The sequence below is a fragment of the Salvelinus namaycush genome, chromosome 5, assembly GCF_016432855.1.
Source record: "Salvelinus namaycush isolate Seneca chromosome 5, SaNama_1.0, whole genome shotgun sequence".
NCBI classification, from domain to species: domain Eukaryota; kingdom Metazoa; phylum Chordata; class Actinopteri; order Salmoniformes; family Salmonidae; genus Salvelinus; species Salvelinus namaycush.
Genome location: NC_052311.1, coordinates 20,373,828 through 20,518,006, shown reverse-complemented (window position 1 = coordinate 20,518,006; position 144,179 = coordinate 20,373,828). Strand labels below are relative to the sequence as shown.

General features: G+C 41.6%; 3 protein-coding genes across 4 annotated transcripts; 2 read left to right on the top strand and 1 right to left on the bottom strand.

Moving 5' to 3' along the window:
* Positions 1–43,920: 43,920 nt before the first annotated feature.
* Positions 43,921–54,214, top strand: pitx2 (paired-like homeodomain 2). Of its 2 annotated transcripts, XM_038992940.1 has the most exons (4): positions 43,921–44,258; positions 46,679–46,747; positions 51,486–51,688; positions 53,041–53,604. In XM_038992940.1, exons 2-4 carry the CDS (start codon positions 46,702–46,704, stop codon positions 53,602–53,604), a joined length of 813 nt encoding a protein of 270 aa, XP_038848868.1. In that variant the 5' UTR covers positions 43,921–44,258; positions 46,679–46,701. The 2 variants fall into 2 exon arrangements, with proteins under 2 accessions (XP_038848868.1, XP_038848867.1); XM_038992939.1 differs by lacking the exons at positions 43,921–44,258; positions 46,679–46,747 and adding an exon at positions 50,478–50,763 and having other exon boundaries at positions 53,041–54,214.
* Positions 54,215–95,188: 40,974 nt separating this feature from the next.
* On the top strand, positions 95,189–119,930 carry elovl6 (ELOVL fatty acid elongase 6). Its single transcript, XM_038993716.1, has 4 exons — positions 95,189–95,497; positions 115,827–115,958; positions 116,235–116,386; positions 118,269–119,930. The coding sequence occupies exons 1-4, from the start codon at positions 95,415–95,417 to the stop codon at positions 118,730–118,732; spliced, it is 831 nt and encodes a 276-aa protein (XP_038849644.1). The 5' UTR covers positions 95,189–95,414; the 3' UTR covers positions 118,733–119,930.
* Positions 119,931–134,322: 14,392 nt separating this feature from the next.
* On the bottom strand, positions 134,323–143,787 carry egf (epidermal growth factor). Its single transcript, XM_038992516.1, is given in 7 exon segments — positions 134,323–134,530; positions 139,874–140,095; positions 140,525–140,715; positions 142,437–142,656; positions 142,762–142,866; positions 143,273–143,421; positions 143,680–143,787. Coding segments are annotated over 7 exon segments (1,203 nt in total).
* Positions 143,788–144,179: the final 392 nt, after the last annotated feature.

Here is a 144,179-nt window from a genome sequence, read left to right as displayed (position 1 = left end):
CATCCCTATGAAAATGCTTGGGTCAGTTCAAACAACCAGGAACTTTCATGATGTAAGCCATCTCACCCCACACATGCTGCTTGATTTCCTTCCTCCATTACATAGGTAATGCCCCTTCTGCAAATTAGCTAGGCCCTAAAAAAAGAAAAACCTGTTTTCAGAAATAAATGTATTTGTTGTGATGTGTGTGGTGTGTATGTTGGAACGGTGCTGAAATCAGAGACGCACATACATTTGTAGCAAAAATAACTCTTGCACATATTCAAATGAAGGCCTCCTTTATTTATTGTGACGCACATATGGATTGACCCATTAGAAAAGCTATAAGTTAGTTCTGTCAGGGCTCTGGCATGTTTTAATGCCCTGGGAACGTCTCTGTCCAAGTGCCATGACAAGTATTGATGGAGAAATTAAACCTTGCCCAATCAACAAGCAAATAAGAGCCACTTGTGCAACATTGCTTCAGGGATATCAGTGGCACACATTTTGTGTGAGCTATACGGACAATTCAAAGGTCCCCATGAGGCAAATGGTCACTATTGGCATTTTAGTTTTTTCCTTGTGTCTCAAGAGGGGGGCTGGCATCTGTTGTGACCTTTGACTCTTTTGTCATTGGGATGTGTAAGGAATAAACGCAGACACTCTGTATATTATCTTTGAAATAATGGACGACATGGGTGTCCACAGAGTTCAAATGGTGGTCCGCGGGGTTCAATAGTTCCAAGATAATGTACAGAGCAGAGCCGTTTATCCCGCTTATACCACGGTTGCTAAAGAAAACATGTTTTCATAGATATTTTAATTTTGATAAATGAATTCATAGTTTTTCACCCCCCCACCAAACCAGTCGTTCAATGTTTACATTCTCGATTGCTACGCTGGCAGGCAACGTTCCTGTCCCTTGCTTGCTAGCTAGCCAACTACAACTAACAGAGTCACGTCAACCAGAACAACAACAAAGTAGCTGCATTTGCATTTGCTTGAGCTATTTTTTGTGACATTTAGTTGAATACGTCCATGACAATGATCTGACGATGCACGATTTTGCCTGGAATAGAAAAGTTTGTGTCTCTTCAGGTAACTGTTCATTACAGTAGAGGAGATCGCATTGCAAATCAAACACTAGGCTAGAAGCTAGCTAAATAGTTTGTCCCTAGTTGATATGCCAATATGACAACCAAATTCACCTATAGCAGTTGCTGTGAACAGCTGGTCAAACCAGAAACATGTGGGAGGATATGACGATATAGGGAAACTTGCGTCATGACTGAAACATCGACGGACCGGAGAAATCCATGTTCATCACTCATCACGTTACGTCATCAAGTGCTGCAAAAAATATGTCTCTGCAAAAACAAATGAATGCTAGCTAAATGAATGCTAGCTAGCTAAGTTTTTCATTGTTGGACCTGCGTTTAAAATGTATCCAATTTCGGTTTGTGTCATTGTTAGTTTGTCTTTCTGCAACTTTGTAGCAAGTACAGTCTGCATGGTGCAGTGATTTAAAACGGTAAAAAGGCATTTACTGCTGGAACTACAACAGAGGTGTCCTATATTGTTTCCAACTGTCCCGTATATATGAATGTAATGTCCACCCTAAAATACCCTTCTAGCCAATCACAAATCAGTATTCAACAATGCTGTATTATGATGTGTCATATGATCTTGTGTAAGAGAGAGAAGCTCTATTATACCTTATAGTATTCCCCTCTGTCCTGATAGTTTGGTCCGATGCGCTTGGTGATTTAACAAGTGAAAAGACTTCCTGGAAGGGCAGGGGTATTTTTGGCTGTGACAATATTTATAGAACCTGGGTACGCTTTATTTCAGTGAGATTGTCTACGCAATAGCATCCATAAATTCATCCAGTGTTGAAAGGATGCAAACATACCACGAGGGCATTGAATAGCGTAAGTGAGAAGTTCCAAAAGCTTAACAATCCAAACTCATCCAGCAATACATTATTCTTGTTGTCTTTTAATTTCACCTCTTTTCATTGGGTATTGATCTTTGCTATCTCTGCACATCACTGTGGAACTTATTCAACTGTCCATGAGCAAACCTCATCTAGCCCCGGTGCTAATTTACTATTGCAGAGGAGGAAAACACCAAGGCAATATGAGAAAGGAAAGGGGGAAATCCTCCCCCAAATGAGCAATGTGTTTCCGTGTTTGCTCACCAAACAAAGCACAGGAATTAATGTTGCTCGATTTAAAATCATATTGATTGTTTTTTGCATTTTTCTCTCTCAGAAACCAAATGCTCCCACACAGAGCTTTGCCCTGGAAAGATCATTTTTAGCAAGTTTAAAGATGCCACTCCAGCACCCACTAAATTTTGCTGGAGAATATTACCTCAAAGTCCATATTCATTCCACTTATATAAATGAAACACTATGTGGGTGTTGAGTGGCGCAGTCGAAGTGGGTTTGAAAAATTGCCCTGCTTTATGAGATATCAGTTTCAGTGGCTCAGAGAGAAACATCTGGTTGTTGGGCCGCTCTCCAAAGAACACAAACCCAGCTGACAACAAAATACTCCAGAAGGAGTGCAGACCTCCTTTCAAAACAGCATGCCACACTCTTTGTTACAGTAGCTTCCAGTTTAGACTCAATATGCACTTTGTTTTTATTTTTCTACTTAGCTGTGTTCCGCCACAGATGGTGCGGTTAATGAATAATGAAATCGTAATCTACATAGGGAATTTTAGGAAGTGCATCTCCCATATGTTTTGAGTTTTACTTTGTGGATCCGTTGGTTGGGTTATGCTGGAGTATTTCTCCAAGTTTTTCAAACTTAGTTCCAGTGACCTGTAGACTTTGTTGTGTCTGTTGTCCATTTTGTCAAATCTTTACAATACTGGATCAAAATAGAAATGCAACAATTTCAAAGGTTTTACTGAGTGACATTTCATATGAGGAAATCCGTCAATTGAAATACATTTATTAGGCCCTAATCTATGGATTTCACATGACTGGGAATACAGAAATGCATCTGTTGGTCACAGATATCTTTAAAGAAAAGGTTGTTGCGTTGATCAGAAAACAAGTCAGTATCTGGTGTGACCACCATTTGCCTCATAAAGCGCGACACATCTCCTTGATCAGGCTGTTGATTGTGGCCTGTGGAACGTTGTTCCACTCCTCTCCAATGGCTGTGAAAAGTTACTGGACTTTGGCGGAAACTGGAACACGCTGTCGTACACATCAATCCAGAGCATCCCAAAAATGCTCAATGGGTGACATGTCTGGTGAGTATGGAGAACATGGAAGAACTGGGAAATGTTCAGCTTTCAGGAATTGTGTACAGATCCTTGCGACATGGGGCCGTTTATCATACTGAAACATGAGGTGATGGCAGTGGATGAATAGCATGACAATGGGCCTCAGGATCTCACCACGGTATCTCTGTGCATTCAAATTGCCATCGACACAATGCAATTGTGTTTGTTGTCCGTAGTTTATGTGTGCCGATACCATAATCCCACCCCCACCATGGGGCACTCTGTTCACAACGTTGACATCAGCAAACCGCTCGCCCACACAACGCCATACAAGTTGCCTGTGGTTGAGGCAGAATATTTTTTATAGTGAGCATTTTGTTTTTGTTTTGTCTAGTTTGTGACGTCCTGTAGTAAAACAACAAAAAAATAAATTGTCACAACAACAACAAAAACGGGTAAGTCTAGTGTAACATGCTAAATCATTATACTTTCAAATGCAGTTTCCTTACAAGACAATAAATGCTGAATGAATGCATATGTCATAATGTGTTGTTGCCGTAGTGTTACCCCACTGGACATTGTACATTGTTTCACTTGGTAGTAATCCACCCACCCCTGGTGAAAAATAGCCTTCTATATTTCGTTTCTACCTCTCTGGGCCGCTCTCTCACTGGGCTAGGAGGTAGCTGAAGAGACAGCCCTCTCCATCAGTCACCAATGTTGGCCCACGGCCCATCTTTCATGTCACCAACAGGTTTAAATGAAAATAATCTTCTCCCTAATTCTTATAAAACCCAAGCAGGTCAAAAGGTTCTGAAATTATTTTACACAATCTTCCGTCCACTGTCAACAAGGTAGTGACTTTATGGCTAGAGGGCGTCGTAGGGGGTGGTGTCTGGCAGCACTGCCGCAGGGGCTTTCACAGACCCTTTGTTCTTAGAAAGCCCAACAGCATGCTGGGATATTGGCGAGGTTACGATGCGATCCAGCTACACAGATCCAACTCGCGTTTACCAGAGAAGCAAGGAATTCCACCTATGTCAGTCCCCATACATACCATAACACAGAGTTCTCAACCAGTGATAAAGCAGGATATGAGGGCCATAAAAAGTGTGTAAGACCAGGGAAAGGAAAACATTTTGGGAAAAACTGGGAATTTCTTGCTTCTGTGTGACCACAACATTTTATTGTGAAACACGTCAGTCTATTATCATTATTTTCCTTTTTTCTCTCTGTTACTAGTTATTTTTGTCTGCATTCGGTTACCACAGCATCAGCCTTTTCCTTCCAAATGACATCTGAAGGCAATCCCTTCCCCTTCTGCACCCTTACAGAATCACTGGAGCCTTCACCAAAGCTATGCCCTTCTCTTTTACTACAGAAGAAATGTAAAAGTACCCCCTCAATTGAAGTTTGTTGACTTTTATCATTACAGTTATTCAGCCTTTATATGTATAATGAAACCTTTCAGAGAGTAAAGTAAGAGAGCGAGAGAGCTGAGGGATAAATTCATGGAGTGGAAAGCTCTGTTCGTAGATCGGATGTTTCTTATATGTGGTTTCGGTGACCACAAAAGACAGCTAATGAATTGGACTATTCTGTGCTGCAGTTGAGAGAAAATGCAAATGTTGCCCTTGTCCTTGCATGTCTAGACTTTTCTGGGTTGATTGGTATTCCAGCAAAACTGGGTTGGTGACTTTCTCAATGAAACTTCTTAAAATAACAATGATCTTTTATAGTTTCGGGTCTTGCTACTGCAGCAAACTGACTGGGTCCCATGGGCCACATCACTGTGAAAGTCTCTGTGTACATTTCTGCTCATGTGATGTCATGTGATGCAGTACTTATGACACCCTGTGTAATGTGCAGTGGGTAAAGTACTTATGTAAAAATACTTTAAAGTACTACTTAAGTCGTTTTTTGGGGTATCTGTACATTACTATTTATATTTTTTGCCAACTTTTAATTTTACTTCACTACATCCCTATAGAATATAATGTACTTTTTACTCCATACATTTTCCCTGACACCCAAAAGTACTCGTTACATTTTGACATTCACACACTTATCAAGAGAACATCCCTGGTCATCCCTACTGCCTCTGATCTGGCGGACTCACTAAACACAAATGCTTTGTTTGTAAATTATTTCTGAACAAGAAAATTGTACCGTCTGGTTAATATAAAGAATTTGAAATGGTTTGTACGTTTACTTTTCATACTTCAGTATATTTAAAACCAAATACTTTTAGACTTTTACTCAAGTAGTATTTTACTGGGTGACTTTCACTTTTACTTGAGTCATTTCTATTAAGGTATCTTTACTTTTACTCAAGTATGGCAATTGTGTACATTTTCTACCACTAGTAATGTGTTTCTGTTTAATCCTCATCTTTATCTTTTTGTGATTTTGGTTGAATGAACTAGGGCCATGAACTATATGGTTGACAATGTATTTGCTGGGACAGTGATGCTTGAAGTACACAATAATGAATTACATCTCATTGACTAAAGAGAGGCATAAATTAGAAACAAACATGCTGTTATTGTCTTTTGTACCTGTGTGGCTGCGCATGTGTATTTTCCTTCTTTCTGTTTCTTGGCTATAATCATGCAGTATAGCTTTTTATTTTATTTAACCTTTATTTAACTATACAAGTCAGTTAAGAACAAATTCTTATTTACAATGACGGCTTACCCCGACCAAACCCAGATGACGCTGGGACAATTGTGCGCCGCCCTATGGGACTCCCAATCACGGCCGGATGTGATTCAGCCTGGATTCAAACCAGGGACTGTAGTGTTGCCTCTTACACTGAGATGCAGTGCCTAAGACCGCTGCCCAATTGTAAATTAATGTAACTGATTGAGCTCTTGCTGACAGTTTTTTCTTCAGTGTCAAACGGTTGCTCTTTTTGTTGTTAGCCACTATCTTACAGGCTGCAAAAGCTACAGGATCATTTTTGTTCTGTCTGATATGTTACATGTCAGTGTTCTACCAGTTTACTTTGGCAGCTTTCGGCTGCGGGAAAAGAATGCACAAAGCACTCTGCAATTCCACGTCTGCATTGAATCTGCATTGAAGGTTATACATTGAACCTTTTTTTCTTACAAAAGCACGAAATGTAACTTAGAAATATAGTTGTATATAAACTCAGCAAAAAAAAGAAATGTCCCTTTTTCAGGACCCTGTCTTTCAAAGATAATTAGTTAAATTCCAAATAACTTCACAGATCTTCATTGTAAAGGGTTTAAACACTGTTTCCCATGCTTGTTCAATGAACCATAAACAATTAATGATCATGCACCTGTGGAGCAGTCGTTAAGACACTAACAGCTTATAGAGGGTAGGCAATAAAGGTCACAGTTATGAAAACTTAGGAGGCCTTTCTACTGACTCTGAAAAACACCAAAAGAAAGATGCCCAGGGTCCCTGCTCATCTGCGTGAACGTGCCTTAGGCATGCTGCAAGGCGGCATGAGGACTGCAGATGTGGCCAGTGCAATAAATTGCAATGTCCGTACTGTGAGACGCCTAAGACAGCGCTACAGGGAGACAGGACAGACAGCTGATCATCCTCTCAGTGGCAGACCACGTGTAACAAGACCTACACAGGATCGGTACATCCGAACATCACACCTGCGGGACAGGTACAGAATGGCAACAACAACTGCACAATCCCTCCATCAGTGCTCAGACTGTCTGCAATAGGCTAAGAGAGGCTGGACTGAGGGCTTGTAGGCCTGTTGTAAGGCAATGACACCCGACATCACCGGCAACAACGTCGCCTATGGGCACAAACCCACCGTCGCTGGACCAGACAGGACTGGCAAAAAGTGCTCTTCACTGACGAGTCGCGGTTTTGTCTCACCAGGTGTGATGGTCGGATTCGCGTTTATCGTCGAAGGAATGAGCGTTACACTGAGGCCTATACTCTGGAGCGCGATCGATTTCGAGGTGGAGGGTCCGTATATTATATTCATTTAAATATTAATGTTCTACTCTTCAGTATCAAAATGGGTTTAGGCTGAAGGAATAGTCATTTATGAAGAGGTTGTAATGGCACATTTGGCTAAAGCAAAAAATATAAACAGTACGTATGAGTGATGCTGTACTTTTCTGCAACAGTATGCTGTGTATACGATTGCAGTCCTAGTGGCATGATGCATTTTGTCACAACTACCAAGGAACAATTACTGCTGATAAACAAACCAAAATTAACATAGCTTGGAAACATTTGTTCTAAGGGTGTAGTAGGTATATCTCCCATTGTTGCCGTTTTGTAACACTTAAATGTCTTATCAGCAATATATCACGCTTCCATAACACTACTGGAAGAGGCCTGCCGGTAGCATTAAGATAGTATTACTATTCCTCATTCCCTGGTTAAGTTCTCAGTCTGTCACATTGGCCAAGGGAGTAGTGGAATGATGTCATCACTGGAGTAAAAAGCTACCGTGTCACTGATAGCAATGTTAGAGGAGGGAAGTAAAGTTGGCAAAGTCTGTGAGTGTCTCTTGAGAACTGGAGAATTGGAGGAGGAGAAGGGGGACTGGAAAGCAGAGGCTGAAGAAAAACACGGAGGGAGGGAGGAGACAAAATAGCAGAGGAGAGTAGAGAGACAGTTTGGAGGAGGTACGACAGGAGCAGGGGATACGGGAGGTGAGACAGGAGCAGGGGATACGGTAGGTGAGACAGGAGCAGGGGATAGGGTAGGTGATACAGGAGCAGGGGATAGGGTAGGTGATACAGGAACAGGGGATAGGGTAGGTGAGACAGGAGCAGGGGATAGGGTAGGTGAGACAGGAGCAGGGGATACGGGAGGTGAGACAGGAACAGGGGATAGGGGAGGTGAGACAGGAGCAGGGGATACGGGAGGTGAGACAGGAGCAGAGGATACGGGAGGTGAGACAGGAGCAGGGGATACGGGAGGTGAGACAGGAACAGGGGATACGGGAGGTGAGACAGGAACAGGGGATACGGGAGGTGAGACAGGAACAGGGGATACGGTAGGTGAGACAGGTGTAGGGGATACGCGAGGTGAGACAGGAACAGGGGATAGGGGAGGTGAGACAGGAGCAGGGGATAAGGGAGGTGAGACAGGAACAGGGGATACGGGAGGTAGGACAGGAACAGGGGCTAGGGGATAGGGTAGGTGAGACAGGAACAGGGGATAGGGTAGGTGAGACAGGAACAGGGGATAGGGTAGGTGAGACAGGAGCAGGGGATAGGGGAGGTGAGACAGGAGCAGGGGATAGGGTAAGTGAGAAAGGAGCAGGGGATAGGGTAGGTGAGACAGAAGCAGGGGATAGGGGATAGGGTAGGTGATACAGGAACAGGGGATAGGGTAGGTGGGACAGGAACAGGGGATAGGGTAGGTGGGACAGGAGCAGGGGATAGGGTAGGTGAGACAGGAGCAGGGGATACGGTAGGTGATACAGGAACAGGGGATAGGGTAGGTGGGACAGGAGCAGGGGATAGGGTAGGTGAGACAGGAGCAGGGGATACGGTAGGTGAGACAGGTGCAGGGAATACGGGAGGTGAGACAGGAACAGGGGATAGGGGAGGTGAGACAGGAGCAGGGGATACGGGAGGTGAGACAGGAGCAGAGGATACGGGAGGTGAGACAGGAGCAGGGGATACAGGAGTTGAGACAGGAACAGGGGATATGGGAGGTGAGACAGGAACAGGGGATACGGGAGGTGATACAGGAACAGGGGATAGGGTAGGTGAGACAGGAGCAGGGGATACGGTAGGTGAGACAGGTGTAGGGGATACGGGAGGTGAGACAGGAACAGGGGATAGGGGAGGTGAGACAGGAGCAGGGGATAAGGGAGGTGAGACAGGAACAGGGGATACGGGAGGTGAGACAGGAACAGGGGATAGGGGATAGGGTAGGTGAGACAGGAACAGGGGATAGGGTAGGTGAGACAGGAACAGGGGATAGGGTAGGTGAGACAGGAGCAGGGGATACGGGAGGTGAGACAGGAGCAGAGGATACGGGAGGTGAGACAGGAGCAGGGGATACGGGAGTTGAGACAGGAACAGGGGATATGGGAGGTGAGACAGGAACAGGGGATACGGGAGGTGATACAGGAACAGGGGATAGGGTAGGTGAGACAGGAGCAGGGGATACGGTAGGTGAGACAGGTGTAGGGGATACGGGAGGTGAGACAGGAACAGGGGATAGGGGAGGTGAGACAGGAGCAGGGGATAAGGGAGGTGAGACAGGAACAGGGGATACGGGAGGTGAGACAGGAACAGGGGATAGGGGATAGGGTAGGTGAGACAGGAACAGGGGATAGGGTAGGTGAGACAGGAACAGGGGATAGGGTAGGTGAGACAGGAACAGGGGATAGGGGAGGTGAGACAGGAGCAGGGGATACGGGAGGTGAGACAGGAGCAGAGGATACGGGAGGTGAGACAGGAGCAGGGGATAAGAGAGAACAAGAACCAAAGAGAAAGAAAGGAGAGGATAGAGGAAGGGAGAGAGGAGAGAATAACGGGAGAGAAGACAGACAGTTCCTTGTTCCTCTGGCTCCAGGCCCAGCTGGTGTCTGTAGCTCTATACTGTTGCTGGTGTCAGATCTTTATTCCACCCTGGAGACAGCTGGAGGTGTCAACACCACGCCAGCTTTAGTTACCTCCCCACAAAAACTAGCCCTGTGTTTGTGCACACAGCCATCCCCCTGTCACAACACACATCCCATGTTGACACTGAGCCTCCTGTGACTGTACAAGGAAAGACTAGACCTCTTTTTTTGTGACTAGCAACAAATAGAAATTGACACATCAACCAGGATAGAATTGGAATTGATTGGTTTTCCGATCAGATTATATTTTTCCTGGTGATTGTGATACACTACATGGCCAAATGTATGTGGACACCCCTTCAAATGAGTGGATTCGCCTATTTCAGCCACACCCATTTGCTGACAGGTGTATTAAATTGAGCACACAGCCATGCAATCGCCATAGCCAAACATTGGCAGTAAATTGGCCCATACTGAAGAGCTCATTTCTGCCCTGCTAGAGCTGCCCCGGTCAACTGTAAGTGCTGTTATTGTGAAGGGAAATCCAGTGAAGGGAAATCTTAACGCTACAGCATACAATGACATTCTAGACAATTCTGTGCTGTCCAACTTTGGGGAAGGCCCTTTCCTGCTTCAGCATGACAATGCCCCTGTGCACAAAGCGAGGTCCATACAGAAATGGTTTTCCGAGATCGGTGTGGAAGATCTTGACTGGCTTGCACAGAGCCCTGAACTCAACACCCTCAAACACCTTTGGGATGAATTGGAACACCGACTGTGAGCCAGGACTAATCGCCCAACATCAGTGCCCGACCTCACTAATGCTCTTGTGGCTGAATGGAAACAAGTCCCCTCAGCAATGTTCCTAGTGGAAAGCCTTTTCCATAAGAGTGGAGGCTGTTATAGCAGCAAAGGGGGGACCAACTCCATATGAATGCCCATTATTTTGGAATGAGATGTTCGACAAGCAGGTGTCCACAAACTTTTGGTCATGTAGTGTATGTTTTGTTTGACTGCCTTAATAGTACATAGGGTGCTGCAAGTCACAAGGAGCAACCTACAACGAAGGAAAGGCGTCTCTGGAGAATTGTAATCAAGCATGACAAGACCAAAAACTAAAGTTAAAGAAGAACTTTCATGCCCCATTTACAATGAAACAATCACTCACTTCTGGGGTTTCAAATTCACAAGGATCTCAGACCGACATTCGGGGGGGTTAACACTCAAACCACAAATCAAACTGCTAGGAAGCCTTATAATATACTTCTTAATGGATTCCAGGAGAGAAGGTGGTCTGGCCATTAAATGTGCCTCTCTGAAACTCATTCCGTGTACCTTTAACAACTTGACAACTATAAGAGGAAGGACAAGAGTACACATTAAAAAAGATTAGAGGAATCCATTTCCATTTGATTCGTTTATTAATTTCCCCCTGAACACTCTATAAAGAGATAGCTAGCGCTCCGTACCCTGCCAGCAAGTGATAGCAGAGTGGGAGAACTAAAGGAAATGGGTAGGAACTTAAACACATTCCTTGATAATGAGGTTAGTAATGGTACAGTGGGCGAGTGGGAGTGGTACAATGGCAGACCCCAGCACTCATCCAACAGACATCATCATCCCCCGAACTAGAAGGGTACGGATGACACTCAAATAAACTCAACATTGGAGCTACTCATGTAGAGAGACTACTGCAATCTTAGAGACTACACAGGCCATAACAAAGGCACTGAAAAGTTGGTTCAGTCATTCAATTAATATGTGGGCGTATTATAGGCTGTTTCATTGTTTATGTTCATACATGTTACAGATAAATCTTTCATATACTTTCAGCAGTTGCTTGAGCCTTCCTGGAGTGCCAGAACAGTGGGCGTTGACTTCCAGGGCTATTCCATTGATTCCACTGTGCCAGGCAAGCCCAATCAAGCCCAGCTTTGTATTAAAAAGATTGAAAATGTAATTTGACCCCAGGTCTGGTCTACACAAGCAAACCATTTTGAAACTCTGGAACTTTATCCACCTAGGAGTACATGTGCCACAGCTTGGAAATTTAACATGCAAATGTGTTTATGCTAAATCGGATGATGCCTAATAAATCATAAGCATAATGCTATTGAATTAGTAGGGACTTAGTAGGAGCAGATACCATATTAAATCCTGTCTTTTCCAGTTCACTGGTCTCGATAGCGATATATCAAAGTCCCAGGTGATATACTCACATCTCCTCCATCTCCATCGGCTTTCATCACCTGGTAGCGAGGCATCTGCATAGGGACACAATAAATAATAAATTGGTTTGGATTTTCTGATGTTATTTCCATTTGTGCGTCATGCAATTGTCAGGAAAGAGGCTTAACCGTTAATTCCAAACCGTGCCCCCTTTCAACAGTCGCTGTTTGTTGCTCAGATTAACGGTGGGGTCTCCATGGTTATATGGCATGAGATGATATGTGCTGCCTGTACTTTACAGGATGCATATTCATCCCAAGTGCACATTCAGATTTAGCTCTCGTAGGCTCAACTAGAATTAGAGCGACACTCCTTAGAATACGACCTGGTAATCCTTGAAACATCCAAATACACCAAAATGGGGGAACTTAATAAGGGGATTTTGCAAAGCACATCATAATTGTGCCTTGTGCTAACCAATACGGAAGACGTGTCTCCACTGCATCATGTCCCTACTTGGGTGAAATTGTTTATCCAAACCAAGCAGGAAGATAGCACTTCACTTATTAAGTGATGCTATCACACTGTCATGTAACTATGTGAGGATCCCAATGGCATTGGAATACGTCATTCATAGTAGGGAGCCTTATGATTCAGGGTATGCTTCCATTACTCCAATCACAAATCAAAACAGGTACATCCCAGTCTGTCACCATCTTTTTCAGGGGTAGGCAGCTTCATATTTTTGATTTAAACGACCCAGCTGTGTTGAATTTAGGCAATCCCTGATCAATTAGCTCAGTTGGTCAGGTGTTGCGCCTAGTTGGAATAAAATCCTGCAGTACCTGTGGCACTCCAGGAACAGGGTTGCTTACCTCTGATCTATTTGAATGGTGTTTCATAACACTGATTTGTAGAACACTTTGAGGAAACTTGAGCGCGAGCAATGGAGGAAGGGACAATGGGAGGGAGGACAGTGAAGGGGTTGATGTTTGGCTGAGGTGAACAGGTGCAAGCTTCAGCCATCTCTACTTCTGTCCACTGTTCTGCCCCACTGTGAGTTGCATGGCTGCAGCCTCTGGAGCTCTGTAGCCGTGACGGAGTGGGTCAGCAGGAAGCTGTTGGCCCTGGGCTGCAGAGCTGACAGGCGACCCAGAGTGCTCCACTCCATTCACACCATGTCGAGAGTCGAGGGGGAAAAAATGCCCAATTGTGACCTTCTGAAGCGTTGGGCGGCGGGTTCCACCTTCGGTGCCAACTCCTGCCTGCTTGCTGCTGCACTGCAGTGTTCCTGCAATGTTTCTACATTCCCCCACATCAACACAGGGGGAACTGTACTTATGACCCCCATTCAGTTTGTCTTGTTGAACGATGTGCCTGCTCAGATTTCAAGATGTCATTTTCGTTAGATCCTTGGGTTGAAAAACTTGGGGGATCTGTGTGTTGTGTGTGTGTGTGTGTGTGTGTGTTGTGTGCTACTGTAATTGGATGAAAACTTAATTGGGTGTCAGGAGATACGGCTGCCATTTTCTATTTGGTTTCCTGGGAAATTGTTCAGAGAGCATCTTAATCTAGCTTGTTCCTCCCTTTGTCTTTAATGTTAGAAATAGTCCTCCTTGTTGTTGGTTTTGTTTAAATTTAGTAAGTGATGGTAACTGAGTGTAACTATAAATTGTCTTAGCTCTCGATTGTCACGGTACCGTTATGGAGTCATATAGAAGTTGATGGATTTCCTTCCCCTAAAGACTCTTGCAGTTGAGTGAACTGGCGGTATTTGAACTTGAGGCCCGGTGTTGTACCCATGAGCACCATAAAGGAGGTTAAGACTGGGGTGCTCTGCAGGGCCTTGAACTCACTGGAGGATAGTCACTTCTTTCTGCTAGGATCATGGTCCTGCCCCTATAGCACCCTTCTGTAAGCACACTATGGAACCCACCTCACACATGGAGTTTGAATGGATACAGAGCAGGTCATTTATGGTGCCACAGTAACTGTTAATAGAGATTATTCACTCTAGTCCATGACCAGTACTAATGTTTTACTGTATTAGGGTCATCTGCAACAATGGTCCCCCCCTTTTTCCCCCCAAAGGTGTGATAATGTATCTTAGGCACACATTGGCCGTGTCCTAAATCTATCTTGCCTACTACTTACTAAAACAAAATACTGTTTACTAATTGTACTATTTAGAATGCACTGTTTAGTAAAAATGTCTGCAGTAAGGAACAAATATCAACATACTTGGCTCCCCGATACTGAGAAGGAGTCATCTAATGGGCCATTGCCGTGATTACCAGTTGTTGTCAAACACACGTGGGTCTGAAAGGACAATTCTCGTTCTCCATAGCATGCAGTGAATTCTACTAGATTATACTAACCGAAACTATTATAACATCCTGGCATTTAAAGCATACACAATTTTCTAAATTTCACAGGGCCTCTGACCAGTGGTGTAAAGTACTTAAGTAAAAATACGTTAAAGTACTACTTAAGTTGTTTTTTGGGGTATCTGTACTTTACTTTACTAATTATTGTCATGAACTTCTATGGGAGAGAGAGAGGACCAAGGCGCAGCGTGTGAAAAATACATCTTCTCTTTATTATTAGAAGAAGAAAACAACAAACGTGAAGCTATCAAAGACTAAGTGCAAACATGCAACATAGACACAGACAATTACCCACAAAACCCCAATGCCTATGACTGCCTTAAATATGGCTCTCAATCAGAGACAATGAACCACAGCTGCCTCTAATTGAGAACCAATCTAGGCAGCCATAGACATAACTAGACAACTACACTAGACACTACAAAAACACATACATTCCCCATGTCACACCCTGACCTAACTAAAAAACATAAAGAAAACAAAGAACACTAAGGCCAGGGCGTGACAATTATATTTTTGCCAACTTTTACTTCACTACATTCCAAAAGAAAATTATGTCATTTTTTACTCCATACATTTTCCCTGTCACCCAAAAGTACTCGTTACATTTTGACAGGAAAATGGTCCAATTCATACACTTATCAAGAGAACATCCCTGGCATCCCCTGCCTCTGATCTGGCGGATTCACTAAACACAAATGCTTCATTTGTAAATTGGAGCGTTGGGCTGTGCCCCTGGCTATTCGCCAAACAAAATTTTTAAAAAGACAATTGCGCCGTCTGGATTACTTAATATAAGTCATTTTAAATGGTTCATACTTTAACTTTAATTTTTGATACTTAAGTATATTTTAGCAATTCCATTTATTTTTAGACTTTTACTCAAGTAGTATTTTACTGGGTGACTTTCACTTTTACTTGAGTCATTTTCTATTATGGTATCTTTACTTTTACTCAAGTATGACAATTGAGTACTTTTTCCACCACTGCCTCTGACCTGGACCACCCACTCCACCACTGTCTTGAAAGACTCTCCTCTGGCCACAGGTACCGGTGCCTTTGCTGTCAGGAGTTTGGTTTGGTATCGTAAATGTTATGACTATATGACTATATTTAGAATGTTATGACTATTATGACTAAATGTTATGTACGAGCATGTGGAAATGAATTTCCTCCTGGGAGGACAATCAAATTTAATCTAATACTATAAACTTTATACATACCCAAATGCCTATTTAGAACGCAAGTACAGGTATTTGGACACGGCCACCGAAATGCACACCTGCAAGCTTAATCACGCTTGGACATCATGCAGACTTTTGTTTGATTTAGTCAACATTATTAGTAGCGTCGTCAAATTAACCCCTAGCTTATACCTTGCTCTAGTGCTAAGCCTAACGTCATTGAAATTCATCACAGTCAAGCATCACATAGCCCCCTTTATTCAACAAATGCGGTCACACCACAGCGTGCACTAATGCAAGTGATTCTAGGGGCACATTATCGTAGATTGGAATTTATTGTCATTAATCTTGCACTGGAGCAGCTCTGCAGAGTGGCTCACCCATACTGGCCACAGCCACAAAGTCATAAAATCTGATTTTAAACCTAACCCTAACCCTAACCTTACCTGTAACCACACTGCTAACCCTAATGCCTAACCCTAACCTTACCTGTAACCACACTGCTAACCCTAACCTTACCTGTAACCACACTGCTAACCCTAACCTTAACCTTACCTGTAACCACACTGCTAACCCTAACCCTAACCTTACCTGTAACCACACTGCTAACCCTAATGCCTAACCCTAACCTTACCTGTAACCACACTGCTAACCCTAACCCTAACCTTACCTGTAACCACACTGCTAACCCTAATGCCTAACCCTAACCTTACCTGTAACCACACTGCTAACCCTAAACCTAACCTTACCTGTAACCACACTGCTAACCCTAATGCCTAACCCTAACCTTACCTGTAACCACACTGCTAACCCTAACCCTAACCATAACCTTACCTGTAACCACACTGCTAACCCTAACCCTAACCTTACCTGTAACCACACTGCTAACCCTAACCTTACCTGTAACCACACTGCTAACCCTAACCTTACCTGTAACCACACTGCTAACCCTAACCCTAACCTTACCTGTAACCACACTGCTAACCCTAACCCTAACCTTACCTGTAACCACACTGCTAACCCTAATGCCTAACCCTAACCTTACCTGTAACCACACTGCTAACCCTAACCCTAACCTTACCTGTAACCACACTGCTAACCCTAATGCCTAACCCTAACCTTACCTGTAACCACACTGCTAACCCTAACCTTACCTGTAACCACACTGCTAACCCTAACCTTACCTGTAACCACACTGCTAACCCTAACCTTACCTGTAACCACACTGCTAACCCTAACCCTAACCTTACCTGTAACCACACTGCTAACCCTAATGCCTAACCCTAACCTTACCTGTAACCACACTGCTAACCCTAACCCTAACCTTACCTGTAACCACACTGCTAACCCTAACCTTACCTGTAACCACACTGCTAACCCTAACCCTAACCCTAACCTTACCTGTAACCACACTGCTAACCCTAACCCTAACCCTAACCCTAACCCTAACCCTAAACTTAACCCTAACCTTACCTGTAACCACACTGCTAACCCTAACCCTAAACCTAACCCTAACCCTAACCTTACCTGTAACCACACTGCTAACCCTAATGCCTAACCCTAACCTTACCTGTAACCACACTGCTAACCCTAACCCTAACCTTACCTGTAACCACACAGCTAACCCTAATGCCTAACCCTAACCTTACCTGTAACCACACTGCTAACCCTAACCCTAACCGTACCTGTAACCACACTGCTAACCCTAACCCTAACCTTACCTGTAACCACACTGCTAACCCTAACCCTAACCCTAACCTTGCCTGTAACCACACTGCTAACCCTAACCCTAACCCTAACCTTACCTGTAACCACACTGCTAACCCTAACCCTAACCTTACCTGTAACCACACTGCTAACCCTAACCCTAACCCTAACCTTACCTGTAACCACACTGCTAACCCTAACCTTACCTGTAACCACACTGCTAACCCTAACCCTAACCTTACCTGTAACCACACTGCTAACCCTAACCTTACCTGTAACCACACTGCTAACCCTAACCCTAACCTTACCTGTAACCACACTGCTAACCCTAACCCTAACCCTAACCTTACCTGTAACCACACTGCTAACCCTAACCCTAACCTTACCTGTAACCACACTGCTAACCCTAACCCTAACCCTAACCTTACCTGTAACCACACTGCTAACCCTAACCTTACCTGTAACCACACTGCTAACCCTAACCCTAACCCTAACCCTAACCTTAACCCTAACCTTACCTGTAACCACACTGCTAACCCTAACCCTAAACCTAACCCTAACCCTAACCTTACCTGTAACCACACTGCTAACCCTAATGCCTAACCCTAACCTTACCTGTAACCACACTGCTAACCCTAACCCTAACCCTAACCTTACCTGTAACCACACTGCTAACCCTAATGCCTAACCCTAACCTTACCTGTAACCACACTGCTAACCCTAACCCTAACCCTAACCTTACCTGTAACCACACTGCTAACCCTAACCCTAACCCTAACCTTACCTGTAACCACACTGCTAACCCTAACCCTAACCCTAACCCTAACCCTAACCCTAACCTTACCTGTAACCACACTGCTAACCCTAACCCTAACCCTAACCTTACCTGTAACCACACTGCTAACCCTAACCTTACCTGTAACCACACTGCTAACCCTAACCCTAACCTTACCTGTAACCACACTGCTAACCCTAACCTTACCTGTAACCACACTGCTAACCCTAACCCTAACCTTACCTGTAACCACACTGCTAACCCTAACCCTAACCTTACCTGTAACCACACTGCTAACCCTAACCCTAACCTTACCTGTAACCACACTGCTAACCCTAACCCTAACCCTAACCTTACCTGTAACCACACTGCTAACCCTAACCTTACCTGTAACCACACTGCTAACCCTAACCCTAACCTTACCTGTAACCACACTGCTAACCCTAACCTTACCTGTAACCACACTGCTAACCCTAACCCTAACCCTAACCTTACCTGTAACCACACTGCTAACCCTAACCCTAACCTTACCTGTAACCACACTGCTAACCCTAACCCTAACCTTACCTGTAACCACACTGCTAACCCTAACCTTCAATTTAGACCAAAATAATGTTTTTGTTTTCATACATTTTTACAATATTGCCAATTTTGACTTTTCAGCTGGCAGATCGATCAGAAAAAGTCAACCTGACATATTATCAACAAATGGCAGTTGCATCTACACTGTGCATATATTAGCATCCAACATCACTCATGTTCCCATGACAGTAAATCTTGTGCAGCAATGTGAAGGTGCTGCAAAGTGCACCTTTGGTGAGGAATAACCACATGTATGTGCATTGCATTGTTGTATAGCCCAACATGGTAACACTTTATATTAAGGTACCCAAGGTTCAAAAGGGGTTATATGCTATTAATTATTAGTTTATAAACAGTTATAACTCAGAAACATAACTACAGGATGAATAATGAACCTAATATGAGCTACTTACAAAACATGTATAAACCCCTTATGAAGGGTACTTTACTGTAAACCATTACCTATACTTCAATAGAAGCCTTCTCCATGTAACTCCATCCTTACATGGATGAAAAAAGCACCTCACTATTGATGGTAGAAGAGGATAGTGAGCATCACCAGGTCATTTCAAGTCCTTCATTAGTCATGATTCATGTATACTTTAGGTTAATTTAAGGCAGTCCCTTGAGTCAGTTTGTCTATGCATTGTCTGGCTTTCAGATAGATTTTCCTAAAGGAAACCACTTGAGCCCTATTTATCAGAAATATAACCTTTCCGCATTCTGGCCCACAACATCAGGGTAGACTTTCATATATTCCTCACTGTGAACTTCAGATAACTCTGTCAAAATACAAGGTGCTTTCAAAAGGTTTATCTGCAGTTGAGACTTGTCAAAATGGCAATGTGGCGCAATAATATTTTGTATTTATTTTATTTAACCTTTATTTAACTAGGTAAGTCAATTATTAAGAACAAATTCTTATTTACAATGATGGCCTACCAAAAGGCAAAAGGCCTCCTGCAGAGACGGGGGCTGGGATAATATGTATATACTGTATATATTTATATATAGGACAAAACACACATCACGACAAGAGAGACAACAAAACACTACATAAAGAGACACATAAGACAACAACATAGCAAGGCAGCAACATATAACAACACAGTATGGTAGCAACACAACATGACAACAACACGGTAGCAACACGAAAGTGCAGCAGCACAACATGGTAGCAGCACAAAACAAGGTACAAACATTATTGGGCACAGACAACAGCACAAAGGGCAAGAAGGTAGAGACAACAATACATCACGCAAAGCAGCCATATCTGTCAGTAAAAGTGTCCATGATTGAGTCATTGAATGAAGAGATTGAGATAAAACTGTCCAGTTTGAGTGTTTCTTGCAGCTCGTTCCAATCATTAGCTGCAGCGAACTGAAAAGACGAGCGACCCAGGGATGTGTGTGCTTTGGGGATGTTTGACAGATCGTGACTGGCAGAATGGGTGTTGTATGTGGATGATGAGGGCTGCAGTAGATATCTCAGATAGGGGGGAGAGAGGCCTAAGAGGGTTTTAGAAATAAGCATCAACCAGTGGGTCTTGCAACGGGTGTACAGAGATAACCAGTTTACAGAGGAGTATAGAGTGCAGTGATGTATCCTATAAGGAGCATTGGTGGCAAATCTGATGGCCGAATGGTAAAGAACATCTAGGAGCTCGAGAGCACCCTTACCCGCCGAGCTATAAATTACGTCTCTAGCATGGGTAGGATGGTCATCTGAATCAGGGTAAGTTTGGCAGCTGGGGTGAAAGAGGAATGATAATTACGTTAATCAAATGTATTTTGTGTCATGTTTCCTATTAATTGCACTTAATTGCACACGGGTGAGAATGCATAAAGGAGTTACTCAACGGGCCAAAAGTTGTCAAGCCAGAAACGTCTGCCCTCTCAGACATGCAAAACAAAATAAAAAAGGAATATGCATAGGGAGAAGAGATGATCTCATTTAAATGATCTATCAAAGCAGCTATTATCAGTTATAGAAAAAATGCTTCAGCCACCACTTTCTGCTCTACGGCTTTTTTCTCAACTCAGTTAACACCTCTTCAGTTATTAACCTCCCTCCCTCCCTCCCTCCCTCCCTCCCTCCCTCCCTCCCTCCCTCCCTCCCTCCCTCCCTCCCTTCCTTCCTTCCTTCCTTCCTTCCTTCCTTCCTTCCTTCCTTCCTTCCTTCCTTCCTTCCTTCCTTACTTACTTACTTACTTACTTACTTACTTACTTACTTACTTACTTACTTACTTACTTACTTACTTACTTACTTACTTACTTCCTTCCTTCCTTCCTTCCTTCCTTCCTTCCTTCCTTCCTTCCTTCCTTCCTTCCTTCCTTCCTTCCTTCCTTCCTTCCTTCCTTCCTTCCCTCTAAGCCTCCCTCCCTCCCTCCCTTTCTTCCTTCCTTCCCTCTCTCTCCTCACAAGTCATCCTGCTCTTTGGATTCTATTCCTAGGTGTCTAATTCCAAAGTATAAGATTTGATATTACAAATGATAACAATTATCATTATATTTTTATTGATGAGTCATTTGGCAACTGTATGTGTACCCATTTGAAGGATGAAGGAACTTCAGAGTGTCCCGTGGAATCACACAACCCCGATGTCTTCAGACATGACTCTGTTGTTGTGTCTCTTATGAAACACAATGTACAGTACATTGTGGCGGGGGAGTGAAACAACCTGCAACAAGATTTAACACTTCTAATGACATCTATCAACAATCTGGGACTTTGTGTCAAGGCCCAATGTCTTTCCTGTTAGCTAAACATTGTTTGTGACAGCCCTGCAATTAATTGTAACGCTAGATGGGTGGAATGTGCGCAGAGTTCAAATGGCCTTGGCTGACACATCGCCATCGAATAGGATACATAGACTCGTAGACACGGAAAGCAGCAAGACATCAAGCGGCAGCTTAGCTGAAGTCAATGGGCTGGCTTTCCCTCCAACCAGGGGGGCCAGATGTAACTTAGTACTCAGCCTTCTCTGTATTAGCAGTCGCATCATATAGAGACCGTGGCCACAGAAATGTCCCCATTCGTGACAAAGTTATTGCTTTGGTGTGGCTTATTTTCGAGGTAACTGTGGGACACCATTTCATGATTTATTGACTTGTTGAAGCAGTACCAGGAAGGAAGCCAGGGGTGAGAAACATGGAGAGACGAGACGATGTGCCGATATAGCTCTGACAAAATGCAGTCCCCTCCACATGACACTAAACCTTGTCACTGTGTAATGTAATAATCTATTAGTGACACAATCTATCTTACAATAATTAGTCTATACAAAGTTGTATTGGTGTTTGTTGTGGGAATCCAGTAGCATAACTTGCCGGTGTGTTTTTGCATACGTAACCGACCTTGAATGGAGAAGATGAAGGTGACATTCATCAAGGGTAGCGAAGAATCAAGTGACCAATGTTCTAGCTGTGTTAACCCCATTGGTATTTCAATAGCAAGTATATAGACAGGAAAACATCTATGGTGGCAATCTTTACAGACACCACCATTTCCTTCAGGCTTTCCAGTCCTAACAGGAAGACAAAATGGTGTTCACAGAGACACCAAGGCTGGAACAAGCTAGTTGGGGGGGGGGGGGGGGGGGGGGGGGGGGGGGGGGGGGGTTACAATGAAACTCTAGTGTTGTCCCGTAGCATCCAGGGCATGCCGGGTTCACCAACCCTGCGGTAAACCGAGGTGTCAGTCTAAAGGTGTCCTCTGAAATACTTTATTTTAAGCAGTATTTACGAGATAGACATCTGCCATTAAAGTAAATGACGATAACGCCTAAGCTTAGCCTATTACACATTTATTTGTCACAATGTGGCACCTCACATATCAAAGCTGTCCAGTTAGTATTTACTATGCCATTTCATAGTCCCACGGCTAAATGTAATAACACATCCAAACTGTAACAATGCATTGCACAACATTGAATGCAAATACATGCAAGGCAGAGCAATGGGTGTGCATAACATTGGATGTTAACCCAGGGCAGAGCAATGGGTGTGCATAACATTGGATGTTAACCCAGGGCAGAGCAATGGGTGTGCATAACATTGGATGTTAACCCACGGCACGGCACAGCAATGGGCAATGGGTTGTTTCCACTCCCTGATCTGGTTTGATAACTTGAAGAAGGACTGTTTGCAGGAATGCCTAGTGTGAAGTTTTGTATAACCAACTTGGCACTCACTGTGTTTAATTTTCACTGATACAAAAATGTTATTCAAGACAGTAGATGGTAAATTGTAATGGATTGTTGTTAGATACCAATTAACATGTATTGGAAGCTTATGAGCTGTTTCCTAATAGGAGCATTGTTGCAAGGTCACAATTTCAATATTCTTTGTTAAATATAGATTTGATTTATCTCAGCATAGGAATTCATTCAAAGCCAAACTTCCATATCTTCTGTCATTTTCATTTTTGAACATGAGCAAACACTGGATCAGCTGGCTTGTTTTGAAAGGCGAGGTGGTGTTATTTTTATTGCGAGTCATCAGTGAGGGGCAAGTTGCCTCGCTGTGCAATCAAGCTCCATTTAGAATGACATGAGCAAACAGGATTACTGATATATGGTTAGACAGGAACATGTTCAAAACGAGAAGCATTCCAATGGCAAGTTTGTGTCTTTTGTGAGAAGTCTGTTGATGTGCCAAGGAAAACTGACCTCTCTCTGGCATTTATAAAAGCTTTGAAAGCTGCCACACTAGGCCCAACCTACCTTTCATTTCTCAACGTGTTCTCCACAGCCAATTAGCAAGACCTCCTGGGCAAGTTATATTTAAAGGTAATGTTTCAATGAAAAACATTTGCATGGAAATTATAAACAATAATAGTTCATACATGTATAGTGACATTTTACACTTGACACTTTTGAATTCCACTGGTTTACCCTCCAAATCCGCTACGGTAGTACTTTGCTGCTCTTGTAATTGTAGACATTGACAATCCTCAAGCTGTTTATAAACATCAAAGGCATACTGGAGCCCCTGTCAAGCGTACAGTATTCACTTTGTTAAAGCTTGCCCTGTCAGATTTATGCCATTGGGTGCTTAACCCTTGTCCTTTTTAAAAAGTAGTCCATACCTATTTAATAGAGGGAAAGAACGTTAATCTACTCCTCATTCCACTCTATATATGACAGGAATCTGAGGTGTCTAATGGATACTGTGTGGGATTCCCATGGTATAATGTCATACAGTTCATCTTAGTTACTAAGAGAAAGAGAAAAATAATAATAATACAAATAAAATATAGGTATGGAATAGACATCAATAGACAGTAATTCATTAGTTCATATACAATCAAAAATGTGATACAATATTTGAACAATCAGTTATGTGATACAATATTTGAACAATATTATGATACAAATCCAATCACATTCAAGGGTTTGAATCTTGAACAAAAAGAAGAGCAATCTTGAAAGAAAGAAAGAAAGAAAGAAAGAAAGAAGGAATGAAAGAAAGAAGACAGAGAAGAAGAAGACTGGAGTGAAGAAGAAGCACATCAGATACTATAACAGCAGTGTCTCTAACTCTTCAGATGGCCATTCCTCCGGGAAAAGGTTTAGGAAAACATCAAAGCCTCTGTTCTTCTTTTTCTCTCTTTATCTCCTCTCTTTGACTAGAATTATTCCATTAGGGCAGAATGTGACATAATTACTAAAGATGGTGGTTGTGGAGAGTCTCCTCAGGATTACCGACCTCTCCCCTTTGATACCCACGGTCATCCAAATGAGACAGCAGCCGCAACACAAAGCAAAGCCCTCAATAAGCAACCAGTGCAGATGGACCAATAGCCAGCCAGTTCACCAGCACCACAAGGCTATAGTTGGAGAACAAATGACTTTACCTCAAACCAACCGCATCCAAAAAAGCCAGCTATGACAACATGTCTCAATAAACCATATGAAGTGATTGCAGATCCTGAAGTCTGAGGTGATTCCCCATTACATACTCATCATGCTTATCCTAAGGGCAATAGGCAGCTATACGGCACATGTATATCCCATTATGTTGATATAAAGCAATGCCGGCGGTGGAGAGATTGTGAACACGTTGAATGCTAATCCCGCTTATCCTGCTGTTAGGGCAGGGTGTGCCTCAGTCCTCTGTAATAGTCAGCAATGAGAAGCTTGAGTAAACACAATCAATGGAAGACACCGGGATATGCACCGCCGAGACTTCCGAAGTCTCTCACTCTTTATTTTCCCCTTTCCACCTCCCGACATTGGCTTAAACACCTCAACCTTTGTGAGTTCCCGGCAAATTAAATCCCAAACAATGTTATTGATCGGAGATTGGATATTACAAGTGGACAACGATGATTGGGAATGTTATCAGTGAATCAACAATTCAGGAAAGTGTTGGGATGAAAAACTGTGACTCCCTCTACCGCTCTCTCCTCTCTCCTAGTGTCTTGCCACTCCTGCTCCCTTGCTTGAGGATTACAACCTCTTCATCCATTATTAATGAAGTTAAACTACTACTGGCATGCTGAATGTGCTGCATGGGAGATTTGTAGCTAATCCAACGCAAAACAGCCTCAGTCACATAATGAAGGGGAAAAAAGCACAAATGTCAACAGTTTCACACAGGGACTGGATTAGGCGCCTCCTTGCTAGCTAACACACACACACACACCTTTCCCCGACGGTTCCTCACCCATGGATTAGTGTTTCTTTAAATGGCTTGAGGAGAGGGCGACATGGCTACATACTGTAGATATGTGTTGTTTATCCCATGTCAATATTAACTGTTTTACCATTGTATTTATATCGCATTGACTGTCATTGGAATACAATACTGAGGAAAATGGGAGGACATAGTTTATCTACATTTATAAACTGGGTGGTTCGAGCCCTGAATGCTGATTGGCTGACATCCGTGGGATATCAGACCGTATACCACAGGTATGACAAAATATTTATTTTTACTGCTCTAATTATGTTGGTAACCAGTTTATGATAGCAATAAGGCACCTCAGGGGTTTATGGTATATCGCTAATATACCACGGCTAAGGGCTGTACCCAGGCACTCCGCGTTGCGTTGTACATAAGTAACAGCCCTTAGCAGTGGTATATTGGCCATATACCACACGTCCTCGGGCCTTATAGCTTAAATAAACACTGAGAGTAAGAGTGAAGACCATCAGCAAGAAGATGCTTGGTCAACACAAGGGATAGCATGTTTCAGTGTGAGGCAATGGGGGGTAGTACCATGAAGTAGTACCATGAAGCAGAGACCAATTTTGCCTCAATTGGAACAAACTGACAACAATAAATAAGATGTGTTTCAGGTCTAGATAGCAGGACCAGCGTTCAATCGCCAAAAGTGACAACAGCTTCATGTTTATGATACAGTACTACACAGTCTGATTTCAGAGCCCGGATGTATAAAACATCTTAAGTTTTTCTCTTAAGGGTTTTACCTTAAGGAATAATTTCCCCTTACCTAAGGGAATTTGAAAGCATGTATGGAAGAAACAGTATCTCATTACCATGGAGACGGCCTGATTCATTGACTAAACAAAGAGATCACATTTATTTTGTGAGATCCCAAAATAGAACTTTTACAGTCAAGACAGGAGAAACAAATTGCTTCATAAAATAATAAAACAAGTTTCTTCAGGCTCCCTTTTCTCAACTTGTTTCTAGTGCTTTCTCACGTGTCAAGCTAGCTTACAGAATAGCTAGCTAACTAGCCAGCTAGCTCTGTAGCCATGGATTGTGCACCTCCCATTGTTTAGCCAGCTAGCTGGTGGATGTTTTCCTTTTGAAACCAGGGCAGAGGAAAGCAACATTCACCTCCACAATTGCTGTTTACAATGATATCTATACTAAATGAAGCACTTAAGGGACATCATGGTCAAACCTTAACTTTTTCACTTAATTTAAGGGGAAATTCAGGAAACTTCAAGGGAAAAGATAAGGGGAATATTAACCTAAAGGGTGTTCTGCAACCAGGCCCTGGGCCATATGTAAAATGTATGCATGCATGACTGTAAGTTGCTTTGGATAAAAGTGTCTGCTAAATGGCATATACAGTGCATTTGGGAAATTATTCAGACCCATTGCCTTTTTCTACATTTTGGCAAGGCAGTTAGAAATGCCAGATAGGCAAATTTTTCTGACTTGATCACTATTAATCAGAATAATTCAAGACTGCTCTTCTCGACCAATGATTGGTCGCTCCTCCATCGATGGGAGAGGAGGTGCAGCTGCTCCTGCTGACTCCATTTAATGGTGCGGGATTCTGTCAGAGTCCTTTAAGAACAGTGGGTTGGAGTCAGGCGCAGAGAGCAGAGGGTTCGAATAAATGTACATTTTGGGCCATGCTCCCTGAACCATAATATATAGCCAAAATAGAGTAAACATGCTGGATGTATGGGTTTGCTGTTGCATTCTACACCAATACATTTTTATTTATATATATATATATATACACACACACAAACATAGGCTATGGGTCGTTCACATACATACAAACGTATCCTCACTCACAATGAATAGCCTACGTGTACGTTACACATTTCATAAAATGTTCATATATTGCAAATAAAACGTAAAAACAATCACAAATAACATTTTATATTATTAATTTCAAACAACGGCATTAGCATGACAAGAACTTACCAGTCCAAAACAATGTCCTCTCCGTTCAAAAAATAGGCCTCAGTTTCAGAATCGTACGAGTGAGCGCTAATCGAATCTTACTCAGATAAAATTTCTGTATCACTTTCACGATCAATTTCCTCTAAAATTGTCTCTACATTGGTATATCTAGTCTTGGATTTAGCTTTCCCAGACTTATTCGCCATGATGTTGGATAAATATACAGCTGAAGATGCAAGTTGCCGAAATACTGCTGTGCGTAATCGCTTTCGTTCTTTCCTGGTCGAAACGCAGATGGTAAAGACCGCCGTTACGCCAAAGTTTACCGTATGGGTTGGTCTCCAAACAAAGAACCATTTGATAGTGCCATTTACCACTGTTCATTGGCTATCTACCCAGCTAGATTTCAAGACGATGAGTGGTCACTGGGTTAAAATACAGTCAATCAACGAGACAGTGGTCCTATGTTTGGTGCGCAATGTGCTCGTTACTCGTTGTCTTCCAATCGTTTTTTTCGTCTCAATACGTCCCGCGAAATGACCCATCAAGTTTGGTTGTGTTACAAACAAACAGTTGATTGCAAGGAAACCAAACATGACTAGATAACGTCAGGTTTAGTAGGTGTATTTAGATCAGATGTTTCGCCGAAAATTTAATGACATGAAATTCAACGACATAAGCGTTCACAAAATGTTTTGTGTTAGGCTATAAAAAATGGATTTAACCGAACAAAAGACCATTCAGTGTGTAACAATGAGCCTTGGGATTGCAAACAGAGCAAGATCTTCAAAGGTAAACGATTTATTTCAACGCAATCTGTGATAATGTTACGCTAGTGCTGGTTGAAAAGTAGTTTTTTATGGAGCGCTGAGCTCATAATCGCATCCTATTCTTTCGCAGTAAATCCTTTTTTAAATCTGACAACGCAGTTGGATTAGCAAGATTCTAGGCTTTTGAAGCATGTGAGACACTTTTATTTTCAGGAATGTTTAATATGACTATTTGTGGCGATCACTGTATGTTGTCTATTTTCAATCCCGGATCCGGGATCGGTATTAAGTAGAGGACTCTGACAGGGTCAAACGTTTCGGGTAGCCTTCCACAAGCTTCCCACAATAAGTTGGGTGAATTTTGGCCCATTCCTCCTGACAGAGCTGGTGTAACTGAGTCAGGTTTGTAGGCCTCCTTGCTTGCACATGCTTTTTCAGTTCTGCCCACACATTTTCTATAGGATTGAGGTCAGGGCTTTGTGGTGGCCACTCCAATACCTTGACTTTGTTGTCCTTAATCCATTTTGCCACAACTTTAGAAGTATTCTTGGGGTCATTGTCCATTTGGAAGACCCATTTGCGACCAAGCTTTAACTTCCTGACTGATGTCTTGAGATTTTGCTTCAATATATCCACATAATTTTCCTGCCTCATGATGCCATCTATTTTGTGAAGTTCACCGGTCCCTCCTGCAGCAAAGCAACTGTGTTTCACGGTTGGGATGGTGTTCTTCGGCTTGCAAGCGTCCCCCATTTTCCTCCAAACGTAACGATGGTCATTATGGCCAAACAGTTCTATTTTTGTTTCATCAGATCAGAGGACATTTCTCCAAAAAGTACAATATTTGTCCCCATGTGCAGTTGCAAACCGGAGTCTGGCTTTTTTATGGTGGTTTTGGAGCAGTGGCTTCTTCCTTGCTGAGCGGGCTTTCAGGTTATGTCGATATAGGACTCGTTTTACTGTGGATATAGATACTTTTGTACCTGTTTCCTCCAGCATCTTCACAAGGTCCTTTGCTGTTGTTCTGGGATTGATTTGCACTTTTCGCGCCAAAGTACGTTGATCTCTAGGAGACAGAACGCATCTCCTTCCTGAGCGGTATGATGGCTGCATGGTCCCATGGTGTTTATACTTGCGTACTATTGTTTGTAGAGATGAACGTGGTACCTTCAGGCATTTGGAAATTGCTCCCAGGGATGAACCAGACTTGTGGGGGTCTTCAATTTTTTTCTGAGATCTTGGCTGATTTCTTTTGATTTTCCCATGATGTCAAGCAAAGAGGCACTGAGTTTGCAGGTAGGCCTTGAAATACATCCACAGGTACACCTCCAATTGACTCAGATTATGTCAATTAGTCTATCAGAAGCTTCTAAAGCCATGAAATCATTTTCTGGAATTTTTCAAGCTGTATAAAGGCACAGTCAACTTAGTCTATGTAATCTCCTGACCCACTGGAATTGTGATACAGTGAATTATAAGTGAAATAATCTGTCTGTAAACAATTGTTGGAAAAAGTACTTGTGTCATGCACGAAGTAGATGTCCTAACCGACTTGCCCAAATTATAGTTTGTTAATAAGAAATTTGTGGAGTGGTTGAAAAATGAGTTTTAATATCTCCAACCTAAGTGTATGTAAACTTCCGACTTCAACTGTATGTGAACTTTCCTCGACATATAAATGTGATGAGTTTGTGGCGTATTTCAGAGATAAGATAACCAACATTCGGCTGGGTATCAGTCAAGCAAGACTTAATGAGAAGTTTGATGATTTGTGCCACCTTCTTCAAAACAGTTTTTAAATGCATATATAAAGAAGCGCAAGCAGTTGTTAATCATGCCCTGTCCACAGGCACTTTCCACACTTCATTAAATACTGCAATGGTGAAACCCCTTCTGAAGAAAGGTAAGCTAGATTCTTCAGCTCTTAGCAATTTTTGGCCAATCTCCAACCTTCCATTCTTAAGCAAAATTCTTGAGAAATTGTTTTTCAAATAGCTAAATGATTTTTTAAGTGGCAACTGTATTTTTGAAAAATTCCAATCTGGTTTTCGTGCCCACCACAGCACAGCCTTAGTTAAAGTGGTCAATTATTTTAGAGCCAACATAGATGCCAAACGGCTCCCTGTCCTTGTACTCTTAGATTTAAGTGCTGCATTCAACACTTTTGACCATTATGCCCTTCTAGGCAAACTGGAGAGGTGGGTTGGCCTCTCCGGTCCAGTTCTAAATTGGTTTAGGACCTATTTAACCAGTCAAGAGTTTTTTGTCAACCATGGAGAAACATCACTCAGAGAAAATACATATCACATGTGGCGTTCCACAAGGTTTGGTTTTGGATCCGTACAGTTTATATATGTTACCCTTTGGCAACGTTTTCAGAAAGAACAACATTGATTTTCACCGCTACACAGATGATACACAACTTTACATTTCTGTTTCACCAGAGGATTTTAGCTCCACGGATAAATTATTAGACTGTATTAGTGATTTAAATACTTGCATGGCTCATAACTTCCTCCAGCTAAATCAAGACATTATTAAAACGTATTATTAAACGTATTGTTTGAACCAAAGCACAGACATTATTAAAACGTATTATTAAAATGTATTGTTTGAGCCAAAGCACAGAGAGAGAGAATCTGGCTGCACATTTTAATTCACGGACAATAAAAATAAAACAGCAGGTAAAAAAAACCTAGGTGTTATTTTAGATTCTGAACTAAATTTCTAATCATGTGACCAAAATAGCTTTTTACCACCTGAGGAACATTGCCAAGGTACATCCGTTTCTCTCTCAGGCTGATACAGAGAGACTCATCCATGCTTTTATTACAAGCAGGCTTGACTACTGTAATGCTCTCCTGTCTGGTCTACCCAAGTCTACCCATTGGTCAACTGCAAAACATACAGGTCCTCTGGCACTGCAATTTTAACTATCCCAAAGCCTAGGGCCAAGTGGCATGGACGCAGCCTTTAGTTATTATGCCTCCAGCCTCTGGAATAGCCTGCCAGAGAACCTGGGGGGGACGAAACTGTGGACATAGCTAAAAAAGATCTTAGCACACATCGTTTTAGCTTTGCTTCTCCTTCGGATGCTTTTTAGTCATTACATTTTTGTAATTTTTGGTTTATTATCTTGTGTTTGTGTAGTAAATACACTGCTCAAAAAAATAAAGGGAACACTTAAACAACACAATGTAACTCCAAGTCAATCACACTTCTGTGAAATCAAACTGTCCACTTAGGAAGCAACACTGATTGACAATAAATTTCACATGCTGTTGTGCAAATGGAATAGACAAAAGGTGGAAATTATAGGCAATTAGCAAGACACCCCCAAAAAAGGAGTGATTCTGCAGGTGGTGACCACAGACAACTTCTCAGTTCCTATGCTTCCTGGCTGATGTTTTGGTCACTTTTGAATGCTGGCGGTGCTCTCACTCTAGTGGTAGCATGAGACGGAGTCTACAACCCACACAAGTGGCTCAGGTAGTGCAGTTCATCCAGGATGCCACATCAATGCGAGCTGTGGCAAAAAGGTTTCCTGTGTCTGTCAGCGTAGTGTCCAGAGCATGGAGGCGCTACCAGGAGACAGGCCAGTACATCAGGAGACGTGGAGGAGGCCGTAGGAGGGCAACAACCCAGCAGCAGGACCGCTACCTCCGCCTTTGTGCAAGGAGGTGCACTGCCAGAGCCCTGCAAAATGACCTCCAGCAGGCCACAAATGTGCATGTGTCTGCTCAAACGGTCAGAAACAGACTCCATGAGGGTGGTATGAGGGCCCGACGTCCACAGGTGGGGGTTGTGCGTACAGCCCAGCACCGTGCAGGACGTTTGGCATTTGCCAGAGAACACCAAGATTGGCAAATTCGCCACTGGCGCCCTGTGCTCTTCACAGATGAAAGCAGGTTCACACTGAGCACATGAGCACATGTGACAGACGTGACAGAGTCTGGAGACGCCGTGGAGAACGTTCTGCTGCCTGCAACATCCTCCAGCATGACCGGTTTGGCGGTGGGTCAGTCATGGTGTGGGGTGGCATTTCTTTGTGGGGCCGCACAGCCCTCCATGTGCTCGCCAGAGGTAGCCTGACTGCCATTAGGTACCGAGATGAGATCCTCAGACCCCTTGTGAGACCATATGCTGACACATGCACATTTGTGGCCTGCTGGAGGTCATTTTGCAGGGCTCTGGCAGTGCACCTCCTTGCACAAAGGCGGAGGTAGCGGTCCTGCTGCTGGGTTGTTGCCCTCCTACGGCCTCCTCCACGTCTCCTGATGTACTGGCCTGTCTCCTGGTAGCGCCTCCATGCTCTGGACACTACGCTGACAGACACAGCAAACCTTTTTGCCACAGCTCGCATTGATGTGGCATCCTGGATGAACTGCACTACCTGAGCCACTTGTGTGGGTTGTAGACTCCGTCTCATGCTACCACTAGAGTGAGAGCACCGCCAGCATTCAAAAGTGACCAAAACATCAGCCAGGAAGCATAGGAACTGAGAAGTGGTCTGTGGTCACCACCTGCAGAATCACTCCTTTTTTGGGGGTGTCTTGCTAATTGCCTATAATTTCCACCTTTTGTCTATTCCATTTGCACAACAGCATGTGAAATTTATTGTCAATCAGTGTTGCTTCCTAAGTGGACAGTTTGATTTCATAGAAGTGTGATTGACTTGGAGTTACATTGTGTTGTTTAAGTGTTCCCTTTATTTTTTTGAGCAGTGTATTTCAGCTTTAATTTTCATTGTTTTTTATTCGTTTTTTCCTGTGAAGCACATTGTGTTGCATTTCATGTCTGACGTGTGCTGTATAAATAAGGCTTGATTTGATTTGATTTGGAATATAAATATACACTGAGTGAACAAAACACTAGGATCACCTGCTCTTTCCATGACATGGACTGACCAGGTGAATCCAGGTGAAAGCTATGATCCCTTATTGATGTAACTTGTTAAATTTACTTAAATCAATGTAGATGAAGGGGAGGAGACGGGTTAAAGAAGGATCTTTAAGCTTTGAGACAATTGAGACATGGATTGTGTATGTATACCATTCAGAGGGTGAATGGGCAAGACAAAATATTAAGTGCCTTTGAACAGGGTATGGTAGTAGGTGCCAGGCACACCAGTTTGAGTGTGTCAAGAACTGCAACGTTGCTGGGTTTTTCACGCTCAACAGTTTCCCGTGTGTATCAAGAATGGTCCACTACCCAAAGGACATCAAACCAACTTGACACAACTGAGGGAAGCATTGGAGTCAACATGGGCCAGCATCCCTGTGGAATGCTTTCGACACCTTGTAGAGTCCATACCCCAACGGATTGAGGATGTTCTGAGGGCAAAAGGGGGTACAACTCAATATTAGGAAGGTGTTCCTAATGTTTTGTACACTCAGTGTTTACTGTATGTACTGTAGATGATGATGTATATAGACATTATGGACAGTATATGAATAGAAAAGGTGTAGAAGTTATATAGGATGAGCCTTAACTAGAATACATATGAAGTGAGTAAAACATGATGTAAACATTATTAAATTGTCCTGCTTTCAATGACTACAGTGCCTTCAGAAAGTACTCACACCCCTTGACTTGTTCCACATTTTGTTCTGTTAAAGCATGAATTTAAAATGGATTCAATTGAGATTTGTTGTCAATGGCCTTCACACAATATCCCATAATGTCAAATAGGATTTTTTTTTAAACAAATTCATAAAAAATTAAAACCTGAGTCAATAAGTATTCAACCCCTTTGTTATGGCAAGCCTAAATAAGTTAAGGAGTAAAAATTAGCAGAACAAGTCACATAATAAGTTGTAAGGACTCACTCTGTGTGCAATAATAGTATTTAACATGATTTTTGAATGACTACCTCATCTCTGTACCCCACACATACAATTATATGTAAGGTCCCTCGACACCTATTGGTAGATGGGTCAAATAAAAAATACAGACATTGAATATCACTTTGAGCATGGTGTAGTTATTAATTACACTTTAGATGGTGTATCAATATGCCCAGTCACTACGACGATACAGGTGTCCTTCCTAACTTAGCTGCCGGAGAGGTAGAAAACAACTCAGGGATTTCACAATGAGGCCAATGGTGACTTTGAAGCAGTTACAGAGTTTAATGGCTGTGATTGGAGAAAACTGAGGGTTGGTCAACAACCTTGTAATTACTCCACAATACTAACCTAATTGACAGAGTGAAAAGAAGGAAGCCTGTACAGAATATGAAATATTCTAAAACTTGAATCCTGTTGCAAACAGGCACAGCAAAAAATGCAGCAAAGAAATGCACTTTATGTCTTGAATACATAGCTTTATGTTTGGAATCACTGAGTACCACTCTTCATATTTTCAAGCATGGTGGTGGACGCATCATGTTATGGGTATGCTTGTCATCGGCAAGGGAGTGTTTTAGGATAAAAAGAAACGTAATAGAGCTAAGCACAGGCTAAATCCTAGAGGACAACCTGGTTCAGTCTGCTTTCCAACAGACACTGGGAGACAAATTCATCTTTTAACAGGACAATAACCTAAAACACAAGGCAAAATATACACTGGAGTTGCTTACCAAGATGACATTGAATATTCCTGAGTGGCCTAGTTACAGTTAAATCTGCTTGAATATCTATGGCAAGACTTGAAAATGTCTATCTAGCAATTATCAACATCCAATTTGACAAAGCTTGAAGAATGTTTTAATTAATGTGCAAATACTGTACAATCTAGGTGTGCAAAGCTCTGAGAGAGTTACACAAAAGACTCACAGCTGTAATCGCTGCCAAAGGTGATTTTCACTCTCAAAATTACATTTTTTTTATAGAACGTCAATCTGATTGGGTGTGCCTGTCAGGGCATGGTTCCCCAGTGGGTGTGCCTCAGTCCACCCAGGCCCATCCATGTCTACACCCCTGATGCAAACAGTGCATGATGACAATTGTGTATCAGAAATAGCTTACTAACCAACACTTTGGATTAAACTTTTTCAATACCTGGTTTGCATACCCATTGTTGCCTTAGTTGGCATTTACTGGTAGATATCATAAGTTGAAATGTCTTTCCTACCCAGCAGGCTACCGATGTCATTCTTCTGCGAGCTGCTCCAAGCCAAAACCAGTCGAGAGCTGCGCACTCTTGCTGCCTGCAGATGATATTCCGCTGAAACGAGGCTATGTGTGCGGTGTGCATGTGAATATATTTCACATGCTTTGCAATTGTGTAGGCTACTTTGTGCATGATATCTCTATTGTACTACATAATGAATAAGTTGTATACCTCCACTACACTACTTTGATACGCATCAGTAGGGATTAAGAAGTGAGTATACACAATGCCCACTGAAAAATAAGTGTGTAGACGGTTTATACCTGCATATAGCCTCCACTACACCACTGGCCATTTGTGTTTACATAAAGTGCTCTCTCCTACACGCTGGTATTACGGTTGTTGTCCTTTCAGAATCATGAACCTGTCACACACTGAAGGCCTATAGGTTCGCCACTGTACTAACCTGTCACACACTGAAGGCCTATAGGTTCGCCACTCTACTAACCTATCACACACTGAAGGCCTATAGATTCACCACTGTGCAAACATGTCTATAGTAGATATAAAGGCTGTTAAGATACTGTATTAAGGGTTCAAGAAATATTTGACCTGGCGAAGGGGTTTTATGCGCTGACTGAATGGAAGCTAATTTGAGTTTTTTAGGAGTCCTCACTGTCCGAGACCGAGTACAAATGTATCTGACACAGAGACAAGACCAAGACACTCAACATGGGGTCCGTGACCGGTCTAGAGTACTACAACACTGCCTGGAGATAGAAGCTGTTTTTCAGTCTCTCTATCCCAGCTTTGATTTACCTGTACTGTCTCCGCCTTCTAGATGGTAGCGGGTTGAACAAGCCGTGGCTCAGGTGGCTGAGGTCCTTGATATATTTTAACATCATTGTTTTTTAACACAAAAAAACATTTGATTTATAAAATATTTAATCAGTCGTCTTCCTCAAATGAAGGGGATGATGACGCAATCTTTGTAAGAGGCAGGGAAACTGATTTAATTTTTCCTCAACTCGTGGCTCAGTCATTTCATTCAGGGTAAGTGGAGTTAGCCGTGAGTTAGCCTCTGAGTAGGTTAGTTCTGAAGGATTCGTTGACATAGAAATTTACCTGGCTAAAAAGTGAGCCACTTTCACATGACCAAAGATACCTCGCTACAGTGCATTCAGGAAGTATTCAGACCACTTCCCTTTTTCCACATTTTGTTACATTAGACTTATTCGGAAATGTATTAAATTAAACATTTTGCTCATCAATCTACATACAATACCCCATAATGACAAAGTGACAACAGATTTTTTGAAATGTATGCAAAAGTATTAAAAAGAAAAATCAGAAATACCTTATTTACATAAGTATTCAGACCCTTTCTTATAAGACTCGAAATTGAGCTCAGATGCATCCTGTTTCCATTGATCATCTTTAAGATGTTTCTACAACTTCATTGGAGTCCACCTGTGGTAAATTCAATTGATTGGACATGATTTGGAAAGACACACACCTATTTATATAAGGTCCCACATTTGACAGTGCATGTCAGAGCAAAAACCAAGCCATGAGCTGGACTCCCGAGTGGCACAGCGGTCTAAGGCATTGCATCTTGAGGTGTCACTACAGACACCCTGGTTAGAATCCTGGAGTCCCATAGGGCGGTGCACAATTGGCCCAGGGTTGTCTGGGTTTGGCCGGTGTAGTCCATCATTGTAAATAAGAATTTGTTCTTAACTGACTTGCCTAGTTAAATAAAGGTTAAATACATTTTTTTAAATTCTGAGGTTGAAGGAATTGTCCGTAGAGCTTCGAGACAGGATTGTGTCGAGGCACAGATCTGGGGAAGGGTACCAAAAAATGTCTGCAGCATTGAAGGCCCCCAAAAACACAGTGGCCTCTATCATTCTTAAATGGAAGAAGTTTGGAACCACCAAGACTCTTCCTAGAGCTGGCTGCCGGGCCAAACAGAGCAATCGGGGGAGAAGGTCCTTGGTCAGGGAGGTGACCAAGAACCTAATGGTCACTCTGACAGAGCTCCAGATTTCCTCTGTGGAGAACCTTCCAGAAGGACAACTATCACTGCAGCACTCCATCAATCAGGCCTTTATCGTAAAACATCAACCAGCTAGCTAGGTGTATAGATAGCTAGCTACTTAGCTAAACAATGGAAGGTGCACAATCCATGGCTACACAGCTAACCTTAGCGTGCGCTTTAAGATATCTTGACGTGCTAGAAAGTAATAGAAATAAGTTGAGAAGAAGTCACTAAACAAAGCGCGTTTTATTATTTTCTGAATTTATTTGTTTCTCCTGTCTTGAGTTCTATTTTGCGATCCCCAAAATGCCATCTGTATGACAAGATGTTCAGTCAGTAAATCAGGTCATCTCCATGGTAACCAGAGACTCTTTCTGCCATACATAGATGTGGTGAAGGAGTCAATGGAATGCAGACATGTAGAAGTTGTCAGTTTTCAGGTTTAGAAGTGACTGTTAAATGCCTACTCCCGTTCGTATAAACTGGTTAGCATAGCTAGCATACAGAAATCGGTGACGGTAATCAAATTTGTGTTTAACTGTAATGCAGTTGATTGGTAAGGATAACATGACCATGTGTTGGGGTTGACATCCATACAAGCATTATACTCAGATGTTTATCTGAACATAGTGTGAAATACGCATAAACAATAGCCTACATGTAGGCTAATTTTGCTGGGGGGCAATGACAAGACTCGGGATCTTTTCCCCATGGCCCTTTCCTCCACGTGTTTCCATGGCAACCCCATTGTTTTGGTTGAGATCGATTGACCTCTTTACCGCATCTACAGTATGCATTCAAACTACCCTAAAACCCCTTAAATTATGCCCTTACCTAAGGAAAATGTTTGAGGGGCTCTATGCAACACCCTTAAATTTCCTTAGGTAAGGGGAAATGATTTCTTCAGGGAAATCTTTAAAGGAAACACTTAAGATGTTTTATGCAAACGGACCCAGGCCCTTAGCACAATCGCTCTCCCTCTTCCTCTTGCTCTTTATCCCTCATTCTTTCTTTCTTTCTTTCTATCTTTATCTACCACCTTTATCTCTCCATCTCCTCCCCTCTCCTCTTCTACTATCAACATCTATCTCTCCATCTCTTCTCCTCTTCTACTATCAACATCTATCTCTCCATCTCTTCTCCTCTTCTACTATCAACATCTATCTCTCCATCTCTTCTCCCCTTCTACTATCAACATCTATCTCTCCATCTCTTCTCCTCTTCTACTATCAACATCTATCTCTCCATCTCTTCTCCCCTTCTACTATCAACATCTATCTCTCCATCTCCTCTCCTCTTCTACTATCAACATCTATCTCTCCATCTCTTCTCCTCTTCTACTATCAACATCTATCTCTACATCTCTTCTCCCCTTCTACTATCAACATCTATCTCTCCATCTCTTCTCCCCTTCTACTATCAACATATATCTCTCCATCTCTTCTCCTCTTCTACTATCAACATCTATCTCTCCATCTCTTCTCCCCTTCTACTATCAACATCTCTCTCCATCTCTTCTCCCCTTCTACTATCAACATATATCTCTCCATCTCTTCTCCCCTTCTACTATCAACATCTATCTCTCCATCTCTTCTCCTCTTCTACTATCAACATCTATCTCTCCATCTCTTCTCCCCTTCTACTATCAACATCTATCTCTCCATCTCTTCTCCCCTTCTACTATCAACATCTATCGCTCCATCTCTTCTCCCCTTCTACTATCAACATATATCTCTCCATCTCTTCTCCTCTTCTACTATCAACATCTATCTCTACATCTCTTCTCCCCTTCTACTATCAACATCTATCTCTCCATCTCTTCTCCCCTTCTACTATCAACATCTATCTCTCCATCTCTTCCCCCTTCTACTATCAACATCTATCTCCCCATCTCTTCTCCCCTTCTACTATCAACATCTATCTCTCCATCTCTTCTCCTCTTCTACTATCAACATCTATCTCTCCATCTCTTCTCCCCTTCTACTATCAACATCTATCTCTCCATCTCTTCTCCCCTTCTACTATCAACATCTATCTCTCCATCTCTTCTCCCCTTCTACTATCAACATCTATCTCTCCATCTCTTCTCCCCTTCTACTATCAACATCTATCTCTATCTCTCTCACTCTTTCCCTTACAGTCATACTCTCTCTCTGCCTCAGTAGACCAATTACGGCTAAGCTGATTCCGATTGCAACCTGCGATACACCTGAGGTACATGGTCAGGGGAGTTAGCGTGTAGCCGATCTGTTTTACATGTTATTGACAAGATGGAAGTATCATGGTCTTTTTATTACACCAATTTCATTCTTGGCCAATTTCCCCTTCGGCGGGTTAGTGGCAGTTCGCAATAGATTTTTTTTGTGTGGAATTGATCAGCGAACTACTTGAGCAATTTATTGGTCCCCTTGCATCTGTGATTAAGATCTGCATGCTACGTGCCCTTATCTATGTGTCCATCAATATTTTGCAAGACTGATTGTGGGATATTGGCACTCGTATTAAAAAAGGTTGCATTGTGTTCTATGTGAGCGTGGGTTGACTTCCCTGGGGGATTTTTTGTTGTTCTCTGGAACATTTTAAATCACGTCTGACCATAGCAATGTCATGTCTTAAGTCAATAAGAATACAGACATGCCTGTTAAATCTGACCAGAAATGACAACAGAATATTTGTTCACATGTCAACGTGGGCCCAAGTTTAATTCAAACTAATCCTTTCTCATTGGAAGCCGTTGTAATGTATGAGATTCATATTAGAGCAGTCAAAGGCCAAAACCACCATGACATCAGCGGTGCATTTTCTTTGGGAACTCAAGGCTAGGATAATTACAAAGAAGATAGTATAGGCAAACATCTGAGTACTTTTTAAATATACACTGCATTAGTTGGTAGGCAAGGGGGAGTGCAAGCAACCATGTAAGTCCTTATATGTGCCAGCTCTATTAAATTCAAACCACAGACTCATGTTTAGCTGGACTGTACTAGTAGCCTAGCCTACTGTCATGCTGCATCTTTTCCCTTTGGGTGTTGAGACACAGCTTGGATATGATAAGGATCAGGCGGAAAGCCATTCAACAAGCTCAAGAGCTATCCAGGAGTCATCCTTTTCATTTGGTTAATTTACAGGCAGCTTTTTATTATTCATTTGACTTAGAATAATGCTGGGTCAGTTGAAATACATGTTTTTTCCATTGAAGAAGTTTGTAGTAGTGAATTTCTAATCTTTCTCTCTCCCTGTTTCTCTCTCCCTACCTCTATCTCTTTCTCTCTCTTACTCTCTCTTTCTATTTCTCTCTCTCTCTTCTCCCTCCCTTTCCTCCTCGCTCAAATGTAGCGATGGTAAATTAAGCTGATTTCCAAGCCATTACTTTCTAACATATTAGCAGTACATAAACTGATTTGTTTCAAGATTTGTGGCCTTGGAAACACAATTTGACTCCAAATTTTATTACATGGCCACGGAGTGCCGGCCAGACATTACGTTAGGCGACAATCACATGTGGGTTTGAGGGCTGATGCAGAAAACGAGGCAGACCAGTTTCTCAGGCAGACGTACACTCCTGAGAAATCGACTTCACGTCCACATTACCAAAGCCTGCCACTGAAAGAGAGATTTTATGCTGAAAGACAGATTGATAGTGGACCATGTGGTGTCATCATGCATAGTCCAGTGTTTTGGGGTGGGAGATGGTATGAAAAATGTACAAATTCATGTCAACCTGGAATGGAATGTATTGACAGTAGTGATGTAGAGATTTGATTGGTGGAGGTGAGAAACATTTGCACAACGTTCTGCTTTGGGGTATTTTTAGTCCAATTGAACTATACTTTAATTGATTCCTCATGGTCTATGCTGGATTCGACTTTAATGACTAGAAACTGGGATACGAAAAATAATTGGATATGCCAAACTATTTATCCTACATGTCAGAAGAATTAAAGTGTTCTCGAAATAGACTTATAACACACTGTGTCGGGGGCTTAATATTAATGACACTGTGGAGCTGAATAGAGGGAGATGTATGATACAATGCCAAATAGTTCAATATCTCAACTCTTCTGATTTTGGTGCATGAGTATCAGTGGAGGCTGCTGAGGGGAGGACGGATCATAATAATGGCTGGAATGGAGTCAATGGAGTGGTATCAAACACATGGAAACCATGTCTTTGATGGGGTTGATACCACTCCATTGACTCCATTACAGACATTATTATGAGTCGTCCTGCCCTCAGCAGCCTCCACTGATGTAGTACAGGTGAGTGATAATTTAATCAGTGATAAATTATCTATAACAAATGTGTGCTATACACAGTGATCAGTCACCCCCTATACCCCCCACCCCACATAACAATCTAGTTATTGGGCTCACAGCAACAAGGCCTATAGAGAGAGAGAGAGAGGACTGTCCTGCTCTGGCACAACACAGTCAATGAAGCATTTACTAATGTAACATACATCAAATCATAAATAATTTAGGAAGAAAAAGGTAGATGTAGGCTATATCTAAATCCAACCAAGAAAACACTCACATGCATGTGACACAGGTTTTTACAAATTCCATTTGCAATGCAATGTTTATTATACCATATTCACAATTAATAGACTATGGAGTTGATTGATTAGTTCAGCAACTGATAGTCAATCCCATATTATTTGCCCTCTCTTTGGTTATATGGTGGCTGCATTAGGCTACACATTCATATAGTGGAATAACAAATACATCCATAAACATGAAAGGGAGAGGGTCATGTCTAAAAGTTTAGAGTATGCACAAGTAAAAAGTTGAAAAGTCTAACTGTACTGCTGTCGACAGCTGAATGTGTGCCAAGTAGATGATGTGCTCGTTAAGAATCAGGAGAGCGCACTTGGTCAGGTCACCTCCTTTCTCACATCACAGCCCCATCAGAAATTCTTTCAAGTGTCCTTCTGCGTCGCCAAAGATGACAACAGCGAATCGATAAGTGCTTGAAATGAAAAGAAGCCGTCGGTTTGCCCCCGAGGCAAAAGATTTCATAGCACCAGCAGCAAGCAGTCTTTACTGAACTTCATGCATTCTTTTGCACCTTTCTTCGTGAAAAAGAGAAGGCAGGCTCTCGTTTTTATTCTCCAGATGAAGGTAAGCGCGGTTATAGAACAACGTGACTCTCAAGACGCAGCCTTTTCCCCCTTCTGATATGACAGGCGGGGTTGGGCGTGATGTACCAAAGGGATGCATGCCAGGTTGATATATTTGATAACAGAGTTGGGGGATTTAGGAATCCTGCGGCCCACACGGAGATAAAATATAATGGGTGTATATAGGTCATCTTCAGAACATTTTGTGGCCTGATATTAAAATAAGGCGTCGCAGAACAGAAAATATAGTCCTATATCTGCATTACAGGCTACCTTGCGTGTGTCTTAATTCATAATAGCCTACGAATGTGCTTGTTATTTAACTAGGCTATAGACATGTGTTATGCCTATGATCGGACGCAGAGAAAATCAGGGATGCAACTCTCATAAATAAGGGTAATTGATTTCCTGTGTCCATAGATCTAATGCGATTGCCTTACACGCAAATGATAGCACCAGTATAATCATATCTTTACAATAGTTCATTAGACATGCACGTCGAATGCATAATTTACCCACAAGGCTATAAGGCCTACATGTTAGGAAGGTGTTTCAAATAGTATGCGTAATGGTATTCTGCGCGCATCATTAAATGAAAGGGGCAATGTGGGGGAAAACATAAGATATACAAGGCCTTTGTCGTGTGCATGTTTTGCTTCAGTGCCCCTTTGCCGCGAAATTCCCATGTGGTTGTGTGCATTAATTCCTTGTTAAATGAGAGTATGACTAAAAATGTGAAAGAAGGATTAGGCACGTGAAATGTACATCCGGTCTGCTTGGCTCATTTAAGATGTGAAAGGAATATCAGTCTGTATTTTAAGGATCTATAAAGTGCATTTGCATCCCAGCCAGCTGTTCGCTTCTGCAGAAAATATTCGATAAGTCTAACCCAAAACGTGTCAATTAAAATGTAGGCCTACTAACTAGATTTTCATAAATGTTTATCTCTGTTACACCAAAAATCTCACACAAAAATGTTTCACTTTAAACTGCCAAAAACTTTATGTAAATGTTTTCAATTAACATTTAAGACATGGTAATTTACACTGATACTGTAAATCTGTATCAAATGGCAGATATTTGTTTTATCATGATATGAACATTCACAACTCTCATATTTGCACCTGCCAACTAAATTCTAGTCTACTTTTATGATTTATTATTGTGATGCTGGTTAGTAAATGTAATCAATTCATGAATATATAGCTTTAGCGACTGGTTTCTGGTAAATTTCAACATGTATAAGACTCTCTTCCAGCAAATGTCTTGTAGCCTATGTGGGCTGCAAAGAAATGATTGACTTTGAAATAACAGTGATATAAATGAACATAGGCTTCAAATGCCCTAATCTTACTGAGAGATATAAATAGTAAAGGCTATTTTATACGGGAATTATAGAGTCAAGAAATATGTAGTCATTGCCAATTTGCTTATGCAAACATACACTGTGAATTAATTCCATATTTTATATATTATCTTAATTAATGAAGGCCTAAAAACAAGAAAATACAAAGGGTAACCTATTTGTTTTAATGAGGTTTTATGCAATGCTGTTACATTTCGTTTATTTTATTATTCATTGTGGTTGTGAATTGAGCGTTTCTAAGTTTATACTGTCTTTAACTACACATGCACGTCGGCGCAGATAAAGACACCCACTGAGGAACACACACTCACACAGACACACACCCACGCGCTCTGTCTCAAAACTCAAGAGAGAGAGAGAAAAATGCGCCACTTTGAGTGTCTGTCTGGGAAAAAAAGTTGTTAAGGTTGAGGACGATCCAAGAAGAGAATTATCTACTGAAGTGACAGCGCCTGCTTCACCATTTTTAATCGCACTGTTAGCTAGATGGTTATAAAATCGTATGTGGCATCAGTTTTTATCCAATAAGCGGGAAAGAAAATACATCTAAGTAGCTCTGAGACTTTTTCCTTCGGGAGGCAGACAGCAACTTTCATATTTTGGACCTGGAACTTCGCTGTCTCCGGTTCTTATCTGAAAGGTGATAAGCGGAACCATCGGTGTGGAATTTACCTCTTAACCAGACAAGAATAAAACAGGAAAGGACGAAAAGCGCTGGCGTCTTCGACCACTGGTAAGTGCTGAGGCTACACTTTGCGGAGATGTGAGTTAATGCAAGTGAAATAATTCGTTCCACCTTGGGTTAGCCTTTTCGGCGTAATCTGGGAAAGTCTGATGTGAATTTCATCAGCACCGCAGTAACATGAAGGGACATGATAAGTGAGTTCGTGGCAGGTTTCACCTTACAAGTCCGCCAGATGATAATGATGTATCGTTAGCACTGAATTGAACATGTAATGGACTGGACTTCATGGTCTTGCGCCTCTAATTAGCCTAATGCAAAAACACATGTTTTTGTTTTTTTATTTTTTTATTTTCCTAATGCAGACAGGCTGGACTGGGGTTGTTCGTGGTTTTGAAGGGAATTGTGCAAACTAAAGAAATAAAGAAGCATACATCGAACCTTCAAATATCGCTTCAGATTCAACAATTGGTTGTGGGCTAATGGACTGATTGCACATCAGTTGCGTTGCGTATATTGCTGTGATTGCATTCTTAATCTCAAACTGGCCATGTCTCCGATTAAAATAAATATAATATTGGCTATTTATATTATATGTCGATTAAAGTAAAACCCTCAAAATATTTTACACAAGTAAAAGACACATTAATGATGATATAGATAAATACTGATCATTTATGCGTATGACTAGGCTAACAATATAGACCGAATATTATGATTTAGGACAAAAATAATTAGACATTCATGGTGTCACAATACACACATTTATATTGACCTAATTATTATTATTATTATCAATATTTGTATAAGTGGTAATAATAGAGTAGGCCTAGTAGTAGTAGCAGTAGAAGTAGAAGTAGTAGTAGTACCAGTAGTAGTAGTAGTAGTACCAGTAGTAGTAATAGTAGTAGTAGTAGTAGGCCTAGTAGTAGTAGTAGTAGTAGTAGAACTACTAGTAGTAGGCCTTGTAGTAGGCCTAGTAGTAGTAGTAGATGCAGCAGTAGTAGTAGGCCTAGTAGTAGTAGTAGTTGTTGTTGTAGTAGTAATAGCAGTAGTAGTAGTAGTAGTAGTAGCAGTAGTAGTAGCAGTAGTAGGAGTAGTAGTAATAGTAGGATCAGTGGTAATAGTAGCAGCAGCAGTAGTAGTAGCAGAAGTAATCGTAGTAGTAGTTGCAGCAACAGTAGTAGTAGAAGTAGCAGTAGTAATAATAGTAGTAGTAGTTGTTGTAGTAGGTCTTGTAGTACTACTAGGCCTAGTAGTAGTAGTACTAGGCCTAGTAGTAGTAGTAGGCCTAGTAGTAGTACAATGGTTATCATAATGAGAGACTTGCAAAGTATGGTATAGTATGTATTAACTATGCTTGTAAGTTAAATTGGAGTTAAAATAAACTTCTACAAACAGGTACATTTACCTCCTAATCGTGCAATATTAATTGAATTATTACTTCTTTTTTTTAAGTAACGTGAATCCAATTAATATGATCAATTGAACTTCTAACATTTCCCACACAGGCCTATGTGCATACAAGGCTACTGCTCCTTTTTATATGTGACTTCTTTGAAACGGCTATTCCCCGTCAATGTCATTTCCAAATCAGTTGTAAAGAGAAGGGGCTAAGGGGAGCCTGCTGAAATATGAATGAATTCGTATTTCTGCCGCTGATTAGATAACACGAGGGATTTGCAATAACCTTACACCTTGCAACCTGACACCCCATCTTTCATTTTACGGCGGAATACACGAGAACCTGCTCCACTCAAACCAGGGTTAGCAGGTACACGCCATGGGAAAACTAACCTCCAATTTCTCACCCTTTTGAATAGAATCACAGATGTATGCTATAAAGCAGGTGAGGCGAGTAGCAGATCCGTGCTGCGCAGGCGGGTCCAGAGAGAAAAATAATGAAGGGGAAAAACGGTTAACAGCATGATTGCATGCAAATTTCCCATCTTAAATTATCATAAGCAAACAGTCGGAAGTCTGGTCTAATAAAATCCCATCTGTGTTACTTCATATCGAGTTAGTATAGAGCTGCGATAATGAATTTTGTAATATCCCACCGACAGACATCTCAATCAGCCATTAATCCCGTGATTTTACTGCGGATTCACTCAACTTCCAGCGCCCCAAACTGCTGCATGCTGCCTGGCACAATTTACACCAACCCCGTCACAGAGCTCCGTTGCACTGCTTTTCTGTGGGACTGCATGGGCCTCACATTTGAAGAGCAGTTTATGTAATGGGGCCTATTCAAATGTTGGATATTTGAGGAAACTTGAAAATTGTGTATAGTGTCATATATTAACAATTATGAAAACATATAGGTGAAAATTGTGTTAGGTCCTGTACTACAATTTATTGAGTGTAAATGAATAATAATTGTGTGATTTTTTTGGAGCACACAAGGTAGTGTGTAATCGATGCAACATTTTCAGCATTCTCATAATACATCCAGTCCCTCTCTTTTCCAGAAGCCGTTCCTCTAATTGCGACAATGGACTCCCACTGCCGCAAACTTGCATCAACTTGTGCACAAATAGGTGAGTATCTATGTGTAACTCTTGACGCACCATCACCACACTTCAACGTGACATCCTTTTCGCCCACTGCAGAAAACAGATGCTGAGATTATAGCAGCATAATTTCGCGTTTTGTTTCCGTTGCATAGCAGGAAATACGATGCATTTCTCTTCTTTAATTGTCACTTTTTGTTACATAGGCCTACTTCTTCGTTCCCAAAATATCAGAGACCAGTCTAGGCCTTTAGTCCAGTTAATATGTAAAAAGTGGTTTTATACTGTCTTAGAGTGGCACCTGGTGGCTGGGTATGGATGTGCAGTAGCGGGCGACTGGGAAAGGCCTAAGCATAAATTCTATCTTCATACACCCAGCTTTTGTTAAATGTGCCAGAGGTTACAAATTACACGCAATACTATATATGGACTACTTTTCTTTGTTGTCATGTTGTCTGTTTTCTTCATTTGACGTATTAAGTAGTCTAATAGCCGACCCTTGGCCTATGAATGACAGGCTACTTAATTTTATGTATTAAATTAGCCTATAAGGAACTCTTATTTTTATGAGACTCCCATTGAAACTTACAGTAGCTGTAATTGATATTGCACTCGTGTGGAAATCCATGCTGTATTAATGTATCTTACACCAAGTTGTGGCCCATATCAGTTAGCCTATGCCAAAATATGATGACGCATTTTAAATGCATACACAGAAATATGCACATAAACAAAAACTGCTATTGTCCGTATGAGTATAAACTGCATTAACGAAAAATACCGTTTATTTCGTCTGGGCCATGTCAATAATGTTGGAGTGGATTTAATTGATTGTGTTTTCAGGGAATGACATAAAACGAATATTGTTTAAGTGCTAAACGAATTACCAGTTTGTCAACTCTTAATTTATCTCATTTTATTTTCGTTCATGCTGTATTGGATCTAATCAAGTGACAAAGCACGCATCATCCCGTGAGCCTACTTTGCTCCATAGCAGCAACTTGTGCAAGGACGGCGTTGTGATCACTCATTGATTAACAATAATAAGATAAATAGAAAACATAATTATTTGAGGTAATGCAATGATGAGCCAACGAGGCTTGCAAATGTAGGCACCGGAGTGAAGAGACACTCGAGCGACCTGATTATTGGGATCCCCTTTCAACTGTTTTACACCAGCCTTAATATATGCAGGTCTTGATAGATTGACTCCAGGGAAAACTAAATGTATAATGAAAGCTTATTCGTGAGGAGGAATATACTAATGGGGGAATCTGATGTCCCCTTAATCTTATGTAAAAAGCCTTGTCGTCTCCCTTATATTGACTGAATTACTAATTAATGGCCCTCTATGGCGTATCGCGCGCGGTAATCCGCGGAAGAGAGATAAAGCATTCTGAAGGTAAAAAAGAAGAGGAAACCGATAATCCACTGCAAATCTAGTATTACTTTCAGAAAATAATTGAGCAATCACTTGCTTGCATAGCCTACACAAAACCTTTGGACTGTTATGCCATTTACATGTTTTTCTTTTGAATTTTTTTTTTTTTTAAATTGCCTATTAAAAAACAAATCAGTCAACATAAATCAATTCTCAGAATCCTCGCCAACACGCAGAATGCAGGTGAATGCTTTAGGCCTATGTCATATTCAAATAAAATGGGTCACCACTTAGATCATGAAGCATTAGACCCCAAATGAATCGCATATCAGGGAGATTTAAACAAATAAAATCCACCTGATATGCATGACAGGGGCGCACGGATAGGCATTCCCGAGAATCCTCAAATAAACTGAAGAAATAAATGATGAACGGAAGACATGCAGGCTAAATTCACATCTTCAGTCAAGGATTGCATATATTATCGGCCAGCTACATATGTACGTCTACATATGTACGTACCTACAGTGGGGTGGCCAAACACACAGCACGAAATAATTTTTTATAAGGAGGGAGGATGGAGGAATAATCATACCCTTGGTTTCGACAGCTCTCGCTGCCTTCCTCCATGGTCCGCGGGCGGCTCTCCCACAAGAGTGCAAATAAGGTGTATATCAAGGGCTTTCACGGGATTAGCTCAATAACGTATTAGTAGCCCATATCCTGATATCTACGAGAATGGGGTGAAAAGACGCGTGATGGCTAAATATTCAGCAGTTTACATCCCGGCCTATTGCCTTATCAAGAATGCATGCAACAATTTTATTTTTTTATCAACTCAAATTATGAAGAATTTGTGTGATATTATTATTATTATTTGTATTATTATTAATTAATAATATCAATGCATTCATAAATAATACTATATTATCAATTAATATATTATCTGACTTGTGGGGACTGACAACGTTTTCTTCCAAATTATTGTGTATAGTGTTGCATGAATGAAGATTTTAATGCTGTTTGCATTTACAATGCTAACACAAAGACCTAAGGGGAAGTATAGTGGTCACATGTAACTGCTGTCAAAAGCCTGCTTAGAGAATATCCTCCAAGCATAGGCCATTTATCTGCTAGGATACTGGACATATGTTTACTTTATTTTTACGCGTCATGATCTTGAGGGAATTAGCGAAAATGCAATGGGAAATCAGCTCTAAGTCATTAAAAGTCCTTATACCAAATTCTTATGCAAATGAGAGTCTTATCAGATTAAAAACCACTACAAGTCGACTCCCTGAGAACCGCTGAGAGGTCCAAACGTACAGGATATCGGCTAAGGACCGAGATAAACTGCGTCATTTTGACGAGCTAGAATGAAATGGTTACTTATTGCCTAAACCAAGGCCATTTAACTTTTACCCAATTGGTGACAAATTAGGATAAATGTGTGACTAGATTGTGTCACTTTACTTCTGATGTGGTTGATTTTGCTGGTCATCATTTATCTGGTAGGCCCGAATTGGGCAACAACTTGAAAGTGACAACATCAGTTCAGTGAACTGGGCCCTGCATGGGGTCAGCGCATCACCATATCCCCATCATAGACATACTGTAGCGTTGCTCTTGTGCGCCTTGCTTAGAGATAGATGACTGTTAATGGAAAGGTCAGTTCATCAGGTAATCTTTATTGCTTCGTTTCTTCAATGGGAAGAAGATAAGATTAGCAAGAACACAATGAATAGGCCAATTGTTACCAAATAAATACATCATGCTGTTCGTTTGACTTGCTTTTTAGATATGATTGCCTTAGTTGGGTTAGTGTTCAATTCTGCAAAACGGGCATTCGGTTCGTCTTGGGTAGGCTACACTACACGGTGCATCCCGTCTCTCTTTACATGCTTTTTTAAAAAGAAAAATAAGCACGGTACTGTACCCCGCTTAAACACATTGGCAGACGTCTCTTATTTCTCCGCGCACGGGTTGGCTGGGCAAACCGTCATGTCCACTTTGACGGCCTGTCAAAAAAATGGGAGGGCTCTCGGTGACGTCAAAGGTGTATGAGAGAGTCACAGTGGGACAGCCAGAGCACAGCGAACAGCTGAAATGAAGAGTGAGCGGCGTAGTGTGCCTAGCCTCTGGATCTAATATCACCTACCTGCCCTTGTCACTCTGGTACTCCGCACAGCTTGCAGTATCAGCCCGAGATACATATTTGCTCTTCCTTCAATCAAAACGCCGTTGCATTTTCATCCAACGCGAATAATGCTGGGTTTCTTCTAAATACATTTTAAGCCGTTTAAACAACTTTTTTTTAAACATTAATTTGCCAGAGGAGACGTGTTGCTGTGAATCTTAACACCACTGATTCCCCCTTTTCTCTATCCGTCGGAGGTCTCTCTTTTTTTGCTTGCACTGAGGGAACTTAATCCGCCTCTGACAGCGAGTTTTGCGCGCTATCCTATTCATATGAACTCTATGAAGGATCCATTGAATTTGGACCATCATCACCACCACCACCTAACCGGGACTAAACTCTCCTCCACGCACCACACGGCACTAGCAATGGCCTCTAGTCTGCAGCCGTTGCAGCGGTCTGTGGACTCCAAACACCGGTTAGAGGTGCACACAGTATCAGACACCTCCAGTCCGGAGTCCGTAGGTAAGAATCATCCCGTGGTGCAGACTACTGTCAGCACATGGCTTTTTGAGGATGGATGGCCGTTTTTCTGATGATAGGAAACAAGATGTCTCCCTACAGCCTCTCTCAACAAAAACAGTTTGAGATCGAGGACGTTATTAGTTTATGTATGCAAATAGTCTGGGTATTGGAAATATCAGACAGAGGATCACTCTCTTTTTGACTATGCAGATATTGTGATTGCGCCAGTAATTGATTTATTTGTGTCCTATAAGTGTCAGGGAACGTGACGCTGTGTTACTTTCATAACCACCTTTGACTCCGGTGAAGTTATATATATTTTTCTCTTAATGTTTCATGTCTTCGCGCATATTTTTGTAAGTGTAATAATTGTAATAAAACATTTACATTAAAAAAAAATGTAAACCTATATTCGATTAATTACAAAATCTATAAACGTTTTTAAATACAATTTGTATAGTATTACCATTGTGCATACTGACATTGTTTTGAAGTCACGTTGTAGGCTTTTTAACTCATTTTCATGTAGCCTACATGCTTCAAATAAGGAATCGTTACATTATTAGTAGTTTAACCATGAGAGTAACATTTCATCCAAAGGTTTTAAAATGGGTTCCAATTTGATGAGGATACCTCTTATAATACCACCCAGGACAGGCTACTTCACGCCTGTGACCGACCAGACAGTGACTCATGTAGTATTTTGTTTACTGTTTCAACAGAGAAAGACTCAAAGGGCCAGAGCAAAACTGACGACTCTTCAGATGATCCTTCTAAAAAGAAGCGACAGCGGCGACAGAGGACTCACTTCACAAGCCAGCAGCTACAGGAACTGGAGGCCACGTTCCAGAGGAATCGCTATCCGGACATGTCTACAAGAGAGGAGATAGCCGTGTGGACCAACCTCACAGAGGCCCGCGTCAGGGTAAGGCCCTTGAGAAAAAACGAACACCATTTATGTGTATAATTTCGGGTTATTTGTGCCACTCGTATATGGAGTCGAGGCAAGGGTGTCAATTATTACGCAGGGAATTTAGGCACGCATAATTACTCACCTCCAGAACATGTTGTCTTAGGGAAATAAAGTTGCATTCACAATATCCTTGGTAAATAATTGGCTGCCTAAAAACAAATACTCAGACTGGCTATTCTTTGCAATGATATGACTCAGTTATAATGTCAAAAAATAGTAAAATACCATACATTAGATGGCTACGCCTATAATGCATTGTTATTTAGAAAATCTATAATGATAGGTCATCCACCTACTTTACTCATATATTTTTCCCTGTACAACAGTACGATTTTACTGTCAATATCTCTGCAGTGGATAAAATAGAAATTGATTAAATATAGCAATTTCACACATTTACTATATTTAGGCTATAATATCACAGTTTTGTTAGATATCTGACATTGCTGATAACTAGATAATTAGGTTGTTATTAGTTGTTTTAGAGAAACAAAGCATAATTACAGGCTAATTAACTTGTTAGCTGTTAGGACTATTGACATTAATGGGTGACAGATACCAATCTTGTTACTATGTTCGTGTGAATGAGGTGCAAAGCTTGTATTTTGCGTTTGTCATTCTCGTGTTGTATAACTAAAGCCACTAACGTGTTTGTCTCTGCCTGTGGAGGAATACACATCTTCAGAGAGTTAGGAACGATGGATGTGTATTGGGATTCTGTTGGAATCAACCCAGATTGCTCTGCATGAGAGAAAGTGACTCAATTAGGCCTGGTAGAGTTGCAATCCGACATACTATTGTTATCACAAATAGCGTTGCGCTTTTCAAGCAATACTCGTTTTTTGGGGGGATTATGTAAATTAATTAAACGTTTGAGAATAACTCGTTATACATTTTTGGCATAGCCTGTGTTAACAATAATAATAATTGAGTTGTATATTTATATTATTTTGCCAAGCCTGTGTTAACAACAATAATAATTGAGGTGTATATTTAAATTATTTTGCAAATTGGTAAGGTCGAGATTTGTCATTTGTGAGAAATTAATTTAATTGATTTACAGTTGTATGTCTGATTTTGATTTAAGACACACCTGAAGGCCACACATGAATACCACATCTGGTTCCTTGCAGACCAATTAGACTACCCATCAATTACATTTTTGTGAATTGCACAGGATAGCCAACAAGTCCAAATATTCTTATGTTGGCCTGTTGGCTATAAAATAAAGCACATGGGGCCGCCTTCATATTGCATTAATAGCCTATTATTAAATTCTGAACTCATATTTGTCTTTGTCATAGGTGTGGTTCAAGAACCGGCGAGCAAAATGGAGGAAAAGGGAAAGAAACCAGCAAGCCGAGCTATGCAAGAACGGCTTCGGTCCTCAGTTCAATGGACTTATGCAGCCCTATGAAGACATGTACCCCAGCTACACATACAACAACTGGGCCGCCAAAGGGCTAACTTCGGCCTCCTTGTCCACCAAAAGCTTCCCTTTTTTCAATTCCATGAACGTCAACCCTTTGTCATCGCAGACGATGTTCTCCCCGCCCAACTCCATCTCTTCAATGAGCATGACCTCCAGTATGGTGCCGTCCTCGGTTACTGGCGTGCCCGGTTCGAGCCTCAACAGCCTCAATAATTTAAACAACCTTAGCAACCCCTCTCTGAATTCGGGAGTTCCCACGCCAACCTGCCCGTACGCCCCGCCGACCCCTCCTTATGTGTACAGGGACACTTGTAACTCCAGTCTGGCAAGCCTGAGACTGAAAGCCAAGCAGCACTCGAGTTTTGGATACACCAGTGTTCAGAATCCAGGCTCAAATCTGAGCGCGTGCCAGTACGCCGTGGATAGACCAGTGTAATACCTGAGAATTTCACGAGCCCCAGTCAGAGGAACGAGAGACTACTTCTTTTTTTTTCAGAAGGGCACTAGAATACTAAACCACCGAAACCCGCGATGGAGTTTCAAACTTAAACGGAAGTAATTAGGCTTTTTTTTCAATCCTAATTAGTATTTTGTTCTACATCGGCGAGTGGAGAATGTATGATACTTTACTTTCCACGCTTGTTTATTTTGAGGTTTCTAATTTTGGACGTTAATTGACTGAAAGGTTGTATATATATCGAAATATCATCTCCAGTTTATTGAGGCGAATGCTGTTGCTCTCCAGTTTTCTCAAGGTTAAATTTAACAAAGCATGTGAAAACCCTAAAGGAATAATGTTTTGCTTGCAAACAAGGGAATGTACATACTAAACGCACCAGTTGTGTGTTTCTAACATATTATAAATTTATTATTAAATGTCTGTGTGAATATCGATTTAGAGTAGCAATCTTGCGTATAAAAAGACGCATCAAATGTTCCTGCGAAATTAAATTGTTTTTGCTCTGTGTATACTATTTAGTACGGAATTTTGTTTCGTTTTTTTTCAACAAAAAAATAAATAAACTATTGTGTTTTATTTAATGGAAGTAAATATATTGTTCAAAACGTTTTGTTGAGGATTTTTGTGCTGATCCAAGTGTTAGTGTGAGTTTTGTCGAGTCTATAGTGCAGGGAATGACTGTGTCTATCGGGGTTCGATTATACTAGCTACTAGGCCTACTAATCTAAAGCGAAAACAATGGCCCTCTCCAATACACATATGAATCGAGACGCAGGGAGATGCACGGGTGGAGAGGGCGAGATGCCCCGCCAGATTAACTGCTGAATACATGTCTGCTTTTTAGCCAAGGACCCGGAGTGATCACTGGTGCTTGAAATAACACTGGAATCAACAAACTGGAATTGGACCACACAACAAAGGCCCGAGCTCATTACCTTCTGACACATAATAATCACGAGTGCTATATATAGCCAAACAATGAGCAGCACTGGACGTGTAAGATGCGCCTCTTGATGCAGTGGAAAGTGATTATAGATTTACATAACATTCTATATCACAAAACATTACCATAATCAATAATACCAATACAATGTTAGCATCTTGTTTTTATTTTGACTTGTGCAATGTTCTACGAATCTCTCATAAACACAACGATTAACTATTGCAAAACTATTCTCTAGCCTATTGAGAGATTGGCTATATGACAGGCCTATGGCGTCGTGTTCTGGGCGTAGATGTTCATATTGTAAATATTTTCACTTTTGCAATATTTGTTGTGCAGATCTACAACAATCTGTATTTTCAATAAGATAACAACACCAATCATAATATCAATAACAATTGGCTAACAATGACTACGATAATAACAATGTTATACTTGGCTGAATAGTACATTAAACATTTTTAAATGTGGCCTACTATTTTTTCCAGAGAGCCCATGCACCTTCTTTTACGCATTGTGTTGACATGTTCGATCCGGCATTGTAGTTTTGTCTAGACAGTCCTGTTTACAATGTGGTCCGTTATCAAATGCACCAGTGCGTTTATAGAAAATCAAAACAACTACAAGGCACCGAGAAAATATAATTCACAAGTTTGAACAAACAAAGACAGGTATGTAGCTCGGGGACGGAGGCGGCTGGGACTTGTGATCTGATGTCAGCGCAGAGCTCGAGATCATTGTAGAGCGCTGATGAAAAATGGAAGAGTTAGCACTGTTGGCCACATTGGCTAACAAGAAAAATCCAGCCTTCAGCAGATGTCGAGGGAAATAGCCTTCCATTCGAAATCAAATGCACTGTGCAGGGGGGTTTATTTGGCCTAGAGGGATTATTTCATATTTTCAGGTGAGCCCTTGTTCATTTGATAATGTGTTATTCATTATGCTCATACAATGTTTGAAAGAATAATTGACCTAATTTACTTGTGCTGTTGCGAAAGTCAATCACTATTTTATTAGCCCATATTAATGCGCGTTGAGGCTCATCAAATATAACATGACATGAAAGAAATATTGGTCTGATTTTTTTTTGCCCTTATAGCAGCATCCACCAGCTGGAGCACCTAGGCTACACCAAACAAACCTTTTCCATAAAAACAGCCCCCCTAAAAATGTTTCCTAAAGACCTGGAGGCAGTACATTTTCAATTTCAGATCCGCTCGAGTTTGATGGAGTCGGTAACATGAAGCAATAATAGGCTGACAAGGATAAGTCTTGCAGCCTGGCGAATATGCAGTCTGTGTCTCAATACACATCACAATCAACATTTGGGCACAGAGGGCCTGAAGAGACACGTCTTCAGGGAGACATCTCACTCGCCCAGAAACCGCCCAAGACTCCAGACCTCTCCTTCTGTTAAGCATGGACTACCCGGTAAGAAATATATTTCAATCTTTTCAATAAATTACAAAAATATAACAGGGTTGACAGACTTATATTTTGGTAATTGACCACAAGTGGTTTGCTCAAACATTTTTTATTTGTAACCGAATTATTTCACGTTTTTGAATTTAAAATTATGCAAAATGCTTTTAGCTTTTCAAATTTAGGAAGGAAATCTATTTGACCAGGTTTATTTTGTTGCAGCTCAATTTTACCTCCTGCAAAACGAACGTCCTTAATAATATTAAAAACGCTTCGGTTTGATAGCTGTCATTATTGAGATTCATTTTAAAGCGATGTAAACAACCATTCAAAAGTAAACTCAACTCCTTGTTTCATGAAGTCAATGTTATTTCAAGAGCTTATCCTCCACTATGCTGGGCCTTCTTCGCTAATAGCCTAATCATTTTGTATTAATTTCACCTTTATTTAACCAGGTAGGCTAGTTGAGAACAAGTTCTCATTTACAACTACGACCTGGCCAAGCTAAAGCAAAGCAGTGCGACACAAACAACAACACAGAGTTACACATGGAATAAACAAGCGTACAGTCAAACCTCACAGTTTATTAGGCTACCACAAACCACCAATAAGACTAATAACTACTTCGACTTTAGAGAATAAGCAACGCTTTGTTACCTTTTTGAAGATGTGTTACCCTTTTGCAGGTTTTTTCGCTTGGTTGTTTTATTTCCGTTGTGATTGTAGCTTACTCTTTACAGAAATAGAAATATCACGAAACATAATGTGAATGCTGATTCAATCCGTTGTCTAATTTAGTCACCTCATGTTGGGGTTCTTATGATAAGGAAAAGTTACAGAAAATGCAGACCCTATCACCTCTATCCCACCCCTGGGAATTCAAATTAAGCAAGTGAGAGCACACATCCGTGCATGACTCGTTACTTCTAATCTAAATAATTAACAAGCTCTCAATATTCATGTCATGGTGTGCCAAACATGTGAGACATTTTGCCAATATGGTGTCTATTTGTTGTCCAATTACACACACCAATTACATGCAACTCCGATCTTCTGAAAGCTATTTTCCAACGACTTTGTTATGCACGTCAACTTGTTTAGGTCTTTCTGTTCTGTGCAAAATGTGCTCGACATGCCCTTGCAATTTTTTATTTCAGATACACGGGTGCACAAGTTGAAAAAAATGCATGAGCAATTTCCTATTCAAATAATTTTGTATTCAAATATCAACCAAATCAGGCATAGATTTGGTCATCTTAGTGGGTTATTATATATAATACATCTTAGTGGGTTATTATATATAATACATGAAAAATCTTAAGCAAATAGAAAATTCATTTTTTCAAAATGGAAATGTATTTTTTCATGTGGGCGCCAAGCGGTTATGGCGGGCGATTATTCAATAGAATCATGGAGTTTCTTCTCGTTTGAACTAGGAACGGGGTGAATTAGGTCTTAACTATCGAAACAACTATTTATATATTCATCCTTTGTTTTTGCCAATGTGTCAAGTTGATTTACAGTATTTCAAAAGCTACCAATTTATTAACACTTTCAACACTGTTGCATTGTAGGCTAGCTTGTCAATGGCGGAATTGACGACATTATTTGAGAAGAATATGCCTACTTTTTTGTCAGATTCAACATTCTCATGATTGGCTAGCAATAAACAAATAACTATTGAGCAGGCCTACATTAGAGGTGTTGCCTAAACGCAAATCCCATTCAGCCCGAGAAATGTACACCTCTTCCTTTTGATGTGTTGATTTCATTATGCATGACAAGGCAAATTGGTATTGTCATAATCAGTGAAATATCAAAGAGAATGGCAAGCCCTCTTGAATTGGCTGGATAGTAGGAATACACATTGAATAATCTCAGACAAACTCGTTCATGCTTATCAATTCCAATTATTCGCCTCTCACACACACAAGCACAATAATCCACACACATACACATTGGCCATACCACTCTGGGTCAGTGGGGGGCTTCTGACCAATCATAGCATAGGGGTCGCTGCTAGAGGTCAGATGAGCTGACCTCACACATTCCCCCCCCCTCCCCCCCCCCCCCCCCCCCCCCCCCCCCCCACACACACACTCACAAGGAGGCCCTCCATAACAAGATGAAATACAATTATTCCCTCTCAGACAAAGATGTCTTCCATAGCTAAGTGTATACATCACCTGGTCTTTGTTTGTATGAATAAAGAAAACATTCAAAAAAATACCTATACATGTTACATGGTAGTTGCATAGACAGTGTAATTACAGTGTGGGAACACATTTTTGCATAAAACATCTGTTATACCTGTTTGTGGTAAATAATTGTACATTACACAAGTAAGAACCTTACAATAAAGGGGTTCTAAAGTCACTTGTTGTGTGTGTGTGTATGTTTGCATGTGTGCACACCTATGTGTGTGTGTGCACCTGTGTATGCCTGTGTGTGTATATGCTTGTGCTGTGAAGCCTGGGAGCATGCAAGTGTGTGTGACTCGGACAGCTCTAGCTCCTCTCGTCCCGTTTCCGTGGGCTGCTAGCTGGCCGGCCGGCTGGAGCGTGTGAAAGCAGATAACCAGGGCAAATTTCATGACTCACACACTTCCTGCTCTGTGAAGTTATATTAAAGGATGCAGAAAAAAACTATCTGATGTTTTGTCTCCAAATCGATTGCTACACATTGAGCATGTTGGCTTCACCCTTGAGTGTGTTCAAAGGATCGGTACCATGGCCCTAATGTGCCTTGAATATAAAAATAATATGATTCGAGGATGGGTTCAGTAGATAAATAAACAGTCTTGTGTTTTCTAACAGTCTTGCCTTCAACCATGTGGTGTTAAATTGACTATTCAGTTTTCTAGTAGTCTTCTAGAAATGTATTGGAATGGGAGGTAATAGCCTATTAGAAATGTGCACTATGTGTCTTTTGGGTGACATGGGACCATGTATCAAGCGTCTCAGAGCAGGAGTGCCTTATGACCACAATGAATACAATTACATGGACAGGGGGGAACTGATCCTAGATCAGCTCTCCTACTTGAGACCAGCCAGGTCACCCGTGATACAAGTCAGTATTCGATGTCCATCCATGTCTGAGGATGTCGGGAGATGACGTGGAAACAGGCCACTAGGGGTAACAGTGAGCACTGTTACCTTCAAGTAGGTTTCGGTTTTGCGGGTGTGTTGTAGGCGGGAATGGGCGGGAATGGAGGATGGGCAGATGAAGCCTATCCCCTACCTTAACCATTCTAAGTGAATGCCTAACCTTATACATTTGGAGTTAAAGCCTGAACTTAACCCTAACCTTGTGTTTTTCTTCTGTCAGTGTGATGTTCTGTAGTTGCTGTACGACCTGTGATCCATTTCACTGGGGGGAAAACAGTCAGAAAGCCTTATTTAACATGTCATAGGAATGTTTTAACATCTGCTGTACATAGTAAGACCAAACAAATAGGAATCATACCATATTTAAGCAACTCAGATGAGCAGAAAAAGGATAACATTCGTTTATTGGTGGTGGATGGGACGAGTTATGCCTTTACAGCACAGGAGGTTGGTGGCACCTTAATTGGGGAGAACGGGCTCGTGATATTAACTGCCATTCCATTTGCTTCGTTCTGGCCATTATTATGAGCCGTCCTTCCTAAGCAGCCTTCTGTGCTTCACAGCGTGAGGGGTTTTTAAACCCAAAATACACTAATTCATTATCATTTATTGAATATGCCATACGTCTGTTGTGTCTCTGTTGGCTGCCCTATATAGACACATTATAAGCACATTCATAGTGCCTTTTGAGGTATGCCTAAAAAAAAGATCTCAAACACAGAGCCATATTATCCACTAATCACCCCATCTACTGCAACTACCAATATCTTTCACTTCATGTCCCTTCATGTTAACCTGAATCTCCCCCTCATGTGAGTCATCATGTTCAGACACCTTTAGTTTACACTGTAAGTCTGCCGTCTGGCCAAACAGCGTCAATCGCTTCTCAATGTTTTCCTTTCTGCCGTCACCTCCTATAACATTCTAAATGGCTATTACCTCTACCCCCTACTGTCAGCCACCCAGAGTCTCTGACAACTATTCTGATACAGAACATACTTTCATGCTGGTTAAAATGTTACCTTATGTAGGAGGATACATTTCCTAAAAGGCACTTTTTATAGCAAAAAATATATAAAATAAATATATACAATGGCAAGAAAAAGTATGTGAACCCTTTGGAAATACCTGGATTTCTGCATAAAATTTGATCTGATCTTCATCTAGGTCACAACAATAGACAAACACAGTCTGCTTAAACTAATAACACACAAACAATTATACATTTTCATGTCTTTATTGAACACACAGTGTAAACATTCACAGTGCAGGATGGAAAAAGTATGTGAACCCTTGGATTTAATAACTGGTTGACCCTCCTTTGGCAGCAATAACCTCAACCAAATGTTTTCTGTAGTTGCAGATCAGACCTGCACAACGGTCAGGAGGAATTTTTGACCATTCCTCTTTACAAAACTGTTTCAGTTCGGCGATATTCTTGGGATGTCTGGTGTGAACTGCTCTCTTGAGGTCATGCCACAGCATCTCAATCGGGTTGAGGTCAGGACTGACTGGGCCACTCCAGAAGGCATATTTTCTTCTGTTGAAGCCATTCTGTTGTTGGTTTACTTCTGTGTTTTGGGTCGTTGTCCTGTTGCATCACCCAACTTCTGTTGAGCTTCAATTGGCAGACAGATAGCCTAACATTCTCCTACAAAATGTCATGATAAACTTGGGAATGAATTTTTCCGGCGATGATAGAAAGCTGTCCAGGCCCTGAAGCAGCAAAGCAGCCCCAAACCATGATGCTCCCTCCACCGTACTTTATAGTTGGGATGAGGTTTTGATGTTGGCGTGATGTGCCTTTTTTTCTCCACACATAGTGTTGTGTGTTCCTTCCAAACAACTCAACTCTAGTTTCATCTGTCCACAGATTCAGGTGCACTTTTGCAAACTTCAGATGTGTGGCAATTTTTTGGGGGACAGCAGTGGATTCTTCCGTGGTGTCCTCCCATGAACACCATTTTTGTTTAGTGTTTTACGTATCATAGACTTGTAGACTCTTTAGCTTACACGCTAGGATTCTTCTTAACCTCATTGAGCATTCTGCGCTGTCCTCTTGCAGTCGTCTTTGCAGAACAGCCACTCCTAGGGAGAGTAGCAACAGTGCTGAACTTTCTCCATTTATAGACAATTTGTCCTACTGTGGACTGATGGACATCAAGGATTTTAGAGATACTTTTGTAACCCTTTCCAGCTTTATGCAAGTCAACAATTCTTAATCTTGGGTCTTCTGAGATCTCTTTTGTTCGAGGCATGGTTCACATCAGGCAATGCTTCTTGTGAATAGCAAACTCAAATTTTGTGAGTGTTTTTTATAGGGCAAGGCAGCTCTAACCAACATCTCCAATCTCGTCTCATTGATTGGACTCCAGGTTAGCTGACTCCTGACTCCAATTTGCTTTTGGAGAAGTCATTAGCCTAGGGGTTTCCCAACCTACACTGGGAATGTTTAAATGATGTATTCAATATAGACAAGAAAAATACAATTATTTGTGTGTTATTAGTTTAAGCACACTATGTTTGTCTATTGTTGTGACTTAGATGAAGATCAGATCACATTTTATGACCAATTTATGCAGAAATCCAGGTAATTCCAAAGGGTTCACATACTTTTTCTTGCCCCTGTGTATACTGTACACTACCGTTCAAAAGTTTGGGGTCACTTAGAAATGTCCTTGTTTTTGAAAGAAAAGCAAATTTTTTGTCCATTAAAATAACATCAAATTGATCAGAAATACAATTTAGACATTGTTAATGTTGTAAATGACTATTGTAGCTGGAAATGGCTGATTTTTAATGGAATATCTACATAGGCGTACAGTGGCCCATCATAAACTTTGATGAAAGATACATGTTTTACATAGAATTAAAGATACACTTGTTCTTAATGCAACCGCTGTGTCAGATTTAAAAAAAACTTTACGTAAAAAGCACACCATGCAATAATCTGAGACGGCGCTCAAAAATAACAACATTTCTCCGCCATGTTGGAGTCAACAGAAATACGAAATTACATCATAAATATTCCCTTACCTTTGATCATCTTCATCAGAATGCACTCCCAGGAATCCTAGTTCCACAATCAATCGTTGTTTTGTTCGATAATGTCCATTACTTATGTCTAAGTAGCTACTTTTGCTAGCATGTTTAGTGCACATGTCCAAATGCTCGCGCAGATGCAGGCGAACTCGGACGAAAACTTCAAAAAGTTATATAACAGGTCGAATAAACTGGTCAAACTAAGTAGAGAATCAATCTTCAGGATGTTGTTATCATAACTATCCAATAACGTTCCAACCGGAGAATTCCTTTGTGTCTCTAGAAGTTATGGAAAGCAAGACGATATCGTTTGGAACGCGCGTGACCAGGAACTGGCATTCTGCCAGACCAATGACTGAAACACCTCCCATCCGGCCCCACATCACACTAGATGCTTCATTCCACGTTCTACAGATTGTTGACATCTAGTGGAAGGCATAGGAAGTGCAAACAGATCCATATCGTACAGGGAATTGAATAGGCGATGAGTTGAACATTGACCAGTCTCAGAATTCTCACTTCCTGTTTGGATTTTTTCTCAGGTTTTTGCCTGCCATATGAGTTCTGTTATACTCACAGACATCATTCAAATAGTTTTAGAAACTTCAGAGTGTTTTATATCCAATAGTAATAATAATATGAATATATTAGCATCTGGGACAGAGTAGGAGGCAGTTCACTATGGGCACACAATTCATCCAAAAGTGAAAATGCTGCCCCCTATCATAAAGAAGTTAAAGAAGCAATAAAACTGGCCTTCTTTAGACTAGTTGAGAGTATCTGGAGCATCAGCATTTGTGGGTTTGATTACAGGCTCAAAATGACCAGAAACAAATAACTTTCTTCTGAAACTTGTCAGTCTATTCTTGTTCTGAGAAATGAAGGCTATTCCATGCGAGGAATTGCCAAGAAACTGAAGATCTCATACAACGCTGTATATAGTGGTTCCTCATTTAAAAGTTGCGAGCTTACACCGTGGGACTTCGAGGTACCCAGCGTCAAGGCTTCATTACTCCAGACCACCACAAGATGGAGTACACTCATTATGCATTTGGGTCCCAAGGTTTTTAATATGACCAATCATATCGAGTGGTTCCAACAACGAATTTGACGCGAGCCACATTTGTTAGGTTCTGAAATAATGTTCATACCAATCTACGAACCTCAGCTATCACGAGATGTCAACCGTCTTTAGAAACTTGTTTGAGGCTTCTACTGTAAAGGGGGGCTGAATGAGAGGGGAATGAGTCAGAGGTCTGCCAGCAGCCACGAGCTGGTCATGCGCATTCAGATGAGAGGTAGCTCCCGTTCCATTTGCTTTTTCTGAAGACAAAGGAATTCTCCAGTTGGAACATTATTGAAGATTTATGTTAAAAACATCCTAAAGATTGATTCTATACGTCGTTTGACATGTTTCTACGGACTGTAACGGAACTCTTTGACATTTCGTCTGAACGCGCTTCGTGAGTTTTGATTTGTTTACCAAACGCGCTAACAAAAGTAGCTATTTGGACATAAATGATGGACATTATCGAACAAATCAAACATTTATTGTGGAACTGGGATTCCTGGGAGTGCATTCTGATGAAGATCATCAAAGGTAAGTGCATATTTATAATGTTATTTCTGACTTCTGTTGACTGCACAATATGGCGGATATCTTTTTGTCTTGTTTGGGCTCTGAGCGCCGACCTCAGATTATTGCATGGTTTGCTTTTTCCGTAAAGCTTTTTTGAAATCTGACACAGCGGTTGCATTAAGGAGAAGTGGATCTAAAATTCAATTTGTAACACTTGTATCTTTGATCAACGTTTATTATGAGTATTTCTGGAAATTGATGTTGCTCTCTGCAAAATCACCGGATGTTTTTGGAACTACTGAACATAACGCGCCAATGTATACTGAGATTTTTTTAGATAAATATGAACTTTACCGAACAAAACATACATGTATTGTGTAACATGATGTCATATGAGTGTCATCTGATGAAGATCATCAAAGGTTAGTGGTTAATTTTATCTCTATTTCTGCTTTTTGTGACAGTTTTTCTGTGATTTGGCGGTGACCTAACATAATCGTTTGTGGTGCTTTCGCTGTAAAGCCTTTTTGAAATCGGACACTGTGGTGGGATTAACAACAAGATTACCTTTAAAATGGTATAAGATAATTGTATGTTTGAGGAATTTTAATTATGAGATTTCTGTTGTTTGAATTTGGCGCCCTGCACTTTCACTGGCTGTTGTCATATCGATCCCGCAGCCATAAGAAGTTTTAAGCAACTGTAAAAAAATAAATAAAAATAATACATAATATATATATATATATACAGTATATATATACTGTATATACTTTATATATACAAAAGTTTGGGGTCACTTAGAAATGTCCTTGTTTTCCATGAAAACATACATGAAATTAGTTATAAAAGGAATAGGAAATATAGTCAAGACGTTGACAAGGTTATAAATAATGATTTTTAATTGAAATAATAATTGTGTCCTTCAAAGAATCCTCCATTTGCAGCAATTACAAGCTTGCAGAACTTTGGCATTCTAGTTGTGAATTTGTTGAGGTAATCTGAAGAGATTTCACCCCATGCTTCCTGAAGCACCTCCCACAAATTGGATTGGCTTGATGGGCACTTCCTACGTACCATACGGTCAAGCTGCTCCCACAACAGCTCAATAGGGTTGAGATCCGGTGACTGTGCTGGCCACTCCATTATAGACAGAATTCCAGCTGACTGCTTCTTCCCTAAATAGTTATTGCATAGTTTGGAGCTGTGCTTTGGGTCATTGTCCTGTTGTAGGAGGAAATTGGCTCCAATTATGCACCATCCACATGCTATGGCATGGCGTTGCAAAATGGAGTGATAGCCTTCCTTCTTCAAGATCCCTTTTACCCTGTACAAATATCCCACTTTACCACCACCAAAGCACCCCCAGACCATCACATTGCCTCCACCATGCTTGACAGATGGCGTCAAGCACTCCTCCAGTATCTTTTCCTTTTTTCTGCATCTCACAAATGTTCTTTGTGATCCGAACACCTCAAACCTAGATTTGTCTGTCCATAACACTTTTTTCCAATATTCCTCTGTCCAGTGTCTGTGATCTTTTGCCCATCTTAATCTTTTCTTTTTATTGGCCAGTCTGAGATATGTATTTTCCTTTGCAAGTCTGCCTAGAAGGCCAGCATCCCAGAGTCACCTCTTTACTGTTGACGTTGAGACTGGTGTTTTGCGGGTACTATTTAATGAAGCTGCCAGTTGAGGACATGTTAGGCATCTGTTTTTCAAACTACACACTCTAATGTACTTGTCCTCTTGCTCAGTTGTGTACCGGGACCTCCCACTCCTTTTTCTATTCTGGTTAGAGCCAGTTTGTGCTGTTCTGTGAAGGGAGTAGTACACAGCGTTGTACGAGATCTTAACCCTTGTATGAGATCTTAACCCTTAAGATGTCAACTGCTAATTTTCAGATTTACACCACATAGTCCAGTGAAATGGCTGTGTTTATCTGTTGCTGCCAAGTCAGGATTTCCCTGGGGGTTAGCCTTGCAATAACCAAGTGGTGAGACACATAGCCCTCTATATTTAAATGTTTCAGGTACACCCCGATAGGTATCTGCGTCACATACAGTATCTTCTATTGACATCATCTTCTATTGTTTGTCCTCATGTCTCTGTTTTTCAGCATAAAGTACTCCATAGCCACTTAGTGTGGACACCAGGTGAGACCACACACACACAATAACAGTCTCTCTCCTTCACTTCATCCCTCTCCCCCTTCTCCCTAAATCCTCTAGGTTATATCAGCTGTTTTGGTAAACCCTCCCGCATCTGAACTGGCTGACACAGAGGGCACAGCATGATCATAGGTGAGAGGTCACTTGGTCGGGCCAAAGGGAAGTATTGTTAAAGAGATGCTTTACATTGAAATACAGATAGAGATTTAGTAGTCCCAGAGTTAATGATCCAAGGTCAGTTTTGCATTTCACCTCCTGATGATTATGATGACTGACCGTGTTAGAATAAAAAAACAAGGCTTGATCATGCTCTCTCTATCCATCTGTCTCTCGTCTGCAGATATGTTTTGATGTGAGAGAGGAAGCCAGTCCCGTCATCGCCACCTCACCCACTCTTAACTTCTTATGGCTGCAGCCCGAGGCCGCCCACAATATGACAACAGCCAGCTCAAGTGCAGGGCGCGAAATTCAAAAGATATTTTTTTTTTAATATTTAACTTTCACACATTAACAAGTCCAATACAGCAAATGAAAGGTACACATCTTGTGAATCCAGCCAACATGTCCGATTTTTAAAATGTTTTACAGCGAAAACAGCACGTATATTTATGTTAGCTCACCACCAAATACAAAAAGGACAGACATTTTTCACAGCACAGGTAGCATGCACAAAGCCAACCTAACTAACCAAGAACCAACCAAACTAACCAACAAACAACTTCATCAGATGACAGTCTTATAACATGTTATTCAATAAATCTATGTTTTGTTCGAAAAATTTGCATATTTCAGGTATAAATCATAGTTTACATTGCAGCTACAATCAGAAATTGCACCGAAAGCAGACAGAATAATTACAAACACCAACGCCAAATACCTAAATACTCATCATAAAACATTTCTGAAAAATACATAGTGTACAGCAAATGAAAGACAGGCATCTTGTGATTCCAGCCAATATTTCCGATTTATTAAGTGTTTTACAGCAAAAACACAATATAGCGTTATATTAGCTTACCACAATAGCCAAAAACACAAGCCATTTCCCAGCAGTAAAAGTTAGCGTTCGTAACAAACCAGTAAAAGATATATCATTTTTGACTAACCTTGATATTCTTCATCAGATGACAGTCCTATAACATCAGGTTATACATACACTTATGTTTTGTTCGAAAATGTGCATATTTAGAGCTGAAATCAATGGTTATACATTGTGCTAACTTAGCTACTTTTTCCCACAACGTCCGGATTTTTTTCTGACACACATATTCTGACCAAATAGCTATTCATAAACATAACTAAAAAATACATGTTGTATAGGAAATGATAGATCCACTAGTGCTTAATGCAATCGCCGTGTTAGAATTCTAAAAAATTACTTAATTTCGACATACAGCTTCGGTATAGCTAGAGTACCCAAAAGCTGGGCGCCGACGACTAGTTCACATGTACGACAGATATATGAAATAGCATCATAAAATGTTTCCTACTTTTGCTGATCTTCCATCAGAATGTTGTACAAGGTGTCCTTTGTCAAGAACAATCGTTGTTTGGATTTAGAACGGCCTCTTTCCCTCTCGATTTAGCAAGCACACTAGCCAAGTGGCACGAATCTCTCCATGTCAACAAACGGAAGAGAACGGAACACGGCAAAACTCCCGAAAAAATTTCAATAATCTGATTAAACTATATTGAAAAAACATACATTACGATGATATGGTCACATGTATCAAATAAAATCAAAGCCGGAGATAGTAGTCGCCTATAACGACAGCTTTTCAAAAGGCAAATCCAGGTCCCTCTTCGCGCCTTCCTGAAAACAGGAAATGGGGGACACGTCATTCCAGGAGCTGTAATTCGAGTCCAGATCAAGTTACACAGTCCATTTCTTCTCTCACTCCTTATCGACATCAGGTGGAAGACGTATGAAGTGCATCTAAACTAATAAATAACAAGGACTTTAATAGGCAGCCCCTAGAACAGAGCCTCAATTTCAGACTTTCCACTTCCTGTCAGGAAGTTTGCTGCAAAATGAGTTCTGTTTTACTCACAGATATAATTCAAACGGTTTTAGAAACTAGAGAGTGTTTTCTATCCAATAGTAATAATAATATGCATATTGTACGAGCAAGAATTGAGTACGAGGCCGTTTGAAATGGGCACCTTTTATCTGGCTACTCAATACTGCCCCTGCAGCCCAAACAGGTTAACCTCTCTTGGGTAGGGGGCAGTATTTTCACGTCTGGATGAAAAGCGTGCCCAGAGTAAACTGCCTGCTACTCAGGCCCAGATGCTAGGATATGCATATTATTAGTAGATTTGGATAGAAAACACTCTGAAGTTTCTACTCGGGGCACCTTATTCATCCAAGCTACTCAATACTGCCCCCAGCCATAAGAAGTTAAAACAAGTCATTTTTGGCAATGCTTGAGTTTGCCTTTAATGTTATTCATGTCAATTAAATGGTGAGAGAAATGACAAGACAACCCAAATACAGCCCTCATTTCAGCTGAGACACTCAGACACAATCACTTCACTGTCTTGAGGCACCTAGAAGCTAACCTAGGTACTGCTTTAAAAAAAAAGCAATCTTACCTAGATTGATAGTCTAGTATTGAAATAATGAAGGTAAAATTACTTATTTTGATCTCGCTTACCCATAAAATTAATCAATATATTTAGTCTTGTATAAAGATATTCTGACTTGTATCAAGCCTTTTTTAGGTTAAAATAAGGTAAATTGTCTGCCAATGCAGTAAGATAATTTATCTGGGTAAGACATCAAGTCAGTGCATTGTAATGGTATATGACATTTTTTGCAGTCTTGAGGTTAGCAGGTATTGAGTGTCTATATGGCCCAATTCCAAACCAAAAACTTGTTCCCTTGCAGATCTGCAAATAACTAAATCATTGTCATCATCAGAAAATAGACCATGTCAACAAAAAGACCTACCCAGATCTTTACGATCAGAAGAACATGGGTAATCAACAAGGAGATAGGGTAGAGACCAATGGATAGTATTGGAACCCAGAAGCGACTTATTGGCTCAAGCTATATGTCACAGATGGTAGAATCTCAGGAAGTTGATCTAGGAAATACACTGAGGAATATTGATCTGTGGTAACATTATCTATGCCTGATCTCCACAGGATGTCCACTTCCACTGGGGGCTGCAGTGAGACAAAGCTACTGGGATCTCCTATAGGACCTACGGTCTTCTGACAGACACCTGCTACAGTACCAGGGAGAACCATGGCACCACGGTCCTCGGCTCTACCTCTATTCATCTAGATTCTACACTAGAGTGTGGTTCATGCTCATACTGCAGTGGAACATGATGCCCAGTAATACTGCATGACCAATCTAATCATATTGAAAATAGTTTGTTTCAGTTGAAGTTTCATTCTACTGTACCAGTGTTCATTATATGCAGTTGCTAAAATGTATATGGTTCGTCTTGACAAGATGCAAGCAATGATTATTACATTGTTATTCACAAAGATGATTATTGTCTCAATAAATAAAGATGTCCATAAAACATGTTGGGATTAAAAAGGTTTAAACTGTTCCCATAAGTGACAGGGTGTTTATATTGCTTTTCACTACTCTGTAATTCAGATAATATCCAACACTACCAAATAACTGTTCAGATAAAGTAAATATTGAAGCGACTTTAAAGTACTTTAAAGTATTTAAGATATGCTTAATTTAGCCTGGAGATTGCACTTTTGGGACTATATATTCCATTAGTTCCATTGTAAACATAATCAAGTGCATGTCAAGTATTTGATGTATGACTTGACCCAGGTCTGGAGCATTCTGCGACAACCAACCCATGTCTCAGTTACCTTACTTTATTACAGAGCTTTAACAACAGCAGGAAGACAAGACATGCCTCATTTGATGAGCATTAAAAAGAGTTCAACATCTGACAAACATTAAAGGGATAGTTGATCTTCTCACAAACATTAAAGGGATAGTTAATCTTCTCACAAACAAAACACAGTTCAACCTTCACAACATTATCACATAGGCCTGGACTACTTTGCAGGATAGAGCTTGTACATTGGTTTGAGGCGGCTGAAAGGTCATTTTTGTGGTGCAACAAGTGGTATTGAATTGACACCCTATAGTTTCTCACTCAGCAATACTAAACCATGAATAGCAGTCTCTCCTAAACTGGCCAGTTTGACATGACTCCCTTCAATTGTTTGCTGTGAAATTGCACACCGGTGAAAGGGCCACGCACGGGTATATGTGCCGGGCAGGTTGAGATAACAAGCGTGCATTGCATTACTTTTTATGTCCATACAACCATTAGCAGTTACCTGGCCATCTCCAACCTCCCTCCCTTTGCCAATTATAATATTTAATAAGGAAGGCACGTCCGAACCCGCTCTCACAATACACTCCGGTGAAAAGCAATCTGCTGCATGCTCCCATAATGGGAGTCCAATTCCAACATCGCTGCTCATTACCAGGCGCAGTGGGAAATCCACTGTGTGCGACGCGGTAATCCCGGCTGGAAGGCGCCACGATCATTAATGGAATGGACAGAACGGTAAGGCAAGACACACAAGGGATTGGATGGATGGAAGATGGATGTGACTCCCAACACATAACCACAGATCAAATGTGTTGGTGTTCTCTGCGGGAGAATATGACGTGGAGCCTCTGAAACTGCCTAACAAATATGTTTTCTCTTGACGTGTAGGCAGGCTGCCACTGAGGTCTACTATATCCTTTAACATGAACATGTTCCTTCCTGAATCAAGTGTGTTGCTGACCTTTTGCTGGACTTGACTTCTTCCTTTCAGCTCCTATGGTGGAGTAAATGGCCTCAGCGGTCGCATCTTCAGCTAACTCTGGTCTGGACGGTTTTCTCCTGCCTTCATCTCTTCCGCATTCATCCTTTTCCATGACTTCACCAACCTTACTTTTTCTGGACCTGTGAATACATTTTGGGACAAATATGTCCATTCCTAATAGGACTGTATGCTCAAAAAAAGGGTAGCTCCACACAACCCCAGTCCTCGAGGAGCATGCTCAGTGTGTTGATGCACACATCTAGCCAGAAGAGGGCAGCAAATTTAGTCAAAACAATTGAGAAGTTGGTATGTTCATGACAAGTTAAATGAGCTTTGGTGTTCAGGTCATTGGAAAATGTTTCAGTTAACTGCTTGAAATGAATTAAACCACTATTATCATCAATAATTTGCATTATACACTCTTTGTAAACATTGTAACATGACAACTTCTGTATGTTCATGTTAAAACTATTTTATCTACAATTAGTCACAATAGTGTGCTGCCTATGGTCACAGAAAAGGTTGCATCGGTTGGACCTGCATTTTGGCATTGTATCTGGTATCCTTCAGGTTACTGAAGCAGAAAGGTCAGGCAAAATGTATTTTATCCTCACTAACCCAATTATATTGCCACTTTCCCACAGCACAACCCTGTGACAGCTACTGATATATTTTGGTTGAAGCGCTCCCGCTAGAAATGATCACGGTTGTTTACCTTTTTCAATCACACATATCACCAATTCTCATTCTTATTTAAAATGTCCCCCTTATTTCTAAAATGTAACTTGGAGTAGAGTTATTGAGATAGAGTTGGTTGTATAAAAGAGTATAGAAGGGGAAACCATGTCATGAATCCTGATTGTCGAGGTGAGTGAATAGTTCTGTTCCTTGAAGTTCACTGCTAATAGATCACCAGCAGACGGCAATCTACTGGAACAAACTAATGACTGTACGGAACATGCAGACAAACTGTATACCTCTCATTCATTGTCTTGAAGACACACAGACGTGTCTACTCCTAAACAATAGTGCGATTGTGCTTGTATAATGTTGCCATCATGCAATTGAACAAACCCTACTGTTGTGTGCCCTCAAATGTGGTGTCTGGATCAAATAAGGTTACTAAACTTAAATTCAATAGGCTAGGCACACAGAAAAGGAGCACTGCTCACCACTCAAAGCGTTCTGAAACGCTTTTGTTACATACGTCTATTGGAGGGAACGCAACACCCCGCTACATCTCAACTCCCCGTGGAGTGAAAAGGTATGTGATCGTAGGTGCGGGGAAGGACGACAGAGAAAAATACAGTTTACAGGGAATTTATTTATTCCTTAACACGGTAAAGTGGGGAAAAGGGGCTGGACGGAACCAAAGCAAAGAAAGTAAAAATTAAACAGTCCCCTCTCCTACCTTCCCACTACTTACCTAACCTTTAGCACCACCTGGCGCACTAACCAAAATACAGGGGGTGGTCCGCCCAGGTCTTGCCTAGTGTGCATAGACGGATGCATAACTACTACGAGTTATGTATGCCCGCAGGCCTCTTGCCTAAACACTCCAAGTGTGCGTTCCCCTTTCCCCCCAGGAACAAATGAAACAGAATAATTACTAACGCTTTAAGTGAACAATTTCAATAATTAAAAACACTAAGTCCTATTGGCATACACATACCTCTGAAGGAGCAGCTACAAACTAACATCAACAAACCTTTCACTAACCAACACAGGACATTAAAAGAAGCTCTCTTCCCTGGGGCAGGAACACTGGCTTTTATCAAGCTGGAGAAGGAGTTGGTAATTGCAGAGACAGCTGTATCCCCTGAGGAGAGGGAGGTGTCAGTGCTCCAATCTGCGATTGGGCTGACAAATCAGCTGCTTAGAATCCAGGAAGCCATATCCTGAAATACACACATACAAACCCACAACAACACAGAAACTGGGGAACATAACAGCTTTCTATGGAGAGCCGGATGGAATTCACACTGGGTTGGGAATTGCTTAGCTTTGCAGGGCTTCCACAATTGCGGGGTCTAATCAAAAAGTACACATAGAACACCCATTTGGATGCCGTGAAGTTCACACTGTCCTGCAGGATTTCCAAAAGCAACCCCACTGAGCTAGTTAAGAGCTACCCCATCAATCCGTCCAGACCTAGTTAATGTGAACCGCAGAGTTCATGTGAACCGCATATTTAATGTGAACAGCATAGTTACTGTGAACCTCATAGTTAATGGCACCACAGAAGGTTTTGTAAAATGTGTATTTTTCATGAAAGGGTGCAAGATGGAAGTGGATATTCAATTGGAGTTCTACTTCAATTCGGGTGCTCTGCTGCGCCTCGGAGTCAGATCCCTGGATTCCTGTGTCAAGGTTTATGGTGTGGTTAATTTCCTTAGAAATGCATTGTTGGTTTTGGTACCTTCTGTAACTGCATGTGGAAATGGTTTATGTATATGACAACTTTAAAGGATTCAACAGCCAATGGCTGCTTATTGGAGCAATTATAAATGCATAAAGAGCAAAAATGCAACACAAACGTGCTATTGTAGAGTGTCAAAGATTTGTTTATAATTCACAGGCCGTGGCTCCCTATAAGAGCCTTTTCTGAAAGAGAATCATAATTGAAAGCACTTTCAAGTCCTGGACTAGGCTTAAAGTCCCAATGCAACCGTTTTCATATAAAATAGTGTCTGTGTGACAATAATGCGGTAGTAGATTTCCTCTTGGAACTATAGGGGGTGCTGTTCCGCATTAGCATATTTGGGTCTCCAAATTAAACTGCCTCGTGCTAAATTCTTGATCGTACAATATGCATATTATTGTTATTATTGGATAGAAAACACTTTATAGTTTCTATAGCCGTTGGAATTTTGTCTCTGAGTGGTACAGAACAATATCTACAGCACTTTTCATGACAGGGGTCAGATTTCAGAAATGTTTACCTCTGATCTGGAGTCTGTTTTTAAGGCGACAGTGAATGCTATGAAGAAACCGACACTGCCTACGTCTTCCTCTGGGTGTCTGTACGTCATCACGTTTTGAATGGAATCGATTGCACAATCCCAGCCCATATAAAACCACAAAACGTGGGAGTACACTCTCTTTTGTTCGCGCGTCACAAGCGGGATGGACATCGGACTTGCCTCATTCCAAATCGTTGTTTAACCAGTAATATTTCTCTGGTCATGTTTTTACTCGTTATAGTTGTTAAAAACATCATAATGTAGTTAATTTGAACCGTTTTATAGCAATTTATATCCGTTTAGTGCGATTCTGAGGAATTTCTTTGTCGTGCACTTTTTAGCTTTGGGAACGTTTCGGGGGTCTCGGTCGTTGGTAGTGGACATTTCGAAGGACAGAGGACATCTATCGACCAAAAGAAATTTATAACATAGAAAGGATACATTGCCCAAGAATCTGATGGAAGAACAGCTCAAAGTAAGCAATATTTAATATGATAAATCGTTGTTCTGTCGAAATATTTTAAACGCATATTTCGCCATTTTGTTTGGTATAGCTTCACTTGGCGAACCCTGTATTGAAAAGTAAGGATAATTTTAAAAATGTAAGTCAGCGGTTGCATTAAGAACTAATTTGTCTTTCGATTCCTGTCAACTCTGTATTTTTTAGTCAAGTATATGATTAGCTTTCGATTAAACTAGATCACTCTGAAAGCTGACGTCCCTCATTTTGATGCTTGAGTTGTGACTATTTCCATTGTATAACCACGGTTTTGTATGGCTAAATATGCACATTTTCGAACAAACTGTATATGTATGTTGTAAAATGATGTTACAGGAGTGTCATCGGAAGAATTCTGAGAAGGTTAGTGAAAAAATTAATATATTTTGGCGATGATAACGTTATAGCTCCCTTTGCCTTGAATTCATGCTCTACTAACGTTTGCACATGTGGTATGCTAACTTATCGATTTATTGTGTTTTCGCTGAAAAACGCTTAGAAAATCTGAAATATGGTCTGAAATCACAAGAACTGTGTCTTTCCATTGCTATGCTTTGTCTATTTTTATGAAATGTTTTATGATGAGTAAATTGGTCATACACGTTGCTCTATCTAGTAATTCTAGTCGATTTGTGATGGTCGGTGCAATTGTAAACTGTGATTTCTACCTGAAATATGCACTTTTTTCTAACAACACCTATCCTATACCATAAATATGTTATCAGACTGTCATCTGATGAGTTTTTTTCTTGGTTTGTGGCTATCAATATCTTAGTTTAGCCGAATTGGTGATAGCTAGTGGTGGAGAGAGAAAATGGTGGACAAAGAAAGATGGTGTATTTTGCTAACGTGGTTAGCTAATAGATTTACATATTGTGTCTTCCCTGTAAAACATTTTAAAAAACAGAAATGATGGGTTTATTCACAAGATCTGTATCTTTCATCTGGTGTCTTGGACTTGTGATTTAATGATATTTAGATGCTACTATTTACTTGTGAAGCTATGCTAGCGATGCTAATCAGTGTGGGGGGGGGTGGGGGGTGATCCCGGATACGGGGTTGAGAGGCGGTAAAAGTTAAAATGGGCAAAAATAACTTGTTAGCAAAACATTTTTTCTTAAGAAAGAATTTTGCTCAGACTGTCTGGGAGTGGTCTGAGAGGGGAGGGGAAAACTTAAAACTAACTGTTATTGGCAGAGAGGTTTGGACCTCTCTTTGTTATTGGTCTATTAACCCATTTACTGCATGGTGATGTCACCAGGCAAGCCAAAACTCCCGCCCATGAAAACCTGCTGATTAGAAGATCCTGTGTAGATTATATTTTCACCCAGAAACTACACTACATGGCCAAATGTATGTGGACACCCCTTCAAATTAGTGGATGTGGCTATTTCAGCCACACCAGTTGCTGACAGGTGTATAAAATCGAGCACACAGACATGCAATCTTCATAGACAAACATTGGCAGTAGAATGGCCCGTACTGAAGAGCTCAGTGACTTTCAACTTGGCACCGTCGTAGGATGCCAACTTTCCAACAAGCCAGTTCGTCAAATGTCTGCCCTACTAGAGCTGCCCCGGTCAACTGTAAGTGAAGTGAAAACGTCTATGAGCAACAACGACTCAGCCACAAAGTGGTAGGCCACACAAACTCACTGATTGGGACCGCCGAGTGCTGAAGCGCGTTGTGCGTAAAAATCTTCATTCCGCGGTTGCAGTACTCACTAACGAGTTCCAAACTGCCTCTGGAAGCAACGTCAGCTCAAGAACTGTTCGTTGGGAGCTTCATGAAATGGGTTTCCATGACCGAGCAGCCGCACACAAACATAAGATCACCATGTGCAATGCCAAGTGTCGGCTTGAGTGGTGTAAAGCTCGCCGCCATTTGACTCTGGAGCAGTGGAAACGCGTTCTAAAGGAGTGATTAATCATGCTTCACCATCTGGCAGTAAGAAGGACAAATCTGGGTTTGGCGGATGCCAGGAAAAAAAACTCTACCTGTCCCAATGCATGGTGCCAACTGTAAAGTTTGGTGGAGGAGGAATAATGGTCTGGGGCTGTTTTTCATGGTTCGGGCTCGGCCCCTTAGTTCCAGTGAAGGGAAATCTTAACGCTACAGCGTCCAATGACATTCTAGACGATTCTGTGTTTCCAACTTTGTGGCAACAGTTTGGAGAAGGCCTTTTCCTGTTTCAGCATGGCAATGCTCCTGTGCACAAAGCGAGGTCCATACATAAATGGTTTGTCGAGATCGGTGTGGAAGAACTTAACTGGCCTGCACAGAGCCCTGACCTCAACCCAGTCGAACACCTTTGGGATGAATTGGAATGCCGACTGCGAGCCAGTCCTAATCGCCCAACATCAGTGCCCAACCTCACTAATGCTCTTGTGGCTGAATGGAAGCAAGGCCCTGCAGCAATGTTCCAACATCTAGTGGAAAGCCTTCCCAGAAGAGTGGAAGCTGTTATAGTAGGAAATGGAGGACCGACTCCATATTAATGCCCATGATTTTGGAATGAGATGTTCAACATACTTTTGGCCATGTAGTGTATTTAAGTGATAATGCCTGAGAAGCCGGTGTTTGGAGGATATATTGGCACGGGTGTTGTTAGGCCCGAGACTTACATTTTTCTGTACATCCGGGAGACGATTCTACAAGTAGATAACACCTATCACATCTATTCTCTCTGACTCTCTCCACATATGAGTGCTGTGTAATCTTGAATCTCTGACTTTCAATTTATACCTCAGTTTGAGTATGACATCATCAGTTCTGCACGGTCTCTATACAATTCCACCTCAGTGCCACCTCAAGGATCCACAAAGAGGTGCCCAGTACAAACAAATGCAAGGGCATAACAAACACACAGTATGTAGATTCCCCTATGGTCCACTTAAGCATCTGTAGAGTGTCAGGTAGCCTAGCGGTTAGGAGTGTTGGGCCAGTAACTGAAATGTTGCTGGTTCGAATCCCCGAGCTGACTAAATCTGCTGATGTGCTATTCACTCTGGATAAGAGTGTCTGCTAAATGGTTCACGTCATGAGCAGAGGGGGAAAGCAATACATTAAGTGTTTATGTAACTTCACATTATTCATTTTCTCCTTCCTTCTCTTTTGCTGAGAAGGCAAGGGGCCTTTCTCTGTTTCTCTTTACCCTCTCTCTCTCCCGCTCTCTCTCCACATCCGCTCATCTCTCTCTGTTTCTAGCGCTCTCTTGCCCTTTCTTGATATCAGAAAATAACTGAATACATTCATGTGAGCTGATGTTAGCTGATGTCTCCCTGTACATCCTCTCTCGCTCTGTCTCTCACACCCAGATGAATTTCCTATCTCCCAGAGTACCTTTGAGGGTTCTCCTACCCCAGCTGTGCAGAATAAGGCCCAGATGCCTGGCATGCCTGACCAGAGAAGCTGGATACTCCCTCGAGGCAAAGGCCACAAAAACAAGTGGACACACACACACACACACACACACACACACACACACACACACACACACACACACACACACACACACACACACACACACACACACACACACACACACACACAATGCAGACCAAACCAGTTCATCCTCCCCTGGACAATGAACACAACTTCATTCCTTTTTGATCCTCCTGTTGAGTTGTCCCTGAAGCTTGATCGGCAGGTAGCCTAGTGGTTAGAGCATTGGGCCAGTAACCAAAAAGTTGCTAGATCAAATCCCTGAACTGACAGGGTAAACATCTGTTGTTCTGCCCCTGAACAAGGCAGTTAACCCACTGTTCCTAGGCCGTCATTGTAAATAAGAATTTGTTCTTAACTGACTTGCCTAGTTAAATAAAAATGTGGAGGGCTCCTTAATGTAATGAGCTCAGGCACTGACAGTCAGAGGGTCATCTAGCCTTGTGGGCGTCCTTAATGTAATGAGCTCAGGCACTGACAGTCAGAGGGTCATCTAGCTTTGTGGGGGTCCTTAATGTAATGAGCTCAGGCACTGACAGTCAGAGGGTCATCTAGCTTTGTAGGGTGTCCTTAACGTAATGAGCTCAGTCACAGACAGGCAGAGGGTCATCTAGCTTTGTCGGGGGTCCTTAATGTAATGAGCTCAGGCACTGACAGTCAGAGGGTCATCTAGCTTTGTGGGGGGTCCTTAATGTAATGAGCTCAGGCACTGACAGGCAGGTCATCTAGCTTTGTGGGGGGGTCCTTAATGTAATGAGCTCAGGCACTGACAGGCAGAGGGTTATCATCTAGCTTTGTGGGGGGTCCTTAATGTAATAAGGTATGTTAATCTAGGCTGTATCACATCCGGCCGTGATTGGGAGTCCCATAGGGCGTTGCACAATTGGCCCAGCATTGTCCGGGTTTGGCCGGGGTAGGCTGTCATTGTAAATAAGAATTTGTTCTTAACGGACTTTCCTAGTTTAATAAAGGTTACATTTAGGGTCTGTGGGGTATCCTTAATGTAATGAGCCCAGGCACTGACAGGCAGAGGGTCATATAGCTTTGTGGGGGGTCCTTAATGTAATGGTACACATTATACACTGAAACAGTCATCACTTTTATGCAGCCATGCAGTCATAACTGCTTTGATTGAGTTTCTTTTCACAGTTACAGGAAGGTGCATCAGTACACCACCCTGAATCCAGGACTCCTTACGACTCACAGAACTGTGTTAGACCACAGAGTTAAAGCATAGGGACTAGCTCAGGGAGCTAATGCAAGTCTTCAGGTCTCAGGCGAGGTTACTCATCAGGCGAGCTTGGTTTATCGTACCTCCTCCGTTACACAGACACGATTGGTAACTCTCAAAATGCATACTACCGTGCTTCGAGCACGCAAATTGGAACACAGGAGGGTCGGAGTATGAGTCCAAAGAAAAGTATGGGAAACTGAGCACGGAGGGAACTTCTCAAATGTGTACTCCATTTGTATATATTTAGAAGCATGCATCGATACATGCTTCAATTGAAAGTATGTTCAGAAATATGATGCTACCACGTAAAAAAACGACGCAAAATGTTTTCAAATCAACGTCGGACACTATTTAAGCTAAATCTAGAGAAAATACACTCCGACTTCAGAATGAAATGTTGCCTATATTATCTTGATACGTTAATGTAAGAAATTGTAATAGAGACTGGAAACTAGTAATAACAACATTTCAACATAAGCCATGTTTTATACAAAATACACATACTCCTCATTTCTCTTGGACATATGCTGGACTTATTAAGACACCAACTACAGACACACACAATTCCCCTCCCCCATGATAACCATAGACACACAACACAAGGTTGGAGCTCAAGACAAAGAACTATCTCAGGAACCAATGGAACGTTGACACCAGGCCTGTTAAGGACTACCCAAGACCCAGATCGACCAATCGGAAGGCCAGACTTCCAGATCAACCTACTTTGCTTGTTGTCTATATAAAACTGTACAACTGCTTAAACTACCTCTTTCCGGACGATTTCATACGAATCAGACAGAAAGAGCCGTGCCGCACGCTTTGACTAATATCTTTACACTTGAATAAATCTGCCTTATTATAAAATTATACACCTCGTCCTATGTCTCTTCTTGTTCTCCTGTCTCCAGTAAAACGTTTTATCAACAGAAACTTGGTAGCAGAGGATGGTTAAGACATCTTTGAATTCGGCCCAATAGAAAATTGATCGGACAGGAGACGAGAGGGAGAAAGATTCCAGAGGAGAGGTGACCTTTTCGAGGAAAATTGCGATTCAACGCACCCAGGAAACTGATCAGAGAGCTCGAAATTAAAAGGTGAGCAGATGCCTGTTTAATCAAAATCTGTATATTGTATTATAGCCAATATCTAAATTATGATCAGGAGTACTTGGGTGAGTGTGAATTGTGTTAAATTTATGTGTAGAATCTAAGGCATTGTGTAAAGATATTTGCGAAGTATAAAATCAAGTCGTATTAGTAATCTGGAACTAGTTGAATTGTTCTTCAACTAGGAGTATCGGGGATAAATCTAAGCTTGATGAAATGTGATCTGTTCAAGTCGTATTAGTAATCTGGAACTAGTTGAATTGTTCTTCAACTAGGAGTATCGGGGATAAATCTAAGCTTGATGAAGTGTTGAAATGTAATGTAGTCTGTTCAAGTCGAATTAGTAATCTGGGGTTAGTGGACATGGCACCCCACTAGGAGCATCGGTGATAAATCTAAGCTTGGCGTATTGGGATTCAAGTTGCATTAGTAATCTGGGACTAGTCGAAATATTCTTCAACTAGGAGCATCGGTGATAAATCTAAGCTTGAAATAGGAGTAATGGTATTTAAACCTGAAACTCTCCAAATTAATGTGAGTGATTGAACGTTCCACGAGGCCGATTGCTACTAATTAGCCATATGCTGAGTTGAGGCTGTGTTGAAATGACCGCCGAGTCTACTGTGAAGCAGTTATTTTCTCTTGGGAAGTTGACCTGATTTTTCCCTCTCGTGCTGTTGGTAAATCCTTTAGGGTTAGAATTAATTTGACAATTATTTTAGAAGCGCTAGAATATACTAGTATATTGTCCCCAAAGGAAATTTCTGAAATGTTTTGGCAAAGTATTTAATTGATCGAAAAAGTTCAAATTAATCGAAAAAGTTAAAAGCAATAATAATTTTCGAATAAAAGATCTTATAATTGCCATTCCAATTATAACAGGAGCGCTTGAATTCATTAGTATATTGTTCCCAAAGGAAACTTCTGAAATATTTTGCCAAAGTATTTAATTAATTGAATAAGCGAAAAGCAATAATATTTTTTTTAATATAAGTACCTAAAACTGTCATTCCAATTATATCAGGAGCGCGTGAATATATTCGTATATTGTTTCAAAAAGATATAGCTGAAATATTGTTGGAAAACGAAAATAATTCATCAAATACACGGCAATAAAATTCTTTGTCCACGCGGGTCGGACACGAGACTGGGGGGGGTTAGAGAAAAAAAAATACATCGCTGGTTTCGATCAGTGACGGGCTAAAGTATACAAAGATAATAATAGACCCAGACATAGCTTAACGACAAAATGACCACGACTATCGTCCCCAAACACAAATTCAACGAATATTTAGATCAGAGAATGAAAGACAGAGCAGGCGGGAGATTACATTACAAACCCGTTAAAAGAATTTGGGAAGAAGTGAGGCTGAAATGGACGCAAGCCGGTTTCCTTAGTGGAGTCGCCCCATCAAAAGGGCAACTCCTCACTATGGAGAAAGAATTGGAGGAAGCAGTGAAGCAAGGGATAGAATGTGAAGTTGAGAAGAATAAGAGTCACTTATTTAAGAAGGAAGGAACAAAGCATAGGGAAAAAGCGGAGGCAGAACTAAAAATAGGCATGTGGGCGATTGAAGAAATGAGGAGAGCACTCCCTTACAGGAAACCTGATACGATGGGGGTGGTCACTGGAGCACCAACTGACACCAAAGAGGGCAGGCCCAACAATAATGACGCCCCACCTACCACCACAGCAGCCCCATCGGCCCCAACCCATCTCAGGGGCACTGTGGGGTTAATGGCACTTCCCCAGGCTCAGTTCAACTCCCATGTGCATCACCACATCACCCAATACAATAAGGATAAGGGAGGGGCTGAAACACAAGTCCAGTCCCTACAGGTACAACTTTTGAAACTGCAACTGAAAGAGGCTCAGAAGGGGGAGAAACCCAAGAAACAGATGGTGGCTGTAGACCAACAAGAAATCTCACAAATTATTGAAAAAACTGTTTCCCAAATGATACAGCAACAACAACTACCCATCTTCACCCAGCAGGGACCACCTATACACCCACCCCAGGAGCAGCCATTCCAACTGCCGTATGCCTACCCGCTTCAGCCATACCCTTCGTCGGAACCACCACTACAACCCTACTACCCACTACCACAATCAAACCATTCACCCACATGGGGACAGCCCCAGAGGTACTCTGGATCTTATGGAAGAAACAGGGGGGGGAGAGAAGAGTGTTGATGTATCACTCCTCCAAATTGGACCACATCGAAGTAGGACAAACCACATGTTCCAGGTATGAAACTGAGACCTGACCTGGGGAACGAACCACTCACCAACCCGGACCTATGGTTATACACAGATGGATGCTGCTATAGAGGAGAGGAAGGGAACATAGCAGCATACGCAGTGGTGCAGCAGCTCCCGGATAGATCACATGTGACTTTGGAATCTGCCATCATCACACAACCCGCATCAGCCCAATTAGCTGAAATCATAGGTTTGACACAAGCTCTGGAAAGAGCTGAAGGAAAGACTGTAAACATCTACACCGACTCAGCGTATGCTCATGGAGCAGTCCATACTGATGGACCACAATGGGTTAGACGCAACTTCACCACCACAGGAAACCTGCCAATCAAACACAAGACACAGATGGAAAAACTGATTAAATCAGTCTCACTACCTAAGAAGGTGGCCATTATGAAGTGTAAAGGACATCAACAACTGAAAAACAGAGTCAGCGAGGGAAATGATGAAGCTGACAAAGCAGCCAAGAAGGCTGGTGGATACACCCCGAGACAAATGATACTTCAGATCCAACCAGCTCGGACTGAGCTCACAAAGCAACACATAAAAGAACTCCAGGCCACAGCAGGACCCTATGAACACTCAGTATGGGGACAGAAAAGGGGCCACCAAGGGACCTGATGAACTGTGGAGATGCCATGATGACAGACTAGTGGCCCCAGCAAACCTATGTCCAGAACTAATACGAGAAGCTCATGGGCCCACACACGAAGGCAAACTAAAGACTTTACAGAAGGTGTCCCACATCTGGTGGCACCCCCACATGAAAGACATGACAGATTTGTTTTGTGACGAGTGTAGCATTTGTGGTAGCCACAATCCAAAGAAACCATATCAAACGCCCATGGGTTCATACCCAGTCCCAAATGCTTGTTTTCAGGACATCAGCATAGATTACACAGATATGGGGCAAGACAATGTGACAAATGGGAAAAGGTACCTGTTAGTTATGGTAGACAGGTTCTCTAAATGGGTTGAGGCAATACCAACAGCAAGGGAGGATGCAAAATCGGTCATTAAGTGGCTGCAAACCGAACTCATACTAAGGTATGGAGTTCCAAGGCAAATTTGATCCGACAAACGGGTCCCGTTTCAGTAACCAACACCTGAGACAGGTGGAGGAAAGATTGGGTATTGTGCACAAGTTTGGGTTAGTGTACAGGCCACAATCTCATAAGTCTCGTGGAACGCGCCAATCAAAGGTATGTGCAGGTTTGAAGTGGATTTGGGTTAAAGTCCTGCCCCTGGCGTTGCTGGCCATGATAGCCTCTCCAGGTGCAGGCACCCATCTCTCTCCTCATGAGACAATGGCTGGAGGAGTCATGCTGGGTTCACCAAGGGAGGGAGGTCATATGCCCGCCCTTGATGTACAACAAATTGTAATGTCTGATAATTGACGGAACTTTCTGCAGCTCTCTCCACACAGATTCACAAGGTCCAATGGGGAAGCTGACGGGAGATCCGGCACCACTGAAGGAAAAATTGGTGACTGGGTGGGGTGAAAGTCCACAAGAGAAAGTGGCTAGAACCCAGGTGGACTGGACTGTACGAAGTGAGGGAGGTTACTTCACACTCAGTCCAGGTCAAAGGTAAATCAGGCGCACCTTGGCACCACCTCACACATTGCACTCCAGCCCCAATCCCTTCTAGAACACTGACAGAAGTCAGAGCTGATTTAAACAGCTTAAATTCGATTCCAAATGAAGACATTCCTGACTCAGGTGATGCGGCATCAAACTCCGCCTCCCCTGATAAAGGAACCTCGCCCAGTTAGAGGGATATTTCTCCCTCCCTGGGCAAGGCTAGGGATATCTGGCCCCTTATTTGTGATATTCCTACTGATATTTGGGGTGTCCCTGGGCACTTTCACATGGTTAATAGAATAACTATAACCGGATCCCCATGGATGTATGTCACGGACACTCTAGTCTAACTAGGTAATAATAGATTAAAAAATAAAAAAATTAAAATTTAGAAAACAATAGTTAAAATAAGAAACTAATATGGCTCAAATTGAGAAGGTTGAATAAGAGTGGGTGGAGAGCTGTGCAGAGAATGGACAGAAGATGGCAGTATTGCAGCACCCAACGGTTTCCCAGCCGACGGGGAGCCTGGTTGAATGCTGGTGACATAATTTTGTTTTTTGGAGTAAACATTAAGGTTAAGGGTTTCCGTGTTCCCAGAGATAAGATATCTTAAAAGAATACACTCATATTGGAATAGGAGTTTTACTTTCTGAGTTTTATTTAGGCAAGGGACTTTGAGAAGATAAAGGGTTCTTTTGGTATGTATAGATATGGTATGGAACACGAATGTAGGTGTAACCTTTTGACCTATTTTCTGTTTTCATTGCATTTTCCGGCGACTTGATCACTCGCGGGGAAATGTAGTGAGAATAATGAGATTGTGTCATTTGGGATACTAGTTTTGAGGTAAATTGATTATAATAGAGTTTATAACTCTTGACCATAAGGTAAGCATTTGTATTGGCCATTAGAAGATAGAGATAGGTTAATTAAGGTTATGTAAGGACTTTAGAGATTGACACTATAAGACCTGTTGTTATTTTTAAATCCATGCAGATAAAGTCAAAACAGTGAGACACTTAGTTAATATTGTAAAGGAACACATAGTTGTTATTGACTATTATTAGAAAAAGGCAGACAGATGGGTCTACCCCGCACTGTTGAGACCTTGAAGGTTTGAGAGCAGAGTGGGGAGGGTGGACCAGGAAATGAGCAAGGTAGGCTGTGAAATAAGATAGGAGAGAAAGGGGTTAACATATATAAGCAGCACAGATACATTTCAAAGTAGATAAGTCACTTCACAGAGAATTGGAAAAGAATAGATATGAATATACGCCCAAGGGAGAATTGGATATGCGGCGAATAAAAGGGACGTTCTTATAATATGATGTACTAAGTCATTATTTAGAGTAGGTAAGGTTGATACCTGGCCAGAGCCAGGTATCAAACGAAGGAGGGTACATTGTGGTCTAGGAAAGGATGGGGCCTATTGGATAATAAACTTATTTAAAATTAAAAATTTCTAGTTAACCAAACCTGTATGTCCAAGAGTTTATGCATTGCAGGTGAATTAAGGGAGAAGGTGAATCACTCGACCTGGGGGCATATCGCACTTGGAGGGTGAGACACACTGACACTGCCGAATGATCACAGAGTTAAGGAGAAGAACCGTTGCTAATAGAGCTCGGGGATCAACTCCTTAATGAAGAATCCCTGACCCCGACCTCTCAACACTGTGTACGTTCATAGAAGTGAAAGTGTTGTTTGATCTCTGGCTGATGATGTGTTCACTGGGAGAGGGTGGGGTTTTACAGGACTGCTTGTAGTCCTGAGCTGTCTGATTAGGATACGATGGGGATGTTACCATCGCGGTGCTGCCAGAACCACCACCAGTTCCAACGGACCAGGGTTCAGCCGGCCTCCTCCACCACTTCAAGACCAAGTCCCACGCCATCACCTAAGCTCTCCAATCTGGTACAGATAATAAATATAAAAGACATCTCAGATAGTGAACATTTGGGGACTGAAACTGGTTATGAGGAAAGGGAGAATATGTGGTTGGCCTACAAAACACTTAATAGAAAGGACTGTGTCGTATGTGGACATGCCAGACCTATTCTGGCTGCTCACCCATTTGTCCTAAGTAATGGGGAAGGTTGGATGTGCATATTGGAAAGTTCAAGCCAAATTCAACCCTGTGTAAAACTCTGAGTCTTGTGTTCCCAGAGGTCCCTCCCCAGAAGGTACCGTGGGGAGTTAAGGCATATGGGGGATATAACAGCTGTATCACTGGTACAGGTAGAGGTATAGACTATGGAAGGCTCCCTACTACTACCTGCATCACTAATACCACTATTAACTAGAGGTGTTGCTGATGTATGGTGGATGTGTGGACCTGCCAGGCGGTTGACCCCATTTTGAAAGGAAATTGTCGTTGCTCATGTGTTTTGGCCAGTCTGATACCACCATTGCCTATTATTGAGGTTATAGCTAATCAACTTCTGGGAGCTACACATGACACAGAGGCTTGGGACCAACCCAGGAGACGGCAGAACCGTGACGCTCCTTGGTCCGAGGGTACAGATAACATGCACACCAACCTGTTGGGGGTCCCAATAGGGGTCCCCCACGAATTCCAGACATTAAACAGGAATGATGGCCTGTGGCATCTGATGCCCATCATTGGCCCAGCTATTGTTGATGCTAAAACAAAAGGTCTGGATCAATTATATCTAATATAATTAATGATGATTTGTTAAACACACCCACAAAGGACTTACAGGGATGGCTGAACAATTGGATGCTACCTCTCAAACCAGTAGACACAATAGACTAACACTGGACATAAGTCTGGCCAACCAGGGAGGTGTATGTAAAAAGATTGTAGAACAGTGTTGCACGTTTGTTCCTAACAATACTAGTCCGGATGGGAGCATTTCAAAAGCTCTGAGTGGGTTGGCAAGGTTATCAGTGGAGATGAAGGGTCTTGCAGGTGTGGAGGAGAGTGGACTGTTCCCCTGGCTGGGTGGTTGTTTTGGTAAGTACACTGCAATGATGATTACTGGATTTCTGACAATAGTTGTTGTTTTTCATTTCTGTATTGCCTGTATCATACCTTGTTTGAAGAAGTTTGTTACAGATGTGTAAGGGGCCTCTGGTATGATGTCGTTGCTTGATGCTCCAGTTGGAGAGGCTGATACGAAAACAAGCTTCCGCAGGAAAGTGGGCTTGACAGAGGAGGACCCTTGGTTTTCTGTAGTTGATGTTGTTGAATGAATAAAAAGTGATGTTTGTCCTCCCTGTTGTGAAGGTTTGAAGTTCCCGGGTGGCGACGAGCCCACCTGGTACAGGTTGTATAGAGGGATGGACCTGAGGGTTTAACATATTCTCGTTTTTTGGTTTACTAATGTGTGGTTGGCCACTCCAGGTGTAGTTATTGGAGTGGTCTCCTTTTTGGTCCTTGCTCATTTACGACTCAACTTACATTGATGCTATTGGTGTCCCTAGGGGGTGCCAGATGAATATAAACTGGTGGACCAAGTGACAGCTGGGTTTGAATCTTCTGTCTGTTGGTGGTGAACAGTTAGTAAAAATGTGGACAGAATTAACTACATTCATTTTAATGTCCAGAAACTGGGCAATTGGACTCAACAAGGCTTCGAGGCGGTCCATGGACAATTGGCAGCTACGTCCCTGATGGCATTTCAAAATAGAATCGCGGTTGATATGTTATTGGCTAAACGGGGGGGGGTCTGTGCAATGTTTGGTGAACAGTGTTGTACTTTCATTCCCAATAACACAGCTACGGTTGGGAGTCTGACTGTAGCATTGGAGGGACTTCGTACCCTTAATGGTAAGATGAAACAGCATTCTGGAGTGGACACTTCTATGTGGGACTCATGGATGGATGCTTTTGGTAAATATAAGACGCTGGTTTCCTCTATCCTAGTATCAATTTCCGTTTTTGCGGGCATTCTTGTACTTTGTGGATGCTGTTGCATTCCATGTGCGCGCACGCTTGCTAGCCGTGTTATAACTGCCGCCATAGACCCTAATCAGGAAAGGGCCCAAATGTTCCCATTGCTTGATGATGGGGAAGCTGGACCTGTCTATCTATTTGAGGACTAAGATACTTTTATGTCACGTCTCTTGTGAGACGTGAAGAGAGGGAATTAAAATTTGTCTTCTGACAAATTTTATCCCATAGCTTTGTCTTTTTATACTTTTATGTCACGTCTCTTGTGAGACGTGAAGAGAGGGAATTAAAATTTGTCTTCTGACAAATTTTAGCCCATAGCTTTGTCTTTTTTATACTTTTATGTCACGTCTCTTGTGAGACGTGAAGAGAGGGATTTGTAAGAAATTGTAATAGAGACTGGAAACTAGTAATAACAACATTTCAACATAAGCCATGTTTTATACAAAATACACATACTCCTCATTTCTCTTGGACATATGCTGGACTTATTAAGACACCAACTACAGACACACACAATTCCCCTCCCCCATGATAACCATAGACACACAACACAAGGTTGGAGCTCAAGACAAAGAACTATCTCAGGAACCAATGGAACGTTGACACCAGGCCTGTTAAGGACTACCCAAGACCCAGATCGACCAATCGGAAGGCCAGACTTCCAGATCAACCTACTTTGCTTGTTGTCTATATAAAACTGTACAACTGCTTAAACTACCTCTTTCCGGACGATTTCATACGAATCAGACAGAAAGAGCCGTGCCGCACGCTTTGACTAATATCTTTACACTTGAATAAATCTGCCTTATTATAAAATTATACACCTCGTCCTATGTCTCTTCTTGTTCTCCTGTCTCCAGTAAAACGTTTTATCAACATTAATAAATACATGCTGTGTTAATTTTGGAACGCTTACCTGCCTACGTACCGTAGATCGCAAGCCCATAATAAGTCAATAGGGGTAACTGGCTAGCTACTACTAATAGCTAGCCCACATTTTCTTTTACATCTACCTTGCATAACATTACTTTAAGGTCATTTTTGTCTGTTTAACTAGCTGGCTAGGTAGATCATTATGATTCACATATCTAGCTGATAATTATGAAGTAAAACATTTGCTTTGTGTAAACCTTGTTGCCATTGTCTTGGCTGGAAGAAGGTTCAGTGAATGGGGAGGTAATACAGTAGGAAGAGTGCGAGTGCTTCTCAAATGTAATGTTTTATGCGTTCTCCACACTCTCGACCTTAGAAGAACATACTCAAGAGAACGTAATCGGAGAATGCACTCAGAGCATGAACGTGTGGAGCACGGTTGTATGCATATTGAGAAACACCCGATGACTCAATATGTGCAGACAGAAATATTACCACATTATCACACACTGAGGATGACAGTATTTCTACATCAGGTGATATAACCTACCCCTTTCAAATCTAGGGCAAGGTTGTGGGAGTCCACTCCATATTGGATAACAGAATGTGTGTGTGTGGCGATCTGCCACCTGCTGTCTTGAGAAACACCACTCTTTGATTGCAATAGTTGAGATAATTTCAGATAAGAACAGCCTACTGTAAACATATTCAGGTGCAAACTGATGGAGCAATTCACAATGATACTGCAACCAGCAACCTTCCACACCCTACCACCCAGCTAATAAGCCCTAACTCTAACTAAGTTTGCGAATTTGGGGGACATCCAGGAGCAGAAAAGAACCAGCAGCTTATAATGCCTTATGAATTAGTGTTAAAATGCCCTGTATGAGATTATCCACATAATGACTTGGGAATCCATGCAGGAGTTCCGTATTCAGGTTTTGGCCCTTAAGGCAGAGTTACATGTATGTGTGTAAGGTGGAATGACACTATATCACTTAATGAGCATTAGTGGTGTAAAGTGCTTAAGTAAAAATACTTTAAAATACAACTTAAGTAGTTTTTATGGGTGTCTGTACTTTACTATTTATATTTTTGACAACTTTTACTTATACTTCACTTCATTCCTAAAGAAAATAATGTACTTTTTTATTCCATCCATTTCCCTGACAGCCAAAAGTACTTGTTACATTTTAAATGCTTAGCAGGAAGAGAACATTCACAAACTTATTACAGCCAGTACATTTTTACTTTTGCTTAATAGAAGGAATTTGAAATGATTTATACTTTTACTTTTGACACTTAAGTATATTTTGGCAATTATATTTACTTTTGATACTTAAGAATATTTAAAACCAAATACTTTTATACTTTTACTGAAGTAGTATTTTACTGGGTCACAATCACTTTTACTTGAGTCATTTTCTGTTAAGGTATCTTTACCTTTATTCAAGTATGACAATTAGGTACTTTTTCCACCACTGACAAGCATGTGCATTTAATGTAACTCCTTAAATATGTAACTGCCTTAAATATGGAACTCCTTCATGGTCTCTGAAGTCGTTACACCCCTGTAAAGCATTTCATTCAGGGCATTATAATACTGCTTCATAAGGCATTACAAGTTGAAAACCTTGCAAACCTGAAAACGGAACTCCTGCATGGATTCTGATGTCGTTACCCACCTGTGGAGCATTTAATGTAGTGCATTATAACATCCACAGAGCATTATGGCCAGACTGAATAACACCTTAGGAAGCAGTGTTATAATTGACTGGCTGTAATGCTCTGTGGATATTGCAATGTATGTATGTTTATGTGCAGTGTTATCAGCACATGTTATACATAGCTTATAAGGCATTAGGAATGTGCTCTAATGCAGTATGAAGATGGTATTCATAGGGAGTATTACCAAATGATTATGCACTACTATAACGAAAGGAAACCTGAATTCATGTGAAAACTTATTTTTGCTGCATATTTCCCAATAGGCAGTAAGCACGTTTCCCAATAGGCTGTATGTAGTAAGCATTTGCAGTGTCAGTGATGACATAAGCCTTATGCCCCGTACACACCGTGACGTATTTCATTACACCTTAAATCATCTTCACAGAGTCTTGCCCGCTACTGAATAGACAAGTGTAGTGTTTCTAACACAAGTTGGAGGAGAGTCTTTCATCAAAGATAGCATTATTTTGGGAGTTTGTAAAATATGACATTTTCATTCAAGACAGGGGAAAAATATTGTTTCAGGTGATAATAAAACATGTTTTGTTTAGTTACTTTTTCTTCAACTTGTTTCTCTAACTTTGTAGCAAGTCAAGCTAGCTTGCAGATCAGCTAGCTAGCTAGCTAAACGCTAGGCAAGGTTGAAGATACCACTCTAGCTAGCGACCTCCACCCCACCTAATAATTATCATAAAAAACAAACGTAATTACCAACACTGACTTAAATGGGATGCAACAGTCATATAATTTCATAGGATTAACAGCCAATGTGTATTATTTAACATTACTATTAAAATAGTACTAACTTAGGATACTAGGGTGTAACTAGTCCCCCCTAAGAACAATGTTTAATTCCTGACACAAAAAAACAAAGTTTGGATGGTTTGGATGGCATCTGGATGAAGGTCATGCTTAGGTGAATACACATTTTTTTAAATGATTTAACCAGGCAAGTCAGTTAAGAACAAATTCTTATTTACAATGACGGCCTACCGGGGAACAGTGGGTTAACTGCCCTGTTCAGGGGCAGAACAACAGATTTTTACCTTGTCAGCTCGGGAATTGGATCCAGCAACCTTTCAGTTACTGGCCCAATGCATGGGGGTGCCAGTTACCCAGGTAGAAGATTATGGCATAGGGTTTCATACAAGTGTGTTAAAATCCATTGAATCACTTTTATTTAGAATTATTTGTAAGTAATACTTAAAAGCTAAGTGTAGTTGTCTTATTTTTATTATTTAAATTAAATATGTGAGGGAAAGGGTGTAGCACATGTCACCATTAATATCTGCACTATGAGGAGATTTGATGTAAAGTCCCTCTTTTTACTCAACTGCACATTTGTTTTGTTCTTTCCTTGTTGATCCTTTTCCATACAATCTATTATGTACAATTCCACTAAATATTATTTGAATAATGCAACATGTTCAATCCCAGCCGTCTTTAAAATGACATTCAGGAGCAAAAGGTTTTCAATAGATGTTTTTAATTCATTAAAAAACATATATTATTTGGAATATAATATTGGAATGGAATATAACTAATAACTTTAAATAACTTTGGAATATAACATTTAATAACAATAATTTAACTAATTAATTCTGTGTAACATTGATGTGGAAACTCTCTTATGCTCTGCTATTGCATGATTCCAATTTGTACATAGGTCACAAATAATGCTATCCCCAGTCAAATTGGAGCACAACTCATAGGCCCACCTCCTGCAATGCTCAAACCTAATCCAGTCCCCACCTGTGACTGAAAACGGGGAGATATGCCAATTTAAAAGCTCTCTCTTAAAAACATAGCTAGCTATCTAGCTATATGACATAATGTGCTGTGTACAATAACTAAAAGGCAATAAAGTAAGATTAACTGCAAAACTATCAGTCATTTACAACTGAAATTAAGTTACGTTATCCTTTTAATGTATTTTACCTCAGACGATCTAGTAGTAAGGTTGCTAGCTACCACTCCTAGCAGTTTATGCTAACTAGTTAGCTGGCAAGCATCTCAATAGGGGGTGCTGTTTGCACTTTGTAATAATTTCGTTCCCAAATTAAACTGCCTCGTACTCAATTCTTGCTCGTACAATATGCATATTATTATTACTATTGGATAGAAAACACTCTCTAGTTTCTAAAACCGTTTGAATTATATCTGTGAGTAAAACAGAACTCGAGTTGGAGCAATTTTCCTATGAGGAAGTGAGAAATCTGAAATCTGCAGGCTGTTCTGAGGTCGGTTTATTAATTTGCATGTATTCTATTGGTTGAGATGCACTGCATACGCCTTCCCCTGGATGTCAGCAAATAGTGCGAATTGGAATGGAGTTGCTAGGCAGATCTGAGGCCTTATATACCTCCCGGGTGGCGCAGTGGTCTAGGGCACTGCATCGCAGTGCTAGCTGCGCCACCAGAGTCTCTGGGTTCGCGCCCAGGCTCTGTCGCAGCCGGCCGCAACCGGGAGGTCCGTGGGGCGACGCACAATTGGCATAGCGTCGTCCGGGTTAGGGAGGGTTTGGCCGGTAGGGATATCCTTGTCTCAGTATGTAAAATGTAATAAAATGTATGCACTCTACTGTAAGTCGCTCTGGATAAGAGCGTCTGCTAAATGACTTAAATGTAATGTAAATGTTATAAATGGGCTGGCAACGTGGTGTACTCTCTTTTTTCCCTTCGCCATGACGCAAGACAGACCTCAGGATGGCGTTCTAGAAAGCTCCCGTTATAGCCCTTAGATATATCCGGCTCTGATTTTATTCGATATAGGTGTTAAAGACATCATAATGTTGTTATTTTAAACAGAGTTATATCAGTTTATATCAGTATATTGCGATTTTCGGGTATTTATTTGTGCTGCGTTCTAGGGAGTTGGGCACGTCTGGCCCACATGGCTAATGTTTACTGCTAATTCCAAAGTTGAAGGCGACAATCTACAACCGAGCAACGATTCTTTTGGAAAAAGGACAACTTGCCCAAGATTCTGATGGGAGCTCATCAAAAAGTAAGAACTATTTATGATGTTAATTCGTTGTTCTGTTGAAAAATGTAAAACTCATATTCCGCCATTAATTTCGGTGCGGTCTCGCTTTAACGCACGCTGTATGTCGTAGTAACGTTAATTTTAAAAATCTAACACTGCGATTGCATTAAGAACTAATGTATCTTTCATTTGCTGTCCAACCTGTATTTTTTAGTCAAGTTTAGGATTAGTTACTGATTAGATTAGGTGCCTCTCCCAAGATTTCTCCCGACATATTGTTGGCAGCTTGGCTACTATTCTCATTGTATAACCACGATTTGTGCCGCTAAATATGCACATTTTCGAACAAACTCTATATGTATTGTGTAATATGATGTTATAGGACTGTCATCTGAAGAAGTTTGAGAAGGTTAGTGAAAAAATTAATATCTTTTGCTGGTTTATTCGTTATCGCTATTGTTGGCTTGAATCAATGCTGTTGTGTGGTTGGCTATTGTAGTAAGCTAATATAATGCTATATTGTGTTTTCGCTGTAAAACACTTAAAAAATCTGAAATATTGTCTGGATTCACAAGATCTTTGTCTTTCATTTGCTGTACGTTGTGTATTTTTCAGAAATGTTTTATGATGAGTATTTAGGTAATTCACGTTGGTCTCTGTAGTTATTCTAGTTGCTTTGGTGAGAGTTGTGATGGTGGCTGCAATGGTAAACTATGATTTATACCTGAAATATGCACATTTTTCTAACAAAACATATGCTATACAATAAATATGTTATCAGACTGTCATCTGATGAAGTTGTTTCTTGGTTAGTGGCTATTTATATCTTTATTTGGTCGAAATTGTGATAGCTACCTATGCAGGAAAAAAATGGTGGAAAAAAAAAGTTGTGTCTTTTGCTATCGTGGTTAGCTAATAGATTTACATATTGTGTCTTCCCTGTAAAACATTTTAAAAATCAGAAATGATGGCTGGATTCACAAGATGTGTATCTTTCATCTGGTGTCTTGGACTTGTGATTTAATGATATTTAGATGCTAGTATTTACTTGTGACGCTATGCTAGGCTATGCTAGTCAGCTTTTTTACTGATGGGGGTGCTCCCGGATCCGGGATTGTGTGCAAGTAGAAGTTAATGCTAGAGAAGTTGCTAGCTAGCAAGTTAGCATAAACTAGCGCTAACTGTGCTAGTCATTGTCTAAATGACAGGTAGAAACATTCATAACCGTAAAAGGGTAACTAGCCCCCAAAACACTCATCCAACATTATTTAAAAGTTATCTAAATGTTTCTCTGTAAACAAGAGGATTATTTATCTTAAGGCTTGTACATTTAAAAAACAATTCTAGATCTAACTTCATTGGAGAATATCTACAACTTTTTCAAATTTTCAATTTTTAAAATAAATTTAGCACAAAATAGTTTTGTTGAAATATGTCTAAAAGTTGTGAAGACAGGATTTTTGTTGTTGTTGAGCCAGAGCAGTGACAGTCAGAGAAAGTATTTGGTAACTACCCAAACGGGCTACCCAACGGGCTAGTTACCCCCTAACGTTAGTACCCTATAAGAATGGGTAATTGTTTAAAGTTGCTAGCTATCCCATAAAGCCATCACCAAAAACCACACATTTTCATATTTTTCTGTGGTTGGTCAGTTCCTGTTCTTCAACGGACTCTGGCTGGACTGAAGATGATGCCAAATTTGGAAAAATTAAGTGTGCGGCGTCCTTCTTGCAGCAGAGCCTTCAACCGCACGGGGGCGTTGCGATTCTACTTCGTTGTGTACGTCCTCATTTAAATGAATGACATCCTGCGCAATTTAACGGGGTTCCTATGGTTAAGGTGAACGAGGCATCACAGTGACAATCTACTTGCAAAACAAACTGGCATCTCAGGCTTTAGGACCGTGAATCCACCTCCTTGGCGGAGAGGGCCTATGCCGGTTCGAGCTGTCATATAGTCGGACGTTCGCGTTCAGTTTGATAGTTTTTGGCAGTGGCAAGAGCGATGCAAGACAAGGAGTGTAGATGAGATAGAGAGATAAAGAGGAAACCAGTTAAATATAACACATAATCAGAATATAACTTTGTATCCGTTTACAGGAAAGCGCACAGTGAACATGTCGGTGTTGGCGCTACAAGAGTACGAATTTGAGAGACAGTTCAACGAGGACGAAGCCATACGATGGATGCAAGAAAACTGGTAGATATAGTCTATGAAATATCATATTGATGTGGGGAGGATTGTTTGTGTATATCTGACACAATTTCCTCATAATCTTATTAATAGAAACAGGAAATGAATGAATAAGAATAGCATATTCTGCATGCTGCTAACGTTAAGCTTGCAAATAGCGTATGTTGTGGTCTGCTTAGGCTTTCCTATAATCACATCTTTCTCATAAAGCAGCTAGAGGATCATCCGCACACAGATAGTAGCCTACCCTATTCACAACATATGCAGGCCTGGCTGTGAATTAGTTACAATGAATCAAGAAAGTGCCCATTGGTGAATAGCCTACCAACTGAACCTATCACTCTATTATTAGGCTACATCTCGTTACAATTTCCTTGCCTTCTGATGTGACTTTCAGTGATTTGCGTATGTAGAATGTTTATTTTAGGCATCAGATTCCAGGTATTCAAGGTGATGCGGCGCTACTGTTATCTGTCTGCTGACCAGATAATTCCATCCTCTTACATTTACCGCTGCCCAATAGCCCTGTATTACACCCGTACGCTATGAATGAAATAAATCCCACATGCCGAGAGTTGACATAGGTAGACCTTTCGTTTATTAGCATACTATTTTATCTAGACCGTTGCGCTCCAAAAACTGATTACATTTAGACCTACAATACGCACAATACCGGTTTGGAGTCTGTAGTCTCGTTTTTCTGGCCAAACAGACAGAATAACTAAACAAACGTGTTCATTCATTGACACAGAGCGCATCAGTGCCCGTGGCAATAACCTTCCTAGCCTATATGTCTAAGGTGCTAACCATTACAAACACATTCCTAAAGAAAAGATGACCAAATTATAGGCAAACACTCAAAATAACATCACTGCCTGGATAGGCTATATGTTCATGTTCTGGCTAAACCCTTAACATAGACATATGCTCACCAAAGACAGGGTAAGACGAAGCCATACGATGGATGCAATATCGCACCATGCGATATCGCACCACAGACAGAATAAATAGCAAACTAACAAAACTTGGCTTGGTAATGCCTATTGATGCCGGATGATGCAGGTGATGAGCACAGCCATAATCAGGTTATGCTCAGGTTATGCTCCATCTGCAATCACACCCTACTAATTCCTGTAAGTTTCTAAGAAATAAATCACCATTATGGTTTTTTAAATCATTTTTTATAATGGACTGTTATCCATGACCATCAGTGTCTAATTAGTCTCCTGAGTTTACCATTGTAATAGCCTATGGGAGGTTACCACTTATGCATTGGTTATTAACTGACTTAAATAATGATTCAAGTATTTATACCTGTTGAAAAACCTTCAATAGATAGGTAAAAATCTCATTTGTAATGCAACAGCAGCCTACTCTAATGCCACATGCTGGTTTATGGGTAGGCTACAGAACTAGGAAATAGCAAAAAGAAGTGTGGTAATTTGTAATAGTAGAAACATTTATGTTGCAATTAAACACTTCTTTAAAAAGGGACACTTTGTAGAAGTCCAAATGTGTTCCTTTTCAGAATCAAGCGTGTGGAAACATTGTGCAGGAGCTGCCCATAAGTTGGTGCTACCAACTGACCAATAGAAATGATCTTATGATGTCTGCTGACAGAGTGCTAGCCAATCACATCGCAGCTGATGATCTGTGCCCACTCTTCTGGGCAGTGTTTGCACTGCAGCAGGGATGTCTGCTCTGACAAGACCATATCGCATGGTTCTGAGAGGAAATAACTACTGCACAAATGCATGAGTGGTTAGTCATATTCACCCAAATTGACATTACACAATAGGTGTATGAACATGTTACATGTTTTGAGAGATATGTTATAGAGTAGTCAACTTAGTTGTAAATAGGTGCAGCCCTTCAGCATAAACTCCTAAAGAGAAAAATCATCATTGAATGTTAACCAACCTGTTTCTTTCTCTGCCGCACAGATACAATAACAATGCATTGCTTCATGGGTGATTTTCTGGCACATTTCAACTGCCTTTAACCTTTGGGGCCCTATTCAATGAAACAAAATACCATAATGGCACTTTCTGATGCATGTACTAATCAAAACAACACTTTCAAACTCCACAGCATTGTAATTGAAGCATGTGTCCTCACTATGCAGGTGACCTCCCTCTCTCTCTCATCACATTTCTTGAATGGGCTACTGTATTTTGAGGCCTACCAAACACCAATGGGAAATAGAGGAAAGTTTTAATGGTCGGCTGCTGCAGTCTATTGACTACTGTGTGATGAAATAGTTGCAGGGACGGCCTCTGTAGCTGCCAGTACTAACAAACTCAGAGGAAGTGCACCTTAGTCCAGCGAGGACAAAACCCCTGGGGAAAGTGAGGACAGATGATAAGCTCTTTTGGGAACGACTGCAAAGAATCAAGCTTACGCAAACCTTGCCTCATTGTTATAACAAGGCTGGCTCTTTGCTATAGGGGTGTTCAATCCAAACGGGAGAAAAATGTCATGGTTGACTCAGCATGTCTGGAAATGTTATCTGATCTTCAAATCACTGCTTCGGCTTCAGGGGGCAGTGTGCAGTGTGCTTAACTTGAAAAACAGCATATAGCTACCCTCACATAACTGCTAATTAAACTACCCTCACTTGCCATTAGCTCCTGCAAATAGCCTCCCCCTCAGGACAAATGTTTTTGGTTGAGACTCTGTGAACTTGTAAAATCTCCCACTGGGCACACCATGTCATTTCAAGGTGGATAATTGGGTCATATTTGGTTGCGATGTTGATCAATGAGATTACAATCACTCAAATGGGAATACAATGTCAGATATTTTGTTTATTTACACAACAGATTGTGATATCACTGTGCTTCATCTAATAGCACAACCACATGACCTGGATTGCAGTTGAGATTATATTAAAAGTACATGGTGCAAGTGATCAATAGCGTTCAAGATTCTGCGCAGATTATTACAGCAATTGTGAAGATCTCCACAGACCTGCGACAACCTATGCATGCTATCTTGAACATGCACACTTTATATGATTAGATAAGAATACCTTTATAGGTACAGTAACCTCAATGTGGCCATGGATGTGTTTCTCATTTTAAGGTTGAATGTCACATTCATTTGTAAGAGCCTTAATTTAAGGCTGTTTTCTGTATTACAAAAGTAGTATTGAATTGTATTTGTTGACAATGCAACCAAATATCAACATTTAAAGGAGATGTATCCACTGCTTGCATAGTTCCACCTGAGCCACTGGCTTCATCCCATTCTTTAACTTGTATTTGTGGTTGAGTTCTAATTTATTTTCTTCTATTTATTTTTTATTTGGTGGGGGTGGGGGGGGGGGGGGGGGGGGGGGTGTAGATCAGCTTTAATATTGTAAATAGATTGTGGCTTCTATCAATGTTATTGGTTGAGAGAATGCCAAGAATGTGCAAAGCTGTCATTAAGGCAAAGGGTGGCTACTTTGAAGAATCTCAAATATAAAATATAATTGGATTAGTTTAACACTTTTGTGGTTACTACATCATTCCATATGTGTTATTTCATAGTTTTGATGTCTTCACTATTATTCTACAATGTAGAAAATAGTAAAAATGAAGAAAAACCCTTGATTGAGTTGGTGTGTCCAAACTTTTGACTGGTACTGTATATTTAATTTTTTAAATATTTTCCTTCTTTATTATTTTCCCCTAACCCTACCACCCCTCCCCTGAATTGGAGTAAACTAATGGGACAACAATACTTATGCTTTCACTTCCAGCTTATACATACTACACACATTTCACGGACAGTATATTTTACATTAGTTATATTTTGTTTGTTTTTAGTCCCACCCGTCAGCTAAGCTCAACCCCTCCCATCTATCTCTGAAGACCATACAGTCTAGCTGCCATATATTTTCCCACTCAACATATCATTTGTTAAAGGGATTCTTTGGAATTTTGGTAATGAGGCCATTTACAGCGCATTTGGAAAGTATTCAGACCCCTTGACTTTTTCCACATTTTGTTACATTACAGCCTTATTTTAAAATTGATTGAATTGTTTCCCCCCTCATCAATCTACACGCAATTCCCCATAATGACAAAGGAAAAACAGGGATTCCGTTTTTTTTGCAAATTTATAAAAAATATAAAACTGAAATATCACATTTACATAAGTATTCAGACTCTTTACTCGGTACTTTGTTGAAGCATCTTTGGGAGCAATTACAGATTTGAGTCTTCTACATCTGCATTGCTTGCTGTTTGGGGTTTTAGGCTGAGTTTCTGTACAGCACCTTGTGACATCGGCTGATGTAAACAGGGCTTTATAAATACATTTGATTGATTCTTGGGTATGACGCTACAAGCTTGACACACCTGTATTTGGGGATTTATGTCCATTCTTATCTGCAGATTCTCTCAACCTCTGTCAGGTTGGATGGCTAGCGTCACTGCACAGCTATTTTCAGGTCTCTCCAGTGATGTTCGATCGCGTTCAAGTCCAGGCTCTGGCTGGGCCACTCAAGGATATTCTGAGACTTGTCCCGAAGCCACTTCGAAGCCACTGTTGTCTTGGCTGTGTACTTAAGGTCATTGTCCTGCTGGAAGGTGAACATTCCACCCAGTCTGAGGTCCTGAGCACTCTGGAGCAGGTTTTCATCAAGGATCTCTCTGTACTTTGCTCCGTTCATCTGTCCCTGGATCCTGACTAGTCTCCCAGTCCCTGCCGCTGAAAAACATCCCCACAGCAGGATGCTGCCACCCCCATGCTTCAACGTAGAAATGGTACCAGGTTTCCTCCAGATGTGACACTTGGCTATTCAGGCCAAAGAGTTCAATCTTGGTTTCATCAGACCAGAGAATCTTGTTTCTCATTATCTGAGAGTCCTTTAGGTGCCTTTTGGCAAACTCCAAGCAATCTGTCATTTGCCTTTTACTGAGGAGTGGCTTCCGTCTGGCCACGCTAACATAAAGGCCTGATTGGTGGAGTGCTGCTGAGATGGTTGTCCTCCTGGAAGGTTCTGTGCCTTTCCAAATCATGTCCAATCAATTGAATTTACCACAGGTGGACTCCAATCAAGTTGTAAAAACACTCCAAGGATGATCAATAGAAACAGGATGCACCTGAGCTCAATTTCAAGTCTCATAGCAAAGGGTCTGAATACTTATATAAATAAGGTATTTCTGTTTTTAATGTTTAATACATTTGCAAACATTTAGAAAAACCTGTTTTAGCTTATTATGGGATATTGTGCTAGATTGATGTCAATGTTTTATTTAATCCATTTTAATCCATTTTAGAATAAAGCTGTAACATAACAAAATGTAGAAAAAGGGAAGGGGTCTGAATACTTTCCCGAAGGCACTGTATATACTTCCCCAGAGTCAGATGAACTAAAGGATACCATTTTTATGTCTGTGTCCATTATGAAGGAGGTTAGAGGTAGTTTTGTGCATCAATGCTAACTAGCATTAGGAAGTCTGTGGATATTTACTAGGATGCTAGAGACAAAAATTATATCTACTAGTTCATCTGACTCCGGGGAAGTAGATAAAGGCCCTCATTGTCAAAGTCCCAAAGTATCCCTTTAACTTGTGGACAAGTTAATAGGCTATTTATTGTATTTCAGAAGTGATTTCAAAAGTAATATTGAATTATGTTTGGTTGTCAACACAACCAAATATCATCATTTTAAAGGGGATTTATTTTCTGCTTGGACAGTTCCATCTGTGCCACTGACTTAGTCTGTCTTTAATTCCAGTTTTTCTACAAATTAATAATTGATATGTTGGAATCACGTCTCCATCTCAACCAACAATCGAAGTTAAAGAATAGGATCAAATCAAAAGTTAAATGCACTTTAAATCAAATTTGATTTGATTTAGTCCGATTCTTTAACTTAGATTTTTGATTGAGATGGAGACGTGAATCCAACTTATGAATGTTATACAGTAAATAACAGTAAGTAACATTCAACTTTAAAATGAGTAACACATTCATGGCCACATTTTGAGGTTTGAAGCCAACCAGAGCTTAAATCCCTAGACCTATAGTATTGTCTATTTTAATTGAATTCTGGGTTGAATTGGAACAATAGCTGTTGATGACCTAAAATAGTATCATTTATGATATATGAGTGATAAAGTATTGTCCCATTTCATTTGCTCTGATAAACCTACCCTTTGGAATGACTTGGATAACAACCGTGAATCTATTTAGTTTTTAAGAGGAGATCTCTCAACAAACATTCTCATAATAGCACATTGTAATAGTGACAAATACCATAACTAAGCAGGACAGGGCTTGGTTAAAACCCTGGATGAGTGACCAAATGGTAGCTGTAGATAGATCAATTCTCCAGTAGGTGTTGCCCAGCCTATAGTTTTTTTTTCTGATAGTGGATATAATGATCTGACGTTGTTTTAATAAAGATACAAATTTTACGTATTATCTATGTTGAAATTTGGTTACCATGATGACATAATTCTGTGGTTAAAATGTCAACCTTAAAACAACAGTTTACTTTGACTTATATTGACAAATGATGTTGAAACAAACAAAGAATCTCAGTCCTGGGCACATACAGCATTTTGGCAACAGACACTTGTTCTTTTGGAGTTAGTCAACAAAGTGGCAATGTGACATTTTGATGATGGTTTGACATTAAACAGATTCATTCACAAGGTCACTTTGAGATCACCGTTCAGTGGCAATAGAATGCACGATGTGGCTATAACTGAAAATAATTGTACTTTCAAATGTCTCGATATTTTGAGGTTTATAAAGAGGACGCTGTTTGTTCTCTGTGTGGTCTTAAGTATAAACCTGATGAGACATTGCCCAGTGAGAGAAGAAAAAAATACCAAGGGACTATTTTTGCTCAGCATAGCGTTATTAACTATCACATTCCCTCCAGGCTCAAACCCTATAGCACCAGAGCACCCTCTTCTAGAGGTTGGAACTGGTTCAAGGAACAGAACCGAAAACTGAAAAATAACAAAATTTTTAAAGGAACAGAATCAGAACCGGGAATGAAAGTGATTTACAGTATACTGTTCCGGAACAGAACCGTTATTTTAAACCAGTTAATAACATTATTTTATTTCTGGGCATTTTTTTCCCAGTCCCACAAAAGATGAAAAAAAGTGCCTATGCAAAGCCCTCTCTCTGTCAAAAAAAGAAGCCCTCTCTCCATCCAAAAAATGGAATAGAAAAAAACATATCATAATTTATATTTCGTGTGTCTGTGTTTCATAATTTTCCTTCAATTTGCAAGAGGCTGAATGTATCTTACCGGAGAAAGCATCCAAGCGAGCGAAATAGCTCCCCTCTGTCTCTGTATGTGTAGGCCATCTATCTGATGCTGTCTGGTCAAAAAGAGTATGACATTGTTGCATTAAATGAGCCAGTGAGCATTTGGCCTCCCTTGATCATTTTGAAAATAAAATAATAGCCAATCAGCATTGAGCTTAACTTAGTGAGCTCAACTGTGAATTGTCCTGGCACACATAAAAAAGTGTCAAGGGAAGCCAGTTTGGATTTGGCTTCACTCCTATCACATCACATTGCGAGAAATATGTCAGAAACAACTTGAATTGTTGCATCTCGTTGTATTGTTGTCCTCCGGTGGCTAGCTAGCTAGCTTGAATTGTCCCTTTCCTAAAATAGCCATGGATGGAGATAGGGATTTGGACTTTTACTTAATTCTCCGTACTGGCCAGTGATTATAATGGTGATTCTGATCCAACCATAAATTCATACATTGTGCCTCTGGACTGAGAGGATGGAAGTTCAAATTAAATCAAATTACATTTTATTTGTCACATATGCCTAATACCGTGAAATTCTTACTTACAAGCCCTTAACAAACAATGCAGTTTTAAGAAAAATAAGAGTGAAGAAAATATTTACTAAATAAACGAAAGTAAAAACATAAAGTAACAATAACGAGGCTATATACAGGGGGTACCGGTACCGAGTCAATTTACGGGGGTATAGGTTTGTCAGGTTAGTCGAGGTAATTGAAGTAATATGTACAGTTGAAGTCGGAAGTTTACATACACTTAGGTTGGAGTCATTAAAACTCGTTTTTCAACCACTCCACAAATTTCTTGTTAACAAACAATAGTTTTGGCAAGTCGGTTAGGACATCTACTTTGTGCATGACACAAGTAATTTTTCCAACAATTGTTTACAGACAGATTATTTCACTTATAATTCACTGTATGACAATTCCAGTGGGTCAGAAGTTTACATACACTAAGTTGACTGTGCCTTTAAAACAGCTTGGAAAATTCCTGAAAATTATTTCATGGCTTTAGAAGCTTCTGATAGGCAAATTGACATCATTTGAGTCAATTGTATGTGTACCTGTGGATGTATTTCAAGGCCTACCTTCAAACTCAGTGCCTCTTTGCTTGACATCATGGGAAAATCTGAAGAAATCAGCCAAAACCTCAGAAAAAAATTGTAGACCTCCACAAGTCTGGTTCATCCTTGGGAGCAATTTCCAAACACCTGAAGGTACCACATTCATCTGTACAAACAATAGTACGCAAGTATAAACACCATGGGACCACGTAGCCGTCATACCGCTCAGGAAGGAGACACGTTCTGTCTCCTAGAGATGAACGTACTTTGGTGTGAAAAGTGCAAATCATGTCCTCTGGTCTGATGAAACAAAAATAGAACTATTTGGCCATAATGACCATCGTTATGTTTGGAGGAAAAAGGGGGAGGCTTGCAAGCCGAAGAACACCATCCCAACCGTGAAGCTCGCGGGTGGCAGCATCATGTTGTGGGGGTGCTTTGCTGCAGGAGAGACTGGTGCACTTCACAAAATCAGAAGGCATCATGAGGCAGGAAAATTATGTGGATATATTGAAGCAACATCTCAAGACATCAGTCAGGAAGTTAAAGTTTGGGTCTTCCAAATGGACAATGACACCAAGCATACTTCCAAAGTTGTGGCAAAATGGCTTAAGGACAACAAAGTCAAGGTATTGGAGTGGCCATCACAAAGCTCTGACCTCAATCCTATAGAAAATGTGTGGGCAGAACTGAAATAGCGTGTGCGAGCAAGGAGCAAACCTGACTCAGCTACACCAGCTCTGTCAGGAGGAATGGGCCAAAATTCACCCAACTTATTGTGGGAAGCTTGTGGAAGGCTACCTGAAACGTTTGACCCAAGTTAAACAATTGAAAGGCAATGCTACCAAATACTAATTGAGTGTATGTAAACTTCTGACCCACTGGGAATGTGATGAAATAAATTCAAGCTGAAATAAATCATTCTCCCTACTATTATTCTGACATTTCACATTCTTAAAATAAAGTGGTGATCTAACTGACCTGAGACAGGCAATTTTTACTAGGATTGAATGTCAGGAATTGTCAGGAATTGTGAAAAACTGAGTTTAAATGTATTTGGCTAAGGTGCATGTAAACTTCCGACTTCAACTGTACGTATAGGTAGGGGTAAAGTGAATATGCATAGATAATTATCAGCGAGTGGCAGCAGCGTAAATAAATAATAAATGGGAGGGGGGGTCAATGCAAATAGTCCAGGTAGCCATTTGATTAGCATTCTTATGTCTTGGGGTAGAAGCTGTTAAGAAGCCTTTTGGACCTAGACTTGGCTCTATGGTACCGCTTGCCGTTCGGTAGCAGAGAGAACAGTCTATGACTAGGGTGGCATGAGTCTTTGGCAATTTTTAAGGCCTTCCAGTCAGGATTCTCTCGATGGTGCAGCTGTAGAACTTTTTGAAGATCTGAGGACCCATGCCAAATCTTTTCAGTCTCCTGAGGAGAAATAGGCGTTGTCCTATCTGCTTCACAACTGTCTTGGTGTGTTTGGACCATGATAGTTTGTTGGTGATGTGGACACCAAGGAACTTGAAGCTCTAAACCTGCTCCACCACAGACCCGGCGATGAGAATGGGGGCATGCTCGGCCCTCCTTTTCCTGTAGTCCACAATCATCTCCTTTGTCTTGATCACATTGTCAGGTTGTTGTCCTGACACCACACTGCCAGGTCTCATCGTTGTTGGTGATCAGGCCTACCACCGATGTGTCGTCTGCAAACTTAATGTTGGTGTTGAAGTCATGCTTGGCCACACAGTTGTGGGTGAACAGGGAGTACAGGAGGGCCTAACCACGCACCCCTAAGGGGCTCCCATGTTGTGTTGTTGCCTACCCTTACCACCTGGGGGCGGTCCGTCAGGAAGTCCAGGATCCAGTTGCAGTGGGAGGTGTTTAGTCCCAGGGTCCTTAGCTTAGTGATGAGCTTTGAGGGCATTATGGTGTTGAATGCTGAGCTGTAGTCAATGAACAGCATTCTCACGTAGGTGTTCCTTTTGTCCAGGTGGGAAAGGGCAGTGTGGAGTGCAATAGAGATTGTGTCATCCGTGGATCTGTTGGGGCGGTATGCGAATTGGAGTGGGTCTAGAGTTTCTGGGATAATGGTGTTGATGTGAGCCATGACCAGTCTTTCAATATGTAACTAGCTAACGTTTCCCATGAAAGGAAGTAAAGGCTAGCGAGCAAGCATTTTGTCCAGGTAGCCTAGGACAACAAAAAATAAAAATGTCTACTGTATGACAGTCATAGACCTTTTAGGCAACACGAAAGAGAGAAGGATGGCATTGGCGTTTCTCTACCTGTAGGGTGAGACACCATGTTTTTTTCTATTTGCACAAACGAACGCACACACACACACACACACACACACACACACACACACACACACACACACACACACACACACACACACACACACACACACACACACACACACACACACACACACACACACACACACAGACAGACAGACAGACACAAATCAGAACAATGGACAGCCACATCATAGTTAGCTTACGTTGATTGGACTAAATTGTTTTTGGGTTATCTTTTAGCTGTCACTGTATTAGACTAAGCATAGGTGATTTGATGATGTTGAAATGTGGAAATGGTGCTGGAATAGTGGAGGCAGCTCCACTGGTTCTGTTTTAAAAGTTATTTAGTGGTCCGAAAATGTCGGAAACATTAACTTGCTTGACCATGCTATAGGTCATGTAACTGTTTGTTACATGCAATATGCTTTGCGGACTTCACTGGACAGTGGTTGCTCTGCAGTATTGTGAACAAAGGTGTGGTTTAATTTAGTGTCTTCTTATTGTCTCAGCCTTTGTCCTATATATCGCAGTGTCAAGACATATGAACTAACAGGTTATAGAGCAAACAACACAATTATCACAACACAAGTTTTAATATGGCTTTTTTTTCTGGCTTGCCTCCCCCCGGGATTTTACCCATGCACTGCTACTGGTTAGGGATACATAGTTATCACAGTTGACATTGGATTTATTGACTACAAAAATGTAAGACGGGTTTTTAATTCAGGTGCTGCTCTGACCACACAAGCTTGTTAGTTAGCTAGCTATCTCTGGTCCAACGTTAAGTAAACTCTTAAGTTGAAAGACATTCAAAGTTCCTCCGTAGAAGCCGCTCCTCCGTAGATATAATGCTGTGGGCCTAATTCCAATGATGCATGTCATAACAAGATGCCCAGTGCTTCAAGCCAAGCCTCCTCCTCCACCCTCACTCGCTCTCTCCCCACCCGCAAAATTTCAGTTGCCTCTTGTCTTTCTGTCATGCATGTAAACATCTCACTGATCTATAGCTCGCCTTCTCCATTGCAAGCTGCTCTATCCGCACTGCATGATTGGTGAAGTAATTTAATGTTGAGTTAAATGTTTAAAAAAAAAAATCCTAACTTGTTAAGATTAGCACAGATTTTCTCAGGGGAACCCACATGGGGCCCTGTCCCCAAGTTTGGGAACTACTGTAATAACCTCTCTCTCTCTCTCTCTCTCTCTCTCTCTCTCTCTCTCTCTCTCTCTCTCTCTCTCTCTCTCTACTTGCTTCCTCTCTCTCTTTGTCTCCTCTGCTTCCTCCTGAATGTATTGCAGCCTGCCTCAGCCTCGCCAGGTATTATGAGAACCTAGTAGCCTATTTTTTACTCCTGTTGAGGTAGACTCCGTTTAATGTTAGCTTCTTACTTCATCCTAGCTGGCTAATACATAGCCGGTGCACTTCAACGTTACTGCAATATAAGTTTCTGCCGAAAGCTAGCCACCTGACTGACTGCCACATCTCTAAGCGACTATTTACCAGTTGTGCACTCGTTCTCCGAGAGCCGTTTTTGTTTGTTTGGTGGATGTCTATAGACACGGCAGGAGTCGCAGGACGGTTTTAAAATTGCATTTTGTCCGGCATCTTGCAAATACACTGTCAGAAGCTTCTCTGGTTGCTTGCTTGAACCGACTCCGTGCTAGGGTAGTTAATTTCATGTCTATGGCCCTCGGCCTGTGCCGCGAGAGGGTGGAGTTAGCCGTTTGAGAGAGTGGTGAATGTGCTGCTAAAGGTAAATCCGGGGGAGGCAGGCGAACATAACAAACACACCACTATTCTTGATTCCACTCATTCGCAAAGAGGCAGGCTGTAACGGTCGTCTTGTGGTGAATGAGCGGACCAAGGCGCAGCGGGTGATGAAGACATAATGAATATTTATTAACAGAACGACGAAACACGAAAACTCTTAAACAAACTACAAAACAAATAAACGACGTAGACTGACCTAAAACATGAGAACTTACAAATACACGAAGAACGCACGAACAGGTACAGACTACAAACAAACGCTACAGTCCCGTGTGGTACGAACATACATACAGACACGGAAGACAATCACCCACAAACAAACAGTGAGAACAGCCTACCTTAATATGGTTCTCAATCAGAGGAAACGTCAAACACCTGCCTCTAATTGAGAACCATATCAGGCAACACATTAAACCCAACATAGAAACACAATACATAGAATGCCCACCCCAACTCACGCCCTGACCAACTAAACACATACAAAAACAAGAGAAAACAGGTCAGGAACGTGACACAGGCGCAACTCGAAAGCGTTCTGAGCTGATTGACGCTGGGAGCAATATTTAGATGTTGATCTATATATTTTTTTATGATTGTGTACAAAATATATATTTGTATTATAAAAATAAAAAAAATACAAATTAGAAAAAATTACAGAGGTCCAGACCTCGGTGTCCTCGTATGTAGTTACGGCCTTGGCCCCTGTGTGTGTGTAGGCCCCTGTGTGTGTGTAGGCCCCTGTGTGTGTGTATGCCCCTGTGTGTGTGCATGTGTGTGCTTGTGTAAGCAAGAGTGTAAGTATGAGTGTATGGCTCTGTGCCAGCAAGTGTCCAAACAACACACAGATCAGTCCATAATGTTGTCTACTTACAGTACAGCTGGCTGGTCTCAATGTCCGACACTGTGGCTGCCTGACACTGAAGTACACATATATTCCATTTACCTGCTGAGTCATTCCCAGTCAATCCCCCCACAGACGTCACCATTGCTCAGAGTCAGTGATGGTTGCTCAGGTTGTGTAGTGTATTCAGTCGTTGAAACCCTCAGTGGACTTCCAAGCAATCGGACACCATCCTCTTGGGTGACTGCATGTCATTGTAGGATCAGTTGTTTCATGCAATTCTGAAGGAAGAGCTGTAGACCTCTACAAAACGTGATGGGATAGATACCATGTTAGCTTACTGTGTGGACATACAATGAGAATACAAAACATTAAGAACACCTGCTCTTTCCATGACATTGACAGACCAGGTGAATCCAGGTAAAAGCTATGATCCCTTATTGATGCCACTTGTTAAATTCACTTCAATCAATGTAGATGAAGGGGAGGAGACAGGTTAAAGAAGGATTTTTAGGCCTTGAGACAATTGAGACATGGATTGTGTGTGTGCCATTCAGAGAGTGAATGGGCAAGACAAAATATTTAAGTGCCTTTGAACCGGGTATGGTAGTAGGTGGCAGGCGCACCGGTTTCTGTCAAGAACTGCAAAGCACATTGCTTATCTATCCATTTGTTTCAGACCTACAGCAGTTCCTAGGGTTAGTCTTTGGACAATACCCAGTATTATCTTGCCATCACATTCGAACATCCTAAGGAACCTTCCTCTCCCCTCACTAGCTAATACTACATCGTCACTGATTGTGACTTTCTGACAAAGGTTACAATGTTCCTTTCGCAAAGGTTAGGCCAGCTAGCTGGTCCCCAATGAGTTATGGTATCGACTACTGGGAGGGATATTTTACATGCTGCTTTTCCCAGAAAGATAGGATGCGATGATGGTGATTGCTGCTGACTGCATCGACCCAGAGCCTACCTCTGGCTTGATGTTGTCACCCAGCAGTTCATCTGGATGGAGGATACAGAGAGGGAGATGTGGGGTGACTTTGCCATCTTGTCAAAGTGTCAGCTGAGAGTCAGGATGCAGACAGAGGAAAGAGCAGTCATTTCATTGTATTTCATCAAACAGCTTTTGCAGAGGCAGATATTCATTTTAAACCTGCCAGTGTATCAAATGAAATGTGTTTTTGCATTTGCTCAAGTGGCCATGAGGTCAAATATACATCTAATTTGCACTGCTCACCTTGCATCTTTTTATTCGCTAATGATCTACACTTGGAAAAATGCAATAGGTCTCATTCAAACCTTCTAAAGCTTTCATTCTCTTCCTACTATAAATAAACCAGCCACTCACCATTACACTTTAATCCCTTAACAAGCTGAAACGATTATCTGCCAGAGCCAAACAAAAGAATTTGCCTAGTTGTACAGTTATTATCAGCTCAACTGAAATAGGCAGTGTAACTAACAGTGTACATTTTAATGTATCATTATCGAACTCATTCTTCCCATTGAATACACTGGCGTAAATTTTTTAAACTGTATCATAACACTAGCGCCAGAGGCAACACTTTTTTAGTGTTAGGCATTGTATGATGTAACAATTATGTTTCTTGCTGTATGTCCAGTTCTAGACTTATAGTTCTCTGTTCACCACTGAATTAGACTCCCGAGTCAAGGCCACCAGATGCATCAAACTCTTTGCATTCCGGCGGAAGTCATTCATTGTCAATGGAGCCGTCTGCAGCTCTACATTGGGGGTGCCGTACTAGGCGGCGCTGAGTTCTGTATGGTGCATGTGTTCAATATTATCAACTCGTGCGTTGCTTTACCGTGCAGTGGTACAAACGGAGGTACACACAGACTCCAACTAGCTAGCTTTTAGTGAGTTGAAAAGAGAAGCATGTGTGCATCAAGCACGGCAAATGCGGGATAGACATCCAGCAAAACAAAACGCATATGCATCTGGTGGACAGCGGGCATCAGGGTGGTTCTTACCGGACTGTCTAATCTGTTATATCCAGGGCTTATTTATATCTTGGCCTTATGTAGCACTCTGTTACAGAACCAAAAGTTTGGTGTACCTCAAGGGTATGCCTTGACGCCACAACTGATTCCACTGCTACTGTGCAACCTACAAACAACCAAAGCAAGCCAAAGGACAAGGCCATTCATCCTGAACTGAGTTGCTTTACTGCGAAGGCAGCTCTCAGACCGAACACACACACACTCATCCTTATAGTCAGTGTTACGTAAGGGGTGAAATCTCCTGCTCCAGCTAATACAGATCCAAGTTACACATCAGGTTAGCCAGCAGCTTTGACCAACACAGCTAGGGGAAGGGAAAGGGCCACAAGTGTGACTAGCCTAGTTATTGTGAACTGCTAACACTAGGTTAGCCCAACCATTAGAAGGTGCATGCAGATCTAGCCATCACTATTGAAAGACTCCTTTTGTATTAGAAAAGTTGAGTCAAATAGTGCCTGCCATGGTCCAGTATCATGATCAGGTGGGATTTAAGCCTTCAGGTAAGATTTGTTTAGAGATCTGTCCACACATTCCCTATCTAATCTCTCTCTGAAATAGGCCACTTACACTGTTAAATATTTACAGAGCGAGATACCTATTGCAATGATTTTTCAAACAAGCCCTAAATCAGGGGACATATTATTCCAAAAATAAATCCATACAGGTACAATATTGTGAAATCCTACATTATGATTATAACCAGGCTCAGTCATTAGTTCTGTGACCTCCTTCATATTAAATATAATATTTATAGCTCAAGCCACTAGCTAGCTCTGTTTGGCAGGATGACCTGATACATTGTGCAGACATAGGAGGGAATGAGATCCCCCGGCAGGCCGCCACTGCTTTGCTCGCTCTATCAGAAAGCATTAGATCAGCCCCTAATGTTTGCTTAGCTCCAGCAGAGGCTCTGGTACAGACTCGGCCACCGCCCAGCAAGTCTCACTCAGCGATAAGGGAATGCATGGGAGGTGGCTTGCTCTCCACGAATGCTGATGATGACTGGCAAAATGGAGCAGTCTGCAGTTCTGTTGGATAGCTCTCAGGGATGTGAGAGGTACAATATAATAATGAAGAAAAAGGGCTACAACTCCATTTTAAAGCATAGGAAAATTTCAGGAAATATGTCCCAAATATGTCCCCACTCATGGTTTTGTTTGAAGCCTCAATGTTCGACCTTTGCTGTATGTGACGTTTACTATTTTCACAGTGATTATTCATTTGGAATCACTGTTAGGCTGTGCTTTAAACTGCCGTTGAAGCTGAGGTGAATTGTAAAGGTATTTTGAACAAATCTCAGCTGGAAGAATAAAGTAAGGTTTCAGAACGGGCAGAGATGTAGATGAAGGGGAGGAGACGGGTTAAAGAAGGATTTTTAGGCCTTGAGACAATTGAGACATGGATTGTGTATGTGTGCCATTCAGAGAGTGAATGGGCAAGACAGTGTGAGAAGTCTCTTCTGATTGCACTACTGTACTTGCAACAGTAGTACTCCTTCCTCTGATACATTGTGCCATCGTCATTAGTCAGCATACATAGTGTAGACTTTCCTGTTAGGGTTTTCCAAATAGCATTGCATTTACATTTTAGCAGACACTCAGTGCTGGGGTTTCTGACTCCAAACTGAGTTTTCATCTAAATATATCCTGTCTCAGGTCGCTTTGTGGTTCATTATTGTTGGATGGGAGTAAAGAACAAATAAATCAGATGTGAAGAAATGAGTCCAGTGCCAAGAGTCTAATGTCTTGGAGTTGATTGAAGTGCTGTGTATAAATCTTGTTTCAGGTGAAGATAAATATCTTGGATTAGTCCAGCATCTCTGATGCCGTCATTCAGAGACGATTGCATATCTCTGACTATAACCCTCCCTGACAGAGCTTCTCTTTTAAAAGTCGCTTCGAGGCACAGATCTAGGATTATTTTATACTCTGCCAATCATGACCTTAACTATTAAAGAGCTACTGAACTCCCCGATTCGCTCGTTTGTTTTTCTGTTTCGACACTAAAATATCTGTTTCTGACTCATATTGATGCCACATAGGCTGTTTTCAAATGGTTTCATTGCTTTTTAAAGGCAGTCGGTCTTTAACATGCAAAACTGACCATAGCTCAGCATCTAGGTGATGACCTCTGACCCCTAGACCTAGGTATAGAGAGGCAGCAAGAGACACTTTCAGCCCCCAGCCCCTAACCGAAGCTCCGACGTGAATGCTCTTGCCACATGCAGGTACTACGAGGCGCGGAGGCATGATGTGAATTCACACTGACGTCTCAAATTAATTTCCATTCCTGGAGGCATTGCTTAGCCACAGCTGGCCCGATTGAGCAAGGAGAGAGACAGCCCTCGAACCCATTTGTCAACTTTGACCATGCCCCAGGTTTTCTCTGACCTTAGTGGGTTTTAGTCCATGTTATTGTACCTCATTCAGACTGTACTCTGTAGGGCTTTACACACTACTGAGACAAACCAAGCTGAACCAAACCAAGCTTTACTGTGCTGACCTGGTTGAGCAGCCACCATAGTTGCTGAGAACTGTGCTGAATAGGACCACGTGAAAAGATCACAACCAGCACAGTTTGGTTTGGGTTCAATGGTGTGAACAAGGTACTTGGTCCTCTACTTCCTAGTATCTACGTCTCTGAAGCTTCAACTGTACTGTTCTGAGGAATCTGTTTATCATTGTGACCTTTAACCTTTTTGGCTGTGAAGACTGTCTGAGCGATGTGGGCTTGTTGCTCGTCTGGAATTCGCTCTGCCTCACTATAAGGTGCTTACTCTGACTCTCTCCATTCTTCACCCTTGTTTATTTTCTTTGAAACAAGGATGTCATTCTGCGCTCTGAACTGTGCTATCATTGTGTGACAGCAGCTTCTTTGGATTTTCACTGCACTGCTTTGTCCTTTGTTCAATCAGTTATCAAGCCTGCAAGCAAACACACTAGCCATTTGATTATTTGCATTTTGAACAAAGGGGATACTCGTTGTCAACAACAGTAATGTTCTTTCAGGATATTGTTCTTGGTGAGGTTGTTCAGAAGTGTCAGCTCTGGTCAACACAAGCTAGTGAGTTTCCCTATAGGAAGTTAGGATCTATTACGTTTCTATAATGTTAGATTTACTTTGTTTGCAGACCCTTTTTTGAAGATTTCTTCCGTTTCTTCAAGGCAAATATTCTGAGCAAAAATATAAACGCAACATGTAAAGTGTTGGTCACATGTTTCATGAGCTGAAATAAAATATCCCAGAAAGTTTCCATACCCACAAAAAGCTTATTTCTCGCAAATTCTGTACACAAATTTGTTTACGTCCCTATTAGTGAGCATTTCTCCTTTGCCAAGATAATCCATCCACCTGAAAGGTGTGGCATATCAATAAGCTGATTAAACAGCATGATCATGACACAGGTAGACCTTGTGCTGGGGACAATTAAAGGCCACGCTAAAATGTGCAGTTTTGTCACAAAACAAATGCCACAGATGTCTCAAGTTTTTAGGGAGCGTGCAATTGGCATGCTGACTACAGGAATGTCTACCAGAGCTGTTACCAAATATTTGAATGTTAATTTCTCTACCATAAGCCACCTCCAACGTCGTTTAGGAGAATTTGGCAATACGTCCAACCGGCCTCATAACCGCAGACCACGTGTAACCACGCCAGCCCAGGATCTCCACATCCGGCTTCTTCGGGATCGTCTGAGACCAGCCACCTGGACAGCTGATGAAACTGAGCAGTGTTTCTGTCTGTAATAAAGCTCTTTTGTGGGGAAAAACATATTCTGATTGGCTAGGCCTGGCTCCCCAGTGGGTGGGCCTGGCTCCCCAGAGGTTGGGTCTATGCCCTCCCAGGCCAACCCAGGGCTGCGTCCCTGCCCAGTCATGTGAAATCCATAGATTAGGGACTAATTTATTTATTTCAATTGACTGATTTCCTTATATGAACTGTAACTCAGTTAAATCATTGATATTGTTGCATGTTGCATATTTATTTCAGTAGATCTAACCAGAATCAGATATAGTACCCAAATGTAAACTTCCCTACTTCCAATATGCTAGGTACCTCTGGTTCAGGGAAAGATGATAGGGGCTATGTGGGGTGAAGTGCCTTGACACTTCAAAGGGGGCATGATCTTGCTTAGCCCTATATTGCTTCTGAGAATTAGGTCTTAAACAGTTTTATAAGGATGGCCAGGGCAAAGTAGGTGGAGGTATGAATGGGATTTTAGGTAATATTCCTGCATTGCGATGACAAATTAGAAGACAACTCCATTCTGGCCAGGGGAAATGGCAGAGAGGCTGAGAGGCAAAGCCTATGCTCTCATAGAGTTATAAAACTCAAGCATAATGACAAGCCACATTTTCTTCCTCAATATATCATCATTACCCTAAATAAGCTCTCCTTTTGCCTCTCTTCAGCCATTTTTCACAGGGAAGCAACGTAAAAAAAAAATGCCCCTCCTGGTTTTAAGTTCTTGTAGACCCACCTAGTCAGCTGAAAAGAGCAAGAAATAGTGCCGTTGTCACCATATGAAGCTGAGGTTGCAGAATGGAGAAGGGGAGTTATCTTTAGGGTTTTGGGTATAACATATGGGAGCCCAAATTCTGGGTACCTCTTGGTTTATAGTTAACATCACTTTGTTATATATAGTAATGTATTGCATAAGCTGCATCATCAGCCACCCAAATGTGATTGATTAGACCTCAAGTCTCGTTCTGAGCCCACTGGGACCAAACAAAAACTTTGAAACATCACTTTATTTTGGGCCTCTCAGCATCCAACCCCTCAGATGATAATGCTGAGCACTTCAGTATGTAGCTCATTAGATCTGAACTGGCCAGACGGTGTATCAGCTGGTGATCAGTGTGGAAGTAATGGAGTAGTCTGCTCCAAAATCAAAGTTTGTCAGAAGCTTTTGTATCACCCCAAAAGTGATCTAATGTTGTGCTGCTGTATATTTTATACTGTGTACTTTATACTGTATATTTTAGGCCATCTGTTCTTACACTATTTTACGCTCGTAAGTGCTGATTATGTTCACCAAACTCCATCCTTCCTATACAGGAAGAAGTCCTTCCTCTTCTCAGCCCTCTATGCTGCCTGCATTCTAGGCGGCCGCCATGTAATGAAACAGAGGGAGAAATTTAATCTGAGGAAACCGCTGGTGTTATGGTCCCTCACCCTCGCAGTGTTCAGGTAAGAGGGCAGACATTTACAACACTGGTCCAGTCAATGCACATACTGTAAGCATCTTGTGGCCTTAGGTATCTTAAAGGAACAGTCAGGATAGTTTGGAATAAAGAAGTCATGCTGCCAGTTTTCAGAATTACACACTCAAACAACGATGCTGCACAAACATTGCTGTGGCAGGAGAGACTGGAGAGAGACTGTATACCGGAGTCCTGGGGCTTCACTTACACCATTCTCTCTCTCTCGCTCTCTCCCTTCTCTTTCTCTTTCTTTCTTGTCCAGTATATTTGGTGCTGTTCGCACTGGAAGCTACATGACATACATTCTGATGACTAAAGGGCTCAAGCAGTCAGTGTGTGATCAGAGCTTCTACAACGGGCCTGTCAGCAAGTTTTGGGCCTACGCCTTTGTGCTCAGTAAAGCACCAGAATTGGGTAAGTTGACTGTTATTATTTCTACTACTGCTACTACTACTACTACTGCTACTACTACTGCTGCTGCTGCTGCTACTACTGCTGCTGCTACTACTATTACTACTGCTGCTGCTACTAATACTACTACTACTAACACTGCTACTACTACTACTACTAACACAGCTACTACTGCTGCTACTACTGCTACTACTACTATTACTACTACTACTGCTGCTGCTACTACTATTACTATTGCTGCTGCTACTGCTGCTGCTACTACTACTGCTTCTACTGCTGCTACTACTACTGTTGCTACTGCTACTACTACTGCTGCTACTACTACTTCTACTACTACTACTAATACTACTACTATTACTACTAACACAGCTACTACTGCTACTACTGCTGCTACTACTGCTACTACTACTATTACGACTATTATTACTACTACTACTGCTGCTACTGCTACTACTACTATCCTTATCTATAATACATCAATATGTTTTACATGTGCCTTTTTCTGTCCATAGTGTCCATTGTGGTTAGAAAGGTTTATGAGACTGTGGCATTGGCCATATAGTATGTTGAGATAATACCCATAAAATATCTCTGCTCCCATTGGCTGAAAGAATCCACCCGAGGATCGGCACACGGATCTTTAGGCATGAATCTGTCTTTTCTGTCCTCCAATGACCTCAGAGACATGCGTGTCATCTCACCCCAACCGGTCCTAGTTTTAGTGACCTTTCCCTCGTACCCAGAGTCTGGCCTTTTTGTGTCTGGGAATCCATTTTCTGCCTGTTTGGCCCTTTTGTTATTGCCCAGTCCTGCCGTCACTGGGGCTCCACACCCTGTCAGTTCTGAGTACGATGCCCAGAGCAAGAGCCCCCTCTCAGGGGCACAGGGAGGGGGATAGAAGCCCCTACCCCTTGCCTGGCTCTGGCTTTCGGGTTGGGTGGAGTACAAACCTGCTGGCCCAAGCACTGATCGCTGTCACAGAGGCATATGGGAGAGAGAGAGAGTTAGAGAGAGAGAGTTAGAGAGCGAGAGAGATTTTAGAGAGAGTTAGAGAGATAGAGAGAGAGTTAGAGAGAAAGACTGAGAGAGAGAATGATGCTGTACAAACACACTCTCACACACAGACTGAATCCTCTGGTAGTGTTCCACTATCGAGCAGTGGGTTCACCAATTAGTCAGGTATGGTATGATAAGAGGTAAGGTCACCTTGAATGCATTGCATGTATATGTTAGGTGGTTTTTCTGTATAACCTGTAGCTGAGACGTCTGATGTAAGTGTACCCTGTGGGCCCAATTTCACAGACCAAAGCTGGAAAATGTTCCCAAAGCTTTTAAACAGATACACCCTGGAGACTGCTCTGCTTTAAAACAGATAGACCCTGGAGACTGCTCTGCTTTTAAACAGATACACCCTGGAGACTGCTCTGCTTTTAAACAGATACACTCTGGAGACTGCTCTGCTCACGCATATTGTTATTGTATGTTGACACCTACAGCATAACAATTCTGAGAACCCACAGCGCATGTATCTGTGATTACATTTTATTAAACATGAGCACTGAAAATATTTATTTGGGTCCTCACTTTGTCTTATCGCTCCTAAATGTTGCCATCATGATCTTTTAACATTGATTTACCAAGAACATGAGGTTATTAGAAGAGGACGCTTAAATAACACTTAATGCTAGTAATAAGTGTTACCTGAAATTGATGACTTGCTATGTAAAGGTGCGCGCTTTGGTTCCTTTCCATTTGTAACTCTCTCTCTCTCTCTCTCTCTCTCTCTCTCTCTCTCTCTCTCTCTCTCTCTCTCTCTCTCTCTCTCTCTCTCTCTCTCTCTCTCTCTCTCTCTCTCTCTCTCTCTCTCTCCACACCCACCATGCAGGTGACACCCTGTTCATTGTGCTGCGGAAGCAGAAGCTCATCTTCCTCCACTGGTACCATCACATCACTGTTCTGCTCTACTCCTGGTACTCCTACAAGGACATGGTGGCTGGTGGCGGCTGGTTCATGACCATGAACTACCTGGTCCACTCCGTCATGTACTCTTACTACGCACTGAGGGCGGCCGGCTTCAAGGTCTCAAGGAATTTTGCCATGTTCATCACACTCACGCAGATCACCCAGATGCTGGTTGGCTGCGTGGTGAACTACCTGGTGTACTCGTGGATGCAGCAGGGTCAGGAGTGCCCGTCTCACGTGCAGAACATTGTGTGGTCCTCGCTTATGTACCTCAGCTACTTTGTGCTCTTCTGCCAGTTCTTCCACGAGGCCTACATTGACAAGACCAAGAAGGCCGCCGCAGCTAAAGCAGAAGCCGCTGCCGCAGCCGCCAGGAAGACCCAGTAGACGCGTTTTTAGAGGGAAAGAAAGAAGGGAGACTGATGGACACGAAACGCGAGGACTGAGGAGATGGGGAGAATTATCGGCAAATGGATGGATGAATGATTTGACGGATGGGTGGAGGAATGAAAGAGGGAGGTTGGGAGGGGGGGGGGGGGGGTAGAACACGAGGGAACAAAAGGTGGGACTGCTGTCCATTTGTGCTTGATCATACTACTAACGCGCAGATGTAAAATCCTTCACTTTGACGGAGGTGCCATCTCTAGAGAGCTGCACTGAGGAAGGAGCACTACCTACCAAGGCGACAAACAGTCAGTGTGTCCTTTACCTGATGTTTCTTTGGCTCCCACTTGATTCTCCATATTAATGGAACAGTTAATTTTTTACCTGATAAAGGAAGTACATCTACTTGAAAAGGTGTTACTTGATAAATAGGAAATGTATTGGTACTTATGAAGAATGCGGGGACTTAAATGTACGATTGAAACCATCTAGGTGTTTTTTGTCATTTCTTCATTGTCCTTTGCTTTTCAGTTTTTTGTTGAATCGTTTTAGACACTGGGAGTGTGTGAGAGGTAGACTTTTGTGTGACTTTTGTGTGCCGATGAAGCAAATGACACTGTAACGTCTGTACCCATCATTGCAACACAATATTTTTCTCAGGTTTTAGGTTTCCCTCAATTTTTTCATATTATATGCATATCATCTTGATAAAGATCTTGATAAAGGTCAGATATGGGCTTAAACGATGCCAAAAGGCATCAAAGGGGAAGGTTGCTTTGTTACATACAAACATCTGATCTGAAGGCTCATTGGAGAAAATTTATATTGTGACCACACTGATTCAATGTGTGGCATGATGGGAAACGGAGTCTGACAGTGATCTGTTCACCTGCCAGTAATGACCTCACAAAGTCGCAGACCACATTTGAAAGCGAGACGCTATACATTTCCAAAGACTTTAATGAAAGAAACGGTAACAGAAAAATGCCTCAAGACCAGTGGACATCGAAGTGTATTGAATTTAAAACATATTTATGTTTAAAAAAAAAACATGCAATTGTCAAAATTCAATGTTATAACTTTAAGTAACCTGTATCTTTTAATGGTGTCTGTCATGTTATTGTGCATTCACACTGTATCAATGTAAATCATTGTTGCTAAAGAACCAAGAGTGCAAACAAGGAGTGTTATTACGCCTACAGTGTCATGTCTGCTTATTTTAATCTCAGCAACGACTGTCTTGGCATTGGCATCACATATACCATTCACTTCATATCAATTAGTCATTGTGGTTTAGTTGTATTTTAGTAAAGGTGAAGAGTACAAATCAAGGGGAAATCATGCCTCAGCCCTTAGCAGCTTGTATTTCATTGGAGTTTATTCACAGTGTGCAGAGAAGGTGTGTGTGTGTGTGCATGCACATGTGTGTGAGAGCTGCATGTGTATGAGAGTGTGAGAAAGAGAGCTTTCACCTCATCTGTTTTGCATAAAATCTTAAAGGTCCAATGCAGCCGTTTTTATCCTCATATCGCATCATTTCTGGGTAACAATTAAGTACCTTACTGTGATTGTTTTACATTAAAATGGTCAAAATTAAACTAAAATAGCTTCTTAGTAAAGAGCAATTTCTCAAGCAAGAATTTTGCTAGGACTGTCTGAAAACTAGCTGTTATTGGCAGAGAGGTTTGGTACTCTCTTATTAGTCTATTAACAAATTGCATTATCATAATTTTCTCAATTACAGTATTATTCCAACCTCATAGTGTGGCAATATATATAGAACACAGGGAAATCATGTTTTTGACTGCACTGGGCCTTTAGCCAAGAGCTAAACTGGTTAAGTTGCATACCTGGAGCATGGTCTGACCAAACAATTGCAGAGATTCCACCTGCTAGTTTATGCTGAGAATCCAAAGCCCCAACATCATAATAGATCATGGTTCTAGTGTCTGTTAGATACTGAAAACAGCTTCACACACAGCTACACTACATACAGAACATACCTTGAAACATGCATCATAGGTACAAAACAAATGAGGTTGTTTCAAGTTTAGACTGAACTAAATTACCTAAGGTTAAGAAAACGTTGTTAATCACATGCAGAAGTTAACTGCATCTCACAAATGTCAATGGAAGTAATTGAAAACATGCATTATTCTATAACAAAATAAACATGTAATTATATCCTAAGTGAGAACACTTCATTGCTCATTACAGCTGAAGAGAATGAAAACACTCAATGGCAACAAGCATATCTGTCTGCACTGGTGTCACAAGCAACAATCAGGTACTGTATAGGTGCCATAACACTGTAACCTTTGGCCATCACATGTACAGTATGAACCCTGCTATTGGTTTAATTATAGTCACATATGTATCAACCCTGCTATTGGTTCAATTATAGTCACATGTGTATCAACCCTGCTATTGGTTCAATTATAGTCACATGTGAATCAACCCTGCAATTATGGTCAGTAGCTGTAGGTGGGTGATAAGCAGTCATACCATACATGTGGAATTAGGCTGCTATCATCATAGAGATTAAGATAAGCAAATTCATGTCAGATAAGCTCAATATCCTTTCTATTCCGCCATATCTCTGGTGTTATCATAAACACTACATTTTAGAGAGTTGGTCAGTGTTGAGATAAGGGTATTGTGTGTGTGTGTGTGTGTGTGTGTCCTTGTGTGTACAGGTGTGCATTTCTGACACTCCTACAGTATCATACAGTGCAGCCTTTTCATATATAGGCCTACTCTGCATAAGACTACTACACATTGGCTTAATTTGATTGGGGAGAAGGATCAAGTAAGGTGAGGAATATGAAACCATAACAATTCAATCAAGTCAATGTATGTTCAGCCAGACTGCTCAATGTATACTTACGCTTGTCTAACAAATGGTTAAACATTGCACCAATGCAAGTTCCCCAACCCCCACAATGTCAAGTGATTCAAGCTCATACACATCATGAAACCGATTAACCATTTTGAGCCCTGTCACACTACCCTCATTAAATATTCACAATGAGGCTCTGGAGGGGAGGGGGGGGGGGGTGCATCTTCAACATAGCAATAACTGGAACAGAATATTACTTAAATATGTAGGACTATGGACAATTATGGAAGATATAAAGACTGGATATAAGACAACATTTCATCAAATTAAATGCAGTAGATGTGAAAAAGTGAGTACTTGTCGAGCATGTCGAGCAATTCCATTTAAAATACGAAATCTAAAGGAAAAGATTTAGGCTAAAAGACCAGCATAGGAGAAAGAAAGAAATGGGACTTGACAAAGTTATGAACTGCGTTAGAATGAATTCACCATTTCACCCGAGATACATTAGAAATGGATTACATTACTGATACTGTGAACATGAGGAGAGACCAATAATGTAGACTGAACAAAAATATGAACGCAACATGCAACAATTTCAAAGATTTTACTGAGTTAGTTCATATAAGGAAATCAGCCAATTTAAATAAATAAATTAGGCCTTAATCTATGAATTTCACATGACTGGGCAGGGGCGCAGCCATGGGTGGGCCCAGGAGGGCATAGGCCCCCCCCTATGAAGACATACCCACCCACTGGGGAGCCAGGCCCAGCCAATACGAGTGAGTTTTTCCCCACAAAAGGACTTTATTACAAATATATTCCTCAATTTCATCAACTGTCTGGGTGGCTGGTCTCAGACGAGCCCACAGGTGAAGAAGCCGGATGTGGAGGTCCTGGGCTGGCGTGGTTACGCGTGGTCTGCGGTTGTGAGGCCGGTTGAACGTACTGCCAAATTCTCTAAAACGATGTTGGAGGCAGCTTATGGTAGAGAAACAAACATTAAATTCTCTGGCAACAGCTCTGGTGGACATTCCTGCAGTCAGCATGCCAATCGGACATTCCCTCATAACTTGAGACATCTGTGGCATTGTGTTGTGACAAAACTGCACATTGTGTTGTGACAAAACTAACTTTTATTGTCCCCAGCACAAGGCACACCTTTGTAATGATCATGCTGCTTAATCAAATTATATGCCACACCTGTCAAGTAGTTGGATTATCTTGGCAAAGGAGAAATGCTCACTAACAAAAACAACATTTGTGCACAAAATTTGAGAGAAATAAGCTTTTTGTGCATATGGAACATTTCTAGCATCATTTAATATTTATTTCACTGAGTACTGCCCCTATATATAGGACTTTCCACCCCCACCTGAGGATATGGATGCCTGATGAAGACCTAAGGGTCAAAACTTTGTTATAAATAAAATCACCTGGGAGCATAAGCAGCAGTGTGCAGCATTTTCCTTTCTGTTTTTCATTATTTATTTCAGCTTATGAAACATGGGACCAACAATTTACATGGTGTGTTTATATTTGTCTTCAGTGTTTATATAACCCTGGATTGCTCATGGTATGTATTGCCCAATGAGAGGCTTTAAAGTCACTGGCGGCCAAATTGGTACTCCCCAGTTGGAGCATTCCCCATAGGAATGAATGGAATTCTACAGTATTTCAATTTAATGTTTCAATTTAATGTTTCAAGGACAAAATGTATTTAAGTATGTTTGTTGTTGTAGTGGGGACAGTAACATTAGTAATATCTTTAAAAAATACTTTAAAGTTCCAATGCAGCTGTTTTTTTTATCTCAATATCAAATCATTTCTGGCTAACAATTCAGTATCTTACTGTGATTGTTTTCAATTAAATTGATCAAAAATAAACAAAAATAGCTTATTTTTTAATTATTATTATTCTTTTTGGTATTGTTATTATTTTCCCCTAACCCCACCACCCCTCCCCTAATTGGAGTAAACTAATGGACAACAACACTTAGGCTCCTACTTCCAGCTTATACATACTATATACATTTTACAAGAACAGTATATTTTACATTAGTTATCTTTTGTTTGTTTTTAGCCCCATCCTTCAGCTACGCTTTGTGATTTCTATTTGCCATATTTTTTTTGTACATTTGTTGTACATTTTCTCTGTCTTCCCTTTGCAGTATTGAGAATGGAATGTCTGAGTGTTATAAGAGAGAGAGACTTTGCAGTACTTTAACATCAAAAGATTGAACATACCCCCAGGGGTACGCGCAATGCCGTCGGGGGTACGCCAAATAAAAATGTGATTCACATTTTTTTTTAAATAAATGCAGTCACCCTTTAATTTATAAGTCCAAAAATTGATGTAGCAATTGCAGTTTGCCCCTTTCATGAATATGTTTTGATATTTATTTTTATTTAACATTTTTATGTTTAGTTTACATAATATAATAAATATTATAACTGTTCATTATGACAGGGGTACGTGCAATGCTTTTGGGGGTACGCTAACTAAAAATGTGATTCACATAAAAACAATTGAAACAAAGATTTTGCTTTATATATTTTTTCTTCACATTTATATACAGTCAATTTATATTTTCCAACGGGGCTATACATTTGGGTGAGGTTTTTTTCTTGCCTGAGTAGCCTAGTTTCACTGCCAAAAATAAAATTAAACCATCTAGTGTTCGGCAAAATAACAACACAATGTCAAATTCAGGTAGCCTAGTCAAATAATTAACATCCAATCACATTAACCGTTACTCTCTCACGGGAATTCCACTAACGGTCCGGATGTAGCCACTGATGGCGCAAAAGCCATGACAGGGAGATATAGTGGAGTGGTAATGTGCGTGCAAGCAGTTGCTCTCGACGTCACTTGGGTACACTGCAGCATCCACCGAGAGGCTCTTGCTGCCAAGGGAATGCCTGACAGCTTGAAAGACATTTTGGACACTATGGTTAACTTTGTTAAAGCAAGGCCCCTGAACCCTTGTGTATTTTCTGCACTTTGCAATGATATGGGCAGCGACCATGTAACGCTTTTACAACATACAGAAGTGCGCTGGTTATCAAGGGGCAATGTATTGACACGTTTTTTTAAATTGAGAGATGAGCTTAAAGTTTTCTTTACTGACCATAATTTTCACTTGTCTGACCTTGCATGATGATGAGTTTCTCACACGACTGGCCTATCTGGGTGATGTTTTTTCTCCCCTGAATGATCTGAATCTAGGATTACAGGGACTCTCCACAACTATATTCAATGTGCGGGACAAAATTGAGGACATGATTAAGAAGTTGGAGCTCTTCTCTGTCTGCATTAATAAGGACAACACACAGATCTTTCCATCATTGTATGATTTTTTGTGTGCAAATTAATTTAAGCTTACGGACAATGTCAAATGTGATATAGTGAAGCACTCGAGTGAGTTGGGTGCGCAATTACACAGATACTTTCCCGAAACGGTTGACACAAGCTGGATTCATCATCCCTTTCCTGCCCTGCCTCCAGTCCACTTACAGATATCTGAACAAGAGAGACTCATCGAAATTGCAACAAGCAGTTCTGTGAAAATTGAATTGAATCAGATGCCACTGCCAGATTTCTGGATTGGGCTGCGCTCAGAGTATCCTGCCTTGGCAAATCGCACTGTTAAGACACTGATGCCCTTTGCAACCACGTACAGTATGTGAGTAGATTCTAGGCCCTCACTAGCATGAAAACTAAATACAGGCACAGACTGTGTGTGGAAAATGATTTAAGACTGAGACACTCTCCAATACAACCCAACATTGCAGAGTTATGTGCATCCTTTCAATCACACCCTTCTCATTAACCTGTGGTGAGTTATTCACAATTTTCGATGAACAATTAAGGTTTTATATGTAAGATGGTGAAATAAAGAGCAAAATTATTGATTATTATTATATTATTATTTGTGCCCTGGTCCTATAAGAGCTCTTGGTCACTTCCCACGAGCTGGGTTGTGTCAGAAACTCACACTCATTCTTATGTTTAATAAATATGTTGTATGTGTGTGGCAGGCTTACAATAATGGCAAAAAACAACATTTGAGAGTGCGCTGACCCTGGTGCTAGAGGGGGTATGGAGCTGGAGGTTGAATGTTTGAAGGGGTACAGGACTATAAAATGTTTGGGAACCACTGCTCTATACCATGCTGCTGTACTTACAGCACTGCAGCACTTATAGCACTACAGTAACATTTCATTTCACACTGAAAGAAGTCTTGCACCCTAACCATTCACATCATGTTTTTGCAGAATTGCTAGACGACCCATCAATGGAGGAAGAAACCGGCTGTTCACAGCAGAGCAGGAACAACACATAGTGAATACGGTCATTTCAAACAACAGCATACGTTTATGACTTCTGCAACACCACATCATCACTGACAACATAAACATTCAGTAACATAAATAGGGTGAGTTTATCCGCACTTGGCCGTCTCCTGAAACGCCATCAGATTCGTATGAAGCAGCTCAACGGAGTACCATTTGAGCCAAATTCTGACAGAGTGAAACAACTGCGGTATGAATACGTACAAGTAAGCTATACTATCCTGTCATTGGTACTGTATTCCCGTGTATTGTGCTACATATTGACTGCTCTATGTCTATTCATACTGTCATACAATAATGTTTTGTCTGGTCTGTTTCAGAGAGTTATGGAACTAGATGCTGCTGCAGAGCATCATGATTTTGTCTACGCTGACGAGGTCGGCTTTAACCTAGCCAAAACAAGACGCAGGGGAAGAAACCTCATAGGACACCGCGCCATCGTCAATGTCCCTGGAGAGCGTGGTGGTAACATCACAATGAGTGCAGCCATTAGTCAGAACGGTGTCCTTCATCAACATGCCACTCTCGGTCCTTATAATACTGCCCACATTATCACCTTCCTTGACACCCTGCATAATATCCTCATTCCCATTGACCAGAGGAATGGGCCAGAGCAGTCCAGGTTTGTTGTCATCTGGGACAACGTGAGTTTCCCACCGGGCTGCTGTGGTCCGCAATTGGTTCATTGACCATCCGCAAGTTGATGCTCAACCTACCACCATATTCTCCATTTCTAAACCCAATAGAAGAGATCTTTTCTGCGTGGCGTTGGAAGGTGTACGATCGCCAACCCCACCAATGCATACCCCTTCTCCAGGCGACGGAGGAGGCCTGTGGTGACACAGACGAGGGGGCATGCCAGGGCTGGATACTCCCCTCCAGATGTTACTTCCCCCGCTGAGAGAACATCGCTTGTGATGTTGATGAGGTGCTGTGGCCAGACCCAAATAGGAGACAGGATGCACCCTAATTGTTTTTCTCTTTATCGTAACAAGCCTATTTGTTTATCATCTACTGTATGTGTTTTGTCTGTTACTGTTCATCCTGAAATCTGGATGAAAATACAATGTTTTGAGAAAGAAATATATTTAATTTCCCCCCCCTTGCCTTTCTGTTTATAGTGTAAATATATACTGATATGCATACATACTGTATATATTTGTGCACATACATGTACGTGTGAGTGCTATGACAAACTGCCGTGGACTCCACTGCGCACTGAATATGCAAAAGACACAAGATAGTAGTGTTTTACATTTGTCACATCCGTGTGTAGTTGGCGTGTATAAGAGCTAATCATTTGATGGTTTGTGTGTAGAGTTTTGACGCAAAAACACAATTTTGAGAAGAGTTTAAATAGTTTTGAATTAAGCGTTTGGTTTTGCGAGAATTGTGTGACGTTTTGCATGTTGTGTCTGTGTTTTGGGGTTTTGTGAGTAGAGTCCAGAGAAAAGGAGCCGTAGTTTCAGAAATCATGTGTAAGTAATTGTCAAAAACAATTACTGGGTCCCGTGTGGCTCAGTTGGTAGAGCATGGCGCTTGCAACGCCAGGGTTGTGGGTTCAATTCCCACGGGGGGACCAGGGTTCAATTCCCACGGGGGGACCAGGATGAGTATGTATGAACTTTCCAATTTGTAAGTCGCTCTGGATAAGAGTGTCTGCTAAATGACTTAAATGTAAAATGTAAAAACTGTAAATGTGAATGTGTGACTCAGCAGTGGATTGTCCCTAGTGGTGGAATAGAGCTGACTCAGAGCAAGAACTATTGTCAAGGTTTATTCAGTCCTCTATCGCCATCTTCTGGACAAAAGATGCTTACAACTCAGATTTAGGTGACAATCTACTTCATGGCCTGGAGCACTGCATACTTCACTGACATTTTAATCTCTGTTACAGCACTCCTATCATATTTTATGATCAATCTCTTCCTCTGATTCTGCATCTGTTGGATTTATGTGCGTTTATGTACATATTTTCAAAAATAGCAAACGTACATTTAACCATAGTTGGAAATGTTATCATATATTTAGTCAGTTTACTTCTCTTGGATAGATTAAGTTGCTTGATATTCTGTGAATATATGCTTCTTTGCACTATGGAACCACCACTTGAAGACATACTGCTGCAGAAAGACTGATATAGGTGACCAGCGTACCATCTTGCATGGCTTAGCCCTTGGTATGGGTAAACACAGTTCACATCATCAATCCCTCTTCCCCTCCATCTCTATCGGACTTCCTCTACCACCTCTAACCTCTCGACAACTCAATCAAGGGAGCAACAAGTCACTCACTCACTCAGCTTTTGGGCACAAGTGTTCATGCCAAAATACAGTAAATAAACATTATCCCCCATTCTTTCTAAATCTGCCCAAAGGCTTGCAAAACAGACCTAAAGTGCCCAGTTTAGACGCCAGGGGGACAAAGAAGTGACCTGAAGGATCAGGGTAAAGCCTTTGAGTGGACAGCTAATACTGTGTTTAGCCACTCTCATCTGTGGACCTAGCAGAGTGAAGAGACGATGGCCATCTTGAGCCAACTGCTTCCATCTACCACATGACTGGGAAATTAGGGGGTAAGAATAAGATACAGTAATCTTTTTTCTGGGAAGGTAAGGTGTTGTTGTTTTCTCTCTCTGTCTGTCGTTCTCGCTCTCTTGCTTTTTCTCTTACTCTCCCCGTCTCGCTCTCCTCTTTCTCTCCTCTCCCTCTCCCACTCTCGTTGTTGCTCTCTCTATCTTTCTCTCTCCCTCCCTCTCTTTCTCCTTCCCTCTCTCTCTGTCTCTCTCTCCCTCTCTCCCCCTGTCTCTCCCTCCCTCTCTCTTTCCCCCTCCCCCGTCTCTCTCCCGCTCCCTCCGTTTCTCCCTCGCTCTCTGTGTCTCTCCCTCCCTCTCTCTCCCTCCCTCTCTCTCTCTCCCTCCCTCTCTCTGTCTCTCCCTTATCTCGCTCTCTCTCTCCCTCTCTGTCTCTCCCTCCCTCTCTGTCGCTCCCTTCCTCTCTCAGGTGGATAATCTCCTCATCCCTTGATCCCTCATTTTAAATTCCCAACAGCTGAAGCGAAAATGGGACTGGACACACACACTAAATGAAGTAGTAGCAGTAGTAGTCTTAGTAGTAGTAATGGCAGTAGTAGTAGTAGTAGCAGTGGTATCAGTAGTATCAGTAGTAGCAACAGCAGTAGCAGTAGAAGCAGTATTTGTAGTAATAGTAGTAGTAGTAGTAGTATTAGTAGCAGTAGTAATAGTAGTAGTAGCAGCAGTAGCAGCAGTAGTATCAGTAGTAGTAGTAGCAGTATTTGGAGTAGTAGTAGTATCAGTAATAGTAGCAGCATTAGTAGTAGCATTAGTAGTAGTAGTAGCATTAGTAGTAGTAGCAGTATTAGTAGTAGTAGCAGTATTAGTAGTAGTAGCAGCATTAGTAGTAGTAGTAGCAGCATTAGTAGTAGTAGCAGTTGGAGTAGTAGTAGCAGTAGTATCAGTAGTAGTAGTAGTAGTAGTAGTAAAAGCAGTATCAGTATTAGCAGTAGTAGTAGCAGTAGTAATAGTATCAGCAGTAGTAGTAGCAGTAGCAGTAGCAGTAGTAGCAGTAGAAGTAGTAGTAGCATTAGTAGTAGAAGTAGAAGCAGTAGTAATAGTATTAGTAGTCATAGTAGTAGTCATAGCAGTATTAGTAGTAGTATTATTATTATTTAGTAGTCGTAGTAGTAGTAGTAGTGGTAGTAGCAGTAGCAGCATCACTGGTAGTAGTAGTAGTAGCAGCAGCAGTAGTGGTAGTAGTAGTAGTAGCAGTATCAGTAGTAGTAGTGGCAGCATCAGTGGTAGTAGTAGTAGCAGTAGTAGTATAAGTAGCAGGAGTAGCAGTGTTAGTAGTAGTTGTAGTTGTAGCAGTATTAGTAGTAGTAGCAGCAGTAGCATCAGTAGTAGTAGTAGAAGCCGTAGTAGTAGACATAGCAGTATTATTATTATTATTATAAGTAGTAGTATTTAGTAGTAGAAGTAGTAGTAGTAGCAGTAGCAGTAGTAGCAGCAGCAGCAGTAGTGGTAGTAGTATTAGTAGCAGTATCAGTAGTAGTAGTGGCAGCATCAGTGGTAGTAGTAGTAGCAGTAGTAGTATAAGTAGTAGGAGTAGCAGTGTTAGTAGTAGTTGTAGTTGTAGCAGTATTAGTAGTAGTAGCAGCAGTAGCATCAGTAGTAGTAGTAGAAGCCGTAGTAGTAGACATAGCAGTATTATTATTATTATTATTAGTAGTAGTATTTAGTAGTAGAAGTAGTAGTAGTAGCAGTAGCAGTAGTAGCAGCAGCAGCAGTAGTGGTAGTAGTATTAGTAGCAGTATCAGTAGTAGTAGTGGCAGCATCAGTGGTAGTAGTAGCAGCAGTAGTAGAAGTAGTAGCAGCATTATTAGTAGTAGCAGTAGTAGTAACAGTAGTAGTAGCATTAGTAGTAAAATTAGTAGTAGTAGTAGTAGCAGTAGTAGTAGTAGCAGTAGTGGTGGTCATATTAGTTGTCATAGCACTATTAGTAGTGTTAGTAGTAGTAGTAGTAGTAGTAGTAGCAGCAGTAGTAGTAGTAGTAGCAGTAGTAGTAGTAGTAGCAGTAGCAGAAGTAGTAATAGTAGTAGTAGCAGTAGTAGTAGTAGTAGCAGTAGCAGAAGTAGTAACAGTAGTAGTAGCAGTAGCAGAAGTAGTAATAGTAGCAGTAGTAGTAGTAGTAGTAGCCCTTGGTAATGGTAAACACAGTTCACATCATCAATCCCTCTGCCCCTCCCTCTCTATTGGACTCCCTCTACCCTCTTGTAGAGGGAGTAGTAGTAGTAGTAGTAGCAGTAGCAGAAGTAGTAATAGTAGTAGTAGCAGTAGCAGAAGTAGTAGTAGTAATAGTAGTTGTAGCAGTAGTAGTAGTCATATTAGTTGTCAGCGGTATTAGTAGTAGTAGCAGTAGTAGTAGCATTAGTAGTAAAATTAGTAGTAGCAGTAGTAGTAGTAGCAGTAGTAGTAGTAGCAGTAGTGGTGGTCATATTAGTTGTCATAGCACTATTAGTAGTGGTAGTAGTAGTAGTAGTAGTAGTAGCAGCAGTAGTAGTAGTAGTAGTAGTAGCAGCAGTAGTAGTAGTAGTAGCAGTAGTAGTAGTAGTAGCAGTAGCAGAAGTAGTAATAGTAGTAGTAGCAGTAGTAGTAGTAGTAGCAGTAGCAGAAGTAGTAACAGTAGTAGTAGCAGTAGCAGAAGTAGTAATAGTAGCAGTAGTAGTAGTAGTAGTAGCCCTTGGTAATGGTAAACACAGTTCACATCATCAATCCCTCTGCCCCTCCCTCTCTATTGGACTCCCTCTACCCTCTTGTAGAGGGAGTAGTAGTAGTAGTAGTAGCAGTAGCAGAAGTAGTAATAGTAGTAGTAGCAGTAGCAGAAGTAGTAGTAGTAATAGTAGTTGTAGCAGTAGTAGTAGTAGTAGTCATATTAGTTGTCAGCGGTATTAGTAGTAGTAGCAGTAGTAGTAGCATTAGTAGTAAAATTAGTAGTAGCAGTAGTAGTAGTAGCAGTAGTAGTAGTAGCAGTAGTGGTGGTCATATTAGTTGTCATAGCACTATTAGTAGTGGTAGTAGTAGTAGTAGTAGTAGTAGCAGCAGTAGTAGTAGTAGTAGTAGTAGTAGCAGTAGTAGTAGTAGTAGCAGTAGCAGAAGTAGTAATAGTAGTAGTAGCAGTAGTAGTAGTAGCAGTAGCAGAAGTAGTAATAGTAATAGTAGCAGTAGTAGTAGTAGTAGTAGCCCTTGGTAATGGTAAACACAGTTCACATCATCAATCCCTCTGCCCCTCCCTCTCTATTGGACTCCCTCTACCCACTTGTAGAGGGAGTAGTAGTAGTAGTAGTAGTAGTAGCAGCAGTAGTAGTAGTAGTAGTAGCAGCAGTAGTAGTAGTAGCAGTAGCAGAAGTAGTAATAGTAGTAGTAGCAGTAGTAGTAGTAGCAGTAGCAGAAGTAGTAATAGTAATAGTAGCAGTAGTAGTAGTAGTAGTAGCCCTTGGTAATGGTAAACACAGTTCACATCATCAATCCCTCTGCCCCTCCCTCTCTATTGGACTCCCTCTACCCTCTTGTAGAGGGAGTAGTAGTAGTAGTAGCAGTAGTAGTAGTAGTACCAGTATTTGTAACAGTAGTAGTAGTCATATTAGTTGTCAGCAGTATTAGTAGTAGTAGCAGTAGTAGCAGTAGTAGCTGTAGTACTAGTAGCGGTAGTAGCGGTAGTAGTAGTAGTAGTAGCAGTAGTAGCAGTAGTAGCAGTAGCATTTGTAGCAGTAGCAGTAGCAGTAATTGTAGCTCAACACAGGTCATGTATTCATTAGATTAAATATGTATCCCTCATGGTCAAACAACTAGCACCTCATCATCAAACAAATACAATTTCTTTAAACACAAAAGTTTAGATGGTGAGTATATAAAAACATCCTTGAAAATGAGAGGTTAACATTGTGAGAGAAAATGCCTTTTACTTACCATTGACTCTATTGCCCCTAATACAAAATAAATTGACACGGGTCCAATTTCATCTTTATTTCACGGCCGATCTACCACTATTTTAGAGTAGAGGGCTAAAAAGGCTACAATGGAGGGCAATATATAGATGTGTTCCCTTGCCAGGAAATCAATATCGATGTGGCCTCTAATAGTTTTTGAAGGAAAGTATTTTGTTTTCCCCTATCAGCTCGAAACAAAGAAGCGACGGTGGCCCTCCATTAACCACCCCCAGTGAGGCTTGAGAGAAAGGCGGGTGCATCGGGCACCAAAGTTGCCAGAGTGTTACAGATAGAATCATTTGGTCCCTTGACGGGAAAGCATCAACAGTCTTTACCTGGGTGAGGTGAGAGGCAGGGAAAGAGAGAGAAGGATATTGCCAGACGGGCAGGCAGGCAGGCAGGCAGGCAGGCAGGCAGGCAGGCAGGCAGGCAGGCAGGCAGACAGACAGACAGACAGACAGACAGACAGACAGACAGACAGACAGACAGACAGACAGACATACAGACAGACAGACAGACAGACAGACAGACAGACAGACAGACAGACAGACAGACAGACAGACAGACAGACAGACAGACAGACAGACAGACAGATAGATAGAGAGAGAGAGACAAGCAGACAGACAAACAGAGAGATGATCTGTTATTCTTGAATTGTAGCCAGAGAGGCTCATGCAATCCATGAGGTATTCCATGAAATAATCACCAAAAGCCTTTCTTGAAAAGGTTATTTAGAAGTTTCACAATGACTGTTCAAAGAAGTCACTGCCATTGGTTCTCTCCTCGTTGTTAGCTCTTCTTACTGCTAGAGGCATTAGTCTGATAAGGGTCATCTCCCCCCAAGGCTTTTGAACTATTCTTCTTTTAACATCTTTTAACATCTTACTCTTAGCCATAGTTGGAGTGCTTGTGGTATGATCTTGAGATGCTGGTACATGCTTTTCCTTTTTAAAGAACTAAGGTCAGGTAGTATGGTTGTTTTCATTGATTATTGACTACTGACTTTGTATTACATTTTTTTTTAAATTTGCACTGAGACAAACCCATATCACACTTGGATTGAAATTGTATTTTCTGGTACTGTTGAAAAGATATCCGTCTCTCCATCAGACAATTTTTTATGGATATAAGTATTTGATCACCCACAAAAATACACAAGCACTGACCCATATGTACGCTTTAACAGGTCAGTCCAGTTAAATGGAGAATGTGTATGATGAACAACAAAAATACAGCAAAACAGAATAGAAAAGGAAACCAGTTGTTATCAAGTTCTTGAAGAAGATCACACTCACTGTCAATAACTTGACCAGGTATAGACAAAGTCATATTGAAAGAGTGAAAAAGCAGAAATCAGTAGCATAACAAGTCTCCACTTTCCTTCTCTACTATTAGTAGCGTTCTACACCAGTACTCACAGATAGTGTGTCTCTATGGTTACGTACCAAATGGCACGGTCTACAAAGTGCTCCCTACATAGCCCTATGGGCCCTGGTCTAAAGTAGTGCACTACATAGGAAATGGGGTGCTATTTGGGATGCATTCTCTTTCTTCTTTTTTTATTCAGACACCCCCAGCATCTCCAATGGAACCTTCCAGACAAAACAATGTTGTTTTCAACCAGCATCAAGGAAAAGTGACAATAAACAAATATCCTAGTTGAAACCCCAGTGGACTGAAGGACAGGCAAATGTTAGGGGTAAAGATTCGTTTCCACTCATAGGCATACCTAAATATAGAGTATAGCGCTATAAACATCAAAGCAAGACAGAATCTGAAGCAACCCAAGGGTTCTCCTAGCCTGGAATCCACACTGAATATCATTCTGTTTCAATATTGTTTCAGCGATTGAAGCAGCTCCAATAGAAGAGTATCTGTCCTGGAGAACAAATAATCAGTTTTGATTCCATGCTAGCAATCTCCAGGTTCCAGAGTGTGTTCTTTGGTTCTCGTTTGGTGGGTTTGGGGGCTGTGTCACGGTGGGGGCGGGCTGAGGGTCATCCAGGAAGATGAGGTTGTCGATGGACTTGAGGTGGTTGGCCCCCTTCTTGTTGGTCTCCATGGTAGCTGATCCACAGGAGCACTCGTTCCTTCCCTTGAGTCTGGGGAGAGTCCCCGCCTCCTCTGACACAAAGCTTTCACGTGGACAATCAAAGCCTCCCGAGTGGCGCAGCAGTCTATAAGGCACTGCATCGCCCGGGTCTAAGGCACTACAGACCCGGGTTCAATCCCGGCTGTATCACAACCGGCTGTGATCGGGAGTCCCATAGATGGCGCACAATTGGCCCAGCATCGTCTGGGTTACGGGAGGGTTTGGCTGGGGGGCTTTACAAGTAGGCCATCATTGTAAATAAGAATTTGTTCTTAACTGACTTGCCTAGTTAAATAATAAAAATAAAATACATTTATAAAGCCAAGCTCATCTCAGTCCAGAGCTTTGCTTCACTATATAGCAATTGTAAGGTATTTACGAAGAAATATCATAGTAAAATCATAATGACATAGGTATAACCTATGAATGACATGTTTTGTTTGATTGGGAATCCTTAAAACAAGCATGTGTGATGGTACCTGTTTCGGAGGAGCAAGAGGGACTAACAGCTCTTCTTGGACAGCTCATGACGTGAATGACCTTTCCATCGCCACCATGTTCCAAAACAACATAGAACTAAAACAGAAGGGATAACCGTTGGGGGGCACAGTAAAGTAACATACTACTAGTGCATGGTCAAACTTCACCGCCTTTTGTGATTGGTCAGTATACGTAAGTCACCATTGACTGGGTTCAAACTTACCCATTGCGAGTTGGGCACTTGTGCTTGTCTCGCTCATGTCATCCACAGAGGGGTGCTTCCGAAATAATCTCCTGGACCTGAAATCACATAGTATAAATCAAATTAAATGTTATTTGTCACATGCGCCGAATACAATTGGTGTAGGTAGACCTTACAGTGAAATGCTTACTTACAAGCCCTTAACCAACAATGCAGTTTTAAGAAAATTCCCCCAAAATTAAGAGATAAGAATAACAAATAATTAAAGAGCAGCAGTAAATAACAATAGCAGGGCTATATACAAGGGGTACCGGTACAGAGTCAATTTGTCAATGTGCGGGGGGCATCGGTATCGAGGTATTTGAGGTAATTATGTACATGTAGGTAGAGGTATTAAAGTGGCTATGCATAGATAATGACAGAGAGTAGCAGCGGCGTGGGGGGGCAATGCAAATAGTCTGGGTAGCCATGGCAGGAAGCTTGGCCCCGGTGATGTACAAGGCCGTACACACTACCCTCTGTAGTCCCTTGCAGTCGGAGGCCGAGCAGTTGCCATACCAGGCAGTGATGCAACCAGTCAGGATGCTCTCGATTGTGCAGCTGAAGAACCTTCTGAGGATCTGAGGACTCATGCCAAATCTCCTGAGGGGGAATAGGTTTTGTCATGCCCTCTTCACGACTGTCTTGGTGTGCTTGAACCATGTTAGTTTGTTGGTGATATGGACGCCAAGGAACTTGAAGCTCTCAACCTGCTCCACTACAGCCCCGTCGATGAGAATGGGGGCGTGCTCGGTCCTCCTTTCCCTGTAGTCCACAATCATCTCCTTTGTCTTGATCATGTAGAGGAAGAGGTTGATGTCCTGGCATCACACGGTCAGGTCTCTGACCTCCTCCCTATAGGCTTTATCATCGTTGTCGTTGATCAGGCCTACCACTGTTGTGTCATCGGAAAATGTAATGATGGTGTTGGAGTCGTGCCTGGCCGTGCAGTCATGAGTGAACAGGGAGTACAGGAGGGGACTGAGCATGCAACCCTGAGGGGCCCCCTTGTTGAGGATCAGCGTGGCGGATGTGTTGTCACTTACACTTACCACCTGGGGGCGGCCCGTCAGGATGTCCAGGATCCAGTTGCAGAGGGAGGTGTTTAGTCTCAGGGTCCTTAGCTTAGTGATGAGCTTTGAGGGCACTATGGTGTTGAACGCTGAGCTGTAGTCAATGAATAGCATTCTCACATAGGTGTTCCTTTTGTCCAGGTGGGAAAGGACAGTGTGGAGTGCAATAGAGATTGCATCGTCTGTGGATCTGTTGGTGCGGTATGCAAATTGGAGTGGGTCTAGGGTTTCTGGGATAATGGTGTTGAGGTGAGCCATGACCAGCCTTTTAAAGCATTTCATAGGTACAGACGTGAGTGCTATGGGTCGGTAGTCATTTAGGCAGGTTACCTTAGTGTTCTTGGGCACAGGGACAATGATGGTCTGCTTGAAACATGTTGGTATTACAGACTCAGACAGGGAGGTTAAAATGTCAATGAAGACACTTGCCAGTTGGTCAGCGCATCCTCGGAGTACACGTCCCGGTAATCCATCAGGCCCAGCGTCCTTGTGAATGTTGACCTGTTTAAAGGTCTTCCTCACATCGGCTGTGGAGAGCGTGATCACAGAGTCATCCAGAACAGCTGATGCTCTCATGCATGTTTCAGTGTTACTTGCCTCGAAGCAAGCATAGAAGTTATGTTGCTCATCTGGTAGGCTTGTGTTACTGGGCAGCTCATGGCTGTGCTTCCTTTTGTAGCCTGTAGTAGTTTGCAAGCTCTGCCACATCCGACGAGCGTCGGAGTCGGTGTAGTACGATTCAATCTTCGTCCTGTATTAACGCTTTGCCTGTTTAATGGTTCGTCAGATGGCATAGCAGGATTTCTTCTAAGCTTCCGGGTTAGAGTCCCGCTCCTTGAAAGCAGCAGCTCTACCCTTTAGCTCAGTGCCAATGTTGCCTGTAATCCATGGCTTCTGGTTGGGGTATGTACGTACAATCACTGTGAGAACTACATCCTCGATGCACTTATTGGTAAATCCAGTGACTGATGTGGTGTACTCCTCAATGCCATTGGAAGAATCCCGGAACATATTCCAGTCTGTGCTAGCAAAACAGTCCTGTAGTTTAGCATCTGCTTCATCTGACCACTTTTTTATAGACCGAGTCACTGGTGCTTCCTGCTTTAATTTTTGTTGTCAGCAGTAATCAGGAGGATAGAGTTATGGTCAGATTTGCCAATTGGAGGGCGAGGAAGAGCTTTGTACACGTCTCTGTGTGTAGAGTAAAGGTGGTCTAGAATTTGTTTCCCTCTGGTTGCATATTTAACATGCTGATAGAAATTAGGGACAACTGATTGCATTAAAGTCCCTGGCCACTAGGAACGTCGCCTCTGGATGAGTGTTTTCCTGTTTGCTTATGGAAGAACACAGCTCATTGAGTTTGGTTTTAGTGCCAGCCTCGGTCTGTGGTGGTATGTAGACAGCTACGAAAAATACAGATGAAAACTCTCTAGGTAGATAGTGTGGTCTACAGCTCTTGATGAGATTCCTCAGGCGAGCAAAACCCTGAGACTTCCTTCGTGCACCAGCTATTGTTTACAAATATGCATAGGTCTCCGCCCCGTGTCTTACCAGAGGCTGCTGTTCTGTCCTGCTGATAGAGTGTATAACCCGCCAGCTGTATGCTCTTAATGTTGTCCTTCAGCCACGAGTCTGTATATCATTGTGTCCTATGTCATATGTGTCAAATCATTCTGGTAGACAAAGAATAGAGTAACATGTGATCCATCTGTCCATAATGCATTATAAACATGATTTATATAGGCTGCTGTTAGCTACCATGAGCTGTTAACAAGCATAGAATGATATAAGATACTTCCCTTCACATCATAATGTTGACACCCATTGCAACATTGTGAGTCTCAATCACAGGTCAAAGGTCAAGGGAATGGCGTTATGTTCAGTTCTCTTCAATACATTTCACATGACAACTCCAACACCAGTGTCACTACGGATATAAGCTGTGTAAATACTGTCATGTAAATACGGATGCTACTATCTATGTAAATGGTGACCTGGGAATCCTGACTGGTGGTATCATTTTGATATCATTTTGACAGACCATATCAGTTCCACAGTAAAACCTGTCCCCACGGCCTACAGCCTCCCTAGATAATATTACATGCAAACAGACATTTTACAGTAAATTAAGTATGTTTTTACAGTGGATAGAGTAAGTAGCTTTATTACTTTTACAATTGTGTATGTTTGATCTATGTGACCTGTCCTTCCACCTGGAGAAGAGAGGTGTGTGTATGTGTGTGTGTGTGTGTGTGTGTATGTTTGAAAGTAAACTACATTTTCAGCAGATGTGAAGAAAGAGACAGGCAGAGAGAGAGCGAGTGTGTGAATGTGACTGTGACTGTGTGTGTGTGAGTGTCCCCAAACACTTGTATGTGTGGGGTGCATCAGTTAGAAAAACGAAACCGCAAGAGTATGTCTGCACATGCAGCCAAGTGCGAAAGGCAATTTGGGGGAAGAACTATTACCTATTGTCAACTGTGCAGAGATTGAACTGGGTTATAGCTCAGTGGGTCCATCTGGAGGCAGAGAAATTACCTATTTTCGTGTGTAATTGCTGTAGAACAAGCTAAACTAAGCATGTCATTGAAAGCGTGCCTCTTCCACCAGGAAGCCAAACGAAAACACCCTCGAAAAGGCCTTGCTTTGTGAGTCAGAAGAACCGCAGAGCCACCGCTGTGTCTCTCTAAGCCACCAAAACATCTGTCAAGAGAATCAGCCACTTAACTCAGATAGGGGAGTGTGTGTGTGTGTGTGTGTGTGTGTGTGTGTGTGTGTGTGTGTGTGTGCGTGTGTGCGTGCGTGCGTGCGTGCGTGCGTGCGTGCGTGCGTGCGTGCGTGTGTGTGTGTGTGTGTGTGGAATCAAATGGACGGGAATATAGAGTTTATGTATGCTACTGGCACCTCAGCAAAAGCCACTATTTGTTACATGTGATTAGCTTAATTCTTGTTTTTTCCCTGCTGTTGTGCCTTCACCTATATTACATGTACCATGACAAGGTGCGTTTGATGGACACCTCTGCATGTTTCTACAAAGGGATTGGATACTTGTCGTGATGTTAACCCCACGAAGGGTCCACGTCTTTAATCTGTTTTTTAGATGCTTCCATCTGAAAAGATTTGATGCATCACGTTTATACGTTTACACACACACAAAGACACACACACATCATCACCACCACCACCTCCATCACCACCACCATCACCACCATCGCCACGACCACCTCCACCATCACCAAGATACATAAAGAAAGCTAGCATACGTGGTAAGGACTATAGCCTGTAAGTACATTGGTTTTTATTACACTGATGGTTACTGTGGTATAAGACCCACCTTATGTAAAGTGTGACCAAACCAACAAACCCCCTTCATCCCATCTCCTTTTCCCCTCTTCTTCTTCTCTCTCCTCTTTCCCCTTCAACCCATTACACTCTCACCTTCATCCCCGTTCCCCCGTCCCCCTGTCCCCCCGTTCCCCTCTCACCTCCGTTCCCCTTTCACCTTCATCCCCCATTTCCCCGTTCCCCTCTCACCCCCGTCCTCCCCTTCCCCTCTCACCCTCGTTCCCCTCTCACCCCGTTCCTCCAGCCTCCCGCCCCCCCATTCCCCTCGCATCTGTAGCAGTAGTTGACGCAGGCAGTGATGGAGAGTAGTGGAATGAGGACCAGCATGCCCAGGGCGATGGCCATGTTCCTCCTCTTCTCCTGTTTGGCCTGCTGCAGCTCCCACCACTCTTGATAACTGAACTGACAGCGCTCGCACATGTAGCCAGAGACACAGCTGGGATCACCACGCACAAAACTCACTGTTAGTATAGATCACACAGTTTCACCTACTTGTGTAAACATAACACAACTTCTGAAAACAAGAAGCTCAAAACCAGTGTTGGCTGATTTATGAGAGAATTCTACTGAGGACGTCCTGTATATCTTGCAGATCCATGCAGATTTAAACTTTAGAATCATAAGTATTACTGTTTTACCCTACAGCTCACGTTGTTACCATAACTACCAAGGAAAGGCTTTACACATGGAACAATAGTGCCACCTACTGCCATTGTCTAGACTGGCTTACTTGAAAATCCCTATCCAGAAACAATATTCAACCCCAACTCCAAGGCACTGTATCTGAGTTAGTGTAATAAAAACAGCATTTTTGGCCCCTTAATGTTGTAGAATAGTCAGTCAACAATAGTGTTGATCCATGTACAAGGAGGTAGATAGGGGGACTTGGTTGCAGGTGTAGGACTCTATCTCTGCGAAGTAAAAGCAGACTCCCTCATAGAGACAGTAAGTATCATGAGATGAGGGGCAGCTCTCCACTGTGTTGGTGTTCAGCCACTGGCTGGTGTTGTCAATATGGCTACTGGTGGTCACAAACAAGGACGTAGTTGTTATACTCTGCAAACACGCAGAGGGGTGGAGAGTGGAGAAAGAGAGGGAGCAAGAGAGACAGAGAGAACTAGAGAGAGGGAGAGAGAGAGAGACAGAGATAACTAGAGAGAGACAGAGAGAGAGAGAACTAGAGAGAGGGAGAGAGATAGAGAGAGAGAGAGAGAGAGAGAGAGAGAGAGAGAGAGACAGAGCAACAGATAGATAGAGAGGGAGAGAGATAGAGAGACAGAGAGAGAGGGGGGAGAGAAAGAAAGACAGAGACGAAGGAGACACAACAAAAGAAGGGAGGAGAGAAAAATGGGATTATGGTGATAAAAAAAAAACTTAAAGCAGAAATTGAACATAATTGTCTTTCTAGAGATTGTTGCCGTAGTAATGTTTGTTATGATACTTACTGAATGTAGTGCTGCACCTTCCCACTGTAGCCAGTTTGACACTTGCAGCGCTACCCCATAGTATTCATGCATTCAGCTCGCTTGTCACATTTGTGTGTTCTCATTTTACACTCGTCAATATCTAGATGGGTAGTGAAAACGACATGAAAATGATGAAATGATGAAACGCATATCCACCGGCTGTGTTGACACACGGAGCTCTGGCTACTACACAGGGCCTTCCCCAACATGCACTCATCAAGGTCTAGAAACACAACACACAACATTACACATCAACAAATACAACCTGACACTTACCTTTTCCCCTTTTCCAGTTCAGGAATTATCCTGAATAGGAATCGATTGGAAATCAAAAAGAGTTTATAGATACACACACATGCATGTAATCACCCACACACAGCTCTCTATCCCCAGTGAAGCCTTCCAGGCAGTGGCAGGTGGGGTTGCCTCCATCCAGCAGACATTAGTCATCCTGGTCTGTAAGTGCAAGGATGTTGCCAACCCTTTTTCAAAAGACCAGTTTCACTGGGACTATAATATGTACAGTATCTGGACAAAATCAGAGTGGCAGCCATTTTGTGCCAGTATGTAATCCCCAGTATTGTTGTTATAGAGGTGTGGTTTTTATCTGACACCATCTTTTCAGGGAAGAGTGTGGGCTCACTCTCTTTGTCCATGTTGTCCTCTGCCTCCTCCCCATCAGAGGAGAGAACAGGCATGAAGAGTGGCATGCTCTCATCATTCAATGTTTGGTTTTTCAGAGAGAACTGGTCTGCAGAATCACCATCTCCAGAATCTGTAGGAAAAAGCATGAGCAGAGCAAACTTATCTCTTAATACCAAATGCCTGCTCTCACACACCTGCGCACAGCTCTGATTTTGATAGACAAACATTTGCTCCTGTGGAAGAAATTAAAATTTGAAAAAAAAGTCATAAATACAACAACAGGTCAAAGACTGTGATAAAGCTAACATAGGTATTTAACAATATGGAGTCTCTCTCTCTCACTCTCTCTCTTGCCACCTGGCTTGGCAAGTGGGTAAACCACCACTATGGATGCCAGTTGGAACGCTCTGGGTTCATCCTGGTCCGCTTGTAAACGCTCAGGAGCAGCTGCTGCTTCCAGGCCGTGACCCACAACCCGGACCAACCAGAAGAGACGATGGAATTAGAATAAGAATATGTAGATTTAGCTATTATAGCCAATAACTTTTTGAATGTGTGTGAGTGTTTGTGTGTGCATGCTTGTGTGTGTGCATGCATGTGTGTGTATCTGTGTACTGTATGTGTGCATATTTGTGTGTGTGTCTGTTCCACAGAAGCCTCATCTACATTGTTCTCTGTCAGGACTCGTCGGTTGGAGCCATACAGGGATGCCGTCTCCATTACACCACTCTTGCTATCACATCAGTGCAGCCTGTCTTCAGTGAAGTCAATGGTCAGACCACTAGGGGACAACAAGTCAGCACCAGCGATGACCAAATGGTCACTTCCTTCCAAAGACGCACTCTGCACCACAGGCCTGGTACCCATATCGGTTCAGAACAACGTCCTAAAAAAACCAAACAGAAATGATAACTCAGCCATCCAAAATGAACAGGCAGAGGACTGCGTGTAGCAAAAATACTGACAAAGAAATATATTGAAAATATTGTACTTGGCTAAAGGATGAACGGCAATTCCCCTTGGTTTCTGTATCCCATTGCTAATAACGTTCTCTATGTTGATGCCATCGAAAGTGCTGCGATCTAAAGTTGAGAGGCTGAAAGACAGAATACAAAAGTAATGTCCTAGGCCTAGGCTAAAAACAATATTAATAAAACAGTAGATATAAATGGAGTAGAATGAATGGAATAAAACAAACCACGCATAATATAATTAATAGTTTAAACTTCAAATAGTTCAGTGTGAATGTGAATGTCAAGGTAATTGTGTGTTTTAAATTCTGATAATAGCATTGGCCCCAGTACTGAACCCTAGGGTACACTACCAACCCTCGATCAGTCCAGTAGAGCTTGGCCCCAGTACTGAACCCTAGGGTACACTACCAACCCTCGATCAGTCCAGTAGAGCTTGGCCCCAGTACTGAACCCTAGGGTACACTACCAACCCTTGGTCAGTCCAGTAGAGCTTGGCCCCTGTACTGAACCCTGGGGTACACCACCCACCCTCAGTCAGTCCAGTAGAGCTTGCAGTTGACACAGTCCACAGCCAGGCCCTTTGGTGAGTCCAACCCCTCAGTGAGCAGAACTTCCCAGGACCCGCAGTCCAAATCAGCCCGGTCAATCTGCCTCAGTACCGTACTGGCAAAGTACACCTAGGAAAACACACAAATTTTATTATTTTTTATCATAATGCCTCGTAAGCATCATTGCCTGACATGGACCAAACAGTTTCACTTCCTCATCATCAACAGTCCTACAGTAACCAGTTATGACATATAGGTGGCAGCAGATCTGAATACAGCTGACCCAAAGTGCTCCATAGTCAATAAAGAGCAGTCAAGTGATTTTGCACTGCAGTTTTGAAGTTGTGAAACTGACTTTACTGTAGTCTATTTCTACCATTTCCTTACTTTGTTTTGTACAGGATCATAGTCCAGAGCTAGCACTATTGTCCTCGGCTCCTCCACAAGGCTGTAGTCACCAGTCCCATCCAGATGACCACATCTACTCTCTACCATTTTGGCCGCAGATAAGGCAGAGATGCTGGAACATATTGATAAGTGATGACAAATAAAAACAAGAAGGCAAACATAAATATTTTCCCATGCGTGCGTAGGCTTGCACATGTGTGTAATGTGTGAGTGCCTGCGTGTGTTGATATATTTATTGTGTGTGTACATGTACGTTTATCCGTGGAAGCATATGTGGTGTGTGTGAGTGTGTAGGAGTGGGGACTTACCAGTGGCTGTGCAGCGTTTGCCGTCTTGGTGGAGCTGGCACACAGGCAGAGTGTCACACTTCCAACTACCAGGGTGGGAGTGTGACGTCAGCCCCCTCGGTCTGAAGAAGAGCAGCCTGGGAGATCCATACACACACAGGGAGAGATTTAATGGCACAGCCTCCAATCAGT

Excerpts from the sequence above, each read along its gene's own strand:
- elovl6 (XM_038993716.1), top strand. The coding sequence starts at position 95,415 with ATGTCGGTGTTGGCGCTACAAGAGTACGAATTTGAGAGACAGTTCAAC. Across the intron at positions 95,498-115,826 it reads CGATGGATGCAAGAAAACTG|GAAGAAGTCCTTCCTCTTCT; the intron begins GTAGATATAGTC and ends CTTCCTATACAG. Across the intron at positions 116,387-118,268 it reads CAGTAAAGCACCAGAATTGG|GTGACACCCTGTTCATTGTG; the intron begins GTAAGTTGACTG and ends CCCACCATGCAG.
- pitx2 (XM_038992939.1), top strand. The coding sequence starts at position 50,571 with ATGAACTCTATGAAGGATCCATTGAATTTGGACCATCATCACCACCAC. Across the intron at positions 50,764-51,485 it reads CTCCAGTCCGGAGTCCGTAG|AGAAAGACTCAAAGGGCCAG; the intron begins GTAAGAATCATC and ends CTGTTTCAACAG. Across the intron at positions 51,689-53,040 it reads TCACAGAGGCCCGCGTCAGG|GTGTGGTTCAAGAACCGGCG; the intron begins GTAAGGCCCTTG and ends TCTTTGTCATAG.